The 143,127-nt window shown below is 48.0% G+C and overlaps 2 protein-coding genes across 12 annotated transcripts; both read right to left on the reverse strand.

Annotated features, from left to right (window-relative positions):
• Positions 1-4,367: 4,367 nt before the first annotated feature.
• On the reverse strand, positions 4,368-13,019 carry MAGOH (mago homolog, exon junction complex subunit). Of its 2 annotated transcripts, XM_036892867.2 has the most exons (6): positions 12,826-12,964; positions 10,779-10,964; positions 10,582-10,640; positions 9,232-9,342; positions 5,719-5,801; positions 4,368-4,619 (listed from the first exon to the last, which is right to left on the reverse strand). In XM_036892867.2, the coding sequence occupies exons 3-6, from the start codon at positions 10,594-10,596 to the stop codon at positions 4,520-4,522; spliced, it is 309 nt and encodes a 102-aa protein (XP_036748762.1). In that variant the 5' UTR covers positions 10,597-10,640; positions 10,779-10,964; positions 12,826-12,964; the 3' UTR covers positions 4,368-4,519. The 2 variants fall into 2 exon arrangements, with proteins under 2 accessions (XP_036748762.1, XP_036748761.1); XM_036892866.2 differs by lacking the exon at positions 10,779-10,964 and having other exon boundaries at positions 12,826-13,019.
• Positions 13,020-20,331: 7,312 nt separating this feature from the next.
• On the reverse strand, positions 20,332-95,946 carry LRP8 (LDL receptor related protein 8). Of its 10 annotated transcripts, XM_036892855.2 has the most exons (21): positions 95,619-95,946; positions 94,737-94,856; positions 60,182-60,304; positions 52,656-52,784; positions 49,209-49,592; positions 48,123-48,245; positions 47,215-47,337; positions 45,239-45,277; positions 43,870-43,989; positions 43,672-43,797; positions 40,423-40,597; positions 38,163-38,390; positions 35,193-35,311; positions 34,793-34,932; positions 33,175-33,316; positions 32,093-32,245; positions 31,002-31,226; positions 28,879-28,947; positions 25,236-25,408; positions 24,122-24,298; positions 20,332-21,836 (listed from the first exon to the last, which is right to left on the reverse strand). In XM_036892855.2, exons 1-21 carry the CDS (start codon positions 95,719-95,721, stop codon positions 21,798-21,800), a joined length of 3,030 nt encoding a protein of 1,009 aa, XP_036748750.2. In that variant the 5' UTR covers positions 95,722-95,946; the 3' UTR covers positions 20,332-21,797. The 10 variants fall into 10 exon arrangements, with proteins under 10 accessions (XP_036748750.2, XP_057356201.1, XP_036748752.2 ...); XM_057500218.1 differs by lacking the exon at positions 60,182-60,304; XM_036892857.2 differs by lacking the exon at positions 47,215-47,337 and having other exon boundaries at positions 95,619-95,945.
• Positions 95,947-143,127: the final 47,181 nt, after the last annotated feature.

Here is a 143,127-nt window from a genome sequence, read left to right on the forward strand (position 1 = left end):
GGCCTTTATTATATTGAGGTACTTGCCCTCTATACCCATTTTGTTGAGAGTTTTTATCATGAATGGATGTTGAATTTTGTCAAATGCTTTTTCAGCATCTATGGAGATGATCATGTGGTTTTTGTCCTTCTTTTTGTTGATGTGGTGGATGATGTTGATGGATTTTCGGATGTTGTACCATCCTTGCATCCCTGAGATGAATTCCACTTGATCAAGGTGTATGATCCTCTTGATGTAGTTTTGAATTCGGTTTGCTAGTATTTTGTTGAGTATTTTTGCATCTATGTTCATCAGGTATATTGGTCTGTAGTTTTCTTTTTTTGTGGTGTCTTTCCCTTGTTTTGGACTAGAGTGATGCTGGCCTCATAGAATGAGTTTGGGAGTATTCCCTCCTCTCCTATTTTTTGGAAAACTTTAAGGAGAATGGGTATTATGTCTTATCTAAATGTCTGATAAAATTCAGCATTGAATCCATCTGGTCTGGGACTTTTATTCTTGGGTAGTTTTTTGATTACCACTTCAATTTCATTGCTGGTAATTGGTCTGTTTAGATGTTCTGTTTCTTCCTGGGTCAGTCTTGGAAGGTTGTATTTTTCTAGAAAGTTGTCCACTTCTTCTAGGTTATCCAGTTTTTTAGCATATATTTTTTCATAGTATTCTCTAAAAATTCCTTGTATTTCTGTGGTGTCCTTTAGTGACTTTCCTTTCTCTTTTCTGATTCTGTTTATGTGTGTAGACTCTCTTTTTTTCTTGATAAGTCTGGCTAAGGGTTTATCTATTTGATTTTCTCAAAGAACTAGCTCCTGCTTTCACTGCTTCTTTCTATTGTTTTAGTCTTCTCGATTTTATTTATTTCTGCTCTAATCTATATTATATCCCTCCTTCTACTGACTTTGGGCCTCATTTGTTCTTCTTTTTCTAGTTTTGTTAATTGTCAGTTTAGACTGTTCATATGGGATTGTTCTTCTGAGGTAGGCCCATATTGCGGTATACTTTCCTCTTGGTACCACCTTTGCTGCATCCCACAGATTTTGTGGTGTTAAATTATTGTTGTCATTTGTCTCCATATATTACTTGTTCTCTGTTTTTATTTGGTCATTGATTCATTGGTTATTTAGGAGCATGTTGTTAAGCCTCCATGTGTTTGTAGGCTATTTCGTTGTGTTTTTTTGTGTGTAATTTATTTCTAGTTTCACACCTTTGTGGTCTGAGAAGCTGGTTGGTACAGTTTCAATCTTTTTGAATTTGTCAAAGCTCTTTATGTGGCCTAGAATATAATCTACTCTTGAAAATACTCCATGTGCACTTGAGAAGAATGTGTATCCTGCTGCTTTTGGGTGGAGAGTTCTGTAGATGTTGGTTAGGTCCATCTGCTCTAATGTGTTGTTCAGTGCCTCTGTCTCCTTATTTTCTGTCTGGTGGATCTGTCCTTTGGAGTGAGTGGAGTGTTGAAGTCTCCTAGAATGAATGCATTGCATTCTGTTTCCCCTTTTAATTGTTAGCATTTGTCTGTCATATGTAGGTGCTCCTGTGTTGCATGCATAGATATTTATATCTATTTATATCTCTTGCTGATTTATATCTCTTGCTGGATTGACCCCTTTATCATTACGTAATGTCCATCTTTGTTTCTTGTGACTTTGTTTTAAAGTCTATTTTGTCTGATACCAGTACTGCAACACCTGCTTTTTTCTCCCTAGTAGTTGCATGAAATATTTTTTTCCATCCCTTTAGTCTGTGTATGCCTTTGCCTTTGGGTTTGAAGTGAGTCTCTTGTAGGCAGCATATAGTTGGGTCTTGTTTTTTTATCCATTCAGTGACTCTATGTCTTTCGATTGGTGCATTCAGACCATTTATATTTAGGGTGATTATCAGTAAGTGTGTACTTATTGCCATTGCAGACTTTAAATTCGTGGTTACCAAAGGTCCAAGGGTAACTTCCTTACTATCTAAGAGTCTAACTTAACTCAGTATGCTATTATAAATACAATCTAAAGGTTCTTCTTTTCCCCTCCTTTTTTTCCTCCTGTATTTTTTATACATTAGGTATCATATTCTGTAGACTTTGTTTACCCCTTTTTATTACTCTGCTGACAGCTATTTAACCTTAGGAGCACTTCCATCTATAGCAGTCCCTCCAAAATACACTATAGAGATGGTTTGTGGGAGCTAAATTCTCTCAGCTTTTGCTTATCTGGAAATTGTTTAATCCCCCTTCAAATTTAAATGATAATCTTGCTGGATAAAGTCTTCTTGGATCGAGGCCCTTCTGCTTCATGGCATTAAATACATCATGCCACTCCCTTCTGGCCTGTAAGGTTTCTGTTGAGAAGTCAGATGATAGCCTGATGGGTTTTCCTTTGTATGTGATCTTATTTCTCTCTCTGGCTGCTTTTAATAGTCTGTCCTATCCTTGATCTTTGCCATTTTAATTATTATGTCTTGGTGTTGTTCTCCTCGGGTCCCTTGTGTTGGGAGATCTGTGTACCTTCATGGCCTGAGAGACTATCTCCTTCCCCAGATTGGGGAAGTTTTCAGCAACTACCTTCTCAAAGACACTTTCTATCCCTTTTTCTCTTTTTCTTCTGGTACCCCCATAATGCGAATATTGTTCTGTTTGGACTGGCCACATAGTTCTCTCAATATTCTTTCATTCCTAGAGATCCTTTTTTCTCTGTGCTTCAGCTTTTTTGTATTCCTCTTCTCTAGTTCCTATTTCATTTATTGTCTCCACCATATCTAATCTGCTTTTAATACCCTCCATTGTGCTCTTCAACTATTGGATCTCCGTCCTAAATTCATTCTGAGTTCTTGAATATTTTTCTGTACCTCCATGAGCATGTTTATGATTTCTATTTTGAAATCTCTTTCAGGAAGATTTATTAACTCAGTCTCACTCGGTCCTTTCCCTGGTGTTGAGATTTTACTTTGAACCAGGTTCCTCTGACATTTCATGTTTGTTATGCGGTGCCCTCTAGTGCCTAGAACTCTACTCTCTGCAGCTGCTCAGCCCCTGGAGCAATGTTGGGGGTCGCAGGGGAGTGGTGCTGTTTCGTTTCATGGCTGCTGTGCCTGTCTCCACTGCCAGAACCAGTGGGCTGAGCACAGAGACGTAAGCCTCTATGCTTTGTGTTTGTAGCTACCATAGGCGGGGCTTCCCTCTGGCTCACCTGACGCCAGGGCAGGAGCTTCTGTTTTGAGAGCCAGGTGCAGCCTAGCCGGGAGGAAGACAGAGCACGCTATGTATCATGGTGGGAGGCCTTGGAGCTGTGTAGCTAGCCAGAGGTATGGAGTGCCTGAAGATCATTTAAGGTCCCAACCTGCTGGGCAGAGTGCACCTGGACTATTTTGTCTACCCATCCTTTCTCCTGAGCAGTAAGCTCTGTGCAATCCTTGCCCCTTTAGCAGCCCTTGTGCTGTTAGTCTCTCAGACTGCCCGCCCAGATCAGCCAGATATGAATTGTTTTCCACAAGCAGCTGGAATCTCCCCCTCCAGGTATTTGCCTTATCTTTCCAACCCCACTAATCACCAGAGCACCACGCAATGTAGGTTCATGCTCCCAGAGCATATCTCCAGGGCTAGGTGTTCAGCAGTCCCAGGCCTGCACCCCCTCCCTGCTCTGTTTCTCTTCCTCCCGCCAGTGAGCTGGGGTGGGAGAAGGGCTTGGGTCCTACAGGGCCACAGCTTTGGTACATTACCCTGTTCCGTGAGGTCTGCTCTTCTCTCCAGGTGTATGCAGACTGGTGCAGCCCTCTTTCCTGTTGCTCTTTCAGGATTAGTTGTATTAATTATATTTTCGTATTATATTGGTTTTAGGAGGAGATCTGTCTCACCTCTCATGCTGCCATCTTTAATCCAATCCCTCTCATACACTGTATTCTTAAATTTTTCTTCAAATTGTCACAAACGTCTAAACTTTTTTCCAATATATTTAGAAAAAAATCCACGTTTAAGTGGACCTGCCCAGTTTAAACCTTTTCTTCAAGGGTCAACTGTACTTCAGTAACATCAAGTATCCAGTGTTCAAATTTCCTTAATGATGTCAATTTTACATTCTTGAATCATGATCCAAATAGGGTCCAAACATTGTATTATGTATCTCTTAAATCACCTTTAATCTGTAGGTTCCCACTCCATCTCTATTTTAGATTACAATTTATTAATTGAAGAAACCAGATCCCTCTGGAGTTCCCTCTGGATATTGCTGATTGGATTTCCACTGTACTTTTTAACATGTTTCTCTATTATTTCCTGTAAATTGGTAGTTATGTCTAGAGTTGATTAGATTTTTTGGGCAATACTTTAATAGGATGTTAGTATTTGAAAAAGTAATTGAGAAAAATCCACATATTCAGATCTTTATAAAATAATAAAAATTGCATTTTGTTTCATATTTATTAAAGACAATCATTTTTAGTTTATAAAAAAAATACTGCCCTGATATACACAAAAATTTCCTGATAATGGTAATTAAAAACAACTACTTCCACCCCCCTTGTGTCCACACCAATATTCAATCTAGATTGGCTTAATCTTGAAGTGTAATCCAATAAGACTGAACACCAAACACTTCAGGTCCTGGACAAGATAATAAAATACTCGTAAGCCTTCTGGATCCCTATGATACAAGAGGAAAAATATGTTTAAAAAGCTGAGGAAAACTGAAAGAAAATAATATTTAATTACCCAGATTACTTACATACCAAGATATTCCTCATAAAGGTACTTACAGAATTAAAACTCTGAAAACAATCAAGCTTCCAAAAAGGAAAAAGCTACATGCTATATATTAAAATAAAATATTATGAGGTCACTTAAAATGTTAAGGTTTTTTTAAAATAGGGAAATGCTTATATTAAATGAAAAAAATAATAAAATAACAGATTGTTGACCTCAGTTATATTTTTTTGTGCCTTTAAGAAACTAAATATTTTTTAATACAAGGAAAAAAGATAAATACTTCAGGATATTAAAGATCATCTAATAAGTTTATTTCTACTTTCCTACATTTCCTGTATTTTCTACAATGAGCATGTATTATGTTTGGATTTAGGAAAACTTTTTTTAAAGTAGTAGTACTAGGCTGGACCAAGAGGCTGAAGATTACTGTGGCATAACTGGCCAACAGCAAGACTGTCCAAAGGAGGAGTTATGCCCAACGGGTACTAAAAGTGAGCCATATCGAATCCCAAATCCTCAAAACACCAGAGCCAAAGAGGTCGCCAAATTCTAAGGACTCTTTGTAGCATACAGATTCATGTCAACTTTATAATTTACCCTCTTGACATGAATTTTTAAATTTATATTCTAAATAATTTAAAGTGTCACAGAAGTCAGACATGTATTAGTCTAACTGGCCAACACTGTGGAAGGTGTTAGACTCAGTGACGCTATAGTTTATCTCAAGCACTTCTTTTGTTGTATTTCCTTTTTCTAGCCAGATTCTTACCCACTTTGGCTTCTCCTATGGCATTACTCTGTGTGTATGTTTGTCATTGATAAACTCTTATTAGTAGTCACTGAATAAAGCATTAAAAGCAATATGAGCAAGCCCTAAAAAATATTTTGGAGTATCTCTCTAAAGAAGGGGCAAAGCTGATCCCTTCTGTCTTTCATTTGTACCAGATCTTATTGTCATGGTCCCAATTTGATTAACTGTTTCATATTAACCTGCTCCAAAACAGACACATCTGGATATGAGCATCATGAATACTTACTTGGATTGATTAACATCAATAAGAGAACCAATTTTTGATGTTGTGAAAGAAATGTGTTCATCTCCAATGACAATTTCAAGCTCCTAGAAACATTAAAAGAAAGTTAAGCTAAACTGGATTTTTCATCAACCACACAGAAGGATTCATCATAGGCCAACTCACATAAACTCTACTACAGATGGCTTCATAAGCCAGACGAGTTCACTCTCAGCACTAATCTGTACTGGGTACCAGAAACAAAGAGAAAGGATTAAATACTGGTTTAGCTTTTGAGTAACTCATACTCCTAGAGGCAATTGTGTTTGCAGGGCTCCACTATTTCTGGAATTTGGAAGAATTTACATAGTGCTTTGTATGAGTTTTCATTATTAATAATGAGGTGTTAACATGTATAAGTTTGTTTTACAAATACAAGAATCTAACCTTTCTGGGTAACAGGAGACAACAAAGAATTCCATACCTTGTCACTTACTAGCTGTATGCCCTTGGGTCTCAATTTCTAAATAGGGACACAAGTACCATAACATAAATCTTAAAAATATCTTTGGGGAATGGTGGTTTGATATTGTGTACCACCTATTGTTTTTGGGGCTCAGGAAAGATCAGCAGAATCAAAGATCTCTGGCATTGTGGATTTACAATCTAGTGAGCTCGACTTCTTTCTTCTTTTTTCTATTTCTTTTTGATTTATAGTCTTTCAATTATGAAAAGAACTAGAACAGAAAATAAATGATGAGACCAATATTCTCAACCCCAGATTTGAAAATGTTAATTTTGTCATACTTGTTTCAGATTTTTTTTAAAGAAATAAAACACTACAAAGTCTAGGTCCACCTCCCATTCCATTTTCCTTCCTGCATCCCCAGAAGTTGAGGTATATTCTTTCCGCTCGTGTTTTTAAATTTTTACATAAATGATCAGACTGTATCTATTCTTTTTTTATTCAACATTGTATGTCAAATCGTTCATTAGTTTTAATGCTTTAGAATATTCCATTCATTCCCCTACTGAAGCAGACTTATGTTCCTAGTTTTTACTATAAATGATGTGGCAAGAATATTCTTCCATTTATCTTCCTGTATATATATGAAAATGTCTCTAGGAAAATTCCTAGAAGCTGGCTATTATTAGTATTTTCAACTCTGCCGGATACTACCAAACTTCTCCCTGAAATGGGTGTCCCAGTATTATTCCCACCAGTATGTATGGTCCCCCTTTTCACAGCCTTTTTAAAACTTAGTGCCCTTTATTTTGGCCATTCTAATGGGTCTGAAATGGTATCTTATTACTATCCTAATTTTTGTTTTTCAATCAAACTGTAAATACTTTCACATATATTGGCCACTTGACTTTCCAGTTTCGTAAACTGTCTATTCATAACCTTTACACATTCTGCCACTGGGTTATCTTTTTATTATTAATTTATAGTTCTTTATATATTCTTAACATAAATCCATTTCTATGTTTTTGCCAGTATCTTCCTGTAGTGTGTGGCTTATCTTTCAGCTTTATTTTGATGTGTTTACCTAATTTAGGTTTTAAATTTAGGGAAGTCTAATTTACCAATCTTTTCCCTTGAGTTTAAAAAACTTCTCTACTTAGGAATTATAAAAGATAGTTTATATTTTCTTCTATTTTCTACAATCTTGCTTTATTTCTATAAATGCTCTAACTTTAAAATATTCCATGAATATATTGCCAATAGTCCTGGTACAATTTGTTAAACAATTCATCCTTCTATCCTTTTAATTTGAAAGTCTACTTCCACCATACATTGTTCCAAGTCCCATATATGCATGGGTTTGTTTCTGAGCTCTCTGTTCCACTGTTTCAGTCAGGCAGAACCATAGTACAAAGGACATTACAAGAAATCCCTGAAATTGTCTTGGCTATTCTTGCTCCTATGATCTTCCATGAATTCAATGCTATCAGGTTCTAGGAAAAATCCTGTTGTGATTTTGATTTGAATTGGAATCAATTTATAAATTATTTTGATGAAAATCAATATAATGAGTCTTCCCATCCACAAAGATGATACGTATTTTTATGGCCTTTCTCTAAAGTCCTTTCTCCTAAGTTTTTAAATTTACTCCCAAGTTCATCATAGCTTTTGCTGCTATTATGAGTAGGATTTTGTTTCTATCCACCACCTAATAGGTTATTGCTAGTACATAGGTGTATATCCTGCCCACTTCAAAGGAATGTTGTGATGGCTCAATGAGTTAACGGAGCTGAAAAATCTTATCAATGGTAAAGCAAAATACATATATATCGTATTACTGAGATCCTGTGGACATAAATTAAGAAGTTAGCTTTAGTAAGTACTGAGGATGGGATTTTATTTTCACTTTTCCTTAACAGTTGGCCCAACAGGTTAACTAGAAATTAGCTTATATGGGTTTTCATATTAACTTAATAAATATAATCATTCTTGAGCTTTTACTATACACTGGTACTACTTTAGTCATTAGAAATATAGCAATGAAAAAAATAGGTAAAATCTTTGTACTGTAGGAGCCTGCATATACACTGTGGTCTATTGTACTGGAGGGGGGAAGGGATACATAAAGGAGTACAAACAAGACAATTTCAGACAATGATAAAAGCTATGAAAAAAAATATTTATGTTTTTAGAAAAATGATGGGGACGGGCATTTTAGATTGGATGGACAAGCAAGACATCACTGAGGAAGTGACATTTGAAGACTGCAATAAAAAAGATGTCTTGGATAGAATATTCCAGGCAGTATGCAGCATATGCAAAGATCCTAAACTGAGAATAACTTAGATGTGTCTAAGGAACAGAAATAAGGCCAGTGTTGAGTCTTGAATATGGTGGAGACATTGTCAGAATGGCAGAAGATAAGGTAGGAGTTTGGATCTTATTTTAAACGCATTGGGGAGACATTACAGAGTTTAAAATCAGTGGAATAGTTTGCATTTGAAAAGATTAGTCAGGCTTCAGGGTAGAAAAACAGGCTGTATAGAGCAAGAGGAGAAGCAAGGAAATAAAAAGTCTGGATTAGGAAGGAGCAGTTGACGTGAAATCTTTCCTGTTTAGTCAAATATGACAGTGGCTTTAAAAATTTTTACAACAGTCTTCAGAATAAATATATAAACCATGGATTTAAAACACATACTTAGTTATTTGCATGATCTTCATTCCATTTGATTATTGAAATAACTATGTTCTGTTTATCTTTGTATCCTCACAATGCTTGGTCCATATTAGTTACTCAGTGAGGTGGGCAGCAAAACTCTTGAGGGGAGGAAGGGGGCTGTTCCATGAAGAAATTCAGGGCTGGGCTCTAGGTTCAGCCCCATCACCTGTTCTCTGTTCTTCCCTGTGGGATTACTGCTTCCTCAGACCAAGGTGCTGGCAGTCTACTTTGTGTATGGCTCCATAACACACACACACAAACATACAGGTGGATTTGGTGTCATATGCACAGTAGTAAACCTCATCTCATTTGTAAGATGCCTACAGTAAAGGAGAGTTGCCAAACCACTCACCTGCCGGCCCACTCGGTCAGGAGGAGGCCACAAAGCATCATCTTCTTTGGTAATTTCACTGTCATCAATTATTCTCTTCAGTTCCTCCATCACACTTTTATGTACATATGCCTGAAAGCAAGTTAAAAAACAGAATTTAAGTTGTATCCCTAAGCATTGTTCTGAGTCAGATATTGATAAAAGACTGCTCCTGAAAATTTTTTCCTGGCACCTCTGTAGGTGGGGAGACATTTAGGCTTGGCCTCAGCATGCTGAGGAAGAGGGCAGGGTCAGAAGTATCCAGTGATTACATCTCAACCCACCATCTACTTGTTTTTACTTCCTGGCACCTCCTGTTCACTCAGACCTTCTCTTTGCGTACATACCCAACTCATATCTAAACTCAAAACAAAAGATCTTTGAGTAATCCTGGTTTTTCTTAACTAGAGGACACGACTCTGAAGAGCACAGACATGTCTTTTAAAATACATTTTGCATATTAGTCCATGTTAAAAAAGTGTGAGGATGCTGATGAGTGGGTAAGCATAAAACTGACTGCTAGTTAAATATAATAGTATAAAAACAATTTGACTGTTAAGACATTTTCAAATGAGACAAAGTGGTTAGAAGGCTAGAGTAACCTTGGTGAAGCCTTAATGGGGTGGTAGAAATCACACCAAAACGAAGCACATGGACTTGACAGAGGGAGGCATAAGTTTGAATTCCTGCCTATCTCTTACCAGCTGGGGTGAATTTGAACAAGCCCCATAATTAATATCTGGGCCTTCATGATCTTATCTGTAAAGGGCATATAATAACACCCATAACAAAGGGTTACAATCAGGGTTAAATAAGATTATGTATGTAAAATACCTAGTAACATGCCTGCCACCTAACATGCACTCAGTGATGTTGTTAACTGCTTTCCCATGCTCCCTTTCCCTATTCAAATGCAAATTAGAGTTCTATTGAGGACAACCTACCAGGGAATATACCAAACACTGAAGTATAACATTTAATTTTATACACACACATAGGAGATTTGGGGTAGGTTTCACTATTTCTGTTTACACAGATGGAGAAATTGAGATTTAGCAGTTCAACCAGGGAATTTGCCCAAGGTCACATGGCTAGTAAGTAGCAGATTCAGGGTTCAAACCAAGATTTTCAAGACTTCAAATGATTACCAGTAATCAACTCAGCACTGTGAATGAAAATATAAACTAAAGGATTTGAGAAACACTTTAGAAGCTGTTTAGATACATGTCTATACCTTCCTATTCTTTATCTTTCAATGCTATTCCCAGAAAGAACAAAAACAAGACAGACAGCTAAACTGTAGTGGATGAAAGCTCTCAGAAGGCTCATTACCTCTTTTCTGATCATGACATCGTTTTTGTAATTGCTGTTGTTGGCATATCTCAATTTCCCTGTGGGAGGCAAAAAGCAAATTCAGTGTATAATAAAAGCATGAATAAAGCATCATTAGTTTATCAAGACTAATCACTGTTGCTTAAAGTGTATCCTAACTTTCCCTTCAAAGTGTCTAACATTTATTTTTTTTATACCTTTGGTGCTTCAATGGGAGTAGTCGTTTCAATTCTTCACTTTAGGCTATCAAATAGCCTCACAGCCAAAAATACAGCTGACACTGAATTACGGTTCTTGCAAAAGGCAGCTCAGGTGCGATAAAGGAACACAGGCAGACTCTTTTGTGACTGGCAAACCATATCTCTGCAGGTTAATGTCTTCAGCTGAAAACAGGGATAGTAATGGGTAACTTACCTGTGCACAAGCCTCCTGAAGCTCATATGAGTTGCAAAAGTATTTTGAAACTGTAAAATGCTGTTTACATATATTATCATGTGACCCTGCAACACTCTGATCTATTCCTAAAATGGAAAAGTTGTGGTTTTATTATTGAACATATTCGGTATAGAAAGCTCTTTGTGTATATGTGCATCTGACAGGCTAATCTGGGTAAATGGTGGATATGAAGGAAAAGATAAAGGGAAATAAAGAAGATGATTTTTCTCATGTAGAATAGAAGGTCCAGATGTAAAAAGAGCCAAATTAATTGAGGCCTCACTGCACCATCTATGCCACAGGTCTCCATTCAGTTCATTCTCCACACAGCAGACAATGTGATGTAGTAGCAGATTTGTCTTATTAGGCTACTCTAATATGTGGGTACTGACAATGGCTTCCCACTGCCTCCATGATATAACCAAATTCCTCAACATGCGGCACTGCCAAGCTGAGTCCCTGTCTGCCTTTCCACCCCTCTCTCACACAGCTGCATTAAACTGTCTGGTTTCTGCCGGAAACATCTCATGCACATTTTTGGTTTTCAGCCTCTTTGCCTTTAATGCTGTCCAAAATGCCTTCTTGACTCTCATCTGCCTTATCAACTCAAATCCTCCAACCCTCCTCCCCAACTCATTTATGTAGGAAGCCTTCTCTGACCTTGAGGCTGGATTAGGTGCCTTTTTTTCTGCTCCCAGAATCCCTCTGTTTCTTTCTGTCACAGCACCCAATACACTGTCTCGTCACTGTTTACAGATCTATCTCCTCACAGTTGAAGCTTGTCAAATTCATCTATGTGCCCACATTTAGTGGGAGTTTTCATCTTTGGTTCCTTTTTCTTCACTACAGTGCTCCCTCCCCAAATCCTATCAATCAGCAAAGTCCTATTGGTTCTGCCTCCAACACTATCTTCACCCTTCTCTCCACTTTTATTATTACCCTATTCCCAATCAGCATCACTTCTGTCTTGACAATTGTAATCATCTCCTAATAAGTAGCCCAATTTTCCACTCTTGCCCATTCTGCACTCAATAATTAGAATACTTTTTCAAGAACAGATCACATCTCCTCTCTGCTTAAAACTTTCCAATGGCTTTCTGCTGCACTTAAAACCCAAACTCTTTACTCTGGCCTAGAAAGACCTACATAGTGTGACCCCTGCCTACTTACTTATCCGACATCATCTACTATTCTCCCCAGAGCTTACTTTTCAGCCACACTGGCCACGGGAAACACGCCTAGCTCATTCCTGGCTCTATGGCTTTGACACTTGTTAGTCCCTGTCTACAACGCTTTTTCCTGAGCTTCACAAGGCTGGCTCCTTTTGTCCATCAGGGCTCAATTCAAGTAACTCCTCCTCAGAGAGCAATTCAATGGCCACCCTATCTAAAAGCAGCCCACCGGCAATTAGTTCGTCATTTTGTTTTATTTTCTGACTACTCATCACTATCTGGAATCTTTTTTGTTTATGATATCTCTCTTTCAACACTAGAACACAAATTTCATGAAAGTGGAAACTTGCCTATCGTTCACTCCGGTATCCCAGACTGTGGAACAGAGCCTGGCGCAAAGTAGGCGCTCAGTCAGTGTTTGCTGAATGAAGCATTCTGGTCAAAAATGTCACTAAACCACAGAACGTGCACATGGACAGAAAGGATCAGTGGGGCAGACACAAAAACGTTCCCTTCCAATCCGCGCCGCACGGTGTCAGTCCTTTTCTAGTTCCTCGCACATCCAGGCCTCCCGGCCTCCCCACCGCCCGATCCCAGGCCCAGCCCTTGCTTCCGGGGGACGGGAGGCAGTTCTTACCGTCGGGTCGGAACTCAAACTCCAGAAACTCGTGGCCGAATTTGCCCTTGTGACCAACGTAGTAACGCAGATAAAAATCACTCTCCATGGCTCCTAACCAGGCAACCGAGAACAAATTCCAATAGTAAACCGTACCAAGGATGCATGCGCGCGACACTGACGTTTACTGCGGCGCGCGGAAACGACGTCAAGGCAACGCCGTAGCCCGGAGCGAAGTGGCCCCTGCCCTCCCCCGCCCGGAAGTGGGGACCAGAGTGCCCGCCCCCGGCGGAAACAAAGCTCCTTTTACCTGGGCAGCACCGCCGTCTCAGCCCCAGGCTAGAAACCGGCGGATGCTCGCTGCGCGGAGATCGCCTGGACTCGACCCCAAAAACCGCCCGGGGCCCTCATTTGGGTTCCCGCAGGGGTTCTGGCAACCGCTTTTCAAGACCTCAGGCACAACACCCGAGTCTCGCCGTCCGTCCAGGCTCAACCTCCTGTTAAAATCACCTGACTTGTGAGAGTCGGACAAAGCTCACCTAGGTCTCAACAGTAAAACGGGGTTTTATGTTAAATGACCCGACTCCACAGAACACAGCGCACGATAGTGCTAGGTTGGCTCCGACTGAGCTTTGCTGTTTAAAGACCAATTCAAGAAAACCGTCTCAGCGACCCTTTCCCTGAAACCATCGTGGAGATGGCCATTTCCCTGGAACTAACTCGCCTGCACTGCTCCCTCATTTTATCTCTTTCTACCTTTTATTTTTTACCTTTTCCTTTCTACCTCACTGGTCTCTATTGTAGATGCTGTGAGTAGAGGTTGAATATAGATGACTCGCCAGTCATCTATGCATTGCGTACCCAGCCGTGATTCTCAGCCCTGGTTGCCCAACACAATCACCTTGGAGGATCTAAAAAAAGCTGGTGCCTTGACTGCACTCCAAACCAGTTAATCAAACTCTTGTGGTGAACCTTGCACCTGGGCATTGGTATTTTTTATAAAGTTCCACAGGTGAGTCAGGGCTGAGGATTACTGCCCAAGAAGCTCTTATCTTTTCACACCGAAGTGGTTGACCTCTGTGAAGGGATGTTGGCTGTGGAAAACTTTTCCTCCTCGAGTGGGCAAAGGGCAATCAAAGTCCTAATTATTGGGAGACTGCTTTAGCTCACCTAAGTTCCAGCCAGAAGAGGGACTGAAATTGGGGTCTAGAGATGGGTGCTAGAATGGCATCATTCTTGGGGCCTGGCAACTATAACTATTATTCTCTATTCAGGCCATTGTTCTCTGATTCTCACTCCCAGTCCTGCCATTACTTCTTTTCTCCCGGAACAAGCATTGGTAGTAGAGTATAGAATACATGTGATGGGAGGAAAAAAAATCACTGTAGACTTGTTAAAATAATCCCTTGTGTGACAGGGATTGACTGTGATGGAGGATGAACTGATTGAATTTTTGGACCTCAGGTTTATCTTTAAAATGAGCATGTTAATGTTATATGCCTGGCAGAACTGTTGTAAAGATAAGAAACAATGTCTTGAGAAACCGAAAATATTTTGTAAACTCTAAATTGCTGTAAGACCTGTTTTGCCAATGGGTTTCAGCCTGGGTAAGTTTGCTATGGATTCAGTGTGACTAAAGAAATTGACCGCAAAACGCTCTTTGGGGTGAAAGGGTTTATTACCCGGCTTGTTCTCCAGAGGTAGGCCCAGCACTAGCGTCTCTGCCTCCACCCAGAGCAATGGGCCGAGCCCTTTATATAGCGCAATAATAGCTCATTGCCTAAAGGTGTGGAAGCGGTAGCATAACAACCGGTCAGTTACATCATCAGGTGGTTTAAGTTCAGTGAGGATCCTGGCCATAGGAACCCCAACTTCCCCACAAGACCATAAGGCATTTTTATTAAAAAAAAAATGGATACGGATGGTAACGGAATTGTAAATAAAAAAAGAAGGGAACCACCAAATAACACCTAATAAATATCAGCCCCTAGGCTGAGCCCATTTACAAGTGCTTGTTCTTTGAATCCTCACAACAATTTTGAGGTGATTGTATGTATATAGAGACATTGGGTAATTCAGATGAGGTTATTTTCTAAGAGAGAAAATAAAAAAATAATGTTAAGTGAATCTGGACATCTGCAGTGTGACGACAACACAAGCACTGAAAAAACTTAAAAAACACCCAACTCAATCAGGCGGTAAAGTGATACAGGTTTGGGGCAACATGGTACAGCTGAGAGCAGTCTGTGTAATCAGATACACCTGAATTCAGCATAATTTACCAAGCATGTTATTTATGTCATGTGCTAGAAATATACTGGCAAGCAAGACAGACCTTTATAGAGCTTGGAGAGGAGGCAAGGAGTGTACAAGCAATTATAATGTAGGGATAATGAAGGTCACAAGTAGGGAGAGCACAGAGTACTATGGAAGCACATGAGCTGGCTCCTAATCCAGTCTAGGGGTTTAGGAAAGTCTTTGCAAAGGAAACATTCCAGAGAGGGCCCAGAACTGTAGTAAGGATGAAATTGGGAATATAGTAATGAGGTTAGAGAAGGGGCAGAAGCCAAATCATGAAGGCCCTCACAAGCCATATTAAGAAGTTTGGACTAAAACTCAAGTGTATTCGATTTTAATTCAAGGGAAACAGATGAAAGACTTAAAGCAGTCAAGTGGATGGGGGTGGTGACGATATGACAAGTTAGCATTCTTGAAAGATCCCCTGGCTGCAGTGTTGTAGACTGGATTGGAGATGTAAAGATGAGAAGTATGAAATCCAGATAAGTAGTTGCTAATAACAGTTAACATCACTAAGTAGTTATGATAGCAATAATCTAAGATGGTGGTGACCTGTATTGGGGTAATGGCAAAGGAGATATAAAAGTGGATGGATTTGAGGTGGAATACCATAATTTAAGGGGTGAGCAAACAGATTAAGATGTGGTCAGAGAAGTAGGGGAAAACCGGGAATACGGTGTTGATGCCGGGGTTCTTTTCTGCGGAGTCAATGAATGAATTTAGCAAACAGTCAAGGTAGGAGAGTATTTAGAGATACAGTGAGAGAATAGAGCTCCTGGCTCATGCCAGGAGACGACAAGAGAGTCAATAGCGGTGTGCTGTCTAGGAGATTTACAGGCTGTTGAGAGACAAAGAGCTAGGGATGCAGATTCACCAAATAGTCTCTAAATGTTTATCTTTGAAGAGACACTAAATTTCTTATCAGTTTTCCAGACTATTTTGCAGTTAACATAAGAAATTTACTGCTTTGATTCTTTCTCAGAATGGCAGTTTCTTGGTTTGGGAGTGTATCAATCAAGGCTGCTTGTCTTGCTCTCAAGGTGGACTGAGTTATTGTCTGTTTGTTAAAAAGAAAGTTAAGAATCTTAACTTCTTGGGTGTAAAAAATGCAATCATCTTTAAGATGGAATCCTTCCTGCCCTTCACTATGTTGTTTATGGCTGGGCCTGCCTGCTATATTAATTGCCCAGGTTATATATTACTTGATTAGGGGCTGGAGGAGGAAAAGCAGCATTTGGGTGAAGTTAAAGATAAACTGGGCCTTTTAGCAGGCTAAAGTAAATTTTAGAATAGCCTCATTTAATTGAGACAAACAAGACATGGGATATGCTGAGATATTTTCTTATCTGGGGGATGTTCAAACATTCCAGGCTAAGTTACTCCTGGCTTTTAGTTTTAACTAATCTTCACTGAAGAATGCTTATATTCCTAGTTTGATGTTTTACTTTAGAGAATTAATGTGACTCTGTCTTTGCTAAATTGTTTAATACGGAGTTTTGGTAGGGGTCTTTTTTCAGAGGCCCTCACTGTACTCTGACTACATCCATGGTCCCTGTCTGTGTCTTGTAAACCAAAATAAGAACATTTCAAGAGAGGAGAGCCAACTGTATTAAATATTGCTTCTAGGTCAAGGAAGATAAAAACTGAAAGTATATACAAGATTTATAATCAAGAAGGGTCTGGGTGACCTTGGTAAAAACCACCTCAGTAGCAGGAGAGTGAGGAGCAGGGCAGAAGTACTGGGATACAAGTAGGCAAAATTTGTTGTGGAAGCATAGAAATATCTAACCTATGAGCTAGGTCTGAGTCTGAGAGAACAGAGAAGGCTTTCCGGAGGAGCAGGCCCTAAGTGGACAGAGAATGCTACATGTACTTCGGGGACACTAAACATAATTGCATGACTTTGAGCGCTTCTTCACCCGTTTCCTCATCTATAAAGTGAAAATAATATTGATAGTATTTATCTCACAGGATTGTTGGTGAAGACTAAGATAATTTATGGAGGGTACTGGGTACACATTAGGGACTTAATCAATGATTGTTCACTCCCCCCCTCATTAAAGCATCACAATAAAATAATACTTCCAGATTTTAAAAATGAATTTATTCTCTCTCTAGAAACAGTGCACTGATTTTACAAATGTCCACATTTGGTTTTTAATTCACCAAGATGATGTCAGTACAGCTAATGAGATGCAGCACACCACCCTTTGACTCTGGAAGAGAAAACAGCAAAGGGCATGGAGTACAGAAGCTAAAGGAACTCAGAATGACAAGACAAAAAGAGCAAAAATGGTCAGTGAGACCCAACATTCTAACATGCCTGTTACATCAAATACAGTAATTTGAGGGTGTGGGGGGAGGACAAACAAGGAAAATTCACTTGGGCACAATGTGATGGAGTTTGAAAACCAGTATTTCGCCCCCAGATTAACAACAGTTTGTATAGAACAAAATGCTATTTTAAAACACATAGTTTGTACAGATATGTTTTCTCTTGTAGCTTTGTAAAAAAGTATCAAAACCTTCATGTCTTTAAATATATATATTTATATACATATACAGGTGGCTTTTTAAAATTACTTTTTATAGCACAAAGTGTTTGCAAATGCAGAGGGTTTCTGCTGATTCTTGACTATGCACATGGTGCATAGTTTGAATGAATAGAGCTTCCTGATTTCTTCTATTAACTGAAAATTTGAAGCTGTAATTCCTCTACCTCTAAGTTCTCCATATTCTGAAAATCCCCAATACCCTAAAAATCCAGTGTCAGGACTCTGATACTCTTATCTTCATGCACTGATCAGAAGGGAAGTTATTTACTCTGAAACATCGTATCTATATTCTGTGAAATGATGCGTGTATGGCTGGCATTAGGGGGTGGGGGTGGGGGCTCTGGTTCCTGTGCCCTCTCTCCATTCTCACCAGTGCCTGACTGGGCAGTGCTTGGAAGTCCCCTCTGCAGACTTCACGTCCCAGTTTTCTTTCTCATTGTTGAGAAAATCTCAGAGGCTTTTGACAACAGGGAAGGGTTCTGTGAAAATCCCACTGCTCTTACATTAGTTTTCATTGACCATATCATAAGACTTTGACTCAAATACAGGAAAAGCAGTCATATTTCCCTTTGGTCACTGAAAGCTTGAGGCTGAAGACTGTTGTGTCTGCAAAGTGCTGGCAACACATCTGGAGGAATTTTCCATGATACACTTGGTGCCATGTACACATAAATGACCAATAAATGTTTGCTTAATTGAATCAGAAATGAAATAGTATTCTATAAAGTGCTTACATTGAACCTGTCTTTCCATCCAGTCTCATTCTTTTGCTAAGTCCCCCTTAAGCCTTTTGCTCATTAGAATGAATTAGATGCCGCATGTCTTAGCTCAGTGTCTCTTCTACCTGAAGCAGCCTGGACACTCCTACTTAGTATTTAGGACTTAGCTTAAGGTCACTTTTCCTATAATGCCTTTCTTGACTCCATTCCTCACTTCCTTTGGTAGAAATGAACTCTCTCTCCTTTGTGCCCTAACAGTACTCTGAAAAGAATTTATTCCTCTTTTTTTCCCATGTCTTCCTCTACTGCTCCTGTGAGCTCCTCAAGGACAGAAAACCTTTGCTTGACTTGTACATCTGTAGTGCCTGGCACTTAGCAAATGGTTTCAGTGAATGAATATATTGCAATCACAGAAAGAGAATTGGAGAGTGATTGTACTTACTGCTGCAAATTTAATTCCAATCCCATTCTGAGGTTATAGGTTACCTCAATCTGGTTTATAAATATGCATGCTATCATGAGTAAATAAATAAAATTTTAGTTTTCCCTGTTTCTGGAAGGCCATTTCTGCCAGTGCCTTCGTAATTCCACTGGAAAGAGACCATAAAATAGGTAGCAGGTCCAGTACAGTGTTCAGGCAGCCCACAGTAGTCTCCTGGAGAAGGAAAGGGAGGAAAAGGACCGGGACCAGTTTCACTTAAATTAGGAAAGAAATGTCTGTTAAATCTTCTGTCCTTCTGGCATCTCCAAGCTCCCTTCCAGCTTTGCAGTCCAATAACTCTACGGCTCATTAGTGGCTGTAGACATATGATGGCACAGGGGCAAAAAAGCAAGAGAAATGCAACTACACCTCAAAATGCCTCCAAGAATAGGGGAAGGATGGACCAGGCTCCTCAGATTTCATCTTTTTTATTGCCACCCAACATGTGAGTATCACCCAATTTGGTTTTTGTAGGTTGCTACATAGCTGCCTCTTTCAAACTGCAGTTGTAGCGTGTTAAGGAAACATGGATGTCTCCAAGAATGGATGTCATTATCATTTTGAGATCTCAGGTTGAATCATCCTGATCCCCATTCATTATTTTTTTCTGCAAGGGCCAGGATCTGACTGAAAGCTTAGAAGCTATGAGTTAGTCACTTACTTCCCCAGGAAATTGTTTCTTTGGAGGCAGTTACAGAAAAACATTCTTTTATGATAAAGTTGTTTTATGTAAATTACAATGTTTTTCACTTTCATCATTTTCCTCCAGTCAAAAATAATTTTATTTTCCACTCTTGAAAGAACAGTAGTAAGTGATTAAACTCCACAGGAGTAGGCCACCTGTACTTAAAATTCTGTTCGGTATTGGTCATTCTAAGTCAATGCATTTACCCTCTCAATGTTTCAGGACTATCAACACATGCCTATCATGAGGAAACTGCTTGTTTATGCAAAGCATAGTGCCCAGGCTCCAGAACACAGTTCTTTTCTTAGAAGTTAGAAGACCACGAGTGATGTAGAAAAAGGTCCTAGGAACAGAGTGATAGAAATGCAGAGAAATGCAGAATGTCTGCCTGGAAATTCAAAGGGTATCAAGCTGGTGAGACACCCAAGCTTCACTGAGTGTGGGGCAGCCAGAGAGTAGCAAGGAGGAATTTGCTTAAATGTATCAAATTCCAGGTATGTTAAAGGTTAGATATAAGTCCTCTGCTTCTACTTAAGCCAAACACTTCATTGTCACATCTTGTCCCTGGTTGTCCAGTGGGAGTGAAGTGGCAGAACAGCAGTTAAATTAAGAAAAGACGACACCTTGGATGAGAGCGCTGTCAGGGACTTAATTCCTTCTGGGACTGTAGGACGATGTTTTCGATGGTAGACCCCCACAAAGAGAAAAGAACACTTCTCTCTGCCTCCCCCAAAGCTCAGGAAAGGCAAAGAATGTGTCCATAATGAAAAAAAAATCTATATATAAACCCACAGTTTTTCCTTTTATTTACAAAGCAGTAAACCAAATCCCTGTGTGAACATATATATCCAACATACTTTAATATTGTGTATGCCATTTCCCCCTCAAATGGGACCTTACATTTGGCCAGTTTTTCTGACTTAAGCCACAATTTAGTTTCATCTATATGGACACATGATGGTAACAAACCTATGTATTACTTTAAATGCTTTCCCCACCTAAAGGAAGTGGTAGAGAGTAAGGGGAAGGGAGAAATAGAGCTGTAACAAAACTTATTCTACCATCCTTTTCCTCATCTATAGCATATCTCAGAGGTTCACTGCCTGAGCCAGTCCCTGGAGTAAACTTGGGCTGTTCTAGAACCATCTCCACTTATCTCTCTGTAAGGAAGAATGGCACCGTCAGGGTGCTTCAGAGGAAACTTAATGAATTCAACCCAAGTGTTCTGAAGGAAAATGAAGTTACTCGAAATGATAAACTTTCAAACAAGGAGTAGCCGAGCTTCAGGCATGTTCTCACCTGAACTCACAAGAACTTCCGGCACTGTTTACAGCCTGTACACAGGCCTCAGCCACAGAAGAAAAAGCCCAGGTGGGAGTCACAGAAGCCGTGTGTCAACCGAAAGCCTTTTCCTGACCGATTGGGATCCTAGGAGTAGCCGGAGGTGGAAAAGATCTGCCTTTTCCACTACATGCTTGTAAAAACCATGGCATCTGTTTTTGGAGCCAAATTTCCAAAGGCTTTCTGAAAATTAGATACCCCTCTTGCGGACTGTTTTAAAATAAACTTATCTTTATGCATTTGAACAACTGCCATAGGTATACCTCTTCTCTACAGATTTTTCTCTCTTTCACATATACACACACACATAAACATAAATGTACGGAGTCCATGTGGTGGGCCAATCATACCAAAAATAAATACTCTCATGTTTCTAAATTATTTATAGAACTAATCTTATTTTTGAAATATGTTAATAAATAACCTAAATGAGGGAGGGAGTTGAAGTGTTTTTCTTTTTTTTACTTATGTTGATGGATAGCCACAAAGCATAATCATTTTATTTACAAAAAAAACCCCCAAACTCCAAAACCTAAAAAGTCCCCCTAAAATCAAATATCCTCTGTAAATATAGTTTTAAAATGATGAGTAAGCTACTGTACTATCGGCCCAGTTTGGTTACGTACATCATGTTAGTCACTCAGCAGTAGCCATTCCATGAATTCCTCATGGATAGTGCAACCAGGTAAAAAGTGTATAAAACATTATACATATAAAAACTCTCACATCCTTTGGATGTTTGCAGTTCATCATAACTTTGTGGTTACCTCTCTGCAACATAAATTAAAAAAAAAATTACACACACACACACACACACACACACTCACACAGACCCATATCCAGAAACCCTTCCATCCAGAGAGTGTAGTGCATGGGACTCAACTCCGTGAGGCACGAAGGGAGTGGTCCCATCCTCAAGGCAGTCCATCGTCTTCAAGGCTTAATGCCACTCGCTGGGGAGACAGAGCAAATAAATGATCATTAGACCCGCAGGAGTTATTTATTGAATACCCACAAGATACCAGACATTCTATTAATTTGCAGGCATTAGCTCACATAATCTTCCAACTATCCCCAAGAGACAGATTTGTCCTATTTATTTTACAGAAGAGAAAAGTGAGACTCAATAAGCTTAAGCAACATTTATCCAGGATCACAGAGCAAGTGGGTGAACTAAAATTTGACCCCAGATCTGTGTGAAAACAGAGCTGTAGCTTTTTCCATCATTCTGTTCTGCCTCTCTGTAAAGGAGGGCTACAGAGAGCTCATGACTAGAAAGTCACTATAAAATCCCTTACAGGAGTTTTACGTTTGCCCAACTTCAGTGGGTTAGCTTTGGCAAATGTTTAATCCCAGGCCATTAGCTACTTGTCTCTAGCATGCCAGTCACAGTAGGAAGGTAATGTGCACCCCTCCCAACTGATAAAACAGAGTCAGAAGGCAACGCAGGCCAATTAAGTTCACTCCATCTTTCCTTCACCCCTATTTTTAAGTCATTAGATGCTTGACTTCCCTCTGCCACAAATGGCTGACCACTAGATGGCAAGCCCACTGACCCCTCACTTGGTCTATTCCTTCGGGGGCAGTGGACTTAAGTTTTTTTCTGTATTGTCCTGAAATCTACTTCTTTACCATCTGATGGCCCCTGATTCAGTATCTCAAGAGAGTTCATACAGACAATCCTTGAAATTTCCAGACAGTGAGTTCCCTTCCCTTCCTTCTGAGTGGTTTATTCTCTAAGCTACACATCTAGCTTTCCCCGGCTGGTTCTCATGCAGTCCTGTTTCCCACTCTTCCATTCCCTGGATAGCCCTCTTCTGGACAGACCCCAGGGTCACAGTATCTTTCTCATAGCTATATGAATTTGGGCTAACCGTTCACCTCTCTGAGCCTTGGTTTTATCATCTGTCAAATGCAAATAATAATACGACCTACCTCATAGGGTTTTTGGGAAGTCAAATGAATATGTGGGGAGCTTGATACAGTATCTAACACACACAGGGTCCAGAGGATTCTAGATCAACCTAACCAGCACGAAATAGAACCAGATTAACACTTTCTATCTCTGGACATTCCACATACAATAAAAAGTAAGTCCTCTGCCTTTCAGATCATCTTTGGGTTATTTGTGATTTTGCATGAAGGCCATGGCCTTGCTCCACTGGCACAGATATTCGAGACTGTCTTCTAGACCAGTTGCCCTCCCACTCTCTCCAAGCCAGACTAGGTCAAAGGCAGATCCCAGCAGTGGGTGGGGAGCTACCTGAGAAAGAGATGGGGAGAGAACAGGCTGTTAAGAAGACGGACTTCCGGAGTTTCAAGGCTATTTACCCTGTGATACAACTGGAAAGAGCATGCACTTTTGTGTACATACAGGTTGGAATTTGAATCCTGGTTCTGCCACTTCCTAGCTGTGACCCTAGGCAGGTTATTCAGTTTCTCTGAGTCTCAGTTTCCTCATTTGCAAAATGGGGCTAATGGTATCAACTTCATAAGATTATTGTGAAGACTAAATGAGAAAATGTATGTAAAACACCAAGTAGTGTGCAACACGTAGTAGGGCCTCACTAAGTGTCAATTTCCTCACTTTCCTACTTGATTTCTCTGCAGGAGCTTATTCCTCAGGCCTTAGATTCATCAGGAATAGCTCCTCCTCAGTGGCTATTTCCCTCTCTGGAAACAATGCCACTTTACATGTATAGAGTGCTTTATAACTCATGAAGCACTCTCAAATGTGCTATTTTGCTTGAACTTTATACATTTAGGAGGCAGATAGAAGGGGGGTTATTATTCCCATATCATAAATAAAAGTGAGCAGAGAAAGTGACTAAGAGCACAGGGCTGTGGAACAGTGAATCTGGGAGTCATCTTCTTACTGTGAGCTCCATGCTGCTTCCACTGCACCCTGTCTCATTTTTAAAACCTGGTTCAGTAACTGTGTGGATTGGCCGAGGTTAAGGATCCTCAAAGCCATGTGCTAACCCTGCTCACTTGCTCAACTCCATCTCCCATGCCTCCCCTTCATGAATAATTTGCTTACGCAGCAAGTCAGCCTGCCCTGCCCCATACTCATTCATTTCCCTCAGTCTGCAACGAACCCACCTTTCCTCTTTGCCCTGAAACCCATCTTAAAATTTGTAGCCATCCAGAACCAGAAAGCCTTCTAGGATTGGCTACACCTGCCTGGGTTCATGCCCTCACTCACCAGCCTCTCAGACTCAGAGGGGCACTGCCCTACCTTGCACTTGACGACAGGCAGCTCGGAAAGAGGGTTCTTCGGGAGCTGGTGCAGCTGTGACCTTGGTTCTCCCGGCAAGACAAAAAGCTCCTTGAGGGTAGGGGCTGGGTCTTCCAGTTCTCTGGTCTCCCCAAGACAGGGCTCTGCCCACAGTGGGTGATCAAAGCTGATGATTGCCTGACAGGGGGATGGACCGGATGACCTATGAGGTCACACTCAGCCCCAACTCTGCTGCTATATAGCCGTGACATCTGCTTCAGCCACTTTGTGGTCCTTGCTCTCCCAACAAGCCATGCCCTATTGTGCCTGTCAGCCTTTGCACATGTTTCTTTCTGGGATGCCATTTTCCTCCTTCTCTACCTGGAAAACTGCTATTGATCTTTTAAGGACATGGTTCATCTGTCACCTCTGTGAGGCATTCTCTGCCTGATTTCCCAAATGGACCTAACAGCTCCCTTGTTGATGTTTCCCTAGCATTTGTTCAACAAATATTTACTGGGAGGCAGCTAGGCACCAGGGAAACAGATTAATCAGACAATCCTGCCCTCAAGGAGTTTACGGTCTAAGAGGGAGACCAATGAGTAAAGAGACAAGTTGACTAGAGTGTGACAGGCACTGTGATGGAGAGGCTGTGGGAGAACAAAAAAGCCAGGGAGAACGTCCTAGAACAGGAGGCCCCTGAGCTCCACACTGGCACTCAGCACACAGGGAGAGGCTCTGACTCCCCAGACAGCTCCTCGGGAGCAAATACAGACCTTCCTTCTTTTTGAACCCTTGGTATTGGTACTCAGCTGGTAACAAGTGCACAGTGTTTGCCGAAATGAACTCATTTGAACTGAATGACCACAATGACCCTTCCAGGCCAAAGTCCTGAAAACTTCTTCAGCAGAAAGGCATTTGGCCTTCTTTACTCTGGAAGAGCCACTAGGTACAAGGTGGTCCTGATACCTTCTACCCCAACCACGTGTCCCAGCATTTCTGTGTTCCCAGGGCCTAGAAGAGTGCCTGGCGCATAGTGGGTCCTTGAGAAGTGTTTGAAGAAGGAAGGAAGGGAGGGAGGGAGAGAGGGAGGCAGGGAAGTACGGAAGGAATTCTTACAGCAAGAAATACTTACTGCAGGATAGACATGGCCAATCTGAGCAGTCCTCCCTATGTGGAGTTCATCTTCCTCCTCCTCTTCTGTTGTTTTCCTGTACACTGGGTTGTCGAAATTCATGCTTTTGGTATTCTTCCGTTTCCAGTTCCTCCAGATCAGGTAGCCACTCATGCACAGCAGGGCTATTACCGCTGGAGGAAGAGACACAGTACATTGGACCTCCAGCAGGCTCCAACCCACTGCTCAGATGTCATTGCATTTTTTGCCACCTCTCCAGCTTTACTGCCCCTTGTTTCTCAGTCTGTTTCTGAGCCCTTCTCCCATATCTTCCTTCATTAGCTACTCATCCTTCAAGACCCAGCTCAAATGTGAAGTCTTCCTCAACTTCTGAAGGTAGAGTCAGTTGCTCTCCCGTGTTCTTTCCCAGGCCATGGTATTACGCTTTATATATGTGTACCTCCAACTAGACTGAGCTCTTGAGCGAGGGACTGTGTCTTCTTTACCTCACTGTGCCCAATGCCTGGCACTGAGTAGCTTCTTAGTAACATGCGCTGAATGAGTGAGCGGGTAAATTTTTCACCACACCTTTGCCCTAATGCTCTGCTTCCTTGGATCTTCTAAGAAAACCATTCTCTCCCAAAATTGGAGGGCATAGGGTGAGGTAGGTGTTTCTTTCCAAAGCTGGGGCCCTGTAAGAAGAGGAGTATCTCCAGAAGGGGACACAGCAGGGACATATGAGCTCTGAGTTAGAATAAATGACTGGACAAAGGAGGAAATCCTCAAACAGAGCTGGGCAAAAATGGGGCAAGCAGCGTCGTGAGATACCAGGCGATCACCGTGAGCGCTCCAGTGGGAGCTGGACAACAGCTATCCAGGCTGCTCTAAAGGGGGTTTTGACTTGGTAAGATTATAATAGATACCCGTTAAAGACAGGAACAAGGCAAGGATGCCTGTTATTACAGTTACTATTTGCTGTTCCAGTGATGTAGCTATGCAGTAAGACCAGACGAACTAAATGGTGCACATGTGGGAAAGGGAGAAACCAATAGTTATTAAGAACAGATGCTGTATGTTTAGAAAATCTTGGAAAAGCAGACGAAAAACTATGAGAAATAACTTTTGTTCATCAAGAATCAACATAAAAAACCAATAGTTTTCTTATTAATTGGCAATAACCAATTGGAAAATGGAATGGAATAAGAACATATTCATAGTAAGTCCTCTACAATCTATAAAATTTTACTGAAGGACATAAAAGAAGGCTGAAATAAATAGGAAGATATGTCATGTTCCTTGGTGGGCAGCTTCAATATTGTTAAAAAAAAATTCTCCCCACCTCAATTTACATATCCATAGCATAAGATTTCATCATCATTCTTAGAGAATTAACAAGATAATTCTAAAGTTAATCTAGAAGAGAAATTGAATAAAAATAGCTATGAAAATGTTGCAAGAATTCTACTGCCTTATTAGATGTTAAAACATATCACAAAGTTGTGCTTCTAGTGCATGGGAATAGACAGACAATTGGTGGAGGAGAATGAACAGCCTAGAAGCAGACCAAAGTATGTATAGGCAGGTAGTTCATAAAAAGATGAAAATTCAAGTCAGCAGGAAAGGATGGACTATTCAGTAATGGTCTTGGGAAAACTAGATAGGCATGTAGGAAAAAAAACAGATGAATCTCTATCTCAAACCATACTGTGAAATAAATTCCAAATGGATTAATATCTAAATACTAAAAAAATGTTTAAAGTAGTGGAAAAAAATATATAGGGAGACACTTTAATAATTCAGAATGAGGCAAACTTCCTGAAGCAAGACACAAAGCCCAGAAATCATAACACAAAAGGTTAACACATCTGGTACTTAAATTTTTTAAATTTTTGTATGGCAAAATATACCAAAAACAAATTTAAAAATCAAAATGGCAGTGTGGGGGAAAATATGTGTAACCTGTATTACAAAAGTTTTAACATGCGGTATATACATATTTCTACAAATAAGTAAGGATAAGACAAAGAACCAACAGCAAAATAAGAAAGGCCTGTGCAATAGGCAATTCATTAAGGATGAAATGGAAATGGCCAATAAGCTTATAAAAAAAGCCTCTATCTCTCAGGGAAATATCAGGGAAAGAATATCAATTTTTTCCCCTGAGATGAGCAGAAATTAAAAATATTGATTAAATCAGGGTGGGTTACATCAAGAAAACAGCACACACATCGCCTTCAACAGAGCAGTGGATGGCAGGGAAGGGTTGATTTCTCTTTCATTCAACGATGCTCAGAGTGTCTTCTGCTCACTCCACTCAAAATAAGTTTGGAATAATCTGACTATGACCTTTTACTGTTGAAGCCTTTCAAGGCCAAGGCAGATGCCATCCTCTCCAGAAGAACCACTTTCCTCTCCTCTATGGAGCATCACACCCTTGTTAACATATGATAATACATGTTAATGCCTCTTATATTAATTTTTTAAAAATGACTATGTCTGATTAAAGACTGAAAGCTCTTGAGTCTTTTATCTTTATCTTCCCTGGATCCTTGGCACTTGGCACAGTCCCTTACATGGAGTAGAAGTTTTTTAAAACATTCACTCACTAACTCACCACCATCTTGGTGGTTCCCAGGATAAATGGGCAAAGTCCTTGTCCTTGAGATACTCATGGACAAGTAAGTGAGATAAACCTATGAATGGCCAATCACAACTCACAGATCCTGTCACAAAATGAGACTGGTATGACAGACAGGATTACAGGTTGCTATGTGAAAATCAAGGTTGGACAGAGTGAATCAGCCACTGTGGTTCTCTGCAAAGTTCAACCAAATGCTGTATTTGGCCAAACGAAACTCCTAGTTCCAAACTTACTCCACCCCCGCCCTCCCATACCATTCCTCAGTCCTGGCTTTGCTTATGTTTTTACTGCTTAGGCTGCTTTTGATCCTTCTTCAGTTGGCTGACTCGGCACAAATACCATTTCCACTAGGAAACCTTCCCTGCCTGCTTCTCTTCTCTCCCAATTCCAAGTTAAGTGCTTCCACTGAACCACACACAGCTTAATTTTAGGACTTACCAAGTTGTAACAAATGATCTGTGTTATGTCGTGTCTCTCCAACAAGACTTTAAACTTTTGGAGGACAGGAACCACGTCTTACTCATTTTCAACCACCTCTATCCCCCCTCGCAGAGTCTGGCACATCATAGCTGTTTGATAAATGTTTGTTGGAAACCACACAGGAAGAACACAAGACAGCATGATCCAGCAAAGGAATGGTGAAGCAGATCTACTGATTAATTCAACGAATATTTTAATTCCTACCATGTGCCAGACACTGCTAGAGCTGGGTGGATGGCAACAGAGACACCAGCACTGTCCGCATGGAGCCTGCAGTTCAGCTTCACATGGCTGGCGTGCAGAGAGTGAATGAAGGGGAGATAGGGCCGCATCTGGACGGTTGCCTGGGATCAGGTCCTGAAGGGCTTTGTGTGCCAAGCTAAGAAACCAAACTATAGGACTGGGAGGTGGGCAGGAAGGCTGCCAGGGCAGAAAAAGTCCACGGGACAGGTCGGTGTGCTATGTACTCTATCCCCCTTGTGCTTTTCCCCGGTCCCAGGGCAGGGTCTCTCTTTTCTCCCCAGTAACGTGGGGTCAACTCACCCATGGGCACAACGATCCCAATGACAGCAGCAGTGACTGTTGAGCCCATCTTGCCAATTTCATCCCCATCTACAAAACACAAACACTTGCAGAATGACGTTCCATTACCGTGAGTCCAAGTCCTTGCTGGCCTCCAGCAGTAAGAACTGCCCAACTGCTTCTTGCCCTGATTCCAAAATGATAATCCTATCAAAACTCCTGTGAGGTGAGCAGGACAGAGGTTATATCCATTTCAAAGATGGAGAAATGGAGTCTTACTGGGGTTCTGGGGACTCACAGATAAGTAGGAGAGCTGGGACTCAAATCCTACTCCTTCCACAGTACGTGGCAGGAAGCCGGGGGCTGTGCATGTAGGTGAGCATGTAGGACCTTATGCTGCTGACTGACTGGGGCAATTGTCATTATCAGCCAGCGTCTGTTGCTTTGTCTCTGTTGGTTTTGGTGGTCTGTCTGTCCATTTGCATTATCAGTTTATTTTTAATAAGTAATTAAAATGGGATGCGGAATAATGTAACAGAATCAAGAGCACAGAGTCCTGGGTCAGATTTCTTGGGCTTAAATACTGTTTCTACAACTCACCACTTGTGTGGGCAAGTTATTATACATTATACTTTTTTATCTTTAAAATAGGCATAATGATATTAACTAACTCCTTGGGACAATGTGAAGCTTAGAATGAGATAATTCATTTAGAATGCTTACTTAGCACAATGCCTGGCTTGGCCTTGTCTAGTTCAAAGAGGGTGGGCAGTATTGTGAGGCCAAAATTAAATAGGGTATATAAAAGTAAATTCTTAACTGAAAAGTGCTTGGAAAATGTACTGCATTTAAAAGAATACATGTTGTGTCATCCTTTTCACTCGTAACTACCTTCATTAAAACATTTGCATGGCACTTTTTTTTTTTTTTTTTTTAGGAGAGCAAAGTACAGGCTTTTATTTAGAGATACAGTGAAAGGACAGAGCTCCCGGCTCACGCCAGGAGGGGACAAGAGAGTCCCTGCATGGCACTTTTTAGTTTAAAAAGCATTTTTCCTTCAGATCCTCATGACAGCCCTCTGAGGCTGAAGAGGAGCTACCATCTACACTTGCTCCAAGAGAGGAGATGAGTACCCTGGGCAATGGCCCAAGGGCCGTCCTTTCAGTGTGTCTGCCTCTCCTGGTTATTCAATGGGAGCCTAGTTATTAAGCAGAGAAAAAAGCTGCACCACTTACAGAGCTTCCCATGGAAATTCTGCTGCCCTGTCACTGCACGGCCAGAGCAAGCACTGGGCGGGGTTATGAAGGCCAAGAGCCTGATGAAGCTGCCTGGGAGGCTACCTGGTCAGGGACTCTGCCCCCAGGGAGAAGAACTGGAGCTCAGACCTGTTCCCCCTGCCTCTCCAAACCTTAGAGTGAGTGCTCAACTCTGAAAACCCAGCTTCTGCTGGGAGATGGGCCCAGTGAGAAAGGTGCTGCCAAGTTACTTAGTTTCTGAGCCACGCATGTATGGGAAAAAATGCAAGATAGTTTATCCTCTTGAATGAACTCCCCCTGGTAGGTAGCTCAGTTAAAAAGGTATTTGCTGACTAATGAGAGAGAACATTTCTAGCAGTAACAATTACTGCTCCCAGGGATTTAATAAGTGGTGAACTCAATTACTTTCACCCAGGGTTTGGAAAGAGAGCAGACCATAGTTACGGATATTACTGTCTGGGGAACCGACTGAGGGTGCTAAGAATGGAGCTTCTGAAGTTTCCAAATCTTTAGGATACTCCCTCATACACACGTCAGTCATGTGTGACAGCACACACACATGGAGTTGGTAGAGGCTGTGTGTGCCAACACTGCTGTTTACACCGCCTCCTCTGTCTCTCGCGGCAGTCTTGTGGACCTAGGGAGGGGTTATTACTATTCCCACTTTGTAGGTGAGGCTCAGAGACAGGAAGTGGATTCCCTCAAGATGCTCCTTAAGTTAGGGGCACCTAAGACTGCTAGCTTGCAGGTGGGCACTCTACCTCCCTCCGCTTCCTCCTCGGAGATACCCAGAACTTAGTTCTGGTTGATCTCTTCTTCCCACATACCCCCATCCTGGCTTCCCTAGGACCCCGCCCCCATGTCATGGAGGAATACTCATTTCCTTACAGTGCTGGGAGTGGTTGCTGGTTGCAGGGCTTGGGGTAGACGGGCTGATGCTGGGAGCCCAGGGAACACTAACTGAGCTCGGGACTGCAGCTGCCAGGCTCAGGGTCTCTGTGCTGCGGTTCTCGTCAGTGGGGCTGTGGGCCGTGGTCCCAGGGGCTCTCGTGGTGTTGGCCACTGTCCTCGTCGTGGTGGAGGCTAACGTTGTAGTTGAGGTAGACTGAGGTGCTGGAGGAGAAAGACCATGGAGGTCACTTGGAAAGACAATTTTGTTACTTTGGTGCCTAAATTATGTCCCCATGAACCACACTTATGAACTCATCTTCATGGTTCAGCTCAAATGCCACTTCTGTGAAGCCTTCCCTAATCGTCCTGAACGGGCTATGATCTTATCTTTAGCTGAATCCCAAGCACTTTGTCTGTGTTTATACTGCATGCTGATTTAATAAAGATAAGCCATTAAGACACACTGCAGAATCAGGTATGCACAAGACCACTGTAGACTCGGTGGTGGGGAAATCGTATAAATCTGGAAGATTTTGTATGCATACTATTACTCCATTATGTTTAAATTCTCAAGCCACTTTAAACAGCTGAACCTAGAAATCATAAATGATGCAGCAGACTATGCTCAAACAAAAGGTCTTGGCACTGCATCAAGACTAGAGAATGAATGTAAATTTGTATGGTTGCAGTCGTAACTGATTATTAGTCCCGATCATATCACAAGCCTCTAAGTTCTTGGTGAAAAACAGGCAAGCTGATAGTCACCTGCATGTGAACAGTGACCGAGGCCATGGGATCAAGGTTTCTTAATTTGAGGTCTTCAAGGGGTTCCAGAAACCCCCTGAAACGGACTTTAAGATATTGTATGTATATGTGCACTTTTCTTGGTAGTGAGAAGACAAAGCCTTGGGAGGACCCTGGGAAACACCAGCATTCAAGGAAGGAAAAGAGGAGGAGCCCGCAAAGGCACCAAGCAGCCACAGAACACAGGAAGACCGAGAGCTTATGGTGGCCCAGAAGCCAGGGAGGATTTCAGCAGGATGGAGCCTGGCATTTCCAGGGCCACCCCTCCTGGGAGGTCTGCTCACCTCGGTAGCACCTCTTCATGTCTGGGCCCAGCCACATTGTGTCAGGACAGGCACATGTGTATTTGGGAGAGTGGCTGGAGATCTGAGGAACAGGAAGGCACAGGTACTCACAGCCTCCATTGGGCTGGGCACTCAGCTCGCAGGCATCTGCAGCTAATGGCACACGGAGGGGGAGAGAGTTAGGGCAAAGACTGGACGTGCCAGGTCTTCCCTCCTCCCGAGGATGAAGCCCTTCCTGCTCAGCTTGCTCAAAAAGCTTTCTCTACTACTTTTATTAGGCACCTTCCAGCACTGTGCCTGGTGTTCTGTCCCTACACTTTCATTTAATCCTGACAACTCTGAGACTTGACTGACAAAAGACACAGAGGCTCAGAGAGAACAAACTTGTCAAAGCTATACCTCTAGTAATTTGGAGACAGAATTTAAATTGAGGTCTGTTGGAATCCAAAGTCTATGTTTTTTTTCCCCTATGCCACACACCACATCTCGAATCAGGGCCAACCTTATCTCCTTACTCCTCTACACTTTCCCACCTTCACCCTGGCAGCCAACACCTCAGTACAGTTAGACTTAGTATATCCTAGTGATAGGGGAGGGGAAAACCTAGTAGTAGGATTCCTGGCTTCTACTCCCAACCAACAAGCCAAATTACTGTATGACCCTAGGCTACATTAGCTTATGCTCCTGCAAAATGGGCACAGCAATAAATGAGAAGCAGTGTGCTCCCTTATAGCAGGAGCTCTGGACTCAGACTTGAGTTTAGGTTTTAGTTCTGCCTCCTGCTAACATTATTTTATCTCTCTGAGCTACAGTGTCCTCAGTTGTTAAGTGAGAACAGTAATACCTACACTTTGTAGGATTGGCAAAAAAGGACTTATGTATTTATTTACACCCAGCCTTATTTCATCAAGAGCTTGAGGTAAAATGAGATAAAATATGTGACTGCAAAGCACACTAGCAATGAGAGAATTGCTGCTATTATTCTGGGGCTGTTGAGACACTACATGTCACGCAAGTGAACACAGGCTGCCTAAGGGAGAGAGAGGACATGAGCATGGGACCTGGGACCAGGGAAAGCTCACCTCTTGGCTGTTTCAGCTCATGGAAGATGACAATGTCATGTGGGTTATTGAGGTTCTCAGCTAGGACGGAGATTTCCAGGCCATTGAGCCGGTTTGCACTGAAAATGGCCTCATTCTCTAGGTCTGTCCAGAACACCTTGTCCTGTGGGGTACAGATGCAGATGGGAGGCCTAGAACCTAAACCCATGACATCAGTCTGAAGGCTTGGCACCAAACCATAGGCACAGAACTGCCCTGACATCTCCCCTGGGCAATCCTGTCTAAACATCCACAGTGGACACAACCTCTGATCTGTGGCCTATGCTCTGGTGCCCTTCTTTCTCAGAGAGTTATTCTGTGATTTGGGGCTTTGGCTTGAAGGCTGCTCATTAATGCTCAGTTAGGCCTCCTTCCTGGAGCCCAGCAGAAACCCAAGGTTGGGTCTCTTTAGCTGTTACCATTACTGGGGCCTGGGATCAAGGTTGGAGGGGATGTATGAGTTCCTGAGGACTATTCCCTGCTGGCCCTTCCATGGCCTCAGAGCGTACATGTGTATACACCCAGTGGTTAGTCCACACAAATCTAGAATGGCACACGGAGAATGGCATGCATCTGTAGGCAAATCCATGTTTATAGATACAACTATGTAGCTTCATGCACAGACCTGGACATATAGCCACACGTTCATCTACACATACAAAGGCACAGTTATACCTAAATAAGCACTTGGCTAAGTACTGGTATACAAATTTACACTTACAAGCACTTGCCACTAGCACTTACAGGAATGCAAGCTTTTAAATGGACGCACTTACATATACACATGCACATACATATATTTGGTGTGTATATGTTACACATACGCACAAGCACATACACACGTGCCTGAACACACCTGTCTTTTGAAGCAGGGACTGGACTTGGAGGTGGGGCTTTGCCCACAATTTCAGAACAGTGCTGGGTGATGTCGCTCCAAGGGAACATTGCCAGTGCCCACCACAGACCACTATCCCCTTGCTTTCCCTCCCCTTGGTGGCAAGTCAGTTTGGGGGGAGAGGTAGGTGTGTGAGACCTTGGTTGGTTCTGGCTTCCTTGTTCTCCAAGGGGAATGGTTGTTTGGGTCAGAACACAGGAGGGCCTTGCCTCTTCACCCTCCCGGGAGCTTCCTGAGAACTCGGATGATGTCTGACTCACTTCTATGACCCCAGGGTCCAGCAAAGGCTGGCAAAAATGTACTGAGTTGAGTAACATCTCTCAGTCCATAGTAAATGGTTCTAAGGAAATGATATTCCTTCTTCCTCCCTCTCTTTCTTGGGTACCTTCTATTTATGTGGGCACAGTGCTGGGTGCTGAGGTGCAGAGAGGAAACATACGTGGTCTAGTATGGAGGAAACTTACCCTTGAGAAGTGCTCTGAGAGGAAAGTCTTGGAAAGGGAGCAGAGGAAAGGCTGCCAGGTGCATAACAGGCTGCAAAGCCTTTGTTTGTAGGCAGTTCATAAATTGTGCACAAACAAGTCAGTTGGCTTCCCTGTCCCTTTGTTTCCATTTGGACAAGTCTCAGGGAGTTGTCCTATTTGAATAAGACTTTTCTAGGCTTTAGCTTCCTCATGGGGCCATTCTTCCCCTCAAGAGGCTTACCTCAAACACAGCTATCCCAAAAGGGTGGCTCAGGAAGTCAGGGGAAGAAATCAGCATCTTTCTGTTGCCCCCACTAAAGTCAATGCCAGACAGCTGGTGCAGCTTGGAGTCTACCCAGTACAAGCGCTGGTTCAGCAAATCTTGGGAAGAAAAAAAAAGAGATGGGGGATCAGGTCATGAGCCTGGGACTCCAACTGGATCTCTGCAACTCTGTGCCCCCTCCTGGAAATGGCTTACATTACCAAGCCAGGCCTCAGAATGAGGCCAGCAGGAGGTACCCATCAGGAAACACAGGCGCGGGCACTCTGAGGGGACACGGAAACAAGACCCATGGAGCTCTAGACAGTGGTCAGGACCAGGTGCTAGGGCAGGCCCCCAACCCAGGGAAGGCAGGGCTCACCCAGGGTGATTCCGTTGGGCCATTCAATGTTGTCTGACACCAGTGTTTGCCGGTCCACGCCATTGAGCCCAGCCTTCTCGATCCTGGCCTCGTACCCCCAGTCAGACCAATACATGAACCTGAAAGAGAAGAACCCAATTTGGCTTCTTGTCATCAAGAGACATGACTGGGGTGGTCTGGGTCACATGGGCTCAACAACCCAGGGAATGTTGGAGATTATGCTTAGTGGGGACTGGGAAGACCTTTGATGTCTACTGGAACCATCCCATCTTCATCTGAGGGGGAGGCTGCATTCCCCAAGAGTACCTCCAGCCTTGGTGGAACAGCCAGTGAGCCCCTCTCTTACTTCCGGCAGCTCCAACTAGAGCCCTAAAGGGCCAGAGCTGGAAAAGCCAGTCAACCTCCTTTTACTGTCCTGGTCTACAGAGGAGAAAGGGGACAGCCTACCCAGGGCCACGCAGCTGGAACTCTATCCAGGGCCTCTCTCTAGGCTTTAACATTACTGAGCACTTAGTGTGTTCCGGGCACGAGGTGGGGTGGTTTCACCTCATGAATCTATAAATACAGTATTCACGTCCATTTAAAAGCATGCATTCCTGTAAGTGTCAGTGGCGAGTGCTTGTAAGTGTAAATTCACTAATCTTATCCTCTAATCACTGCCCCCTCTAATCCCCCTCAAATATAGCCCAAACAAGCTTTCACAAATGGAAATAAGTTGTCATTGTCCTATTGTTAAACTTCATAGCCCATGTGACTCAGACCACCCCCATCATCTCTTATTGCCCTTCAAGTAAAACCCCAAGTCCTTTCCACAGCTGACAGGGCTCTGCATGCGTGGGTCCCTGCCTATCCTTTGGCTGTTTCTCCTCCCATCGTACTGCACCCCTACAAACCCCATAACTGCTCCACTGGGTTCTCTTAGTTCCTCCAGGGCACCAAGCTTTCTTCACTGTAGGCCTTCATAGAGCCTCTGGCCCCCACTCTTTCCCTGGTTAGTTCCCAGTTTAAATGTCTTTTCAGTAGAGAATCTTTCTCTGACCCCTCAATGCAAATAAGTTCTTTCTGTTATTATGTCTTAAAGTACCCTGTTTTCCCTCCACAGTACTTACACCATTGGCATCTATGTATACATTTGGGAAGTCTGGTGTATTTATTGTCTGTTCCCCACTGGTCTGTAATCTCCCCTGAACGCAGGCTCTTATTTGTCTTGTTTCTCATTTTCTACCTGGCTCATGTGGTAGCTCATGGGTGATACATAACAGGTCCTTATTTAATATTTGTTGAACACAGTAATGTTTTCATTCTAGCCTCACCACAGCCCCAGAGGGGTATAATTATTAGTCCCAGTTTACAGATGAGTCAGTTGTAGCCAAGTGGGGTTGACTTCCCTAAAATCACATTGTTAATAAGTGGTGGAGCCAGCCTTCAAATTTAAATACAAATTCAAGCTGGACTCTAAAGCCTGTGTGCCTGATCCTCCCCCAGATTGCCTCTGCTGAAATCTGGTGTTGATCTAAGGCTGACTCCAGGCTGGGGGCTGAACAGTTGTCCTAGATACCTTGCATTTGGAGTCACTCTCTACCCATCCGCATTCTGCTCTGTATGCTGAAAAGCTGACCCGTGCGAGAACCACATCAGTGGGCTTGCCTCCCAGACTTCCAGATCCCAGTTCGTTCAGCAAAACGTTGGAGGGGGAGGAGGGAGACACTGAGGTCAGGATATTTATTCCCCTGACTCCTCTCTCCAGAGTTGCCTGCAACTGGCTAATGCTCTGAAGGTGACCCTCTCTTCCCCACTCTCTCCTTCCCATTTCAGGTAACCCTCCCTGATGCTGCCACTCAAGCCTAGGGTCGGTAACCGCCTACTGTTTCTAGTCCAGGGGAGTGTATCGGCCTTTACCCACCCCTTTGCACATAGTCCCTTTGTTAGCGCCCCTCAAATTATCTAGGTCCCTGACAAGTCCACAGTGGACTGGGGATGGGCTAGGTGTAACTGTATCCTTGGGGATAGGGCAGGGCAAGTGCAGCCCCAGGTCTGCGTTAGAGGGTTGAAGCAAAGGTTAAATGAGAGGACTTAGTATCTGTGAAGAGCCTAGCACCTGATGCACACAAATTAAAGGGTGGCTGTCAGTCACTCCCCAAGGCCTTGCACGCCCTCTCAGGGGGTCCCTTGCCCTCTGCTGCCACCACTGGAAGAAGAGGGTTTTCTGATCCCTGTTTAACGATTAGGGAAACAGCAATATGAAGAAGCTAGTGATCCTGGTAAATGTAATATGATGCAGCTGCTGGAAATCATGCCCTCTCAGGACATCCCCATGGAGGGAGGGAGGGGGCCTGCTCCGTTCAGGATCCCTACCCCCAATATGGAGGTGTGGCCAGAGCAAGGCAGCCTGGGTGGTGAGGGGCCCAGAGACTGTGGGGACAGGCATGGGAATGGAGGTGGGCGGCCTGGAGCAGAGCAGACCCAGTGACCTTGGTCCTCAAATCTTGCCGGCTATCCTGCAGGGCAGGGAGTAGACATGTTTATTAAAATTCCAGAGGCTATCAGAGGAAGTCAAAGCTAGGCAGATTTGGGAATATGAAGGAAAAAGCCTAACATTTTCTAATGGGCAGAGCTGCCCCCAAATGAAACAGGCCCTCTGTCTTGGCATGTGTGTGAGCAGCTACCAGATGCCCACTGGCAGCATGCAGCAGCCTGGGGAAAGCCTTCCTGCCCCAGGAGTCCCCACCAGGCAAACCTAGAGCCCTACCCTGCTCCGAGAAGCTCTGGTTCTATGGTGTGATAAGAGAGCCCTGGTGACCAATGCCCAAAGGCCCCTTGGTCAGGGGTTAATAGGCTGAGGGGCCCACATGGAGTTTCTTCCCCTGTCTGTGCGTGAGTGGCCAGGAGCTCGAGATAGTTCCTGTGGCAGACACCTGAGGACTGAGCACCGATGGGAGGAGAATGGGAATTTGGGGTGGGGTCACTCACCCTCGCAGGGGGTCGACGGCGATGGCCCGGGGTTCACTTAGGTCACGGCTGAAGAGAGTGCATCGGCGGCTGCCATCCACTGTGGCCACTGAGATGGTCTTGTTGCCCGAGTCGGTCCAGTAAATGTGCCTGTGGACCCAGTCTACTGCCAGGCCCTCTGGCGAGTGTAGCTGCTTGTCAATGAGGACCTCCTGATCTGCCGGGTTGCTGGCCTTGTCCATGTAGGCACTGAGGACAACCAGAGCTGGCCATGGGGTGGGTGCTCCATCCTCCACAGGCCCACCTGGAGCTTTCTGTGTACCTGTCCCCCTCACCCCTTCCCTCTGGGCCACTGCTGTAGATTTTAGAGGAACTTGGCTAATTTCTATTCAACATATTCCCTGGGCCACCAAGTCAGCATACAGACTTGAATCAGCCACAGCATCTGGCCTGGAGGAGCTCAGTTTAGTGGAGGACAGAAATTTACAGTCAGGTAATTACAGTACAATGTGATATGGCAGCATGAGAGGCCTCAGCAGCACAGAAATGGAGACTGCACCATCCCTGGAGGGTTGCAGAAGGCTTTGTAGTTGAGTCCTGAAGGACTTGTTCATTAGGAACACCAAGAACAGAAGCAGAGGGAACGGCATGTGCAAATGCCCAGAGGTATGTGTTCTGGAACAGTGAGCTATCCAGTGGGGGTAGAGCTAAGCAGGTGGGGTATAAGACCAATACTTCCAAGACTAGAAGTGTAGGCAGGAGTGACATCCTGAGGGGCTGTGGATGCCATGCTAAGGAGGAGGGTCTTATCCTGGAATGGTACCTGAACACAGGTCGGAGGGCACATCAGAAAGGCATGTTAGCACTGCGGCATCGGGGAACACGAGGTGGATTGGAAGGGGAAGGAATGAAGGCAGGGAGACTGGTTAGGAGGCTCTCAGAGCATCCAGGTGAGTGATGAAGAGGCTCTGTAGAGGGTCATGCCAGTGAGAATGGAGAGAAGAGGCCGAAAATATAGACACTCAGGAGGCAACATCAATAGGACTTTGTCTTCCAAATACTATTTTCCCAAAGGTTTCTTCTCCCCCACATCCTCTCCCTGGGCTATTAGTCCCACAATGCCCACTGTTGTTCAAAACTCCCATTCCAACTACTCTTCTAAGCTCTAGACTATACAGCCACCTGGCCCCCCTTGGATATCCCATGTGCACCTTGAACTCATCCCATCCAAAACTGCTCATCCCCATTCCCCTCCCCTCAGCCAGCCAGCCCAGCTGCCCAAGCGCCCACCGATTCTCCCCCGCTGCTCCCATCTCAGAGAATGGCACCACAGAAACTCCCCACCAGAAACCGGAGACCCTGCAGGAACCTGGAAGTTCATTTGACTGTTCCTCCTGCCGTCCCCCCCCACCCAGTCTGTCATCAAATCCTGCCTCTCCCAGTCCCAACTGTTGGACAGGTACTGCTCTAGCTTTTCTGTGTGCATGTGAACTGAATGTGTGTCTGTGTGCTAGGGGGGTGTGGAGGCATTGAGCGGTCAGTGGGCAGCACCTGGTCCATCCGTCCATCCATTATTCTTAAAGAGCGTCAGCAGCAGTTCTGCCAAGCAGATCTCAGCACAAAGACAGGACATGACTGCCAAAAGGGGGCCTGGCCATGCAGGGAGGATGTCTAACAAGGCCCAGGAGAGCACCTCCTCACATGGGTGAGCCTTCCCGAGAGCCCAGGTCCACTGACTGGTGTTGCATGCTGCAGGGCTGGACTGGGGCATCCGGGGAGAGTTCTGACCCCCCCAGATCAGGTCACAGGCCTCCTCTGTCCTTTCCCCTCACCATCATCACAGTGGAAGTCACTGTGTTATGAGTGGGATCCTCCAGGCAGGACTGGGTCTGAGTCATCTCTGAGTTCCCAGAATAGAGCACACAGATACGTGAGCTGCTTTGACAGCCCTCACCAAAGCCAGGGATTTTTTCCTTTCTGCCTTAGATGAATATTTCCTGTGTCTTGCACTGCCCACCCCCCCAGGCCACCAGAAGTCAGTAAAAGCCAGGTGTGTGGGGCTCAAAGCAGCTCTCCCAGCACAGCCTTCCTCCTGGGCCAGCCCTGGGGGTGGCGAAGCCCTGGCAGTTCCACATCCACTGTGATCCTGCGCCCCTTCCCAAGCCCCAGTTCTAACCTGGGGAATTCTAGAGGCAGAGGGGCCCAGAGGCCACCCTTCCTCTCCTCTGCCAGAGAGCTGCCTCCACGCAGACCTGGCTGCAGGACACCTGCCACTGCTCACCTGTAGATCTTGCGGTAGGAGAGGTCACACCAGTAGATGCGATTGGTGGCCACTTCGACGTCTAGCGCCACAACGTTCTTGAGCATAGGAATCAGGCGCGAGTAGTCCCGCTTCACCAGGTCTATCCTTCGCACTTCGTGCCGATTGGTGAAGATTAGGGTTGGGCTTCTGCCAGCTGCCATGCAGGAGGGTGAGAAAGGGTGAGTGCAAGAGCTGGGGGATCTGGGACCAAGGCTCTGCCGCTGGTTTGCTGAGCGAAGCCTCATTTTCCTACAATATAGGGGTGGTAATTCCTACCTCAGAGGCTAGAGGAGCAGATGAAATAATGGGTACTTTAAAAAAGATGAAAAATGGGTACAAATAAATAATGGGTACATAAGATGCAAAGTACCACACCTAACAAGAGGATTTTTATTCTTTATATTAGATACAAACTCCCCCAAAATGTTCATGATTACTCATTTCCTCCTTAGGCTTGCGTTGAAGGCCTGCAGTGGGACCCCAAGCTCCCTGTCCAGCCTCATCACCCACCGCTCTAACTCCTCCAGATTCCAGCCACCAGACCACCCGCCATTACCCGGCCACAGCAGGACTTTGCTACGGGGGCCTTCACTCATTTGTCCCCTCTACCTAGAATGCATCGTTCCCAGTAGCTACCATCTCCCCACTGCAAGAGTTCAGAAAGGGGCAACATGAGCATTAAGTGTTCTAGGAGGGTGACTGAGACTATGGCATGGAGGACAGACAGGAGAACTGGGGGTGAGATTCAAGGAGGTCATTGTGAGTGTTTATTTTATGCAGAGTGTATCTGGGTACATGGCAAGAGATGAAACTGTATTAGTTGGCAGGGGCCAGATCACCAAGGGTCCTGTGAGCTGGGTGAGGAGTTTGCACTTCATTCTGAGCCAAAAGCAGAGGTGGGATGTATAATATATGACACAGGTTATATACATGCAACAGTCAACCCACAGTTGCCCAGGTATATACAAAACCCATTTTTATTAGACTTAGGATTGGATAAGACTATCAGTGACCCAGATATTCCTGGCTACTCCTTATGGAGGGTCACTGCCCCACAGGCCTTTGAAGGCTCAGCTCTTAGCACGAGGCTGTCCCCAGCTGGGTTTAGACATATTGGGCTGCTCCCAGGCACCAACACTGTCTGAGTGGCAGCACGTGTGCCTGGACCTGCCTTGGCCCTCTCGCCCTCTTGTTTTCCAGTTGACACTTCTGCAGGCCACCTGGTCCCCGTCGCTGTGCACCTGTGTCAGGCTAATGTGCTCCCCGGGGGCATAGGGGGACCAGCACAGAGCCATGTGGGGCCTGGGGCTGGGTAGGTGACCTGCATGTGGTAATGGAGACTATTTCAAAGTAGAGTGGGGATGAGAGGGAGGATGTGGCGCGAACAGAGACCACAGGAAAACGGGGCTCAAGCGCAGGACGGCAGGAGGAGGAAGGCTGACTGCAAGGCCCAGTTCTGCCTCCGACAAACTGACTTTCCTCATCCCAGAATGATGAAATGAAGCAGTGGCACTTCCTAAAGGCAGGAGCTGGGTTGCAGGATGGCTTGAGGTGATTTTGATGGAGAGCTATGACTGTGACAGGAATCCAGTGTGTTTACCGTTTGAGTTTTTGTGTGACTGCATCTTAGATATTCAAGGGTATACATGGGCAGTGGTGTGTTGGAAATACATAATCCATGTTGTATATATGTCCCATGTGGGGGTAAGAACAGTTTGCAAGTTACATGCTAATGTATGTGTTGTATATCGTACAGTTTGGGTGGTATGCTTTTTGGGTTTATGGACTATGTGCCAGTCATTGTGGCTTCTCTCTTGTTATAATCTATTTATTGCGTATTGTATTTGTGCATCTGAACTCCAGACTCATATGTCCACCTGTCAGTCAATACCTCTACTTAGATGTCTAAACAGTTTTCTTAAACTTAACATGTCCAAATCAATTTAATATTCCTCAAAGCCTGCTTTTCTTACCATCTTTCCCAACTCCATAAACAGCAATCCTATTTTTCTAGCTGTTTGGCCAACAACTTTGGAGTCATCTTTGACTCTTTTTTTTCTCTCACATCCTACAGGTAATTCATAAGTAAACCTTGTTGCTTCAAAATAAATCCTGACCTTCAAAGTATATACAGTCTGTCCACTTCTCACTACTCGTCCTATGACACCCTGGTCCAAGCCACCATCACCTCTCTTCTGTTTTATTGTAAAAATTTCTTAAAAGAGTTTCCTTGCTTCCTCCCTTGTCCTCTACAGTCTACTGTCAACATAGCAGCCAGAGGCAACCTGTTGACATGTAAGGTATACCACCTTCCGCTGCTGCTCGAAGCCCTCAAAGGCATCTCCTTGATTCAGAGTGGAATCGAGAGTCAGCCCTTACAATGGTCTGGAAGGCCTTTGTGATCTGCCCCACGTCCCCTCTGACTTCGTCTTCTCCAGTCTCCTTGCTTCAGCTGTGCCGGCTCCCTTGTTATGTGAACACACAGGCATCTCCTGCCTTAAGGCCTTTGCACTCTCTGTTCCTTTGTCCTGAAGTGCAGTTCCTGCAGATAAATGTATGGTTCCTTCCTTCACCTCCTTCAAGTCTTTACTCAAATGTCACCTTTTCATGAAGGCGAGGGCTCCTGACCACTCTAAGTATCTAAAACTGTAACCCACTGCCCTCCTGGACTTTTTTCTCCCCTTCCCTACTTCATATTTCTCCATAGCCATTATCACCATCTGCCATGCACTGTATTTTATTTATTTATATGATTTCTTCTCTGTCTTCCCCACTAGGATGTAAGTCCCATGAGGGCAGATAGGGATTTGTGTCTATTTTGCTTACTGTTGAATCCCCAGTGCTTACAATTGTAGGTGATCAGAATAAAGAATTGAATAAAATGAATCAATTCAGTTGGCAGAACGGATCGGTGTGCAGGCCTGCACGTATCATGCTGTGTGGGCCGCCCATGCTGTATGTATAGTCTGCACGGTCCAGTTGGTGTCCACACGCTGTGTGTTGTGAGCCAGCGGGCTGTACTGGGTGGCTCTCTGCAGTGTCCATTGGGGGTGTTAGGTGTGCAGTGCATTGTGTGTGTGACGGAAATGTACACTCTGAGCACTGTGTGTGCAACCTGCTTTCCGTATGTGGCTGTATGTGCACATCTGCTCCTCACATATGTGAAAGCAGGCTGCTTTCTATACTCCTCAGAGCTGCCCCTTGCCCCCCATCTCAGGCCGTCCATACCAACGGCCTTGCAGTTCTTGCTCGGTGTGTCCATCTCATAGCCAGGGTAGCACTCGCACTTAAAGTAGCCCTTGTAATTGACACAGATCTGGCTGCAGGCGTCTGGGTCCTCGCACTCATCAATGTCTGTGGGGAGGAGCAGAGGTCACAACTGGCAGAAGGACCTGCCTCGGTTTGCGGGGGAAGGGAGGGCCTCACCGCCACAAGTCTGCTGGTCCAGGAGCCTGTAGCCCGCTGGGCACGTGCACTCAAAGCCGATCTTGAGGTCGGTGCAGATGTGGGAGCAGCCACCGTTGTTGTGCAGACACTCGTTCAGTCCTGGGGAGGGAAGCGGGCTTCTGAGGGTCCAGGAGCCCAGGCAGGGGTGGGGCCAGAAAGGGGTGGCACCTAGAGCGAAGCAGACTCAGGGCAGCGGGCCTCCCAGAGTCAGGATGCTCTGCGACCTCACTGAGCCTCGGCCTCATTAGCCAGGTGGCTGGGTAAGAGGAGGTTCAGAGAGGGCCACGTCCTTGCTTCAAGGTCTGACTCACAGACAGGGACAGAGTGGAACCAGAACTTGGGTCCTTTGCCTCCCAGACCAGGGCTCTGTCCACCACCACGCTGGAAGCAGCTGGGCTGCCTAAGGTCTTTCCTTTCACAAACTCGTTTCTTACTCCTATGACCTCGGAGCTGAAGGGGCTGTGTGTACCGCGTCCAACCAGTCTCTTCTGAAATGCCCTTGCTTTAACCCCTCCAGCCTTGGGGAGCCCACTTCCCTCCTGGGGCAGCTCTCTTCACCTGCAACAGCACTGCCTGCTGAAAGGCTCCTCTCACAGGACCGGCCCTCCTCTAGCTTCTGCTCCCACTCCCAGCTCCGCTGTGCGGCGGGGGCCTGAGCCCAGTGGCATCTGAGTCTGAACCCTCAGAATCTCCCTAAAGTGCTGATTTCTGGTCCCCGTCCATACCAGTGCCTTTGCCTGGATACACTCCATCTGTCCATGAGGGCTCTGGACAGGGCCCTGAGTTGGTCTGCAACCCAGAAGTCTGAACAATCAGAGATGCTCCCTATTGAGCTTGCGGTTATCTAAGACTCCCAGGCCTTTTTGTACATGGAGCTGTTGCTTTTCCTACCATGAAGTATGATGGATTTTTTTCACTTCCTCTTCTCTCAGCACCTGCCCCTATCTCTACACTTAGTCATGGGCCTATTCCAGGAAGACCAACTGCTGCACGGGATGCAGGGATGCCAGGAGGTCATGTGGTTCCTGCGTCCTTCCACTCCCTTACCACCTTCTGGCAGGGTCCTGGGGAGGTCAAGGAGGCCAAGACCAAGGCTCACTAAGTTCTCACAGCATCTTCTGAGCTTTAGAATCACAGAAGGTTAATTCTGCAAGCCAAGGGAAGGTGCATGCCACCCCTCTGCCCACCGGGCTCATGCACTGCCACTCCAGCCAAGCCAAGCAGAGTTGAACTGAGCCAGCCATGGCCATGCACACAGCTGGTCTGAACTGCCCACCCCAGGACATGCACAGCTTTGGGTGCCCCACCTCCAGCTTGAGCCATGCTTAGAGACAATGTTCCCTTTTACCCCTAGGCCGCCTCCTGTTTGCCCGGGATGTTGGCGGAACTGAAAGAACAAGACCACAGCAACCCCATGACTCAGCCAGACCTTGCCCTCTGGAGCACTCAGCTCTGTGCGGTGGGCTGAGCCACAGCAGCTTTGGGGTGTCTCTGTGGGGCACCTCCTCCAGGAATCCTCCTGTTTTTTAGGCCTTCCCTGACCTCTCCCATACGACAGTGTTCCCTCAGCATTGCCCATTCCCTCGTTTCCCCATCCGCTCAGTGCCTCACCACGCATCACTCGTTTCCTCCCTCTCCTTTGGCACGTATCAGCAACTCAACAATTTATTTGTTGAGCACCTGATGGGGGCACGTGTCCTAAACGGGAACGGGAAGAGCTCAAAGTGACTCAGACCTTCTCTGAAAGAGGAAGGCACAGAGTCCTCCGCGCCTGAGGTAGGCCAGGGCAGGAGAATGGGTAGCACGTCTGGACCCTTCTCTCCTTGCCAGCGCCGAGGCTGAAGGGGATTCCCAGGGTCTGCCCAATTCTATCTAGCCTGGAGGTGATTCTGCTGGGGGCCTGCAGGGTAGGAGAGGGGCGGGTGGTCCAGAGAAGCCTGAGTAGTATTTGCGATGCACCATGGAAGGAAGGGATAGTGTCACTTGCCCCAGCACGTGCACACACTGCATGCTCACACACACCCCTTGCATGCAGAGGCACAGACAGGCCCGTGGACTCCACAGACACAATCACACAGACATGGGGGACACGCACAGACATGTGATGCAGTTCCCTTGCCTTACTCAGAGAAGGAGCCATGGATACAGATACTGGCCTCTCACCAGCACAGAGACACAAACACATGCGTACATACTTCCCTTTGGTGTGTCATGCAAAAGATGAGAGAGAAGAGAGTTTAGTAGGTTAGCATTCCCTGGCTAAGCCCAAATCTGGGTCAGGTGGAGAGGCTAGGCTCAGTTGCTCCCACTTCCTGTCATCTTCGCCATAGATTCTTTCTTCCAGAACTTTTCGTGGTAGGCCTCTAGGGGAGGCAGTGTAAGAGGGGAGTCTGTCTCCTGCGAGCCCAGTTGGAGGCTGAATGACCTCCACCCAGCTTCTCTTCCTTTCAAAATCAACTTTTAAATCTCCAAAGGGGTGGAAACTCGCTGGTCCTGGGGCGCTCTGGAGAACGAAACTCCTGAGGGCCCAAGTGGGGCGGTGCTAGGTGAGAACAGGTTTGCCAGGAAGGCAGGGAGAGACCGTCTGCCCCATGCTCTGTCCCCCCAGGAATTCTCTGTCCAAACTCCTGACCTCGGAAATGAGCTTTCCTGGAGCCTACACTGGGTTTCCAGCATGTTCTCTGGGATGCCCACCCCATCTACAGCCCAGACTTCCCTGTTCTTTTCCAGCTGGAACCCACCCCAACAGCTCTACCATCATGGCAGTTGCCTCATTCTGCTCCTGAGTCATGTCCAGTCTCTTAAGTCTGGTCTCCCAGGAAGTCCAAGCTCCCCAGGACTCAGGCTGTGCCACCTTCTGCTGGGTGTGCCCTACCCTCACCCAGGCCTGGCCGGAGCCACGTGGTCTTGGGGTGCTCCTCAATCGGCCGCCTGCCTGCCTGCTGTTCCTCACTCCTCCCTCTGCTGGGACTCCTGCAAGAGGCTGGAAGGCCTCAGAGGCCAGGGCAGAAACAGTGAAGAAGAGAGAAAGTTCCAGAGTGAGCACACACTTGGAGGTCTGAACGTGGAAGGAGTGAGGAGAGGCCGGGTTTGTGAGAGGAAGCATATATTTTGAGCATCTGGGCTGGAAAGGAAAGGCCCTTAGATTTGTAGAAATGCAGAATGACAAGCCTCAAAGGCAAAGAGCCCTGTCTGAGGGCACAGGACAGAGTGTGAGTCCAGAGAGAGGGTCAGAGGGGCAGGTGAGGGCCTGAGCCCAGACGCCAGGAGTGGCGGTGGCAGGGAGGGTTAGGTCAGCAGTGGAAACATAGATAGGTACTGTACCACACTCTTTCAGAGGCTCATCCGACCAGTCCCGGCAGTCCCTCTGAGCATCACACACTTTCCCGCCGTCCACGCACTCGCCACTCTTACACTGAAATCTGCGGGGACCCTCACATGTTGACTCTGTCGGGCCGGACAAGAGAGTGGACAGCACCTGTGAGATCTTGGGCTGGGAGGGCTGGACTGGCCAGGTCCATGGGAGGCAATCTGAGCTCCAGCTCCCTGCCCCACTGGCCTCCACAGGGGGCAGCTGAATACAGGACTGGTAGGAGTTCTGCTCATAGAAGGACAGGACCCCAGAAATGATCAGGGTGCCTGAGCATCATCTGGTAGGCAGGGCCAGGGGGGTCTGTGTCTGATCTGGCAGTACTGGGGCCCTGGGAGGGAAGAGCAGCAGCAAGAGCAGATTCTAGGGGCTGGACTGCCCGTCTGAGGAGAATCTTTGCCCTGTAAGCCTCGGATAGAGGAGGCTACCTCAGTGCCCAACCTTTTACCCACTTCCCCAGATGACCACCGGGTCAGGATCCCTGCTCCTGCAGGCAGGGATGATGACCAGACAGGCATCTGAGAATAAAGAGGTTCCCTTGAGAATAGGACGCAGCCTGTGCCCAGTCTGGGACCTAGTGAGGGGAGCGCCTGGATGCTTGGATGTGGACCGAAGGTGGGGTGGACTTCCTGCAGTGCCCTTTCATGTCTCCCTAGGCCTATTCAGCTTTTGAAGAGTGCTTAAAACTTCAGTTCTGGGGCCACTGGAACCCCAAGGAAGGGGTCTGGGTGACTAAAGGACAAGTGATGTTCTGGGGGACCCAGGGGAGACCTCTCCCAACTCTGCTCTCTCCAGGGAGCCAGGGCAGAGCTCAGGGCTTCTCTTCACAGAGGAATCTGCCCCTCGGCCTCCTACCACGCACCCTGCAGGCAGCCAGCTTCATCACTCCCATCTGGACAGTCCTGTTCCTGGTTGCAGCGCTTGATTGCAGGGACACAAGTCCCATCCCCACACTGGAACTCGTCCCCACGGCAGGTGCCCAGCGCTGCCAGGAGAGTGCAAGGGGAGAGGGTCAGGGCCAATGTGATATTGGGCCAATTCTTCTCCCCTTACCCCCACCCTACCCCATATCCACCCCAGCAAGAACAGAACCAGTGGCTGAGCTTGGGAGTCCTCAGAGGACACCGGGCCAAAGCACTTCCAGTGTACAGACGGGGAGACTGAAGCTCAGAGAGGAGGAAGGCCTTACCTAGGGTCATACATGGCACTCTGGCTGGCAGAACCAGGACTAAAACTCAGGTCTCCTGTGTCCCCAACCACCGCCTTCTCTCCAGGGCCACCCCTCCAGAGTAGACATGCCTTCCTTTGAGTCTTGGTGCTCATTAACTTAATGACTTCACCCCTTTGGCAAATCCTTACTGGGCACCCATGTGCAGGGTTATATGCCAGGCAAGGGGGACCCAGAGACTAGTAAGAGCCTCCCCATCCTCCAGGAGCTCACGGGCAGAGGAGGGTGGAGGAACAGACATAGGAGGACATCACAGTGTGGGGTGTGCGGACAAGAAGGGTGCTCAGGGAACTGTGGTAACTTAGCCCAGCTGGGACTGGGAAGCATCCCGCAAGGCCTGTAGGGATGCGCAGGCCCAGCAGGGAGGGGGGCTGGGGCGAGTGCCTGAGTGTACCAACGTCTGGGGCCCTGGGGTCAGTGGGTGAATGTCTGGGACGGAAGGGCAGGGGTGGGGGTATGACAGGGAGGGCATCACCAAGGGCACAGGAAGCAGTGAAGACCCTTGGCCTCTGGAATTAGACCTGAGTGCCACAGCTTAGTAGCTACGTGACCTCAAACAAGCCACTTGGCCTTTCCTCCCCAGCTCGGGCTCCTCCCCAGTAAAACAGGCGAAGGCCAGCAGAGGAAGCAAGGAGAGGAAGCCCGCGCTGGGGACGGCGCGCACCCGCGGTGCCTGAGCTCGGTGCGCGGGGCTGCGCGACGTGGAGGGCGGGGGCTTACGGCAGTCGGCCTCGTCCGACTTGTCCTTGCAGTCGCGGTCGCCGTCGCAGCGCCAGCCCAGGTGCACGCACTCGCCGCTGCGGCAGGCGAACTGGGCGGCAGTGGCGCAGGCGGCGGGCGCGGACGTGGCCCCCAGGCCTGCGCGGCCGCAGAGCTCGACTGCCTCGTCCGAGCGGTCCTCGCAGTCGAACTGGCGGTCGCAGACCCAGCGCTCGGGGATGCAGACACCGCCGTCGCCGCCGCAGCGGAACTCGCGGGGCCCGCAGGCCGGGTCAGCACAGCCACGCTCGTCGCTGCCGTCGCCGCAGTCGTCGTCGCCGTCGCACACGAACACGGCGGCCAGGCAAGAGCGGTTGCTGCACTGGAACTCGTGCGGGGCGCACACTGCGCGGGACAGAGAGCCGTCGGCCCGCCGGACCCCGTCCCTGGAGCCCGGGGCCGCAGACCCTCACCTACTGGCCAGAATGAGCCCTGCGGGGGAGCCAAACGGCGAAGGGGGCTTCCAGTCCGGGTCCTGCCCGGGTCATGCGGGGCCTCCCCAAACCTCCCCGGCCCCAACGCGAGTGAGAATTGCTATCCTGCGGCATTAGGGTGGGACTAGGAGGGTCTAAAGCGGCAGAGCGCGGCCTGTCTTGAAGTCAACTTCGGGACGTTGCTAGGAAATGTTATGTACCATGACACTGATCCTACCAGGAAACTAGGTCCGGGGGCTGTTTCCTTACAGCACAACTCAGGCCCCTCCCCGGCCCCGTCTGCCTGCCCGGTCCCATCTACGTGCCCTGGCCTGGTGTCCAAGGCCACTGGCATGGAGCCTCACTGCTATGCCCCATGACCTCATGGCAGCACATACCCTGGCCTCAACCACACTGGACTGTTTACAACTGCTCTCACCTCCAGGCCTCTGCCCAATTCCATCTGCTGGGTGCCCACCTCTTGCCCACCACTGTTTCTGTATTTCACAACGACGAGTTCCCATCCTTCAACGGTCCAAATTCCACCTCTTGCATAACACTTCGTGCTCCCCTGCTGCTCCTGCCCTCTTCTCTCCTTTTGGGTGCCCTTCACAGCACCCTCAAGTGTCTGGGTCTCATGTCCTCCTCCATCTGCCTGGAGACCATAAACTGCATGGGGAGAGGCTCCCAGGCAGACCCAGCTTTGTCCTGAGGCCCTGGCACAGAGCTCCCTGGAGCGGGTGGCTGTGCAGGAGATGGCGGCTAGACCAGCCCAGCTGTGAGGAGTAACTGAAGGAAGTGCAGTCGTTTTTAAGGGCAGAGGTCACTGCTTCTGCCTGGGGCCCTGGGCTTCCTCTCTCTGGTGGCCTTCTTGACCACCAGCTTACACATGGGGAAACTGAGGGCCAGAGAGAGGGACAGCTTGCCCGGGTCACACAGTCAGTCCATGGTGATGAGGAAACAGAACTCAGGTTTGGGTTTCTTCCTTCCTACTCTGATGCCTCTCAGCTTTCTGGTTTCTCCTCCCCTCCTGGAGTATAAGCTGTTTTCACAGCAGGGACCTTCTCATCTCCTTTCCTTCTTCATTCCTTACACAGAGGCCGAGAACAGGCCTGGGGGCGCCCAGGCAGGGTGTGTGCAGTGGCTGTGGCCACGGATAACATGATGGTGGCCGCAGCACCATATCTGTCCACGTGGGGGCGCCAAGTGTCTGTTTTATTTTCTGATGGAAAATTACCAGTTTTCATTGTTAGTGAATGTAAAATAGAATGTTGTCTTCAGTCTCACAATGTAGGCATCTCATCATGTGTTGCTGACATCTCTATCAAGTTCCTGACAGTTGCATTTTTTTCTCCTTCAGGCCTTTCGGGATGTTGGGGCACTGGAGGGAAAAGCACACACTAACTACCCTGTAATGTCTGCTCCTCGACATCTCATAGATGCCTGGATTAGCTCCCATCTCCCTGCCCAGACTCCGCTTGTACATGTTCAGGGCGGGAGGACACTAGGTTTGGAGTTCTGGGAGGAAGTGTTTCTTGTTCCTGATTTCTCCCTGAGGTTTTGAAGCTGACAGCAACTTGAAGAATCTCAGGCGGACACCCAGAGACCCCACTCCTACTGCTCACACATGGAAGAGGCTCTGAGGGGTAAGAGAAGGGAGAATTCTTTTTCTACCACCCAGGTGGTTGGAAGCTACAGCACAGAAGCCCAACCAAGACCCTCTAACACCCTGTCTCCTACAGTTAAGGAGGAATGCTCCTGCCACAGCACACCCTAGTTAGATACCCCCACCCCTGCAATGGGGGCTGATGGCCCCTTGGGCTGGGGAAACTGATTACAGGGGTGGGTGGGGAGTGTGTGGGGGGGAGGTAAGGAAGGAAGAGGATGCTCATTGGCCACTGAGGCCCTGCAAAATTATCATGACTGAAGAAACAAGCCAGTGACATCAGCGAGGCTTTGAAATCGCTGGCCCCAGCCAGGATCTCCCCCCATACCCAGATGCTTCCTGCTTCAGATACATCAGAACTCCAGACTTAGAATCCAGGGTGCTGTGACTCAGAAGCCTCCCAAAGAGATGATATTTCCCCTGGGCCAGGGAAGATGGATAAGATGCAAGTACACAGCCTGGTGGAAGGAATGGACGGGGGAGGTAGTGGTGGGCAAGTGCCTGGTAAGAGCCCCCGAGTGACTACTCATATTTCTCCCAGTCTCACAGCCTAGTTATTGATAGCCAGTCTGTCTCCCTATTAATCGTGAGCTCCCAGAGGGAAGAGTGTGTAGGATTCACCTCGTCCCTTCCTGAGCCTGGCTCCAGGCCTGGCACACAGTAGGTGCCCAGTGAATTGAAACGAGCACAGCCCCTCTGGCCCAGGCCCTGCTGGCCCTCCCTGGGAAGGAGATAATCCTGTGTTTGAAGCTCAGTGATGTGGAACTGTCCCAGTGACCACTTCCATCTGTTCCTGCCGAGGCTGCTGGGAATGACTTCCCCACCCTGTGGTATCTGTGCTCAAATCTGAGATTTCAGCAATAGTTGTCCTTCACACCTCAGGAATCTGTCCCCTCCCCACTGACACTGCCAGTGCCCTGGCCCAGGCCCCCTGCGCTGGTTCTCCTACCTTTGTTTAGAGATCAGTACAGACTTATGGAATGGATGAGCAGATGTCAGGCATGGTATAAACTAACGGGCTTGGCCATCCAGACGTGAATTTGAATCTCAGTTCCATTACTCAGGCTTGGGCACTTTTCCTCGCTTGTCTGAGCCTCAGTTTCCTCCCCCATAAAATGGGGGTGACAATGGCTACTCATGAGGTGGTCATGAGGATGAAAGAACGAAATGTCCCCAGAGTGCCTGGCCATCACTAGTGTCCGACAATCACCCTTTCCTCTCCACCCACCAAGTCTTTGAGACCAGGCCTCCGCCAGCAGCGGCCACTGCTCCCTGAGGCTGCCTGGCCATGCCTGGCAGACCATGGGGCCTGACCCGAACCCGACTCACAGGTGACACAGCCAGCTTCGTCTGCTCCGCTCTCACAGTCCTTCTCCCCATCACAGCGCCACGAGGCGGGCACACACTTGTGGCTGGTGGGTCCACAGCTCAGCTTCTCTGCAGGACATACCTGCTTGGCTGTGGAGACAGACACCCATGCAGGGGTTAGCCAAGGGGCCAGAGCATGGTGCCAACCAGTCCTGCCATCCAGCTCCAGCCACCTGACCCAACACCCTGGGAACCCATCAGAGTCTTCCTGCCCTGCGTCTCAGTTTCTTCACCTGAAAGAAAGCCCTGTCTGTCACTAAGGCTTTCTGAATCCTACATTTGACTGCCACTGCCCTGCCTGACACCCTTTCATAGCGCCCTGGTCCCTGGGACTCAGGCCCCTCCTTGATCCAGCCAACCCCTGCCTGCCTCACTGGGCCCACCTCCCACCCCTTCAAGCCTCACCTTTAAGCTCCAGCAACGCAGAGCTGCATGCCCTGCACACTGCCTCTGCCATTTCCCAGCTGTAGGCCCTTGGGTGAGATATGCCCCAGTTGGACCTCGGTGTTCCTTCCAGATCAGCAGCTCCATGACCTGAACCTGTAGGTCTGGAGGGCTCATCAAGGCCCCAGGAGCTCCCTCTATGACCCACTACCCCATGCCCCTCCCTAGCCCAGTGATGGTGCTGAGCCCACTGTTGAGAGCAGCCGCCGTGTGGTAGGGCCCAGCGGGAGCACACAGCTCTAATTACTGCAGCAGCAATCAGAGGCTGACTCAATCAGGGCCTGAACCCCTAGGGCTGATTCTCAATTTGGAAGAAAGAACGAGAACCCAGATCAGGGCTGAAGATGGCTCTCTTCCTGAGCTTCCCAGGACGACTCACGTGACAGACACAGCCGTGGCAGATGCACCTCAGACCTCCGTGGCTGGGCCCCCACTGCCTTCCAGAGTGTACAGGAGGCCCAGACTCATGGTCTTTAGGATGTGCTGGACATAATGCTAGATATTTGCATTTAATTTTCACAATGAGCCAGCAGGTAAGGATTAGGTCATGGCCTCCAGTGTGCAGGTCAAGGGCATAGGCTCTGGAGCCTGGCTGCCTCGATTCAAATTCTAGATTGGTCACTCACTGGCTCTGTGACCTCAGTCAACAATCCTTATCTCTGCAACAAAGAAGTGAGGATCTCATAGGACTGTTCTAATGACTGAGTTAATGTCTGTAAGGTACTGAGACTGCCCAGCCCACTGCTCATTAATGCTACCTACTATTATTTTCCATGTATAAGAGATGACTTGTTTATTTACTCAGCATCTAGTGAAAACTTGTGTACCAGACACGGTGGTAAGCACTGGATTTTAGTCACACAGCTGGTAAGGAATAGAGAGGATTTCAAGTCAGCTGCGCCAGGGAATGGGCACGCACTGCTGCATCCACAGGCAACAGGTTCATTTGCTCTATGATCTCAGAGCAGGTTCCCTTTCCCTACTTCCAGAGCCAGGGTGGGAGGCCATGAGGGATGGAAAAAGGGCAGACAAGATGGGGTGGGGGCCAGGTGTTGAATCAAGGACCCCATGTTGGAAGAGGAGAACCTTAGACCCTCAAGTGCAGACTCTAGAGTTATCTGTACAAATACATTTCATGAACTATAAGGTGATTCATTGGGGATACAGGACTCAGGATTCATTTTACAGAAAATCCCCTTTACAAATAACAGTTGGGTAGAACGCTGCAAGAAACACTGACATTCAAAGATTTTTTACAAAGGCCACCTCGGGGCTGTAGTGCATGTTGGTGAAGGGGGCCTGGGAAGCAGGAGGGGGGCCCCTCCAGAGCGCCTCTACCATGAACACCCAGTGGGCCTCAATGGGCACTGCCCCTATGGGCTGACAGAAGCTGGCTGGCGCTTCCTAGACCCTGACTATAGGAAGGGGTATGAGCACTGTGAGAAGTTCAGGTTCCTGGGCCCCAGTTCATACTAGACTGAATCCAGTCTGCAATGGCAAAGCCCAGGAGTCTGCATTTGAGTGACTCCCTTGATCCTTGGTGATTCCCTTTGAGAACCACTGGGTCATCATTCTGCAAGACTACAGGATATAGGATATTTCATTTCTTTGATTCATTCCCATAAAAGTGATAGAAGTGTTCTGTGTATTTCCAAGCCCCTGAGAGGGCAATGGGATGGAGGGACAAGGTGATCACATATGACCATTCTGCATATGGCCAGGCCTCAGGCAACACAACCTCCCAGGGGACTCGGAAGGAAGCCACATTTACTGAGCACCTGCAGTGTGTCAGGCAGCTCCATGCTGAGGATTTAGTATTTTCTCGTTTCACCCACGTCATCACCCTATCAGGTAAACAGGCCCAGCAGGGTATGAAGTAAACTCCAGGGGTTCCAGTCACAATGATCATCATGTCGGCAGTGACCCTGGAGTGGAGGATGGCGGTCCTGCAGGTAAACTCCATTTTACAGATGATGAAACTGAGGCTCACAGAGACCAAGTAACTGGATCCAGATTCCTCTGAGTAAACCATGCCCTTTCTGTTAAAACCTGCATGCTCCTATGGGTAGGTAAGTGGCCCAGCAGCAGCCCCAAATGCTCTGCCTAAAAGCCCAGGTGACTGAAATGACCCTTGACTGTCCACACCACCTCCAGCAGCCTGGTTCTGCATATCCCAGTGCAGCAGGCAGCTGCTTGAACTTTTAATGAAAATTTATACAGGTAATTGCATAACCTTTCAGCAAGGACAATGATTAAACAATTCGTCTGCTTCCTTTCTTTATAATTAATAAGACATTTGCAATCCCTAAATAGACAGCTCTAATTACAAGCTCTTGAGGATTTAGCAGGGCTTGACACCAGTCCTCCAACCCTCAAAGAGCCAAGGCACCGTCTTGGAGTGCCAGGGCACAAGAGGTCATCCTGTGGAGCATCAGTGGGGTGACAGGAGACCGAAGCAGAGAGAGGAAGGGGCCTGCTGAGGCTACTGGATCCTGGGTGTTCCAGCCGCCTATCTGCCCTGGACCCTCACCGGCTCTGTTGTGATGCAGCTCTTCCCCAGAGCCAGGGTGGGAACCTTGCTCTCTGGGCTCCTGGCTCAGGCCTCCACTGCCTAGCCCTGGGAAGTCAGTCTGGGTATTGTTGGTATGCAGTATCTCCTTATGAGTTGGGTACTAGTATTACCTCTATTTTATAGATGAGAGCAAAGCCCAGAGAGGGTAAGTTGTTTGCTCAAAGTCTTGTGCTAAGGGGAAGAGCTGGACTTCCATTCCACATCTCTCTTAACTCCAAGCACTGTTTAACTTATTGCATTTAACCATTATACATGAGAAAAATAGGCCTGCCGGTCTACCTGGCATCTCTGGGCTGGAGAGGGATCACTGGAGGAAAGGGGCTCACTGGGCCTTTGCTCAGCAGGGTCTACAAGATGGCCATCTGATGTCCACTCTCAGGGTAACTCAAAGCAAAGGCCTGCCAGCAGCATAATGCAGAAGAAGGAGCAGGAGCTTTGGAACAGACAGACCTGGGTCCAAATCCCATTTGCTAACACAAAGATCCTTCAGGAAGTCACTTAACCTCCCTGCACCCCTGAAATGGGGTTACATAATCAATCTCCTAGAGTTGGTGGATGGTTTAAATGAAGAAACATGAAAATCTCTACACTTAGAGCCTGGAAGAAACTTGAAGTTCAGAAAATAGTTGCCTTTGTTTTATTTCAGGAAATGCAAATACAAACAGGTGGGAGGGCCTGGCCTCAGCCCTGCTGAATACACAGTATCAGAGCCCTTGTGCCCGCTGCGATGCGGCCGCCACCCCGGAATGCCTCTCTCTCTGAGACAGATGCCCTGATGCATGCCTGTGGCCTGCTATCAAGGGTCCCCAAGTTCTGAGAGGGAGGAGGGAAGAAACCCACTGTCTCCCAGACATCAGGAACCTTCCAAAGTCAAAAAGGGCCTGAAACTGCATCTGGAGTGGCCGCAGGCACTTACAAATTCCCAGAGAACCCTGCCCCAGAAACCCAAATCCACCGGTACTGTCTGCAATTCACAAGTTCAAGGTAATAGAAAGGGAAACGTCTGCTGAATAAGAGACTCGAAGTGGTTGATGCTTCCTGAGCAAACACACCAGCAGTACTGGGTCATGTGAGGCTCCGGGACAGACAACCTCCAAATGGGCACTGCCAGCTCCAAGCGACCAGAGACTCAGGTGGTGGGAACTCTGTCCAGCTGCTACCCCGGGAAGCATGACATGGGACTGTCCCACAGGGAAGAAGGGGGCAGTTACAACAAGCTTCTTCACATCAGGTCAGGCAAAGCACTTCTAGTTGGGCCAGGCTCTAACTTGCTGGGTGATCTCGGAAAATCTCCGGGCCTCCACATCCTGATCTGTAAGAGGAAGGTGCCCTTGGATAACCAGTGAGGTCACTCTTCCAGGTGGACAGGTTCTGAGATGCATGAATAAAACCCTGCTTTCAAAGGTATAACTCATTCACCTTGAACCAACCTTCCCACCCCCATGCAAGCGCCCCTCTCAACAGATGCCTGAAGGTGGGTCAGAATCATCCCCAATCAAGGGAGCTATAATTAGAGCTGAAATGTTACTTTCATTAGGCAAATGTCCCAGGCTTTCCTACTGTGACTCCTGGCTGTGTTTGATAGGCGCAGAACTCAGAACCAGAAGGAAACAGACCTGGGAGAAACCCTGGCCAGCTGGGGGCAGGCAGCACAGCAGGGAACACAAGAACAGGAGCCTGCTCCTTAGGTCTTTTCCTCTTAGTCCAAACCTCCCTCACACTCTTCTGTTCTAAGATTTTAAATTGGTGTATATAGGGGAGAAGACCTGGAATCAAAATGTAGTGATAACAACAACACTGCCATTTACTCCAGCACTGACACTTTGCATGCATTTTTTCCATTTGATCCTCACAACCTCTGTAAGGCAGATACCATTACCCCATTTTACAGATGAATAAACTGAGGCTCAGAGAGATTGGGCACCTTGTCTGACACCTCCCAGGGTACAGGACCTAAATCCAAGTATGTCAGACACCAAACTCTCTACACTTGCTATTGCCTATAATCTTTCTTGAGGGTGGGAAGGGGGCTCTATCCTGGAAGCTGGTACAGTCCCCAGGAACCTGGAAGGCTGTGGAAGTTGCTATGGCAACACCAAAGAAATGGGCAGCAGTTTGGCTGCAGGGTGCCCACTCGGTCAGGAAGCTGTGAGCAAGCCTGCCACTGGGTCCTGCTGCCCCAAATTCTGCCTGACCCTTGGGGCCTCACTCTGGCCGACCTCCTCCAGGCAGTCCTCCCACCTGCCTCCTACGGCTGCTGTGGGGATGAGATGAATTAATGCATGCAGAGAGCAGAGCACCTCACCAGGCACACGGGAAACACCAGACAGGCACCAGCTTTGCCTATGGTGAATGTTAACTCTGCATAGGAAGTGGGGTCCTGGGCCTCATGCCTCAGCTGGGCACAGGCAAGGGAGAAAGAGGGTCTCAGAATGCTAAGAGTCCAGGAATCTTAGAATCATGGTCTTTGGAATTCAGGAATATTAGAAAGTGGGGCCCAGACAGGGGCAGGAAAGTATGCCACGCCTCACAGTGAATTGCTGGAAGAGCACAGAGAGCTGGGCCTCTCTACTCCCAGGGAGTGGCCTTGGCTGCTGCCCCCATGGGGCACTCCGTCGAGCCTCAGAGAGCCTGAGGAGCCCGTCTTTTGCCACGAAGGCAAACCAGCCATGAACAACCTGTGTGTCTTAGAAGCAAGGCCCTCAACGTCTCTGGGCCTCCAGTTATTCAATGGTCAAGTAACTGACGTACAGCTGGGTACAAAGCAGTCCTGGGAGGCAGGAGGGGTAAGGTTGGAGGGTCCCTGCACAGTCCAGAGGGAGGGAGGAAGAGAAGGAGCAGGCAGGCAAGGGGAGGCAGCCCAAGATAGCAGGGGGTGGGGCAGGGCCTGGTGGGGGGCAGAAGGCAGGGGTAAAGGGGCACGGATACAAAGACAGAGAGGTGGGGAGCAAGGGGAGCACAGCTCAGGCAGTAGGACAGACCCCAACACTAACAGTGATGAGGCTCCCCACCCCTCCCCTTGCCCCCAAATCCAGGACACTGCCAGAGAGGGGCCAGCCAGCTGACAGCAGTGGGGGCAAAGCCCGGGGCTGCAGCTGCCCTCCCCAAACCCGCTCCTGGCTGCACACAGCTCTGCTCCTTGTTGGTTGGGCAGCCACGGGCTGGGGGGCTGATTCTGTCTGAGCCTTGATTTCCTTCTCTCCAAACAGGGATGCGCACTCTCCAAGGGCGTCCTGAGGATGAGTCACAGGTGGGTGTGGCCAGGCTTTGTTCCTTCTGAAGCTCAGGACAAAGCACTGGGCTGCCCTCCTGCCCAGGCACCCCTGGGACAGGTTAGCTACCTGGTGGAGTGAGGGAAGGACAGGGCCTGTGGCTGGCCGGGGAGCTGGTGCAGCTGTGCCAGGAAATGGGGAGCCCCCCTGACTCGGGTGGGGCTGCCCTTGCTCACTCACTCGTGCTCTCTCTCTCTTTCACAAGAGACTGGTAGCTGTTGCTAGGAGACAAGGAAACCAGTTATCAGCAGCCACAGCCCGAGATGGGACACTGGCCTCCACTGTCCCCGCCGCTGTGACTCGGGCCACCATGGCCCCTAACGAGGACTGGGGACTGTAACGCCCAGCCCCACGGTCCTCCACAAACTCCCTGCCAACCTTTTGTCTCCATCTTACTTGGAGAAGCTCCGCCTTGGAGCACCGGGTCCTTCCCCGCCCCCTTCTCATCTCCTTTTTAATTTAACAAATGTCACGGAATGACCTGTGGGTGTAAATTTGCTTTGAGGATTAGGGCCTGGACAAGAAATCAGGGAGAGACAAAGCCCTGAGCGTGGGAGGCGGGCCCGGGGCTTGGCTCTGGCCCTTGCCTCACTGCGGGCTGCCTCTGCTGCCCCCAGCCTGCCAGGGAGGCCGGGGCTCCTGCGCTTACTCCACAGAGCAGAGGAAAGAGCTGGGGCCTCAAAGTACTGGCTGGGTGGACTTGGGCAAGTCACTCAACCTCTCTGAGCCTCAGTGGCCTCCTTTGCACAAATCAGAAAGTGTCAGTACCTGCCTCCTAAGGCTGCTGTGGGGATGAGATGAATTAATGCATACAGAGAGCAGGGCACCTCACCAGGCACACGGGAAACACCGGACAGGCACCAGCTGTCATCAGAACAGTTAGAACTATGATCAGAGTCCTCAGGAAAATAGAGGGGGAGGCCTGGAGGATGTACTGTGGCTGCCCCTGGGCAGAAGGGCTGCTTCTAGCCCTTGGTCCTGCAGGAGCAGGCTCAAACCTGCAAGAGGCCTGTGAAGAAAGCCCCAGAATGGGTCTCCAGAAACCAGTGACAGGAAAGCCCTGGCTGGTTCAGGAGCCCCCGAGGGCGCAGCACAATGTGGGTCTAGGGCTGTGTTCCGCAGACTGCCTCACTGGTGCCTCCCACCCTCCCAACAAGGAGGACCTGATGGAGAAGCTAAGGCCCTGGGGCAGGACTCACTGCAGGCAGCCTGGGACTCATCCGAGCCGTCGGGGCACTCCTCCTCGCCATCACACTGCCATCGCTCGGGGATGCAGTGGCCGTTGTCACAGGTGAAGTCGCTGTCCGAACAGGTCCTCTTGGCTGCAGGGCAAGGAGAGCAGCGTGAGGAGCCCTGTGGGCACCGAGGTTTCCCCACCGGGGCTACGGGGGGGCTGGGACACGGTCTGGAAGCAGGACCGCAGGACCTCCCACAGCCCCACTAGGCCAGAGGGGGCCCCGCCGACCAAGAGGACAGGAGAGAAACACTCACTCATTCAACACATGTGCACTGAGCACCAGGTGGACACCGGCGACACCTGGCCTTGCCCTCCAAGTTCAGGAACTCAAGTCCAACAAGACAGACAGGATCCACCCACCAACGGAATGCCTGTTCCCCTGCCACCACCTCTATGAAGCCTTCCCTGATCACTGACAGCAGGTGCCTCAGCCCCTTCCTCCGGTGCTCAGTCCTTTTACCGGGCTGTCCTGCTCCCTGCACCCAGAGAGAAGCCCAGACCCTTTCTGCCAGCACCAGGGAGCTGGAGATACAGATCCTTAACAGCAAACAATTACTTTGTGGCAAGACATGTTCTGTTCAGAATGGTGGGAAAGGCATCTACTGGGGGAGATGCCCAAATCAGTCTCTGCCACCCAAGGTACTTACAGCCTGGAACACAGGCCTCTGAGGGGTGAGTTTGAATCCCGGTGCTGCCTCTCTCTGTCTGGGTGCCCTTGGGCATAGTACTTAGCCTCTGAGCTTGTTTTCTTATCTATATAATGGGGAGAAGAAAACAAAAGGCTCTGAGGAGTATCAAGTTACACTGTCTGAAGCACGGGCAACAGAGATCCTGGCACACAGCAGATGGGGTCGGCAGCAGTCGTTTTTACGGTCTGAGTCTTAGAAGCAAAGGAAATGTGTATTCTGTGCCCTCAGGGGTCGTATGTAGCTGGCTGAGATCTCACAGCTGGTAGCAAAACTGGGGCAAGATCGCAGGGACCAACACAGTTTGCGTTCCTCCCCAGCCCCGCATTGGCCTGACGTGCCTCCAGTGTCAGATTCGGCACAGGACCCAACTCAGGGCAGGTCACAGTCAGGGCACTGAACCAAAGGGGGATGTAGGTGCCCAGCCCCTGTGCCCACACCTCCAGGGCTGAGGCTCACCTGCTCTCTGGGAAGCTCCTTCCCAGTGGCCAGCCTTGGAGGACACATCCTCCCACAGACACTCTGGCTGCCTCTGGGGCCATCATGTAACTGCTCTCCCTGCCCTAAGCCACTTAGCAAGGATCTGGGGACAGGCACCTGAATCCATTCCATTCTGCCTTTCAATGGAAACCTTGCAAGTACATCCATGTTCAAAGATGAGTTTTCTTCTCACTTTCCTTAGAAGAATACCTCTGTCTGTGCAGGGTTAAAGAAACCAGAGGAATCGGAGTCCACCTACAGATGGGGGACCTAAAACCCAGAGTAGGAAAGGGGTTGGCCCAGGAAACACAGCAAAGCAGGGATCACTACCAGCTCTCCTGCCTCCCAGCACAGGCCCCGGAGCAGCCTTCCCCAAGCCCTGCACCAAGGGATAACTGTGGGCAATAGATACCAGTACCTTTTGGTAGATCACTGCCCATAATCATCTGACAGTAAGTACAGTTATGAACCACAGCACCTGGGGCAGTTCCTAACATGAGCACCAGAGTATCCCACAAGAAGCTCAGCATCCAAAAAAGAAACGTATATATCTTAGCATTTTCTTTTTCCTTTTCTAACATTCTCAGAGTGTGTTCTGTGTGCCCAGCTCAGTGCAAGGTATATCACCAGGAAATCCCATGACAAATGGCCCATTATGTCCCCACTTGACACATAGGAAATCCAGACCCCGGGTGTTAAGTTCCATGCCCGAGGTCGCATCTGGGTGGGAGCAGGGCCGCAATTTGATCTAACAGTCAGACACCCCTCTTCCCCACCATGGCTCTCCAAATGAAATGTTCAGCAATATCAGATGTGTAAGAAAAGCCCCAAAGGAGGTTCTTTGGAAGAATCCAAGGAAGTTTCAGTTCTACAGTCAGTGAGCTTGCATCTGTGCCAGGCTCTGCACCAAGCACACAGAAGAGAAATCAGTGTGGCCGGTCCCCAGGAGCTCAGCTGAGTGCATGACCAGGCAGACCTCTGAAGACCAAGGGAGGCTAGACGAAGAAGGTGTTAGAGGGGCTCTGTCACCGGGCACAGGCCAGCTACACACTCTCCAAAGACCCTTTTCTCCCTGACATTCTGGGAGCCCGGGAAGGAGCTGGGCTCCTCACGGTGTGCCAAGCCCTGGGAGGTGCTGGGCAAAGAGGCCAGAGCAGCCGCAGGCACCACAGGGCCCTGCTGGGCAGCCTCAGGGCTGGATGTCCCACAGTGGGGGTTAAGGAACTGAGTTCACTGTCAGGGCCAGTTTGGGCATTTTCCACCCTGGGTCTGGTCTGGACCTTTTTCTCAGGATCCCAGTGAGAACTCGTTATTAATCCCATGTTACAGAAGAGAAAACAAAGGCTCAGAGAGTCAGGGTGGGAGACGGCAAGAAGAGGAATTTTAATTTCATGTGTCAGCTGCCAAAACTTGGACTCTTTCCACTAAGGCCCACAGCTACCTCAGTATTAACAGGATATGATCGAGGATCCCAGAGAGGCAAATGCAGTAAGACCAGGGAAATGTCTCTCTGGCCCCAGGGCCACAGGACAAGGCAATGGGGCAATCAGCCATTTAGCCTGGAGGCACCTGCATGAAGGGTCCCCTGAAATGTGCCCAGAAACATGCAGCAAAATGAACCTGGGCCGGTGACAACTTATGCTCTTCCAACGGACTGCCTTGGGGAAACTGAGGCAGCTTGGTCACTATTGGGTTGGGGACTCGTCTAAACCACCTTAGTGGGCCCCTGTCTGAAGTGTAACCACAGGGAAGGATTTGGAGTCAGTGCTGAGACTGAATGTTGGCATGGCCACCTCCTCTCTAGGAGGCCTTAGGCAAAGTCCTGTCTCCTTGGGGCAAGTGGGGCTGGTGGCTTTCCTAGGCAGCACTGCCACCAGGACTAAAGGCTAAAGGCTCTCCCAGTGGACCCCAGTGAGCATCCCAGTGTCCGCTCATTCAGTGTCATGAGCCCCAAAGCCCCTCACCAAGAGTCTACGTTAGCCCTGCCAAGAGATGAGGGCTGAGTGGTCTTTCAAGGCTGTCGGGGCAAGCCATGCCAGACCCCTGCTCTGCTGGCACTGGCAGCCTTGGCTCCAGCTCCCAGGGTGATACCCCAGCTGGGCTTGAGGCTGTGGCTCCCTGCTTACAGGGATTTATTTCCTTCATGCCAGTCTGCCCCCTGGACAATGCCCACCTCTGTGAGTCCCTGTATTCCACAGCCCAGGAGCAGTACATAGTCATCCAGGGTCTGCGACATCATAATCTGGTGCCATGGCAACAGAAGGGCTGCCACAAAAGACTTGGGATTCCAGAGGTGGGGTGGGGGGAGCCAAGCCCCGGGCAGAGTAGGAGAGAATGGGAAGCGCAGGACAAAGGAAGCAGGCACTGCTATTTACAACAAGAATGCAGGCTGAGGACAGCATCGGACAGTCCACAGTCAGTCAAACTCTGCTCTGCCATTTGTGGGCTGTGTGACATCTTGCAGGTGACACAACTTCTCTGAGCTTCACTTTGTTCATCTGTATTCAAGGATACTATCCCTGCTTCTCCAAACACACTCAGTTGTTGTGAGGAGAAAATGAGCTAAGGAAGGCACCAGGCTTTATAAACAGAGAGGCATAGAGGTGCAAGTTTGAGGCATGTAAAGTCAGCAGCTCTAGCCGCTATGTGTGTGACATTGGGCCTGCCTCCCTGTCTGGAAAGGGAAGTGTGGTGCTGACTGAATCTTAAGCCCTGCTCAAGGCCCAGAGTCTATGATCTTGTGAAATTATTGTGATCACTCAGCACCTCCCAGCTTCCCCACCTCTGGAGGCGTCCTTCCCTGAGACAATAATGCATCCTTCACACTGCTGTTCCCCTCCCACGCTCATCCAGCAGCCCTAGTGCAGACAGGGGGCTTCAAAACAAAGATTAGTCAGAACTGCCAGGTGGCGAGCTCGGTGTGGCTTCCTCTTGGCAATCACAATGCTCTCTCATGTCAGAGCCCAGGGGCTTGAAGGCCCCTGTACAGCTCTCCCATTCTATAAGCCAGAAAACCAGGCCCCAGAGAGAAGTGGCTTCTCAAAGTCATAGCACGTGTCTGTGAAGGGCTGCATCTGAATCTCGGTATTCTGACTTTTGGTCCCACTGTGTGGCCAGGAAGCCAGGGGAGCGCCATCTAACCTGGTCCAGGAATCAAGGAAGACTTCGTGGAGGAGGAGACTATGATCAAGGAAGAGGAGTGAGCCAAGGGGCAGGAGTGAGGAGAGCTATAAAGGGCACTCCGGGGAGAGGGATAGCGGGGCCTGGGGCGTGGAGGACCCAGCAGAATGGCAATTTGGGCCTGGGGAGGAGATAAGTGGCCGGGGACCTGGCAGTCCCACTAGACCAGGGGCCAGCTCGCCCTGCCTGGCATCAAGCTGCCCCTCAGAGGCTCAGTGCAGGGGCCTGGCTCTCCCCGAGCTCACCCATGGACTGACCCAGCTTTGCTAAGCAGCTGACAAAACCCGTGGCTCAAAGCTGCCAGGGTTTCCTTCAGGATTTGGTGAGACTGTGCAAGACAGACAAGAAAGAGGTAGAGGGTGTGACAGACAGCAGGGGTGGCCATCTCCCCAGACGTTTGGGATAAGACATTATTTCCTGCCTTGGAGATGCATGAGGCCCACTGGCTTACTAAGGGCCCTGAGAAGGCCTACAGTAAAGATACCAAATTGACTCTGTTTCCTCCAGCACTTTCCAAATTTGCTTAACCAAGGAACTTTTCTGGATGCCATGCCTATTAATTCCCCAAGAAAAAGTGGCCCAAGGAAACACAGCTGTAGTGCAAGCCCCAAATCCTACGTATAGAACATGAGGCCCAGAGATGGCGAGGCCTGTGGCCCCCAGCAGAGGCTGGTACCTAATCTCTCTCTCTGTGCCAGCTCCATCAAGCCTTGAAAAACGGGAAATGGTGTTCACAGAGCCCCTGGCCCCAAGCGGAGCTGAGGGGACTCCACTGGGAGACCCTAGTCCTCAGAGCAGGGACTTGTCCAGAGAAAAGCCAGGGAGGGGGATTGAAACCAGGCCACATGAGACAGGGAGATGAGAGAGAGATCTGAGAGGTAGCCTCAGGTTTCTACAGATTGGTGAGAGGTCCCAAGGAATATTCTCTGAAGGCAGAGCAGAGACTCACTGGCAAGATGGATTCTAGCTCAATATTGTTGCTGAGGCACCTGGGCAGGTCCTTTCCCCTCTCAGGGCAGCTGAGAGATGGAACGAGCAATGATTACAGCCCCCACCTTGAAGCCCGCAGAAGGGCCTCGTCTGTTCCCATTTCCTCTCCCAGGCCTGGAGCAGCACTGGCTGGCCTGGCTCCTGCAGCCCAGCCCTAAGGCAGCTGGGCCACTTGTACTGGGGTTGGAGAGATGAAAGGGCTGTTCCCCCCACAGCTACCCTTCTGCAGAGCCCGCCAGGTCCTGGCATTGCCAAGACAACCCTGCCAGCAGAATGAGGATCCGGGGTGGGGGCAGGGGGCATGCCAGCCCGCCCCTGGCCTACTAACCTGGCAGGCAGATTTAAATGACAGCCCAGGAAGCTACTATTAAACTGTCACCGCAGTCAACAGGACGACAGACCCCGAGTGTTCTCTGGCTGCAGCAACAACGCAGCAGGAGTAGGGTGGGGGGAGAGGGCCCAGAGCAACTGCCCCCACCGCCCGGGGGCCCCGTCCGCCTGTCCATTCACCCACCGGCCCGAGTCACCCTTGCAGGCTGTGGCAGGTCCTGGCTGAAACTGTGGCACAGTGCAGGGCCTGAAAAACTTTATTCTTTATTTTTAAGCAGAGGAAGACTTTTTCCAAGTGAAACTCTGACATATAAAACATAAAACTAGAACTGTGCTACTGAAAGTGGGGTGAGGGGGACCCCATCAGCTGGTTCCCCACTACCTCCGACAACCCTGGAAGGGCCACGGAGCCCGGGGCTCACGGCCCAACAGCAGCAACTTGGGGCTCAGCGGCAGGGGGCTCAAGCCCAGACCTCCCCCACATGGTTGCTCTTCCTAAGAGTGCTTGGTTTGAAGATCCTGGGGGTCTGACACAACATTCAGAACAGCCTCCAGGGGTTTAAGGTTCTAATTCTCCACGGACCCAAGGTTCTTAGACTGTACCACTCCGATCTGCTCTCCCTCGGGCCCACGGCGGGACTCCGGGACAGTCACTGTGTGGATCACACATGCCGATGAGCCACGGGCTGCCCCGAGCCCACCTCTGAGAGGGGCTGTGTCTCTGAGTCCAAGCGTCCACACGCTGACAGTCAGACTCAAGGTTCTTGGTGGTGCCAAAAGGAAAATGGTTCCCACAGTGTCCGGACACCCACAGAGCATGGTAGGCAGGGCCCAGCTCGCAGCTTTGTGTGGCTCAGCGGGTTCTGTGGCCCAGGCCACCACCACCATTCATCAGCAGGTGACATCTGAGTCTGCTTTCTCCCCCACCCTCCCATCCCACCTGGGGAGAAAGAGGAAATGAAGCAGGAGAGGGTGGTAGGGGGAGGGGTGGGCATGTGAAGGGTTTGAGGGATATGGAAGAATGAGGGGTGAGGTGGGGGGGCACCACTGGGGTGAGGGTATCTTTGCTTTTAAAGTGGGTAGAGTTTCCCTCACAATGTTCCAGGTTCCCTCCTCTTCCCCCTACCCATTGCACTCAAGAATTACACATTTTAACCAGTCCAGATCATAAGACAAAACAAAAACAAAAAAGACAAGGTGTGGAAATGAAGTTTGGAGGGCTGGGACGGGTAGGGGAGAGCAGATGGGAGGCAGTAGCAGCCTTCCCGGAGGTGGCAGCCTTCCCGGAGGTGGCAGCACTTGGCTAGGCGAGACTCCCAGGCTGGATGAGGGGCACGGGGTGTCAGGGTCAGGCAGTGTCCTGTGGCTGTGGCAGAGGTCACAGATGTCAGTCCATGAGCTGCCCGTCCTACTTTGCCCCATATCTCCACAGTGCCCTCAGCTGGGAGTTCTTAGAGGGGTGTGCTATCCACTAGATGAGGGCAGAGATGAGCCCCAGAAGGACTTTAATGAGGCTTTCCGGCCAGGCTTTGAACCACGGCCCTCTCTCCCTGGTCCAGGGCTTTTTCCTCAATGTCCTCAGTCTGAGTGTCCACCTGGACCCACACCAGTGCTTCCCCATCGTTGCCTTCATATCCATGCTGCCCTCACACTGCCTCACGCAGGGCCTGACACCAAGCAGGTACTCGAGAGCACCCATAGCCCCACACCTCCAGCAGGCCCTGTCACCTCTTCCCATTCTGGATCTCAGTTTCCTCATGTGAACAAATCCTTAGGACCCCTCCCTCCAGCTGGCATTCGGGGTCTCTGACTCTCCAACACAGGTGTGTTGTGGTTCATGGTGCTACCCTCCAACAGGGTCACCTGGGGCTTCCCGCAGCCAAGTCCCTCCTCCAGGCCCCAGCACATCCCAGCTGCTCTTGGATGCTGCCTGACCCCGACCCCACTGCCACCAAGGGAGGCCCAAGCCCTTGCCGGGGTATGTGGGACTCCCCGTCGCCACAGCCAAGACGAGCGTCTCCAAGGCACAGACGACAAAGAGGCCTTCCTGTCGCAGTGATTTGTGGATGCAGGAGGTATTGAGCCAGAGACAGCTGGTGGGCGGGGGGAAGACGGGAGTGGGGGAGAGGTGGGTGGGATCAGCAGGGGTCTCTGGCTGGCGCCTGCAAAAGGATCAAACATCATGCACATGGGGGGCTGCTTAGATGAACAAGCAGCAAACAGAGGAGACGGCCACTCCCCTGCCCACCCCCCAGGCTCAGACCAGTCCCACTCTGGACTGGGTCCTCTCACTTGGCACTGGGGTTTTGGGTTCCAAGGAAAGAGGGAAACTGAGGGCATCCTCAGAGTAGAAGCCTCCAGAAGGCAGGAGCCCTGTCTGGCTTCCAGTCACACACTGCGCCTCCATCAGGCAGGGAGCTCCAGGCTGGCTCCAATGGGGACTCAGCCTCCTCGCGCCAGGGGACCTTCCTGTGTAATCCCAGCCAGGCCACCTGGGTCGGGGGTCCACAGCTCTGCCTCTCTCGGGCAGGCCTTGGAGCTTCCCAAGGACCTCCACCTCCCGGCCCTATTCTGCTGCCAGCCACTGGACAGAAGGGAGAGCAGCTCTTCTGCCTTCTCTTCTGAGGAAAAGGCCCCAGAGCCCATTCCAGCCAGGCGCTGATGCAAATACTTTCATCAGTTAGCCTGGTAGGTGAAGTGCTTCCCAAGGGGAAACCCACTGGGCCATCCTGGTGACAAATGGGCAGCAGCATCCTGTTACTGGGAGATCCATCTCTTGGGGCTGGGCCTGTGGCCTCTCTGGGGCACCCCCATGTGCTGGCCCAGGGCTTCTTGCCCAGGAGTGGGTGCAAACTCTGCAATCTCGAGCCCGCCCACCGGCCATCCAGGGAGTCTCTGCCCACCTGAGTGCCCAGTAGGAGGCTCGAAGGTCAGGGAATCACTCAAAGCTGCTGAGGCCTGTGCCAGGGAGGCTGCTGGGTTTCACTTGGAGAGAGAGGTTAAGGTTATTTTACTAGAAATGGGGTTAGCATTGGGTTATCTGCCACCTCTGGCCTGGCTTGTGTGTCTCTACTGTGTGACCTTGTGTATGTCCTTTGCCTTCTCTGTGCCTTCTCTCTTACTTCATGATGACTTAAGTTCCTTTCCATTTGATGTATGGTGTACAAGATCAAGAATGAGACTGACAAGAGGGAGCAAACTGCGGCCCAGCCAACAGGCCCTCCCACTTCACCCCTGTGGTTCTAGCTGGTGGGGGGTGTCCAGAGCCAATAGCCATTTATATGCTGAAGGACTGTGGAAAGCCATCTTTCCTTGTCCTGCTGAGTTCCCATCTCCCCTAGAATATGACCAAGTCTCTTAGTAGAAACATTACGCTGCCCTACTAACTCCCCCGGCTACCAGCGCTTCCCATGTCCGCTCAGCGCTCATGAGAACCACAGCTTTCCCCCGGCTGCTTTTCCTTACGCAGCTCTCCCAGGCAGGAGCTGCTGCCTCCACCTCCGCCTGGCAAAGCTCTCCCCACCCGCAATGCCAGCTTAACATCAGCTGCTGGTAGTGTCTGGAGCCACCCCCCACCTCCAGTTAGGCAGAAGTGGAGCACCAGCCCAGGGCCTGCCAGGCCCAGTGCACCAATGGGGAGCATTAACAAGCTCGATTCCCACGGGGTGCTTATTTTGCCTCCATATTTGTGGCAGGCCAGACCTGGGCAGTGCCCACAGTGAGCCTCTTCGGGCTGCGCCCACCCTGGCTAGTGCCGAGGTGAAGGTCTGCAGCCCTGCTGGACAGCACCCGACTCCCTGCTGATGGCCTGGGGGGCCAGGAGCTCTCTGCCAGACAGGAGCCAGCTCTGTAAGTCATCCTAACAGCTTAGCGAGCCGGAGACACACAGCTCAGCTGCCACCGTGCAACAGGCTGCAGGGAGGTGCAAACTCTTTCCCGCCACATATGAAGCCAGGGCTTTGGCTGTGAGAAAGGCCTTCACAGGGCTTCTCTGGGGCAGTTCCACAAACCTACGCCTGGTTGGGGAGGCCAGGGGGAGCCTCTGGGTAGTGTGGGCCTTGGAGCCCCTGGACACTACTCCAGGCTGCCCCTGACTTCTGGGGTGACCTTGGACAAGTCCCTTGTCCTCCCCATGCCTCAGTCTCCTTGTCTAGAAGTGGGTGGAGAAAGGAGTCAGGTTTTCCCTGTGCACCGTTCATGGCCTGCCTTGGGTGCTTCATCGGGTCAGGAGTGGCAGGGACAGACGGAGGTCCTCTAGGTGTGTGGCCAGGGCTGAGTTTCATCTGCCTTCTCTATCTGCTTTTCAGACCTACCTTTTCCTTCTGGATCAAACAAGATTTCTCAGGGTGGGCTTCCCTGGCCCCACTGCTGCTGGCCAAACTCAACCCTTATTTGAGGCCCAACTTAAAGGCTCCCCGCGTTGGGGATGGGGGCAGCAGGTGCACTCCTGAGGACAGCAGAGCACACACATGGCTTAGGGTAGGTACCCCGAGGACAGAGGGGAAGGGCTCTGAAGGCAGGGGCCACAGGAGAGCAGCAGCTCAGAGACGAGGAACTGAAGGACTATCGGACGGACAAGGAGACCATGTGGACGGAAACTCAGCAGGGCCCAGAGGAAACCAGCAGACCTGGGATCCTGAATGGATGCAGCGCTAAGTGACAGGTTTGCGACCCCAACCCCAGTCCCTCTGCTTGACTCTTCACAGCAGCCCTACGAGGTGGGGGCTGTCACCCACTTTATGAGATAAGAATGCATTGCCCTTGAAAGGCAATGGACTGTCCCAAGGTCACATAGCTCAAGGCAGGAGCAGAACCCAGGTTGTCTAGTCCATGATGCTCTTCAAAGAAAAAGACGAGTGTGGTCCTTCCCTCACAGTTTACAGCCAAGCCAAGGAGCCAAGAACTTAGACATAAAAGCCACAACACAGACACGATAAGATGGGCCTGATGAGAACTGAAGGTGGTGGGGTCACTGTGGGCCTTCAGAGAGTCCTCTCTCCCCTGTGCCTCTGTGCCCCCAGCTGAAAGCAAGGCCACTGAGCTCAGGGGCCTCCGAGCCCTCCCCAGCACCCCTCTCTGTGGCTGACTGCCGGCAGGGAGAGGGGCAGAGCTGAGAGACTTTGAGTTGGTCCTCAAAGAAAGGGTGAGTTTGGTCAGCAGCAGTGGAGCCAGGGAAGCCCACCCTGAGAAATTTAGTTTGATGCAGAAGGAAAATGTAGATCCTAAAAACAGATGGAGAAGGCAGTTTCTTTTTTGGCTTCTTGGTGCATTTGGAAAGAAATGGGATCTATTCTCTGCATCAGCCAGGGGTTGGTTCCAATGGGGAAGCATGAGCCACAACCTCGCCAGGCAGCAGATTCCTGGGAGGAATGGTCATGGGCCCCTCATCGCATTGACTACCTCTGGCTGCTTAGGTCCTACTCAACTCCAGGAGGCGGACAGCCTGTGGCTGCACCAGCAGCAAGCAACTCAGGATCCTGGAAGCCCCAGTATGACTACAGGTGAGTTACTTAATCTCCCAGAACCTCAGTTTCCCCACCTATAAAACAGGGCTAGCAATAACTACACTCCTCAGGGGACAAGTGTGAAAGAAAGATAACTGTAGATGTTGAAATTACATGGTGAATTGTACAGCCTACAAAGGCGAGGGAATGCTTGTCAATGATCGGTTTATTTCTTACCTTCACCCCCACCACTTTCCTGGACTTTGGAGGAGAGCTGGGTTGCCTTTCTGCTGGAATGGGAGATGGCTGGGGCCAATTGGACAAGGGGCTTGGCTCTGAAGAGAAAAGCCACTGGGTGTCCTGAGGTGTGGGGGGTGGCCAGTGCAGAGGGGGCAATGTTGGGGGTACACCAAAGGAGCCAGTTGGGGCTGTAGGCAGAACACACCTGGACATCTGTCCTGGAAGCCATCTTGTCCAGCCCTTGCATTTCATACCTGGGGAAACTGAGGCCAGAGAAGATCAGGGCTGGCCTGAGGTCATCCTCCCAAGGCAGCCTCACAAAGTAATTATATTGTCTCCCAAAACCCAGTCATAGAGGAGAACTGCAGCTTAAGAGGTCACAGAATTGTAAAATGGCCTTAGAATCACAGAACAGAATCTTCAATTCCAGGAGAGGGTCTCAGAATCTTCAAGCACACCGTTTGGACATACTTTGACCCAAATGGCCCAGTGTTAGGACCATGGGTTCACAGAATCTTTCCAATTTTGAAATCACAGATTATTAAACTCATAGGCAGAGGACAGAACTCTAAAGGCTTCAGATCACAGACTCTAATCCAGGCACCAGGGGTAGCAAAGGCCTGCTACTCCCTCCCACCAGTGTAGGAATCCTCTGTTCCCACCACTGACATATGGCCACTCCACCCCCTTGAATGCTCTCAGCGACAGGGGACTCAGCAGCTGTGCCGGCTGGAGACTGGACGCGTTCCTTCCTCTTGAACAGGGAGGGAAATAAGTTCTCAACAGGAGATCCCGACTTCATACAAATGGATTTTTCACCCCTCCTTGTTCTTTGGCTCTGGTCAGAGAGATTCCTAGGGGAGTGGAAAGGAGCCAAGAGCTGCCGCAGAATGACTTTGACCAGCAGACAGGCTGGTAATAGGTTTCGACGGGGAAAAAGGAAGGAGAGGGGAGATTAATTCCATCTTGGTATGCGATAAAGTAAATTAAGGCATAATCCTGAGGAGGCAGCAGTTCTATTAACCTGTGTAGAATACCAATTACTTCAGGCTTCTCAAAATTGCTAGAAATAAAGAGAAAATCCCAAATGCAAATGTGACTGTGGCCAGGACTCATCTGGATGAGGCTGTTTGCTCTGGCACCCTAATGATGGGGATGAGGGAAAATTTCCCATTCCCTGGGAGACGGCCCTGCCAGAGTTGAGGAAGAGAGAAGGGCCCATGGGTTGCCACTGGACCGCCTGCCCAGTGCTTAGGTCAGAGGGGGTCTCCAGGCCCCCCGCCGGGCCTTCGGGGCTTCCCCTTGCCCAGCGCCCACTCTAAGTCCTGTGTTCTGAGGGGGAACCTGGGAGGGCAGAGCTTCTGATGACCTCTGTTCTAACTGGAAAGTCTGAGGTCTGCTGATAGAAGCCCAAAGAATCAAGTAAGGGGCCTGTTGTGAGCAAGGTGCCCCGCCAGGTAGCCCTGCAGTTAGGTGAGGCCTTCAGAGGTGGCCAGGTCTCAGGTGCTGGTTCTGCTGGGGGCACAGGGCTCTGGCAGATACCACCCACATATCTGAGGCCAGCCATGGGGCAGGCAGCATGGGCAGAGTTAATGGCCTTGGGCCACAGCTGTGTGATCTCAGGCAGGTTACTTGACCTGTCAGAGCCTGTGTTTTTCTTCTCTAAAACTGTGATGATGAATCCTGACTTGCAGGGTAGCTGGCTGTGAGATCACGCCTGTCAGTGCCTGACACAGGGCTTGGCACTTAGAAAATATTCAGTGATGGAAGTTCCTCCTAACTTTTTTCAGTAATTCTCCTACTCCCAAGCTTTGTACATAGCAGGCCCTGGGAAGTTTTTGTTCTAATTGTTAAAAGGCATCGGGAGGCCTGGCCTCTGTCTTCCTGGTTCTTCCTAATTTGGTTTTTCCACATGTAAAGTAGAAGGGCTGTTCCCTGGAGAAAACAGCCCAGGAGGTGTGGCCAGGCAGCCAGCTGGACTCACAGGACAGACTCTTTCAGAAGTGGAGCCCCCATCGAACCCTGATGATAACCCTGAGAGGGGCAGAGCCAAGACTGGCCCCTTAGGTGCACAGGTGGTGAGCGGAGGTCACAAGGAGGCCCAGCCACCAACAGTCCCCACCACCTTCACCCCTGCCCCCACACTAGTCTCTCCTGAGCCCCGCAGAGAGCCAGGGTCCTCTAGGCGGGGCCTCTCCTCCACCCTTGTGCATGGGCCAAGCAGAGGAGAGCTGTGTGGGGGACGGGACAAGTCCCCAGCTGTCAAGCCCCTGGGAGGCTGGGAGGCCAGGTGTCCCATGGGCACATCTTCCTCCTCCTTTGGGAGTTGCCCCGCTCTACTGGAAAGCCTTGCATGGCCCCACGTGGGATCTCACGACCTCTGCAGAGGCTTCTTCTGGCCACAGCCTCACCACCCTGTGTTGCTGTCACTCAACTATCTTTCCCACTGGACTAGCAGCTCATTGGAGGCTAAGGTCTGCATGGTGGACCCCACAGGGATGCTTAGGGAATGTGTGCTGCATGAAGGAATGAATGAACAATGTGCAATCTTGAGACTTGGGTATTTTCTATCTACACAGAATTTACAGCCTAAGATACAAATCATGTTTACCAGCCAGCATTCTGCATATATAGTAAAAAACAATCATCATTAAAACATCGCTTCAAAAATCCTTTATTCTTGCATAATGACCTGGAGCTTCAGGGGGTCCCATATTCCCCAGTTGGTTGGCACCCCCACATCCTTCCCCTCAGGTACAGGAACCACCTCTGTGTCCCCTGTCTCTCTTTCCAAAGACATAGCAGTGCAGTACCCAGAACAGAGCTAGGGGCCAGGAGACCCGCGTTCCAGCCCCAGCTATACCCCTGAGCTAGTGTGGCCTTGAGCAAGCCACTCTCCCTTTCCCTTTCTGGGCCTCAGCGTCACCACCTACTGGATGAAGGTGGGCCTCCTTGTTCTCTGAGTGCTCTTCTTGCTCTAGTTCACTGCCATGAGCCGCATGGGAAGACTTCAGATAGAACGCAATGCCAGGACCCAGGCAGACAATTCTGGAGAAAGGCCTACTGCCTGAAAGGCTGGACCTGCTCCTCAGGGAACTCTGGGAGCATGTGGCCCTGATCATAATGTGAAGGCCACCAATGCACCTTGAGGCTTACAAATCCCTTTGCATATGCTTTTTCACTGACTTCTTACAACCATCCCAGGAGGCTCAGAAAAGGACAGGATAGGCCCAGGTCCCACAGCAAGTCAGTGGACCATCCGTTTGCATTCTGACACCATCACCCTGGGCCAGGCCAGTGACCCAGCTGCATCCTCCACAAAATGGGAAGGACAAAGGTCTACAGTGCAAGGCCTGACCTTGCGCCCTGAACAACCCTGAGAAATGGGGGTGCTACTCTCTCAGGAACCTCTCTGAGCCATCATGAAAATCCAGCAACATAAAAGATGCCAAAAGCATGAGGTGCTGGCCAGGGCAAAGCCCACTGGAGCAGAAAGAGCACTGCACAAGGAGCCCCAGAGCCTCACCTCCAGTACTGGCCCCTCTGCACACTGGCTTTGTGCTTGGGCAGGCCTGGTTTCTCCATCCGTCAACGGGACAAGAATCCCACCCTGCCCACACCCTGCAGGCCAGCTGGGCACTTGCCAAACCTCTCCTCATCCCACCTGTGCACAGCCTACGTGTCTGTGGCTACCACCTCAGCCAGAAGGGGTCAAGAGGCTGCTTCCCCTCTGCACACAGCCCAGCTTGACTCACAGCCTCAGAATGCCAGGCCTGGGCTCAGAAGTGTGCTCAGGCAGACCATCGGGTGTGCGCACGCAGCATGCGTGCAGATGGGCACACATGCACAGAGAGGCACACACCTCCCACTTGCACACTCAGATGTGCACCACGTGCTGAACACACTCAGACACACAGGCCAAACTATGCACACACTGTAGCACATGAACCACACAGCCACACATGCACAGGTGGCTTCATATGACACTCACACACTACACACAAGGAGGCATTGATTTTCCTGCCTCTCTTGTAACAGCCAGATGGTGGGATTCTCCCAGAGGGCTACCATTTAATGCTCCAATTAATTAAAAAAAAATTCTCAGTACCCAGAGCCTGGGTTTGTTCCAAATGTCCCAGGCATGGCCCAGTCTGAAGTCAAGGAGGGAAGCAGATCCTTGGGGAGGGGGTGTGGGGCCAGGCGTCCAGGGAGAGGGAGGGACTCCCCTGTACCTTCACCTGAAAGGTTGATACCTAGCCTAGCAAGGGGGGTTGGGCTTCCGGGCCATCTGCGCAGATTGGGGCCTGTTCCTGGTTCCTAGAGCACTTCCTGACCTAGGGCAGGTAGAGACCCCACCGGGGCGTCTCTGGCAGGGCTGTCTGGGCCAGCCTGCACACCGCAGCGGACCGGGAGCCCGGTCCCTCGGAGCTGCCGAGGCTCCTGGAATACTGCACTGCAGTTCTGGGGGCTCACATCCAGATCCAAATCTATCCTACTGCATGACGTCAGGGCGCTGTGGGTGTGAACACAGCAGAGCCACCACAGTGTGCTGTGTGCAGTGGCGGAGGAGAAAAGACAAAGGGCCAGTCTGGAGGGACTCAAGATGCTCCCTACCCTCTGCTCATGGGCCTCCAGTGAGGGAGCGCTCACTAGGGCTCTCCGCAGGCAGCCTGCTCAGACTGGACCCGAGTCTATTCTCACCCAGATCTCCTGGCAAGCCTGCCCACTCTCTGGGTCATGGGGCCCCAGAGGTTCAGGCTGGCAGGAATCGTGCAGCACTCGTCCTCCAGACCTTTCCCTCTGCCTTTCTTGGGGGTTGCGATCTTTGCTGCTGAGTGTTTGGGAAAACGCAGCAATAAATTTACCGCCTCACTTATGAGTAATTTGCTGTCAGGAGCTCTGTGTAAGCTAAGGACTGAATTAACAAGGCTTAATTAACATTAATGTTGTGACACATCTCAAACCAGAGACGGAAATTCCCCATCCTCATAGCCCAGGCCCTTGCCTGCCGCCTCCCTGCTCATGTGGGAGGTGAGGCCCAGGGAGGGCTCCCGGAGCTGCTGACGGACGTGACCGGGGGCTGCTCTTTCCCAGGATTAGGAGGGATTTGGGATCTGGGGGCTGGAGGCTTGTAGGAGATCACAGGAAGCCAGGAGCCTCCACAACCTCAATTCCAAAGGAGCTTTCAGGCTAAGGCCTTCACCCTGCCTGGCACAGCCGCAAACGCATGGGCCTCAGAGTCCCAGGGACCAGGGTTCAAATCTGCCTCTCACATGCTGAGGGAACTTGGGGGAGTTGCCCCACCCCTCTGAGCCCCACCATCTCCATCAGCAAAGGGACGGGACAAATGCCCCTCACAGGGCCATCAGAGGACTTAAAAGGTCATGTATGGAGAGCAGAGGAGCTCGGAGATCATTTCCCTGCCTCACTCTGAGCGTAAGAGTGAACCTATGGAGTGGTTACCGTGCTCATCAGACTCAGTCCTCCCAATATCCCTTGAGGAAGGGACTGTGCAATCCCACTCTACAGAGTGGCCCACCAAGGCACTCAGAGGGGAGGTGATTTGCTCAAGGTCACACAGACAGCAGGATAAGCAGACCACAGCCACCTACCACACTCACTGGAGAGCCCCTGGAAGGAGCCAGAGGGCCACGGTGGGAGGAAAGGCCGGGCAGTGGGGGCCATGCTGGGGTGGGCACAGGGCCTGACAGTGGTGATTATGGAATTAATCTGTGAATGGTGGAGGAAGTGGAGAAGTGTGTCCCACCAGAGAGGCCCAGGTACCTGTTTTTAACCACTGGGACTTACTAAGCTGTCCCCGAGTGCCCAGCCTGTGTCAGGCTCTGGGGATGAAATAAATGCACCCCTGGTTCTCAAGATCGGTATAGCCTTCTACTGTCAGCTTTCCCCCAGGGCACCCAACCCAGCCCTGGCACAGGGCGGGCATACTGTAATTTATCATTAATGATCTCCATTCTTAATATTAATGTGGAGGACATCTCAGACCAGAACCAACTTCAAGGAACAGCAGGATGGAGGCCCAGCTCCCACCCACCTACCCCAACACCTCAGGCCCCCAGCCATCACCCAGGTCACTGAACAGGACAGGCCATGTTCAAATCCTTGGGCTCTACCCAGGAGCACACCCACACCCTGGGCTCCAGAAGGGGCTCTGGGCCCAAGTCCCCAGGTCTCACCCAAGTTGGAATCTCGGTGTCAATGATCTGTCTGGGAATTGCGTGCACAGAGGAAGGGGGACAGGGCAGGGGCAGATCTACCCTCCAGAGTATGACGCTGTGAAGCCCCATGTACCCCCAAGCCCTGCCACAATGCCCTGCTTCAGCCTCCCCACCCCCAGCCCACCCCAACTCACACACTAGCCATATGACCTTGAGGAAGCCACTCATTACTGTTGCCTCATGTCTCTCCTCTGTAAGATGGGCAATAAAAACAGTCCCTATCTCATGGGACCAATGTGAGGAGCAAATGAGATACTGCCTGGCATGGAGTGAGGGCTCAGTAATGACAGCTCTGCTTGCTGCCAACCTGACATCAGCGCAGGGCAGACACAGCCCTGTGAAGGGCGGGCAAGGGGAGCTAGGTGGGCTTGAGGGTGCCTCCAGTCCCTCCAGGGCTGCTCTAAGGCAGCAGGCTCAGCCAGGGGGCTCTGCATGGCACCTGTGATGGCCCTGGGATCCACAAGGCCTCTCAGTTCAGAATCAGAAAGAACTTTGGTTTTGGAAATAGAAAAAACTGTCTTATAAAGAAGTGAGGCCTCTGTCCCAAGAGGTATGCAAGCAGAGGATCCATCCATTCATTTAATAAGGGCTCAATGCGCACCTCGTGCGCTGGACCCTGGGGGGGTTGGGAAAGAGCATGAGACCCAGTCCTGCCTGAGGGAAGCCATACTCTAAAAAGGTAAGGGAAGTTGGTGGTGCCGCCCCCACCCCAGTCAGGCCTGCCCACCCCTGTAAATGTGCTGGAGCCTGGAGAAAAAGCAAGGGGCCCTTCCTTTGCCACGAAGGGGGCTTAGGAAATACCCAGGGCAACCTACAGAGGGGCTGAGCTCTGGCCAAGAAGACATGAAGCTGGGCCCCACCTAGTTTGAGCACCCCAGGACCTCCTGGTGTCCATGCTCTCCTTGCCCTGGTCCACCTTGCCCACAGCTCAGTGCCAGCCCCTAGGGCCCCTGCCCGCCCTGACACCCAGGGAGGGGTACAGAGGAGGTGTCCGTGGAGGGGGACCCTACTGGCAGCAGGTGTAGAGGAGGAGGAGGTGGCTGTCTCAGCTTAAACAGGGACAGGGGCAAGGGCAGGGCCAGTCCCAGGCAGGTGGTGGGCTCACTCCTGCCCATTTTCCTGCCCACCAGCATCTACAGCCCCCCACCCCCAACCACGGTTCCTGAGAAGAAGGCTCCAAGGAGGCCCAGCAGCCAGACCACCAGCTGCTGCCCCTTCCCCATACAAACCCTGGCCACAAAGCACCCTCCTCCCAGCTCTGCCCGCCTGCGGTGACAGCCTCTTGGCACCAGCTCTCCCCTTCCCTCCATCTGTCAGGATTCGGTGCAGACAGACTGTGAGAACCACAAGGGGAAGCAGGGCTTTACTTGGAACCACCCCCCCACCCTCCCCACCTCCCCAGCCCTCCCCCCCTGCCCCATGTCCTCTCTCCTCCTCCTCCTCCCACTGATGGAGACATTGACAGTGTGGGGGAAGGGAGGGGAGAGGACCAGCCAGCCAGGGACCCCCACCTACTGGTAACCACCGCACAGCATGGCTACCCATTTGTCTTCATCCTTTACTTTCTCCCTGTCCCTTAGGGAGTTGGAACCCTGTGGGACTGTGGGCTCAGTGTCCCCTCTGTACAACTGGTGCAGTAAATCCGAACAGGCCCACCCGCAAGGGATACTAGGAGCCCAGGGGCAATACGTGGGAAGGGCTTTGTAAACGTAGAGCCTTGTGCAAGGCAAATGTTTGGTGTCCCCAGCTTCTTCCTATTTAATGTGGGAATGGATCTGACATAAAGATCCCAGTGCTGCCATTGGCTTGAGAGTAGTGAGGCCAGAACGGGACATGAACAGACAGGAAAAAGCCTGAAAGAATATAGATGGCAGCAGGAATGCAAAGCAGGGCTATCGGGGTAAATGATCCTCAGAGGGTAGTGTGAGGAGAGCAGGGCAAAGCTGGGGAAACTGAGGCCCAGAGATAGCAGTCACATGGCTGTGTTAGAGGCAGGACAGAACAACGGCCTGGCCTCCCGGCCCGTCCTCACCGGCACCCCAACTGGGATGCTCAGCCCCGGCTTCTCCAGGCCTTTAGTTGGATCTGTTTCTCTTTGAATTCTCCCAAAACGTGGGGGGGGAAAATTGGCTTTGTTCTTTGTTTTAAAGTGAGCCCTGCCTAACTGGCAGTGACCCCACAAGTAATATAAGGGAAGCCCTTTGCAGACCTGGGGGTGCAGCAGGGGTTGCAAGCTGCAGGCAGATGGGCCAAGTGTCCTGCTTGATACGGGACTTCTAGATTTCAAACCAGGACAGTTCCAAGCAGAGCCAACACGATGGTCAACCATGTGGAAGTAGGCACTTGGCAGCACCAAAGTGCTGGGCAAATGAGGGGCAGGCATTTTTACTGAAGAGCAAGCAGAACCCCTGCTCACTCCTTACCCCTGTGAGGCTGGGCCCAAGGCCCCCAATGCCTAGGGAATAGGAAGTTCTGCTCTAGCTGAGGTCTTGGGGTCCCTTGGAGCCATGCCTGAGCCCAACCACAGTACAGGTGTGCTCAAGGGAAAGGGGAGGGGCTTGGGTCCTCCCCGCCTTTCACAGCCAAGTAAACTTAAGGTTCAGAAAAGGGAAGCCAACTGCCGAAGGTTGCACAGAGTTAGGTGGCCAACGCTCAGAAGACAGGGCCTGCTTTTCCATCTACAGATCCTCTCCAGCTCCTGGCAGGATGCTGGCACAGAACAGGGCTCCCGTGAACACTGGAGCTTGGACTCAAAGTCCCCAGTCCACACCAGTGCTTCCCTGAGAATCACAGAACCACCGCACCCAGCAGGTTCAGCATGGGGAGTGGAAACGCAGCGCAGGGTGGTGGGGGCACAGGGCATATGCAAAGCTGGAGAGAGCCCGGCCTCTCACTCCTCCAAAGGCTCAGGCCAGGTCCCCCTGCCTCATCCTAGGCCTTGTGATCGGGGTGAACTGAAGACTTTTAACCAGACCATAACAGACTAGAGTGGCCAGGAAGGAGATGGAGAGAAGCACAGGGATGGGGAGCCCAGAGGAGTCCCCGACCCACCGGGGAAAGGCTTCCTGGGAATTGTGACTCCTGAGGTAAAGGGGGTTGGCCAAGCAGAGGCAGGGCCCTCCGGGCAGCAGGAACTGCATGTGAGAGTATGATGCCCCTGTGCCACTAATTTTGAGTATAGCTGGAGCTCAGAGTTGTAGGGCTTGTGGAAAAGTGGGTGGTGAGGTCTGGGGCTGGAGTAAGGCCAGGTGTGTGCAAGGTCTTGAAGGGCCCTGAATGTCAGTCAAGCAGGCGTGATCCCATGGGTGGTGAATGTCACAGCAGGATGCTGGGTAAGCACAGGACAGAGCTCAGCATGCACAGGAGCTCTCAGCTGCAGGCAGAGAGGGGAGATCAGGTTGGCACTGTTGCAGTGTCCAGGGAGGCCACGGCAGCAGGGGGAAGGGCCTGGGCAGGCAGGTGGCAGGGGAGGACTTATTGGTGAGGAGACAGGGGCTGCCATGACTCCCAGGTTCCTAACAGAGGCCTCGGTGATGCCCATGCAGTGGACTGGTCTTAAGGGCAGGAGAGCTTCATCCACAGCCCCGCAGTGTCTGCGTGTGGGCCACAGGCAATCGCAGGGTCTGGACACTGCCACTCTGCTGACCAGGAGATAAAGCTGTCTATAGAGATGTCACCTTTACCTCTAGGCAGAGTGTATCTGTCTTTGCCCTCTGCTTCCCTAGGAGGCAGGCCGCAGTTACAGGAGGCAGCCAGTGGTCACAGAGACTGAGAGCGTGCGGTCCAGTGAGTCCTGAGAAACAGTGGTCCAGGAGGGGAGTGGGCCTTATCCAAGGCCACACAGCACACCAGCTGTCACAGACCAGGAAAGGACACTGAGAAGGCTTGGGTACAGACAGGGCTTGGTGGGGGGGTGGGGAATCTCTTTCTAGAAATAGACCTAGAAATAGAGCTGAGACCAGAGGTAGTCAGGAGAGTTCCAGGAGGCAGATCTGGGATTTTCTAATGGGGACAGAAGAAACTATTTGGTGAGTTAGTGAGCTCCCTGTCCCTGGATGTATTCAAGTTGAAGCTGGACATGCCCCACTGCACACCCACTACTGAGGGGTTTCCTGCATTGGGGCGGGGGTAGGGAGGCCGCTGCTCCGGCTCCAAGACCACAAGACTCACTCAGTCATTCAACACATGTTCACCAAGGCCTGCTCTGTGCCAGGCCAGGGACAGCAGGCAGTGCGGGTGTGTGGAGCAGACCCAGAGAAACCCTGCTATCAACCTTCCCCACCCCACTGTGGGGGGGTGAGGCCAGAGCTGGGCAGGGGACAGAGGACAGAGGCCCTGGCTGCCCACACTCAATGTTACCAGTCTGTACCCTTCCCTCTAACAGATGGAGCTCCCTTATCTTCCTAGGCACATTTGGGGCACAGGGACAAGGGCTGGGCTGGGCAAGACACAATGCAACCTCTTCCTGCACCCCATCCTTCCTGGAGGTCCCTGAGGTGCTGGACTCATTTCCTAAATGAGGTCCCTGGAAGGACTCTTCCTAATTAAATTAGTACAGTAAGTATGGCCTGGGGCCACAGGGGAGAAGGGGATACAAAAGAGACATCTTGGGGGTACCCCAAGATGGGAGGGGACATTCCACCCAACAGTACAGCAACAGAACATGGGGAGGGATTTCTGAAGGGCAGATGGGAGATGGAGGTTCAGAGGGGGTCAGAATAAGCCTAGCAAATCATGACTTGAGTACTCCCCGCACTACTTTTAGTGTTTTTTGTAAATAAATTCACATAATCCTCCAGGATCTTGAAAGTTAGGCATTGATGGCTCCATCTTACAGGTACAGCAAGTGGGCAAAGAGGTGAAGTAACAGGCCCAGGGTCCCCCAGCTAGGAAGCAGTGGTAGGGACTTGACCTCAGGAAGCCTGGTTAGAGGCCCTGCGGTTATCTGTGTCACAGCGGAGCCTTTCATGGATGAGGAAGTGCACACAGGAGCAGTCAGAGGTAGAAGGGCCTTGGAGGGGCTCTTCACATCGATGGCTCCCACCAGGCAAAGGTTTATAGTCAAGCCTGGACAGGAGCCAGAGAATCTGAATTTCAAAAGCTACCCAAAATAACTCAAACTCCTGATCCAGTCCTAACTCCTTCCCAGTAAAGGCAGAGAGACTAAGTCACAGAGAGGGGCACAGACTAGTCCAGGTCACTCAGCCAAGTCAGTGACAAGGTGAGGCTACGTGGTTCCTGGTGTGGTGGGCTGAGAGCTTGGGTGGATTGGCTCTTAATGGAGTTAAGTTAACCAAAAGAAACAAGGGCTCAGGCCTCTGTTCCCAGGGAGAGGGCTCAGCACAGATTTGCATGTGTGGGAGAGACCGAAGGCCAGGGAGAGGGAGGGCGAGGAGGGGACAGAGAGCAGGGCTGCAACCGCACAGGCTGGCAGACCCTCATGCCCTGCTGTGGCCCAACAACTGGTATAGGAAGAACGGACTGGCTCCATGGGCCCCGGTGCAGTTTCTGGTACTTCACATGGGCCAGGAATTACTTACTACCCATGCGTACAGAGCAGGAGCCTGAGACTGAGGTTTGGGGGACTTGCCGCAGGCCCCCCAGCTAGGATGTAGAAGGACTGAGGAGGAAACCTAAGTCTGGCTCACACTGGGAAGGCACACTTGCTCCTTCACGTGGAGAAGCAGGTAGCTGCGGCAGGTGGGGAAGGCACAAGGGGAGGGGGACAGGAGAGCATCACCTGCGCAGGTGATATAAAGTCCGCCCTGGCAGGCTCACTGGTACTGAAGAATCAGCCCAGTCAGGCTCAGCAAAAAAATAAATAGACAGAAACCCCTGAATGGATGTAGGTTCTCCAAATAAACGGCTGGTTCTGGTTTTGCATGTATGGTTTAGAAGGAGGAAGAAACCTGCTGACAGTTCCCTTCTTCCACTTGGCCACTCCCTGTGCAGGGATCCCAGGCTGGGGAAGGGGCAGGGCAGGGGGTGCTCCTTTTCAGGGCCAGGGTCTGAGCAAAATATCTTACATCAGCCTGCACACCTCCAAGAAGTGGGCTCATTACCCCCATTTCACAGATCAAAGATCTAAAGCTCAGGATCTAAAGCTCACATCCCTTGTGTGGGGGTTAGATTTCACAGCCCCTGCCCAGGGCCTCCAGGGCCTCTCGGAACAGCGGCAGCTCCTTGGACCCCGCACATCTTGGGCCTGGCTGTGGTGGACTCCAGCTCCTATGAACACCCTGGCTCTCAGGGGACAACAAAAGAATCTCAGAGAATTGGGGCTGAGAGGGGCCTGGAGCTGCCTCACTCTCAAAGAGCAGAGACCCCCAGGGGAGCAGGGACCTGCCGATGGCCACTTGGCAAGATGGGAGCAGGTGGAGTGCAGGAGGGCCTATCATCTGGGCCATGGAGTCTGTATCAACCTCAGCCCTCTGGGTTGGGGGGTAGTGAGCCGGCCCAGGCAGCAGGCTGCAGGTTGAGGCCTGGCAGGGAGGGGCTGCTGTGGCGTGGCAGGGGGCAGGCTGGGAACAGAGATTGCTGGCACCTCTCCAGCTACAAATAATGCCCCACCACAAACAGCCCAGCAGGGGGCTTTGGCTTTGGCGTGGCTGGGTTGCCTTGGCTAGCAGGGGAGGAAGAGCGTCCCCTTGGCTCCACAGCCTTCCTGAGTCTGCCTCCCTCCCGGTGCACAGCCCCTCCTCAAGCACGCACACCCCCTGTACACGCACACGTGCGCTCGTGCACACGGCTGAGAGAGGGCTCTGAGGGTGTCAGGGCAGCAGACCAGCTCAGGATCCAGGAAGTGAAGGACGGAGGAGCACTGCCCTACAAGTCCTGAATTCAGTCCACCAGGAAAATCCCCGGTTGGACTCTACAGTTACTCACTCGAGCAGCTTAACCTGGGCCCGATGGGGCCTTCCTGCCTCTCATTAGCTGCCAACTCTTCTGATGCTAACCTGGACCCATTGGTGAACCAAGGTCCCTCCTGGGTAACTAACTTAACTTTCCCTGGCTCCCTCTGGTTAACCAGCTCCCAAGGACCATCTGGGGAGCAGCCACCCTGGGACCCCCAGTGCAAATGGGAGCAGGATGACAGCCCCTCCCAACCTGAGAAGCTGCGTTTTCCTAGGTGGCCAAGTTCTCCTGACCAGCCAGCTGACCCACATCTCTCCTGCTGCGATTTTGGTAGCTGCCCTCTTGTTGTGTCCTCGGTGGAGAAGGAAGCCGCTGACAGTCCCTGTGCAGGGATCCCAGGCTGGGGAAGGGAAGGGGGTGCTCCTTTTCAGGGCCAGGGTCTGAGCAGAATACCTTACATCAGCCTGCACACCTCCAAGAAGTGGGCTCATTACCCCCATTTCACAGACCAAAGATCTAAAGCTCAGGGTCCAAGACCCACACCCAGCTAATGGGTCAGGGGCTGGTGGGCCTGCCTCTGGTTTTCCCCACCACTCCACTGCATTCAGTCCAGTCTCAGGCACAGGAAGAGGGCAGAAGGTCGCCCAACGAGCCTGGGCCTCAGGGCTGAATTCTGGAAGTGAACTGGAGGAGGGAGATCCTGGAGGCGGCCCCCCTGGCTGGGAAAAGCCATGAGGAGTCAGGGGTGTCGTGAGGTGGGAAAACAGCTCCTCGGGAGAGAGAGCAATTGAGGAGGATGAGAAGCCCAGCTACCCTCCATCTACCTGCCCAGAATCCACCCACCAACCAACCAAGCCAGCTACGTCCCCACCGACTCTCACCAGGCAGTAGGGAGCTTGAGGCCACAGGTCCCCTACCTCCAGGCCAGGACTGGCCCTGAGCCCTGCTCCAGGGAAAAGGAACGTTCTGAGTGTTGGCTGCAGTGCAGGTAGAGCAAGAACAAATGGGTCAAGGGACACTGAAGTTCAGAGAGGGAGAACCACTTACCCAGGGTCACACAGCAAATTAAGTGCAGAGACAGAACAACTACCATAATCTGTGGAGGAGATGGATTCTACAGATATCTTTAGAAACATAAAAACCCGTTTTGTTTGTTTTTGTTCTCTTCAGTGGGAGTGGGGAGTCCTTGGGTCCAGAACACAATTGTCCTTTTGTTGTTTTGTGTAGCCTGGATCTGGCTACTTTGTCGGGCCCGTGGGGCCAGGATGAGGTGGCCTTGGGCTCAAGGAACAGGGAGATCCTGGAGGCGGCCCGCCTGGCTGGGAAAAGCCATGAGGAGTTAGGGGGTGTCGTGGGGTGGGAAAACAGCTCCTTGGGAGAGAGAGCAATTGATGAGCATGAAAACCCATGTGCTCAGTAAGCCTTTCCTAGGAATTTATTTTAAGGAAAGAACCAGACAAATGCACAAAGGATACAAGGATGCTCATCCTAGCACTGCACAGAGTAGGAAAAAAACAGAACCAGCTGAACACATGTCTGTCAACAAGAGAGTGTTATTAAATTAGGGAACATTCACGCAGTGGAGCACCATCTAGCCCTTTAACAGTAGATATGAATCCATTGTTATTGACATGGAAAGACATGAATGATGTGGGGGGGAAACAACTGGCATAACACATCCTCATTTTTGTTAAAAACAAATAAACAAAAAACAGCTCACATGCAGAGAAAAACCTCTGGGAAGATACGCTGCTTACATGGTTTTTATTAGGGTGATTGTTACTTTCCTTCTTTGCTTTTCTGGATTGTCTGTGTTTTTTTATTGCAAGTAGGAAATTACTTTTATACAATCAGAAAATGTTACTTCCACTGGGACAATAAATAAATAAAATCAACTGAAGTGAGTTTCAGCTTCAGCATTACCAATAACTAGCAGTGTGGCCCTGGGGAGCCCCGTACCCTCCCTGAGCCTCAATTTCCTCATCAGGAAAATGGGGGTGATAATTATCTTCACTCCAGCTTCCTCCCAGGATGGCTGTGAGGCATGAACTGAAACAGTCTGCAGAGTGGCTGGGATAAAAGCCCTTGTGGTACTCCAAGGCCAGTGACCAGGGGAGGATGGTGGCCATGTGACCATTCCATGGACTCCCAGACTGGCAGTCCCCAGAGAGGCTGTGGGCTACCTGCCCTGCCATGTTCCAAGGTGCAGGTGCATAGAGGCTGAGGGCCATGGGAACTGTGCCGGCCTGGGAGTCCCAGAGCCCTGCCTCTTTGGGTGACTCTCTTGGTCACCAGAGGGCCTTCTAAGGGGCCTGATAGATGCTGGGTTCTGCAGCCCCAAAGTGGCCAGCTTGGGCTGGGCCCTGCCCTAGACACAGAGGTCAGACCAGTACAGCAAGTGGGAGTTCACAGTTGGGTCCTCTCCTGAGCCACTGTGGCTAAGGGGCTATTCGTGGGACCTGTGACATACAGCAGCTTGTGAGAGGAGCCAGGGTGAGCACAGGTGGTGATTCACACTGCTGCCCGGGGGCCCAATTCATACTTGAGGGCACGCAGGGGACACAGCTGCTCAGTACACCTGGTGCGCCCACTGGCAGGGGCTGGCAAAGAGGGACAGATGCCTGGGATGCCTGGAAAGGGAGTATGAGGCATGCCCTCCCGACATTCATGGAGCTGTTGGGGCTGGGATGTGAGAATGCTTCTCTTCTGCAGCCAGACAGGCATGGCCTAGTCCTGCCCTGACCAGCCAGACCGCCTGGAGCAGGCACTTCACCTCTGGAGCCTGGCTCTTTCCTCTGAGAAGTGCACTGATGACTCTTCAAGGCTGGCTGAAGGAGGTCTTGCATGAGAAAACCCCCAGCAGGCCAACGCTCACTAACTCTGACTACAACTGACATTATTATTTTAGATGAGCTCCCAGCAATCCAGGGACAGGCAGGCAGGGCCCAGACAGGGGTGGTGATGCACCTGAGGTACCCCAGTGTGGGAGCCCAAAGCCCAGGAGCCTGTGCTGGGCCCTCAGCTTGACAACACCTGTTCCCTGATCCGGCAGGAAGAGAGCAGGTTGTGGGGAGGTGGGAGCATCCTATTCTGACTGAGTCCCTCCCAGGAACTGAGGATGCTCTATTCTGAGAATGGGTCCTGGTTGATACGTGGAACTGATTTAAAAGATACCAGGGCCTTGGTTTCATCTTTGGAAGCAAGGGCTGGAAAAGCTCCCAAGTGTGTGGGGTGAGTGCTGAGAGGCCAGCATGGGAGGTAGCCCAGGCCCAGTGTGACTGCTGATTAGTTGCTCACTGGTGCTGTCTCTGCTTCAGGTAACCCAGCTCCCATGAGAGGGCCTGACTTCAGTCCCTACAGGATGCCCAACTTCCCTGTCCAGACTCAAGGGCCCTTGAGGGTCCTCTCAGAAGGCCCTGGCCCCCCACATTTGACTGACATCAGCTTTTGTCCCTCAAAAGTGGGTGACATTTCCTCAGCCACCCATTCATCGCTCACAGCCGTCCCCCAGATGCGCCCTCTGTACCAGGCCCCGAGGTCCCACGGTTCCCAACCTCCTCGGGTTGCTCACAGGTGCTCCCAAGTAACCAGATCTCCTGCAGCAGGCAATGGCAAGGCCGCACAAAGCCATAGGTAGCCAGCCATGAGAGAGGTTAGATTCTACTGGGAAGATTGGGGAGGCTTCATGGAGGTGGCAATGAGCTGGGTTTTGAAGGCTGAGTAGGAATCAGGGAAGATAATCCAAGCAGAGGGCAAAGTATGTATGTACAAAGACCTAGAGTCAGAGAATTGCATGGGGGGCTCAAAGAAACTAAGATCACATTTTAGATAGTCCTGATGATGGGCTCTTAGACTTTTCTGGAGGAAGGTTGATAAACGGGATGCCACTCCTAGAACTGGGACTGGCATTCCTTGAGGTCACTTGTACTCGTGACATATCACCAGGTCCTCAGTTTCCCTATCTGTACAGGTGGAACAGTAATCACTTCACAGGCAATGGCCATGAGAAGCCTCAGAAACTGTGGAGGGCCATACCCATGGGCAGCTGGACAAGGGGCACCTTAAGTTGGGGCTCTGAAGGGTCACCAGGGAAGAGGGTCCCTCCTGGGCCCACCTGCCAGGCCAGAAACCTGCAGCCCAGGGAGGCACTGCTGGACACTGTGGCCACTCACCCATTTCCTCCATGCCCTCTGGGCTCTAGGCCCAGACCCCAACAGGGTAGACAGAAACAGCTTGGAGAGGAAGAGCCTGAGGAAAAGTCTAGGCTCTGGAACAGAAAGACCCAGCTCCACCACTTAGGTGCCATGACATTGGCCAAGTCACTTCTCTTTGAACCTCAGTTTCATCATCTTTAAAATGGGAATGATACAAAAACGACCTCACTGAGTTGTGAGTAGCAAAGCTAATGACTGCAAATTGTCCAACATGGCACCAGGCATGGAATAAGCAGCCAATGCCTGTTATGAGTAATTCCCTCAAGGGAACTATTTATTTTGGAATCCCTAGTGCCCAGCACAAGGTTGGCCCAGCAGACAATGTGGAAAAGAAGGGTTGGAGACTGAGGGAAGAACAAGGCCATGTTGTGGGAGCTCAGGGATGAGGTGGGGGGCAGGGGTGGGGCTGGAGGGCAAATGGTCAAGGAAGGTGACCCCAGGGAGGTGGCATCTCCACCAGGCCTTCAAAGACTGGGTGACCTGGATATGCAAGTAGCTGTGGGGCAGATGTTACAAGTGCTGTTTGGAACTGGGCCCAGGGCCTGGCTCCACAGCCCCTAGGACACAGCCCCACAAGCCCCCATAGGGCCCAGGTCTGGCTTCCTGGGGAAGTGCTCTGGGGCCAGGAGAGCTTCTATTTGGTTATATTCCTTGAAATAAATCCACACATTCTCCTGCTCCATCAGCCCTCTAGGTTCTTCCTCTCCTTCACCTCTCCCCTGGGGCATCTCTCTGGCTTCACCTGCTCCTGGTATTTCCCCAAGGAGGGAAAACTGTCAAGCCAGCCACCTACAGACAATTGGGGAGGAAAACAGCCCTGAGGCCTATTGCACTAAGGACCCCCAGGAGGCCTGAGAAAGCCAGGGCTCTTGGAGGGGAACTCTGCCCCAGGAGAGCATGTGGGAAGGCCCATAGGAGAGTCTACAGCAAACACTCCCAAGGCCTGCTAGGCCCAGCCCTGGGCCTAGACGAGAGGGAAGCTTGGGGCCTGCTGGGCAAAGCCATGGGGCTATAGGCCTTCCTCCCCTTCCCAGGCACAGCCAGGAGGAAAGCAGCATAGACCAGACCCAGAAACCAGCGTTGGGACAAGCAAGGGGCCTGAGGGAAGCCATCCTCAGCTTCTCCCCGGCCATTCATTCACTGAGACCAGCAAAGCCTGTTTGACTCATTTCTTCCCTCAGCCCCTCCCTGGGCAACGTTCTGCCACTTCCAGGTCCATTTGAAAGGCCTTGGAACCACTGCCACAGAGGCTAGGCAACCCACTGTCTGGGGCAACCCCCGTTGCAGGAGCCTTCAGACATCTGGCTAAGCAAATGGGGGCAGGGGAAGAAGGGGGGTTCTTGGGTGACCTGCAGAGATTCTCAAACTCCTCCCTTCAAGATCAAACTCATTTGCCATTTACTGAACACCTGCTGTTTACCAGGCACAATATCTCTGGAAAGGAAAAACTATTATTGGCTCCAAGGCCAATCAGCCAGAGGTCATACTTAGGATAGAAAACCAAGTGTGTGTCTGATTCAGGGACCCAGTGAGCTGTGATTTCAACACAAGTCCCTAAGTCACCCTCTCGACTTTGATTTCTCAGCCTTGGGGAGAGAGGGTACCAGGGAGGGCTTCCTGGAGGAGGTGACACCTGCACAGAAGCTTCACAGTGACAATAAGAGAGTAGTCAGGTGGGGAAGCACAGACTGTTCCAGGCAGAAGCAATGACATGCAAAGGCCTGGAAGTGAAAAGTAGTAGGAAGGCCAGAATGAGTTCAGTGTCATAAGGTCACAGGAAAAGGCTGGAGGGGAGTGGGCAATGGGCTGGTCACAGAGGGCCAAATGCTGACAAGTCTAAGCTGATTTTATCTCATGGGTAGGTGGGAGCCTCAGGAAGACTCTGAAAGGTGGAGTTGCCTGGTCACATGAGGAAACTGAGACTTAGGGAGGAGCAGCACTGTCTGTCAGATGACTCCTTTCAAAAAGGAGATGAAGCTGGGCCTGGTGTCAGTGGCATGAGAAGGGGGCCAAGACCAGGCGGCACACTGCAGGCCAGATGTGGGCTGCAGCCCCAGCTGGGAGCTATGGCCAAGCTTCAATTATTTACAAGCCTGCTTCCCAGCAAGCCTCGGTGCTTCTGCAGCCTGGCCTTGCCCAGCTAATGAACTCTCAGCCATGGAAGACTTCCCTGCGGCCACTCTTGATTAAACCTGGGATGGAGGGGTGATGGGGGCTGGGAGAACAAGGATAGCCTAATGGAGCCTGAGCAAGGTACAGACATCTGAGCACAAAACTGGTCCACCTGTATACCGAACTCACCCACAAAGAGAAGCATGGAGTTCTTCTCGGAACTGGGGGCGACAGGGAATGGGGCAGGTGGTTTGAAGGGGATTGGGGGAAAACCTTGTCATCTCAAGATAAGCAAACAGAGGTCTGGGAGAACTTGCCTAAGGTAATCATCTAGTGCCTGAGCTAGCAGTTTCCACAGTTGGGTGCCTGCATTCACATTCCAGCAATTTCTCTTAAAAATCATAAAGTCCTCTGTGCCTTTGTAAAATGGGGATAAGCAGGTACTCCAAACTGAGGGGCATGAGGGGGGCACATAAAATCTCAGCACAATGCCTGGTCCACCGCAAATGCTCAGCAAGTGTTCAGTTATTGTTACTCTGGGAGCAAAGGGTCAGCCAGACACCAGACCTCCCCCTCCCCCATCTCTGCCCCCAGACACTAAGGAGCAACAGGAAACTAAGGCCAGGGGACCAGCTGGCCTACGTGACCCAGGTCCACAGGCAGGGATCCCACCCTGCTTTGCCTGGCCGGGCTGCCCTGGGCTTCCTTTGGCCTGGCCCTTTGGCTTCCAGCCCTTTCCTCCACTTTGAAGGCCCTTTGAGCTAGGAACTGAAGCCCCATGAGCCTTTCCCTTCCCCTCCCACCAGCTCTAGCCATGTCTCCAAAGGGCCAAGTCCCATCCTCTGTGGAGCTGGACCAGGACTAAAAGGCCTTAAGAGTTCTGGTTCCAACCCTGCAGAGCTTGTGACTTTTGTCACTTCATCTCTCTGAACCTCAGTTTCCTTCTCTATAATATAAGGACTGTGCTGCCCATTTTTAAATGGTGGTATGCCTTGAGGGAATAGTATTAGTTAACATCTTTCAAGACCTAGCTTATCTGTTTCCTCCTCCAGGAAGCCCACCTTGGCTTTGTCAACATATAAGCTCCCTCCCTCCAGCTCCAACAGTTCTCAGTATTCATGGCCTTTTGGAGGCTTCACATAGACTCCACTTAAAACTGCAATGCCCATCTTGCAGGCTTAGAGAGGTACAGAAGTAGGGTAGCTCAGGGCCCCCTCATGGGTTGGAAGGGTTGGAGCACCAAAGGAGGGGGTCAGATAGAAGGCAGGGAGGCTGCTCCAGGAAACGCCAGTAGACTTGAGGGGAGGACAGTTCAAGAAATGCAGTTTGGGCAGATGGCCCAGAATGGGGGGAACTCCCCAGGTGGGGAAGGAAGGGGAGGGAAGACCATTTTACAAACACCTGGCCTAACACAGTTACCCAAAGCCCCTCCTCCTCCAAGATTTCTCTTTGTGGCTCCTAGGAGTCTCTTCCCAAATACCTTGGAGGGTGTGCACACTCATCCACTCCCTTGTCTTCCACAGCCCTGTGTGAAGACTTTCTGCAAGTATAACCTATGTTGGAGGAACAGCTATGCCAGTTTGTCTGTCATGAGGAAACAAACTCAAAATCAAGCCCCGTGGGATTGATGTTTGGTACTGACAGCATGGTCCCCACCCTTTCCACTCCAAGCCATCAACATCACTTGCATCTTGTTTACTGTCTTCCTGTGGCTCCATCCCACCCATCCAAGAACAAGGCAGGAGACAAGACTGGCCATCGGAGCACCCTGTCCCTTTGGAGCCACCCCACCGCCTCATCCTCCATCTTGCCTGAAGGAGAGGCAAGGCAGCAGGCCCAACACTCAGAGCGCAGCTGTCCAGCCCCCGGACCACCCGCCCGGTCCTTCTGCACCACACTCCCCACCACAGCAGACAGCACCCCTAAGCTAGGGGGCAGGCGTACATCCTGACCAAGGTCTGTCACTCTCAGCTCTATGACCTTGGGCAAATCACTCAACTTCCCCGGGCCAGCATCCTTATCCACAAATGGGGATGACAAGAAAAACTTCTGCTCTTCACAGCCACCCTCACAAGACTGTTATTATGAAAGAGCCAGAGACTAAGGCAAAACCAGCCCAGAAATGCACAGTTGCTATTCCCCTGCCTCACTGTCGGCACTCCCACTGGAAGTGGACCACAGAATGACTCCCAGGGATGAGATCTGTCATCATATGTCACCCTGGCACAGCCATTTTCCTAATTTCAACAGCACTGGAAAATGGTCAGGGTCATAATTAGGCTAAGAACTGAGGAGTCAGATGCGTAAATTCAAGCTCCTACTTAGCAGCTCACCAGTTGTTAGGCAAATACTTCATCTCTTAGTGTCTCAGTTTTTCAAATCTGTAAAATAGGACCACTCCGAAAATTAGAGTTTATGTAAGTTAAGCACTGATCAGTGCTTGGCACAAAGCTACCACTCAGCACCTGTTGGTCTCATTACCTCCAGTTACAGTTCTAGGACTGGTCCTCAAAAGCAGCATAGGAATCATTAGCCCAAGTGGGCAAGAGAAGGAAACTGAGGCAGGAGGGAAAGATGAGCCCAAGTCACAGAGCCAGGTCTAGGTTGGGTCTGGAAATGAACCCAGAGGCTGACTGGCAAACCTAGAAAAAAGCCACAGACAATGCCTGTCCAGGTGTTCTAGCCCTCCCGCCACTGTGTGGAGCTGTGGGCTCTGTCCACCTGTCGCCCTCCTCCCGCAGACCCTGAGAGCTCCCTGGCCTGCGGGGTGTTCTCCAACACAGCAGGCCCTCAGCAACAATGAATGAATGCATCTATGTCTAAAAAGCGTTCTGTTTTTCTGTTCCTGAAACTTCACTCGTTCCACCGTGGCAACTGCCCACGCTTCCTTTCTCACAGACATCTTAAACTAAGCGCATCCCGAGAAAGAACTTCCAAAGCGGTCGCACCCAGGTGTACAAACACCACACTCCGCCAAAGTGTCTGCGGGGTTTGCGCGCGGCCTCGGATCTCTTCCAGGAAACAAACTCTTCCTTCTGGCCTCCTCCTTCCTGGTCTGCCCCATGACTCATGCCCGAGCCGGGCTGGCAGGAGAACGCGGTGGGATAACCGAAGGGTCATAACCGAAGTGGCACAAAAAAGGTCTCACCATGACTAGGCAGAAAGGCCGCAGAAGCCCCGGCCCTGCCTGCGCTTACTACCAGGGGGATGCGAGCGTGGGTGAGGCCAGGGCGGGGCCAAGGAAGGGCCACCTGCCCTGGCCCCAGAAAACTGCCCGCTCCAGGATTGGCCGCTCCGGCCACGGGGACCTATGGGGTGGTCCTGGCCCAGCCAATCAGGGGCCCCAAGGAGCCCATTCATTCACCAAAAAACCAGCAGGAAAAGGAAGGCAGCGAGGCCTAGAATTGCGTGGAGCCCTGAAACCCGCGCGCGTTCTGTGGGGTCGGGGGAGGAATCCGGAGGGTCAGACCGCAGGACGCTTGACGCGTGCCCGCGCCCAGGCGTGGCGCCCCCTTCCTCAGGCCACGCCGCTCCGGGCTCCGCCCCCAGCGCCGTTAAGACACGCGGCAGCCCAGCTTCCGCCGGTTCCTTAAGAACCACCCAAGCCCCAGGGAGGCGGTGTCCTGGAGGCCTCCAGGCTGCAGGCTCCCGCGGAGAGGTCCACGCAGATGGCCCGGCAGCGGATGCAGCCACGAGCTAAGCAAGGCGACCCCCCACCGTTCCCCCCCTCGCGGGCCGGCCACTCACGGCAGTCGTCCTCGTCGCTGTTGTCCGAACAGTCATCGTCCTCGTCGCATCTCCATACGGAGGGGATGCAGCGTTCGTTCCGGCACTGGAACTGGTCCTCTTCGCACTCCTTGACCCGCCCTACGTTGGGAAGAGAAGGCGTGAGCCGGACCCGCGGACCATGCAATCCTGGCCGCGGGGAGGGGTCTACTGGGATGAGGAAAAGACAGCGACGCTAGAGGCGACGGCCCCAGAAGCCTCGGGCACCCTCGATCCACGAGGGCAGGATGGTAAGGGTTCTGGGATGGCGGGCTGTTCCGTGGCACGACCAGGCCAGGCACACACGGTCGGTGGCACCCGACTTAGGTATACCCCCCCATTCAGGGCACTCGCCCGTATACACGGCCCACAGAGACCCACGCAGACACAGCCCCCAAGCAGGCGGCGGCACACGCAGTGGGCGCCGCGGACGCATCCCTCCGGTACGCAGCCCCCTTTCTCCGCGGCGCACAGGGCTCGACGCAAACGCATTGTCAGGGGGTGAAGTCTCTGGGCTCCTCTCACCGCCGCCGTGGAGCGCGCGTATCAAATAAACCCCAGCAGTGAGAATCACATAGGCCACCCGAAACCACCAATAACCACCACCCCCCTCACAAAGTTCCCGGCCGGCCAGGCCCCCGCTGCGCCCATCCCCCGGGAGCAGGTGCGGGCGCAGAGCCCACAGCACAGCTGCGGGGTGGGGGTCGAGGGCAAATTCAGGGATCCGGGTCCCGAGTAGCCTACCCTACCCGGGCGCCACGGCCAGGCCCCGGGCAAGGAGCCCCGGTTCCACCCGCCCCGTGCCGCTGGCCGCGCTTTGTTGGCAGAGCAACCCCAGAGCTGCGCTGGGACCGGCCTCCGCACCTTGGCCACCGCGCAGGGGTTCCGCCGCCGTGAGATGCTGGAGCCGCAGCAGGAGGAACAGCAGCGCCAGCGGCCGGAGCGCGTCCTGCTCTGGGCGGCCCATGGCGGCTCGGGCTCCGGCCGCCGCGCCCGCGCCCCCTGCAGCTGCCACCGCCGCGTCTCAGCCCGCTGAGCTCTCGCCGCGGCGCCGGGGCTGCCGCTGCCGCCGCCGCCGCCGCCGCCGCCGCTGCCGCCCGCCCCGGCTCCTCGGCTGCATTTCAAGCAGGTTTCGTGACGCTCGGCGGCGGGGCGGGCTCAGGCTGGGCGCGCGGCCCCGGCACTGGGCGGCCGCCGCCGGCGCGCGCCCCCTCGCTGCCGCCTCCGCCCACGCTCCTCCGCGTGCCGCCGCCTCTCCTGCCTACTGCCGGGTCGCTCCTCCCTCACGCATCCCGGGCTCGCAGACCGCTCTCAGGGCGCCCGCGGGCTGGGCGCTGCAGGCTCTGGGATGAGCCAGGCGGGGCCCCTCCCCCCCGAGGCAGCAGATGGTCCACGGGAAGAGGCGACAGGCCGATGGGTGGCCGAGGGATGCCTAGGAGCGAAACTGGGCAAGAGAGGAGACGATGCTCCCGAGTGCAGAGGCCTTGCAGTGTGTACATGTACCGGGGTGGGGGCGGGTGGGAGTACCAGGGTGTGCATCATCAGGGAGAAGCTGAGTGAGCGGGACTGGACTTCACCCTTCATCAGTTCCGGCGCAGATATTAAATGTCCATGTAGCTGGTTAATGTGCGTCTGTGCATGGTACATGCTCATGTGGCCATGACCAAGGATGTGAGGCAGGTGGCTGGGCTTGGAGCACAGACTTCATGCATTCATCCTCACTCTGAACTCTCCATGGGCCCAGGCAGAGCGGCAGGCAATCGGGGGCCTGTAGGGACAATATCGGTAGTCCTTGCTGTGATGGAGAAGGGTGGGGTCCCTGCATCATCCCTGCAGATAGGTGACACATAATGCAGGCCTCTGCTAAAATGAGAAGGCCCCTCCTCTGGAAGGTTGCAGACAGCTGACAGGAACTAGATTTTAGCCACCTTCTAGTAAGAGGCCTAATGGGCACAGCCTTTGGGCAGTGAGGTTTGAGGGCATTGCCCACTAAGAAACAGATTGGCAGGTGCTAGGCACAGTGTAGGTCCACCCTTCCCTTCCCTCTTGCCGCCTCACTTCCATGGCAGAGGAGCAGAAGAATGGGCTTCAGAAGCTGTTAATCCCAGGCCTGGAAGCCACTCTGTCTCATCAGCCAGCAGCCTTTTTACTTACCGCAAGGGGCAGCCCCTCAACAATGGTGTGGCCACCCCACAGGAGAGAGGCCCAGACCCCAGAGACCCCAGCAGGCGCTCCTGCTTACCTCCTCTGTCTTTTGTCCATTCAGTTATCCAGCAAACGCACTGCAGCCCTGCCCTGTGCCTGAGAGTGTCAAGGTGAATCAGACGTGGTACCAGCCTCCGTGAAGTCCCTGTCTAGAGGGGAGACAGACTCTCAGTAGACAGACAATGAGATGCGGACATGCTTACAACAAAAATTTATAGCGCACCTACTATGTGCCCAGCATATTCTGAGACCTAGAGATACAGTGTAGAAATAGATGAGGTCCCTCTTTACTCTCCAGTAGTTTATGTCTTAGTTGGGAGAAACAGACACAAAAGCAAAGACACACAAACAATTAATTTCAGGAAAAAATTAAACAGGGTGATGTGGAGTGATGGGCGGTAACTTCAGAGAGGCGATCAAGGAAGGCCTCTCTGAGGAGGTGACATTTCACTGAGTGGCAAGAAGGAGCCTGCTATGGATTGAGTGTTTGTGTCCTCCCAAAATTCATATGCCGAAACCTAATCCCCAGTGTGAGGATATTTGGAGGGCCTTTGTGAGGCAAGAAAGACATGAATGGGATTAGTACTCTTATATGAGTGGCCCAGAGAGATCTCTGGCCCATTCTGCCATGTGAAGACACAGTAAAAAGACAGACATCTGTGAACCAGGAAGTGGGCTGTCACCAGACACCAAATCTGATATCTTGATCTTTCAGTTCCTTCATCTTGGACTTCCCAGCCTCCAGGACTTTGAGAATTAAATTTCTGTTATTTTTAAGGCACCCAGTCTATGCTATTTTGTTATGGCAGCCCAAGTGGACAAAGACAGAGTGCACAGGGAGATCAGGTTGGAAAAGCATTCCTGGCAGAGGGAACAGTGGGACAGAGACCTCGAGGTAGACTGGAGCCTGGTGGTGAGAAGGTGGGTGCACCAGATGAGGTCAGAGGGAATGAATGGGCAGGCCCTGCTGGCTTGAGGGCTTGGATTTTGGATTTGGTTCCAAGCATGATGCCTGCTGTAACGGCAGTATTCCCACTGTGATGGCAGGTTGCCTGAGCTGATGGAGCCCAGAGTGGAGCCCAGACTGACCTCTCCAACTCAACCCTACCTCCTTCACTCTGTGGTCTTAGGAAAGTCAGTTACCATCTCTGAGCCTCGTTTCTCATCTGTGAAATGGGGGAGATGGGAATTTCCATGTTCATTCTAATTTTAAGATTAATGTAATTATTGTGTGGAATGACGGTCAGAGGCAGCAAGGTAGAGAGATTAAGAGTGTGGATCCTGGGTTAGACTGTCTGGGTTTAAGCCTATTCCTTCCCTTCCTAGCTATGTGACCTTGGGCAACTCAACCTCTGTGGCTCAGTTTTATCATCTGTAAAATGGGAATGATGACAGAACCTTACAGGGTTGTGAGGATTATATTAGATGAGATTATATACGCACAGCATGCAGTATACAGTTGGTGCATAATACCTATTAGTTATGTTGCTATTACTCAAACATAATTCCCTTTCAAAAACCCCTGATGACTTCCCAGCACTCAAAAGAATAAAGACTGAGCCCAGGCATTCCTTGACCTCCCCTCCAAAGGGGGTCTTTTCGCATATGATCACATGTATATGCTGTTGCCACAGCGGGCAGCTCCTTGACTCTCAAGTCCCTTCTTCAGAGATTCTAAAGGCTTCTCTCAGCCACCACCCGATTGGGACCATTTCCCTCTCTCCCTAGCTAGCCTGTGACCTCCCTGCCACTTCCCTCTCTCCCTAGCTAGCCTGTGACCTCCCTGAGGACAGAAACCAGCTCTCCTGTATTTCTGGGTCCCTGGCATGGGGCACACTTGACCAATGTTCATTTCTGCCTCTTCTGAAAGTTTCTGTACCCCTAGGAGGACTATGTCTTACTCATCCTTATTTTCAAAGGATAAATACAAAGCTTGTCATGTAACAACCATTATGTGATGTGTAAATACTTGAAAAAGTTAAAAGGAAAATCATATCAAGTAATAATAGCAGCTAATACTGTGTACTTGCTGGGGTCAGATACCATCAAACTGCTTTCAATGCTGTAATTCCTTTCGTCCTTATGACATCCCCATGAGACAGGTTTTATGTTTGTCCCAGTCTACAGGTGAGCAAACAAAGGAATGAGAAGGTCACACAGCTAGTAAGTGGCAGAGCCAGCATTCGAGCTTAGATGGTAGAACTGGGAATTTCTCAGGACACGTAAATTGGTTAATTACAGTGAGGGACAAATGGAGAAAGCCCAGCCCTTGGAACACATCAGACACCAAATGGACATTGAAGTCCTGGTACAGCTTCCGCTGCTCAGGTGACTTACTGTCTTCACCTGCCCTCTCCTTCCATCCTGGGCTGACTCAAGCATTTGGGCCTTACCCACTCTTGGGTTTCCAAAAAAAACCTTCAAACTCAACCCAAATACAATGAATTCCCCATAAGACAGAAAACAGGTGACATTCCACCTGCTGTCAGCATGTATACCCTTCCCCTCCCAAGCCTCAGTGTCCTGCCTTTAGAGCCACTAGTGGCCCAGCAGCCCACCCCATGCATACTCTGTTCCCTTGCCCTGCTCCCCAAGAACTAGAGCTTTCGACCTCTGTCAGGCTGTACTCTCTGCCTAGAACACTTTTGCACTGATTGATTTCTAGTCATCTTTTGGGCCTCAACTCAAATGCCTCCTCCTCTAGGAAGCCTTCCAGGCTCATTCAAAGAGTTCCTTCCCACTCCTCTGGGCTCTCACAGCACTGTGTGTCCTGATCTAATCACACTGGGCTGTCATTGTTGGGTTCTCCATCCAATGGGAAACAAGCTGCTCAAGCCAGAAACTGGGTCATCCTGGTCCCTGCTGTGTCCCCAGTGATGACTTGTTAAAGGGAAGTGTGACAACACGAATTCTCTCCAAGGCCAGGGCCAGAGGGATTGCTGCATACCCCTCCCCCAGCCTGCTCTGGCTTGGCTTTGTGCTAGGCAAGGGGCACAGCTGAACAAGATTACATCCGTGCCCTTGAGGTTCTCTGGTCTGGGCAGACAGTGACACTGTAGGGTGTTAGGAGCCCCGGAGAGGGGGCTGTTCAGGGCCAGCAGATCCCCATGCCCAGGTTCCCAAGGCTGTGTCACCCATCCAGCCAACGTCAGAGACTAGAGGCCCCGAGCTAATCACAGTGTTGCTGCAAGGGCAGCAGAGCTCTCCCACTGTTTACTACGTTTACTTTACCGAAGTCTAGCCCAAGTCCTTCATGCTGTACTGTGAGCTAACTGCCAATTTCCCTGTTACTGTCTCTCAGTGTCTCTCGGTATCTCTCTCTCTCTCTGACTAGACAGAACCTCTTCATTCCTGTAAAAGAGAGATTCTAATTCATTAATGAACTTTATACAGATCCAAACTGTGGGGTTTAAATTACTGCTAACTATATGATCTGGGGGCAAGTTACTTGACCTCTCTGTGCCATAATTTCCTCATCTATAAAATGGTATAACAGTGTTACCTAACAGTACTAATTACCTATTGCTGCATAACAAAATTCCCTAAAAGGTAGCAACTTGAAACAACAATAAATGTTTACTATCTCTCACAGTGCCTGTGGGTCAGGCATATGGGAGCAGCTTAGTTGAGTCACAATGTTGGCTGGTCAGTAGACTTCTGAAGGCTTTACTGGGGCTGGAGGGGCAGGGTGACTTAGTCACATGACATTCAAGTACACGCTGGCTGCTGCTGGACAACTCAGTTTTGCACCACACGGATTTCTCCATAGGACTGCTTGACATGGCAGCCAACTTCCCCTGTACTGATTCAAGAGAGAGGCAGAGAAAGTACGGAGGAAGCCACGTCTTCTGTAATCTAACAATGGAAGTCACATGCCAGTGTTTGTGCAATACCCTGTCTGTTGCATGGGTCAGCTCTGCTTCATGTGGGAGTGGGCTACGCAGGAGTGTGACAGCCAGGAGGCAAAAGTCACTGTGGGCCCTCTTGGAGACTGGCTCACACACTATCTCATACCACTGGGGAGGATGAACTAAGTTAATATGTATAAACTGTTCAGAAGAGTTTTCAGTACATGGTGCATCCTGTATAAGCGTTTGTTATTATTGTTCTTGTCTCTAGGATAGCGGAAGCACTCCATAGAAGTTATCTGCAATTATTATGAACATTGTTGCTTTTAGCTACAGGACCCAGAAACTCAGAGGATGAAGGCATTTCAGGGTTTCCTAGCAGACCAGAGGCAGAGCAGGAGCAAGCCGGCCTTGGGTACTTGCCTCCTGGCCCAGTTCTCCACAGAACTGGAGTCATAGCTGCCTCCTTCATGGCCCTGCTGTTGGACACCAGGTACCCTTTCCCTCTCTGGGCTTAGGTCCCCATCCCTAACATGAGGGGTTGGACTAGGTCAGAATTTTCCATGAACAGTCATTCTCATCCTCCCGAATGACTTTCTCCCTTTCCACTTACGTCCTCTACTGTCATCCTAGTATTTTCCTTCAAGTCCTTTCACTTCATGAACTTAGCTTCATCCTAAGCAATACTCTCTGTGAAATCTCCAGGTTTGATATGCCAGTAATATTTTTCCAATGCACGTTAAAATAAATGTGTGGCTCTTCCAATAAATAATGCTCTTCTGTCATCACATGTGTCTTGCTTCTCTAATGCCCCCCAACTCTGTGTCCCCCATTAGTGTGGGGGAAGGATGGGGGTCAGGAGCCCTGACTGTTTTGCCCATGATGATGGTTCCTCAAGGGGACTTGGAAGCGGCCCAGGCCCTGGGTCGCCACTGCCTGTGTCACGGACCTTCTAGGGTAGGCTCAGTAATTTTCTGTTTGCTTTCGTTTTGGTTCAGTTTTTATTTTATTTTTTCTTTTCAAAGTTTTACCTCACATAGTTTAACAAATCAATTCTGCAAAGCTTGTTATGAAATACTTAAGTCGCTTACTCTTTATGTATTTCCTTATCCCCAGAGGCAAACACTTTCAACTCTTTGAGCTGATTTTTTCGGTATTTACCTCCCTATCATTAAATAACATATTTATTTCTCTTTCTTGATCTTTCTGTTGTAGGTACCGTCTTTTGACTTCCCACCATAAAGATGAGGATTTAGCTCACATACACCCCAGAACCTCCAAACACATATGCATACAGACACCTACTCTCTGTGAATCAACACCCTCATCCTTCTCATATGGTTGTGTTACGTGATGTTAAAAGTTTTTTTTAATTTTAAAATTATTTAAATTTTATGGTAAAATGCACATAACGTAAAATTTTGCCGTCTTAACCATTTTTAAGTGTACAGGTGAGCAGTGTCAACTACAATCACATTGTTGTGAACCCACCTCCAGAGCTCTTTTCATCTTGCAAAGCTGAAACCCCATACCCATCACACAGTAACTCCCCAATCTTTGCACCCAGTCCCTGACAACCATATTCTGTTTTCTGTCTCTATGAATTTGATTACTCTAGGCACCTCGTATAAGTGGATTTATACAGTATTTGCCCTTTTATAGTTGGTGTATTACACTTAGCATGTCCTCAGTGTTCATCCATGTTGTGGCACACTGTAGAATTTTTAAGGCTGAATAATATTCCATTGTATGTCTGTTCCATATTTGGTTTATCCATTCATCCATCAATAAGCACTTGGGCTGCTTCCGTCTCTTGGCTGTTGTGAGTAACATTGCTATGAATATGGGTGCACGGATATCTTTTCAAGTCCCTGTTCTCAGTTCTTTTGGGTACATACCTACAAGTAGAATTGCTGGATCATATGGTAATTCTGTTCTTAAGTTTTTGAGGAACTGCATGCTGTTGTTCATAGTGGCTGCACCATTTTTCCCTCCAACCAATAGTGATAGGGGTTCCAACTTCTCCACATTTGCCAACAATTGTTATTTTCTGTTTTTTTTTAAATAATTGCTATCCTAATGGGTATGAGGTGGGATCTCATTGTCATTTTGATTGCCCTTCATTAATGATTAGTGATGTTGAGCACTGTCTCATGTGCTTATTGGCTATTTGTATACTTTCTTAGGAGAAATGTCTTTTTGAGTCCTTTGCCCATTTTTAAAATATTTTTTTATTTATTTTTATTTTGGTATCATTACTCTACAATTACATGAGGAACATTATGTTTACTAGACTCCACCCATCACCAAGTTCCCCCCACATTCCCCATTGCAGTCATTGTCCATCAGTGTAGTAAGATGTTATAGAATCACTACTTGTCTTCTCTGTGTTGTACAGTCCTCCCCATGCCCCCCCCACCTTATATATGCTAATCATAATGCCCCCTTTCTTTTTCACCCCCCCTTAACCCTCCCTCCCCACTTGTCCTCCCCAGTCCTTTTCCCTTTGGTAACTGTTAGTCCATTCTTGGGTACTGTGAGTCTTCTGGTGTTTTGCTCCTTCAGTTTTTCCTTTGTTCTTATACTCCACAGATAAGTGAAATCATTTGATACTTGTCTTTCTCCACCTGGCTTATTTCACTGAGCATAATACCCTCTAGCTCCATCCATGTTGTTGCAAATGGTAGGATTTGTTTTCTTCTTATGGCTCAATAATATTCTACTGTGTATATGTACCACATCTTGTTTATCCACTCATCTACTGATGGACACTTAGGTTGCTTCCATTTCTTGGCTATTGTGAATAGTGCTGCGATAAACATAGGGGTGCATCTGTCTTTTTCAAACTGGGCTGCTGCGTTCTTAGGGTAAATTCCTAGGAGTGGAGTTCATGGGTCAAATGGTATTTCTATTTTGAGTTTTTTGAGGAACCTCCATACTGCTTTCCACAATGGTTGAACTAGTTTACATTCCCACCAGCAGTGTAGGAGGGTTCCCCTTTATCCACATCCTTGCCAACATTTGTTGTTTGTCTTTTGGATGGTGGCGATCCTAACTGGTGTGAGGTGATATCTCATTGTGGTTTTAGTTTGCATTTCTTTGATGACTAGTGATGTGGAGCATCTTTTCATGTGTCTGTTGGCCATCTGAATTTCTTCTTTGGAGAACTGTCTGTTCAGCTCCTCTGACCATTTTTTTATTGGACTATTTGCTTTTTGTTTGTTGAGGTGCATGAGCTCTTTATATATTTTGGATGTCAACCCTTTATCAGATCTGTCATTTATGAATATACTCTCCCATCCTGTAGGATGCCTTTTTGTTCTATTGGTGGTGTCCTTTGCTGTTCAGAAGCTTTTCATTTTGATGTAGTCCCACTTGTTCATTTTTGCTTTTGTTTCCCTCGCCCAGGGAGATATGTTCATGAAGAAGTCCCTCATGTTTATGTCCAAGAGACTTTTTGCCTATTTTTTTTTCTAAGAGTTTTATGGTTTCATGACTTACATTCAGGTCTTTGATCCATTTCGAATTTACTTTTGTGTATGGGGTTAGACAGTGATCCAGTTTCATTCTCTTACATGTAGCTGTCCAGTTTTGCCAATACCAGCTGTTGAAGAGACTGTCATTTCCCAATTGTATGTCTGTAGCTCCTTTATCATATGTTAATTGACCGTGTATGTTTGGGTTAATATCTGGACTCTCTATTCTGTTCCACTGGTCTGTGGCTCTGTTCTTGTGCCAGTACCAAATTGTCTTGATTACTGTGGCTTTGTAGTAGGGCTTAAATTTGGGAAGCGAGATCCTCCCTGCTTTATTCTTCCTTCTCAGGATTGCTTTGGCTCTTCGGAGTCTTTTGTGGTTCCATATGAATTTTAAAACTATTTGTTCCAGTTCGTTGAAGAATGCTGTTGGTATTTTGATAGGGATGGCATTGAATCTGTAGATTGCTTTAGGCAGGATGGCCATTTTGATGATATTAATTCTTCCTAGCCAAGAGCATGGGAAGAGTTTCCATTTGTTAGTGTTCTCTTTAATTTTTCTTAAGAGTGTCTTGTAGTTTTCAGGGTATAGGTCTTTCACTTCCTTGGTTAGGTTTATTCCTAGGTATTTTATTCTTTTTGATGCAATTGTGAATGGAATTGTTTTCCTGATTTCTCTTTCTGCTAGTTCATCATTAGTGCATAGGAAAGCAACAGATTTCTGTGTATTAATTTTGTATCCTGCAACTTTGCTGAATTCAGATATTAGTTCTAGTAGTTTTGGAGTGGAGTCTTTAGGGTTTTTTATGTACAATATCATGTCATCTGCAAATAGTGACAGTTTGTCTTCTTCTTTACCAATGTGGATTCCTTGTATTTCTTTGTTTTGTCTGATTGCCGTGGCTAGGACCTCCAGTACTATGTTGAATAGCAGTGGGGGGAGTGGTTTTCCTTGTCTTGTTCCCGATCTTAGAGGAAAAGCTTTCAGCTTCTCGCTGTTAAGTATGATGTTGGCTGTGGGTTTGTCATATATGGCTTTTATTATGTTGAGGTACTTGTCCTTTATACCCATTTTGTTGAGAGTTTTTATCATGAGTGGATGTTGAATTTTGTTGAATGCTTTTTCAGCATCTATGGAGATGATGATCATGTGGTTTTTGTCCTTCTCTTTGTTGATGTGGTGGATGATGTTGATGGATTTTCGAATGTTGTACCATCCTTGCATCCCTGGGATGAATCCCACTTGATCATGGTGTATGATCCTCTTGAGGTATTTTTGAATTCGGTTTGCTAATATTTTGTTGAGTATTTTTGCATCTATGTTCATGAAGGATATTGGTCTGTAATTTTCTCTTTTGGTGGGGTCTTTGCCTGGTTTTGGTATTAGAGTGATGCTGGCTTCATAGAATGAGTTTGGGAGTATTCCCTCCTCTTCTATTTTTTGGAAAACTTTAAGGAGAATGGGTATGATGTCTTCTCTATATGACTTATAAAATACAGCGGTGAATCCATCTGGCTCGGGGGTTTTGTTCTTGGGTAGGTTTTTGATTACCAATTCAATTTCTTTGCTGGTAATTGGTCTGTTTAGATTTTCTGTTTCTTCCTTGGTCAGTCTTGGAAGGTTGCAGTTTTCTAGGAAGTTGTCCATTTCTTCTAGGTTTTCCAGCTTGTAAGCATATAGATTTTCATAGTATTCTCTAATAATTTTTTGTATTTCTGTGGGGTCTGTCATGATTTTTCCTTTCTCATTTCTGATTAAGCTATTATAAACACAGTCTGATGATTCTTTATTTCTCTTCCTTCTTATTCCTCCTCCTGCATTCTTTATATGTTAGGTGTTTTATTCTGTACTCTTTTGCATTTCCTTTGACTGCTTTGTGAGTAGTTGATTTTATTTTTTGCCTTTAGTTAGTATTTAGTTGGTCTGCTTTCTTTGTTGTGATTTTATTTTCTCTGTTGACATCTATTTAGCCTTGAGAGTGCTTCCATCTAGAGCAGTGCCTTTAAAATATCCTGTAGAGGTGGTTTGTGGGAGGCAAATTCCCTCAACTTTTGCTTGTCTGGGAATTGTTTAATCCCTCTTTCATATTTAAATGATAGTCGTGCTGGATACAGTATTCTTGGTTCAAGGTCCTTCTGTTTCATTGCATTAAATATGTCATGCCACTCTCTTCTGGCCTGTAAGGTTTCTGTTGAGAAGTCTCATGATAGCCTGATGGGTTTTCCTTTGTAGGTGACCTTTTTTCTCTCTCTGGCTGCCTTTAATACTCTGTCCTTGTCCTTGATCTTTGCCATTTTAATTATTATGTGTCTTGGTGTTGTCCTCCTTGGGTCCCTTGTGTTGGGAGTTCTGTGGGCTTCCATGGTCTGAGAGACTATTTCTTCCCCCAGTTTGGGGAGGTTTTCAGCAATTATTTCTTCAAAGACACTTTCTATCCCTTTCTCTCTCTTCTTCTTCTTCTGGTACTCCTATAATGCAAATATTGTTCCATTTGGATTGGTCACACAGTTCTCTTAATATTCTTTCATTCCTGGAGATCTTTTTATCTCTCTCTGCCTTGCTTCTCTGTGTTCCTGTTCTCTGATTTCTATTCCATTAATGGCCTCTTGCACCTCAGCCAGTCTGCTCTTAAGTCCTTCCAGAGATTGTTTTATTTCTGTATTCTCCATCCTAACTTCATCCTTTAGCTCTTGCATATTTCTCTGCAGGTCCATCAGCATGGTTATGACCTTTATTTTGAATTCTTTTTCAGGAAGATTGGTTAAATCTATCTCCCCAGGCTCTCTCTTGGGGGTTGTCTGGGTAATTCTGGACTGGACCAAATTCTTTTGCCTTTTCATGGCAATAGAGGTAGTTGTAGGCAGGTAGTGCGTGTGTCAGCTGGAAGAACAAAGTCCTTTCCTGCTTGCTGGTTGCTTGCCCTTCTCTGCTGCCTGTGTCAGTTACCCGCACACCTGGTGCAGCCTCCAGATTAATCCCCTAAGCTGCCGTGGGTGGGGTCGCCATCAGGGTAGCCCAGAGCCCTGTGGGGAGTGGCAGGCGTGCTGGGTGTGCTCTCCTGTGAGAATGGCGCCCCTTTGTGCCTTGCCCCGGTTTCCTCTGCCTGTGTTGGGCAGCTACGCGGCGGCGGTGGCCTCTGGGTCTGGCCCAGGTGGCTCCACGCTGGGAGGAGATTCTGGGCAATTGCTGTCAGCACGGCCACTCCCCGGCTGCTCCGCTCCTGCGGCAGGGCCGCGCCAGACAGGAAATGACTGGCAGGCTGTTTATCGCCATGAGGGGCCTCAGGGCTGCATTGCCTCCCAGAGGGCTGGCGCCTGAAATTCCCTGGTATTCCCAGCTGCTGGGCTGAGTGTGCTGGGACACTTCCGTCCAGCTGTGAGGCCCCTGTCCCTTTAAGACTTTCAAAAAGCACTCACTTTCCTTTTGTCTTAGGGGAGCTGGCTGCAGGGACCCGCTCACAGATTTTACTTTTCCATTTCTCTAATATCCAGCACACCATACAATGTGTGTCTGCACTCCTGGTGCGGATTACTAGGGCTGATTATTTAGCAGTCTTGGGCTTCCATTCCCTTCCTGCTCCGACTCCTTTCTTTCCGCCGGGAGCTGGGGTAGGGGGAGTGCTCGGGTCCCGCCGGGCCATGGCTTGTATCTTACCCCCTTCGTGAGATGCTGAGTTCTAGTAGATGTAGATGTAGCCTGGCTGTTGACTGTATCCTCTGGTCTCTCTTTTAGGAATAGTTGTATTTGTTGATCTCCAGGAATGAAAGAATATTAAGAGAACTGTGTGACCAATCCAAATGGAACAATATTTGCATTATAGGAGTACCAGAAGAAGAAGAGAGAGAGAAAGGGATAGAAAGTGTCTTTGAAGAAATAATTGCTGAAAACCTCCCCAAACTGGGGGAAGAAATAGTCTCTCAGACCAGAGGAGATTTCCACTGCCCTTCTCACGCCGCCATCTTGGCTCCTCCTTCAGGAACTCTTTATATAGTCTGGATATTAACTCCAGATTTGCAAATATATCCTCTCATTTGGTGAGTAGCCTATTCACTTTGTTGATTGTGTCCTTGGTACACAGTTTTTATTTTGCTACAGCTCGATTTGTCTGTTTTTTCCTTTGTTACGTGTGCTTTTGGTATCATACCTTGAAAAGATTTTAATGTGATCATAACAAAAGAATGCCACTCATAGTGTGCCATGTTTAATTTTTTCCTGTACAACTGTGTTTTCCCTAGAATTAGTAATTGATATTTTTTTTGTTTTATTTTTTTTGCTTAGCTTCCTATGTATTTGTCCCTTCCTCCTCCCCAAACTCACTTGTGAAAATCTCCTTTTAACACAATCACCCGCATTAAGTATTCTACCCACTTACTCATCAGGACAAGTCCCTGCAGATTTTTTACTGCTCCAGCCTGGACTGGTTGATGGCAAGGCCAACTGCTTGGCTGTTGTTATGGACTTCCTTCACCATCACAAGGAGGCTTCTCTACACTTTTCTTTTGTGTTGAAAAGATCCCTTGCTTCCTAGATCCCATGTTGTCCTCTTTCTATATTCACTACCATATTTGGGAGAACATATACTAGCAGCTTTCTAAAAGGAGGAATTTGAGGTAAACTTTAGTAAAAGTGCCACACATTTAATTGATAGTTTGACTAAGTATAGAATTCTAAATTGGAAATAATTTTCCTTTTGAATTTTGAAGGCTTGCTCCATTGCTTTCTAATTTCTGTTGAAAGTCCAATGTCATTCTGTTTCTAATCTTTTATAGGAATTCTGTTCTTTCTCTCTGAAGCTTTTAGGCTCCTGTATCTTCATTGTGTCTTGCACTAAGTCTATTTCCATTCATTGTGCTGGGCACACTGCGGGGTCCTCTCATTCTGGAAATTCATCTTCAGTTTGGAGAAAATATTCTATAACTATCTCTATAATGATTTCCTCACCTCCATTTTCTCTGTTTATTTATTTATTTTTCTGTTTGAATTCCTGAATTATTCTAATATTGGTCTTCCTGGCCTGGTCTTCTACATTTCTTATAATTTTTTTCACCTCTTTTTGGTCTACATTATGGAAAATTTCTTTAACTCTCTACTGAGTTGTTTTTATTTCTGTTATCATATTTCCAAGGGCTGCTTGTTTGTTCTCTGACTATTCCTTTTTTTATAGTATCTTTTTATTTTCCCATGGATGCAGTATTGTCTCTTACTTCTTTGAGGATGTTACCATTAACATTTTGTTGTTTCGGTAAAGTGTTTATCACCATGCATAGTCTCTATTTCCTTCAAGTTAATTTTTTTCTGATTGTTGAAAAGACTAGCATAAATTGGGAGAATATATTACAGCACAAATATATCATAGCAGAGGAAATATGATTGGAAAAGTAAACGTAAAGAAAAGATGCTCAACCTTATAGTAATCAGGAGACTGCAAATTGATACCCATAGTAAGATGTCCCACAGAAAAGGAGTCTGACAGTGACAAGTATTGGTGAGGATATGAAGCAACAGGAATTTGTCTGTGTTGCTAATGCAGTGAAAATTGCTGCAACCACTTTGGAACTTGTAATTTCATTACTAAATGCAAACCATAGAGAAACTCTTACATACAAGCACCAGGAGACCTATACAAGAATGTTCATTGTAGCACCATTTATAATGGCAAAAATCTGGAAACCGAGCTAATGTTCTTAGCAAGAAAATGAATGAATAAATCGTGCCATCTCCATATAATGAAATCCTTTACAGCAGTGGAAATGAATCAAATATATCTGTGCTCAACTATGTGAAGGAATCTTAGAAACATAATGCTGAGTGGGAAAAGTTGTTGCGGGAGACTTCACACAACATGACCCAACATTTATAAGGCTCAAAAACAAGCAAAAATAAACTATTAGGTCTTCATACATACTGATGCAAGTGGGGTTTTTTCTTTGTTTGTTTTTAACTGAGGAAACGATTCACAAAACTTGAGATAGTGGGTACTTCTGTAGGGACGGCAGGGGAATGGGATAAGGAAGAAGCCCATAGTATTATTCATGCTTTCATGCTTACGCTGAGTTCAAAAGTATTCATTACTATACTTCATATCCAGGGTGCCCTTACATCCTGTGTTCCCAGGACAGTCCTGATTTACACCTGTCATCCCAACATAATTATTCATCACAACCCCTTTCTTTCTCAGAAAGATCCTGATTGGATAATAAATTATATGACTAGCCAATTTATTTCTTATAAAAATGCAACATACATCTTTTTTTGTAGTATCTATTATTACACAATATGTATAATATTTAATGCTGGGGCTATGGCCTGACCACAGTCTAATAGGATGTTTGTGGGTTATGCCTGGCATTCTGAACCAGTCTGGGTATCTGTCTTGGGGCCTCAGATACTCTGAGGCTCCCTGTGCCCTAGTCCTCGTACCCCAGCCTACCCTGGGTACCCCGGCCCTCTTCTCCATGTGTCACTCACTCTCTATTTGGCCATCCTCCAGGGGTCCCTGAAGCCTTGCTGGCAGTCCAGGTCCACCCAGGGTCACTGATGTGCCCTCTGTGCCAGGCCCTGGGCTGGGCAATGCTGGTTACCCAGCCCAGGCCCTGCCCTTGAGGAGCTGTCAGGGTTGGGGAGCTGTTCAGTGCTTCCTCTAGATCTGAGTTCTGTCTGCTCCTGATTGTATTGCCTAATTCTTAAAAGCAATCAACCTGGTGTGCAGATTTCCTAGTTTTAAGCTTTTCCCATCATAATCTCTTAAACCCTTGGCGCCAGCCCCAGCTGTTCTCTTGCAGTGCCGGTAGCTTGCAGATAGTTGAGACACTCAACTCCTTCAGCTCAAGGGTTTCAGGAGCCTGGGGTCCTGCAGGAAGCTGCTGAGGATACTGTATCTACCTGGAATTAGGCCACAGCTGGACAAGACCCAGAAGGGGGCTGGGAGGGAAGGTAACCACAGCCACTGCTGTTCCACCGATGCTGTGGCTTTCAGACCTGGAGCCTCTCTTTGGGCGAGTTAGAGAAGTGGCTTCCCAGAGCCAGAAAGGCGAGGCTGCCTCCCAACAAAGTCCATCCTGCTTCTTCCCCTGCATGGTGCCGAGGGCTGCGGGGACCCAGAGGGACCAGGAACCTCCTCAGGAAGGCTGGCCCTTTTCTGCCCCGCCACCTACTGGAGTGTTGCTTTGGACAAGTCCCTTCACCCCTCTGAGTCTCATCTCCACACCTTTAAAATGGGCAGAATGACCCGACCTGTGTCTGTAGGAAACCATGAGATGATATCAGTGTTGTCAGTGCTGGGGCCATGAGGCCCCATGGGGAACTCTCCCTGTGCTCAGCACATGCCGGTCAGTATTTAAAAATAAAGCTGCCTGCCGGGTGCCTGGAGCAACAGCTTACGCCTGGCCTGGGTGGAGGAGCTGCTGGGCCCGAGGTGGTCTGAAAGCACAAGGGGCAAGAGGGAAACTAGAGCCAGGAAGCAGCCCAAGAGCACCCTCCACCCGGGAGCCCAATAGACACATCGTTTATCTTCCTCTCCAGCAGGAGCTCCTGGGAGGTGGTGACCTGGTTTCCCAGGCCCTGCAACTGCAGCCCCCAGCCAGTCTCCAGGACACGTTCTCCCAGCCTCAGGCCACAGCCAGCCAGCTCACCAGGGAATGACTCTAGTATGTGTGTGCTTTGGCACCTCTGTGTGTGACCCCACTGTTGGGTGGTATTGCATGTTTCTACAGGATTGTACATTTGTGTGTATGCTCGGAGTATTAGAAAGCTGACTATTTCTGCAAGTATGTGATTCTGTGTGGGTACCTGTGTCTTTGCTTGGCTGTAAAATTCACAGCTGTTACCTGCTTATGTGTAAGCATGTACATGGACACCTTGGATGGGGGTCATACATGTGCGCATGTGCTTTTGTTAGCTGCGCCTTGGATGTCTGGGTATACTGATGAGGAGAGAGTTGTGTATATTTCTGTGTGGCTGCATGTTTCTGAATGTGTTGCTGTGTGTTTGGAGGGGATTGTGTGCTGTGTAAAACTATGAGGGGCACAGGGCAGAGGTTGAGACAGACATACACAATCACAATGGTGTGTGATGGGCATGCAGAGGCTGTAAGGGCCATGGGGTTTCAGAGGAAAGCGGGACAAACTCTGCTTACAGGGAAAAGGAAGTCTTTCCAGAGGGTGTGGGAGAGCCTTCAAGCAGAAGGAGTATTTCAAGCAAAGGCCCAGAAGTTGGAAAAGGCATGTTGGAACAACATTGTAAGAGTATCTTTAGAGGCTCTGGAGGGGCTGGATATAGGACAGGAGACAGAGTGTGGCCGTGGCTCTCATGGGGACTGCCTAGGGTCCCGGGTCTAGGCTTAGGGAAGTGAGAGAGGGGAGGACCCTGGTGAGGATGAGGAACAGGAGGCAAATGCCTCCTCTTTCCCCACATCAGCCAGGCCAGGCCTGCCTTGGGTTCCTAGGGAGATGGACCGGGTGGCTCCTATGTTGTTCTCAGCCTGTTAATTCTCTGTCCTGGTGATTATGGCCTTTGCACCAACCAGGCCATGGGTGAGGCTACGGAGTGATGGGGACGGGGAGCAAGCTTGGACGGGAATCCCTGGGAACTTCATCCTTACTGCTGGTTCTGCTGCCAACGTGCTAGTGATGGAGATGATGAGAAGAGTCCGTGTGAGTTTAGGGCCCAGCATGTGCCATCCTGCATGTGCTCCATGTTCATAGGGTAGTGGGTAAAAGCAAGGACTCTGAAGCCAGATGGGCTAGATTCAAATCCTGACTCTACCACTCACTCGTTTGTGACCGAGGGATGCCCTTTAGCCTCTGTTCCTCAGTTTCCTGATCTACAACAGGGAAATGGTAATAGTAACATTGGCCCCTGCTGGTAGTGTTGATGCATGCTGATAGTGACTTAATATGTATAAAACAGAACAGAATGTGGCATGGTAGTTAAAGGCTTTGGAAGCATTAACTACCATTTTATTTTTATTATTATCTCTTATTTCTCACAATGACCAGATGAGATCCACATTATTTTCTTCGTTTCAATAACACAGGCTTTGGACTCACCCAGACCTGACTGTGAATCCTGACTCTGAATCTACCCTAAGCCGTGTGATCTGGGGAAAGACTTGAGCTTTGGTCTCCCCATCCAGAAAATGGGACTGTTGTCAGGAATACATGGAATATCCATGCAAGACCCTTAGTCCACTACCTAGGACAGCGTAAACACTTCTCATGGGTCATAAAAGATGGGGAAATGGAGAATCAGAGTGGTTAAGAGGTTTGACCAGGATCACAGGGCCAGTGAGGTGGCAGGCCTGGGACAAGAACATGGTGGGTCTGACCTGAAACCAGGTAGCTCCACCCTGCCAGGCTGCCTCTTCCCCAGGCCTTGTTTTCCCCATCAGGAAGGCGAGGAGTTGGGCTGAGAGGGCCTATTGGGTGGGTCAGGGGAGACAGAGGGTGCTGGATTCTGGCTCAGGGCTGCAGCCTCCAGACACCAGCTGTGAACCTGGTGGGGGTGGAGAAAGCCCAAAGCGCAAAGCCCAAACCAGGAGCAGAATTAGGTTGCTGCCACCCCAGCTCTCCGCTCTCCTGGTCTCTCATTGCCCTGGCCAGAGACCTTTTCCCGAGCCCCACCCCGACCACAGCAAGTCTCGTGTCTCCCCATCTCAGGAACTCTCTTCAAGCCACGTGCCCTGTGACCTTGGGCAAGTCTCAGCCTCTGCCCGCTTTGGACCCCATAAGGCTCATCTGTTCACCACAGGAGCTCACTGCTCGTGAAAGTGCCTGACCTGCATAACAATGGCTGGCGTTTACTGAGTGCCTGCAGTGTGCCTGGCTCTTTTCCAGCACTTTACCTGCATTAATTAAGTTAATCCTCCCACCGGCCCTGTAAGCCGCATACTACTTCATTACCCCCACTCCAGAGGGCCATGGTGAGGGACAAACACGATAATGGAAGCAAATGGCTTTGAACAGGCTGCACCTGGTAAGTGCTAGATGCATATATGTCATTGTTATTCCTGGAACTTTGCAAAATGCCATGTTCCTCATGCTTCTCTGGGCAAGTGGGAAGCAGGGAGCAGGCATTATTATTATCATTTTTACTGCATTCATTTGTTCATTCATTCGTTCATTCATTCATTCATTCATCTATCAACCCAGCACCCACCCAATGACCAGGCTTGGGCCAGAAGCTCTGGGGTTTCCAGCTCGAGTCAGGGGTAGAAAATCCACTGACTTGCAGGGTCTGTGCAGCCTGTAGGGATTGGAGAATCACTCCAGTAGTTTGTTATCTGGCAGGGGTGGGGACCCAGTGAGGCTCTATCTTCTGACTTTTAATGAAAAGTTGAAAATCTAGATTTTTGTGTGAAATTTTCTGATCTTTTATCTTTTAAATATTGGCAACTAATTCAATTAAAACAAACAAATAATCAAACATTACTGTACAGGCTGTGTCCTGCCCATGGAATGTTTGAACCCTCTGGGAAACAGAGACCCAGAGATACGAGGGAAACTGCTGGGCCAGAGCTGGTATTCAGACCCAGGGCTCTTGAGTCTGCGTTCCTTTCATCAGGTGTGGAGCGTGCAGAACTGGGCTTAATGTCCTTAGCCCTGCACTGGGGATCTGCCGACTGAGGACCCCACTGAGACTCGCAGTGGTGCTGCTTTAATGGTGCAACCGTAGGCAGTGGGGAAGGACAGGCAGCCCAGCCTTCGAGCTGCACTGAGACCTAAGATGCTGTGGCACTGCCCCCCCCCCCCCCCCCCCGCCCAACTACCGGCTTGCACACGTGTGCTGCTGTGGGCAGTTCACAAGGGCGGTGCTGGGAGTCAGAGGATTGCCAGCGTCCTGGTTCCCCCACTGGCCAGCAGGTGTGTGTCCAGCAGCTAGGGCGATCACGGCAGCCAGGGCAGGCTGTGCCCAGCTGATTAGACAGGGCTGGAGCCCTTGGACACCACTGAACAGAATGGTCTAATCCTTCAGTGACATAAAAGGTGACTTGGGCCAGTCCCACTTACTCTCTGGGCCTGCGCTGCAGGGTTGACGGTTCCAGGGCTGTGTGGTAGAGAGAGAGAGCAAATGTGGCAGCCCCACATGGTGCCCCCCTCCCTCCCCTGACTGATTCCATGGCCTCCTCACTGCTCTCTCCTTGTCTATCCACTCTTTTCCCTTCAAGTCTTTCCTCCCACCCAGCCAGAGGGTCTTTCTAACCCAGATGTGACCTTTTTGCCCCCCAGTCTAATATCTGCCCCCCTATCCCATCTAACCCTTGGTCTGGCATTTAACACCCTTCTCAATCTAGGCCTGCTTTTTCCCACCTTACCTCTTGAGGGTCTCACTCTAGGAATCCTACATTCTATGGCTCCTACTTCCCACACCCTTTCACACCTCTGAGCCTTTGCATATGTTGTACACCCTTCCTTTTATTCATTCTTTATTTAACTAATATTAAAGGCTGCTGCTCACAGTCACTGCTTAGGCACAGAGATATAAAAGCAAGCAAAAAGGACAAAGACTTTCCCCTCGTGAAGCTTACTTGAGGGGGAGAGCCAGAAAATTAAAAAATAAGCAAATTTAGAGTACATCAATAGCAACAAGGTCTGTGCTCAAACCCTGCAGTAGGGAGTGGAGTCTGGAGGTGCTCAGGCAGGGCAGATGCACACAAGGCGGCCAAGATGCACACAAGCTCAGGGCCTCCCCACCTTGGGAGAAGCCCATGTGCCTGGGAGTCAGGGGGCTGAATCTGGGTCACTCCGTCAGTGCTTCCTGGAGGAGGTGTCCTGAGACTGACCTCGAAGGGTGGGTGGTTACTATTCAGGGTGTGAGAGTCCCTGTAGGAAGATTATTGAGGGCTCCTGGGAGTTAATTCACTCCTGACCCACTGGATAACAGGCAGGGGGGCAGCCCTCACCCCAGGACTGGGCCTTGAACCCAGACATCTGGCCCAGGCATCTCGCTCCATGACTGCCTCGACTCCTGCCAGACACCATTCTCCTGGATCAGGAACTGCGGGGCTGAACCAGGCAGGCAGAACACATCAAGCAGGAGCATGGCCTAAGCAAAGGCCTGGTGCCCAGACTCTGTGTGGCCTGTGGGGAGGCTGGCGGACATGGCAGATACTGGGCAGGGCCTCCCAAGGGGCAACCCTGGCAGCCCCCAGCCAAGGTGGCCAAGGGGAGTGGGGTTTGCGGCCAAGTTGCTACAGCCCACTTTTACTTCATTTGTGAACTTAATTTGTCCCATCTATCATGCTGACAGTTCAGAATTAGGCCCCTGCAGGGCCCCTCGCCTGGTTCCTCTGCTGTAATTTTGCCTGAGCTTAGGCAAACCAGGCCCACAGTGTTTCTCTGATGCTGATTTGTGCCCAAGGCCTCTGGGAATGGGGTGGTTCAACTGCTATTCTCAGAAGACCCCTGGGGCATGGAAATCTGACCTAGAATAGTTTTATACCTTGGCTCAGAATAAGCTCACTGTCCCCATTTTACAGGTACAGAAGGCAAGGTCTTAGGTTACACAGTGAGTCTGTAGCAGGGAACCCAGGACTGCTATGAGTCAGCTGGAGCCCTTTCCACTGCCTCATCCAACTCAGCATTTTGTCAACAAGGCCTCCTAGCCAAGAGGAGGATGTCACATCTCCCTACCAGTAGGGGCAGGTGAGGGAGGGGCAAACTTTGGGTGGAGTGAGGCCCAGAGCCTGAGAAACTGGCCTCTTTGCTCAGAAATATGAATAATGGGGGTTGGGAGAAAGTAGAGGATCTTTGTCCTCTCTGAGTCCCTGGCAGGCACCCCATGCTGGGCACAAACTCCTTTGCGTTTTATCAGGGAGTTATCTTGCTGTTGAAATAAACATAAGTCTTAGTTTTTGGAGAGGCATAAAAAAATTGTCTGGAAAAAGTCTAGAAAGAACCCCCCCAAATGTAGTTACCTTTCAGGAATGTAGTGCCTGAGCTGCCTGTCACACAGAACGTGCAAACAAGGGTTGGATTCCCCCAATGTTGAAACCAGGCCTAGAGTCTGAATCTGAACCCCAGGCCACTGATGCATTCACTTGTCTGATCTTCCAACAATCATTTATTTAGCACATGCTAGTGTCAGGTTTTGTGCCAGGCCCAGGGGTGTAGTGCTGAGTAAAGAGGCATATGTCCCTGCCCTTATGGAGATGTCAGCCTAGTGTAGGAAACAGTGGTGTGGTTTGAAGTGCTCTGAAGAAAACTGAAGCAAGTTGTGCAGGGTGGGGGCACCGTATCTGGTGGTCACAGGCCTCTTTGAGAAGGACATCTGAGCAGACACCCAACTAAAGGGAGGGAGGGTACTTCCAAATACATAAGAAGAGTGTCCAGGCACAGGGAACAGCCAGTGCAAAGCCATGTGTGCCCTGCCCCACATCCCTCCCATGGCAACCATCCCAGTCTAGGTGGTGGACCTCCAGGAGCCCCCTGCCTTCCCCACCCACTACACAGTACCGTCTGCCCACAGCCCCAAGCCCTGCCACGAGAGGGGGCTGGTGGGTTTGGGTGGCATGCTTGTTGAAAATAAGCAGGGAGATCTGTGGAGATCCCTCCCACTTTAGGGCCTGATTTCCCCAGTATGTGGTGGTCATACCAGTAGTGGTATACAGAGTGATTTTAGAAGGCGCATGGACAAACATATTTTCACAGTAGTATATTTATTTTAAAATATATTTAGGAAAAAAACCAAACACATCAAACCTGGTATTATTACCAAGGAAACATGGTGAAAAGGCTTTGTTTATTTTAATTCAGATTAGAATACATATACACACACAGAACATTAACCCTGTTGAATCTGGAAGGATTTAGGGTGTTCATTTTCTAGTCTTTCACCTTTTCTGTGTAATTGAGGTATTTCAGAGTACAAAGTTGGTTGAGGGAATAAAACAGGAAATCCCCTTGACTCTCGTCCTAAAAACAATTCCTGTTTTCTCTGCTCTTGGTAACAGAGCACCCAGGCTACATGAATAGGTTTGGGGGCCTGACTGTCTCAGTGTGGCCTGGGGCTGTAGCCTTGGACCAGTTCTTTTTTTTTATTTTGGTATCATTAGTATACAATTACATGAGCAGCACGTGGATACTAGATTCCCCCCATTATCAAGTCCCCCCCACATACCCCATCACAGTCACTGTCCATCAGTGTAGTAAGATGCTATAAAATCACTACTTGTCTTCTCTGTGCTATACTGCCTTCCCCATGCCCCCCAGCCCAACATTATGTGAGCTAATGGTTTTCCCCTTATCCCTCCCTTCCCAACCAGTCCCTTTCCCTTTAGCAACTGTTAGTCCATTCTTGGGTTCTGTCAGTCTGCTGCTGTTTTATTCCTCCAGTTTTTTCTTTGTTCTTATGCTCCACAGATGAGTGAAATCATTTGGTACTTGTCTTTCTCCACCTGGCTTATTTCACTGAGCATAATACCCTCTAGCTCCATCCATGTTGTTGCAAATGGTAGGATTTGTTTTCTTCTTATGGCTGAACAATATTCCATTGTGTATATGTACCACATTTTCTTTATCCATTCATCTACTGATGGACACTTAGGTTGCTTCCATTTCTTGGCTATTGTAAATAGTGCTGCGATAAACATAGGGGTGCACATGTCTTTTTGGAACTGGGCTCATACATTCTTTTTTTTTTTTCTTTAGTCTGATAAAGGACATTGTTTTTTTTTTTTTGTTTTTTTGTTTTGTTTTGTTTTGTTTTGTTTTTTAATAATTATTTTTTATTGAAGGGTAGTTGACACACAGTATTACATTACATGAGTTTCAAGTGTACAACACAGTGGTAAAACATTTATATACATAATTCTAGGTTCCAGCTATCACCCTACCAGGCTGTTACAATATCTTGACTATATTCCTTATGCTATACATTACATCCCGGTTACTAATTTATTTTACCATTGGAAGTCTGTCCTTCTTTTTTTTTTTTTTTTTGTGAGGGCATCTCTCATATTTATTGATCAAATGGTTGTTAACGACAATAAAATTCTGTATAGGGGAGTCAATGCTCAATGCACAATCATTATTCCACCCCAAGCCTAATTTTCGTCAGTCTCCAATCTTCTGAGGCATAACAAACAAGTTTTTACATGTAGAACAAATTCTTACATAATGAATAAGTTACATAGTGAACAGTACAAGGGCAGTCATCACAGAAACTTTCGGTTTTGCTCATGCATTATGAACTATAAACAGTCAGTTCAAATATGAATACTCATTTGGTTTTTATACTTGATTTATATGTGGATACCACATTTCTCTCTTTATTATTATTATTTTTAATAAAATGCTGAAGTGGTAGGTAGATACAAGATAAAGGTAGAAAACATAGTTTAGTGTTGTAAGAGAGCACATGTAGATGATCAGGTGTGTGCCTGTAGACTATGTGTTAATCCAAGCTAGACCAGGGCAATAAAACATCCACGTATGCAGAAGATTTCTCTCAGAACGGGGGGGTGAGGTTCTAAGCCTCACCTCTGTTGATCCCCAATTTCTCACCTGATGGCCCCCCTGCGACTGTGTCTGTCTTAGGTTGTTCCTCCCTTGAGGAATCTTACCCGTCTCTGGCTAACCAGTCATCTTCCGGGGCCATACAGGGAAATGTGAAGTTGGTAAGTGAGAGAGAAGCCTTATTGTTTGAAAAAGTTAGCTTTTTACTTCTTTGCATATTTATGCCCTGTGGCTTCTATGCCCAGCATTTGTCTTGAGGTATCTTTACCACTTGGAAGAATTATGATACTCGGTAAATTTGATATGAGGCACGAATTCTATTTAAGGGTTGTAATTAGGAAGGAAGAAGAAAAGCTATAGAAGTAGCAGGCGGAAGAAAACATGGGAAGATTGATTATTTCTTTGACATATCTTCTTGTAGAGTAACTTCAGCATGTATAGGTTTTAAGCTACTACTTAAATTGCACACACACATTAACATAATAGGAGTATAGTTACATAACCAAAGCATATCTGTAATTACCAGCCATCTGCAGTGAAACCAAGAAAACCAGTTAGGCACCTTAGGCATTTGTGAAAACTTATCTATGATATGGTGGATATTGTCCAACTGAACTTGAACAGTCTGAGAGAAATCAGACAAATTAAAACAACCCATTCCTGGGGACTGTTCACATGCCATATGTTCTTTTAACAGTAAATAGTTTGTAGTTGTAAGACTTTGGAGCGCTACAATTTGCACTTCTCCAAATTCTTGGTTGAGTTCCAACAGTATAGATCCAGTCCAATTTTGTTGTTTTACTGTATGCACAGGCCAGCTTAGATATCGCCTTCCTCATTCCCATGGCAAGTCCAGGAACTGGTGGGATGAGTGCATCTACAGCTGTAGCAGTGCGTGGATCTTTGTTGGGGTTTTTTGATGATCATCTTCTGGCATGAGTCTTCCAGAGAGTGCAGATGTTGGAAGTTCTTTTTCATATCGTATCTTAGTTCATTTTCGGGGTAGCCCAATTAGGCTTTGATCCTCTGTATAAACACAAACAGACCCTTTGCCTACACTTTTATATGCCCTTTATACCCTTGTGTAGAACTCGTTGGAGGTTACCACACAGGAACTGCCCTTTTTTTTTTTTTTTTTTTTTTTTGCTATCACTAATCTACACTTACATGACGAATATTATGTTTACTAGGCTCTCCCCTATACCAGGTCTCCCCTATAAACCCCTTTACAGTCACTGTCCATCAGCATAGCAAAATGTTGTAGAATCACTACTTGCCTTCTCTGTGTTGTACAGCCCTCCCTTTTCTCCTACCCCCCCATGCATGTTAATCTTAATATCCCCTTACTTCTCCCCCCCTTATCCCTCCCTACCCACCCATCCTCCCCAGTCTCTTTCCCTTTGGTACCTGTTAGTCCATTCTTGAGTTCTGTGATTCTGCTGCTGTTTTGTTCCTTCAGTTTTTCCTTTGTTCTTATATTCCACAGATAAGTGAAATCATTTGGTATTTCTCTTTCTCCGCTTGGCTTGTTTCACTGAGCATAATACCCTCCAGCTCCATCCATGTTGCTGCAAATGATTGGATTTGCCCTTTTCTTATGGCTGAGTAGTATTCCATTGTGTATATGTACCACATCTTCTTTATCCATTCATCTATTGATGGACATTTAGGTTGCTTCCAATTCTTGGCTATTGTAAATAGTGCTGCAATAAACATAGGGGTGCATCTGTCTTTCTCAAACTTGATTGCTGCGTTCTTAGGGTAAATTCCTAGGAGTGCAATTCCTGGGTCAAATGGTAAGTCTGTTTTGAGCATTTTGATGTACCTCCATACTGCTTTCCACAATGGTTGAACTAACTTACATTCCCACCAGCAGTGTAGGAGGGTTCCCCTTTCTCCACAGCCTCGCCAACATTTGTTGTTGTTTGTCTTTTGGATGGCAGCCATCCTTACTGGTGTGAGGTGATACCTCATTGTAGTTTTAATTTGCATTTCTCTGATAATTAGCGATGTGGAGCATCTTTTCATGTGTCTGTTGGCCATCTGTATTTCTTTTTTGGAGAACTGTCTGTTCAGTTCCTCTGCCCATTTTTTAATTGGGTTATTTGTTTTTTGTTTGTTGAGGCGTGAGAGCTCCTTATATATTCTGGACGTCAAGCCTTTATCGGATGTGTCATTTTCAAATATATTCTCCCATACTGTAGGGATCCTTCTTGTTCTATTGATGGTGTCTTTTGCTGTACAGAAGCTTTTCAGCTTAATATAGTCCCACTTACTCATTTTTGCTGTTGTTTTCCTTGCCCGGGGAGATATGTTCAAGAAGAGGTCACTCATGTTTATGTCTAAGAGGTTTTTGCCTATGTTTTCTTCCAAGAGTTTAATGGTTTCATGGCTTACATTCAGGTCTTTGATCCATTTTGAGTTTACTTTTGTATATGGGGTTAGACAATGGTCCAGTTTCATTCTCCTACATGTAGCTGTCCAGTTTTGCCAGCACCACCTGTTGAAGAGACTGTCATTTCGCCATTGTATGTCCATGGCTCCTTTATCAAATATTAATTGACCATATATGTCTGGGTTAATGTGTGGATTCTCTAGTCTGTTCCATTGGTCTGTGGCTCTGCTCTTGTGCCAGTACCAAATTGTCTTGATTACTATGGCTTTATAGTAGAGCTTGAAGTTGGGGAGTGAGATCCCCCCTACTTTATTCTTCTTTCTCAGGATTGCTTTGGCTATTCGGGGTCTTTTGTGTTTCCATATGAATTTTTGAATTATTTGTTCCAGTTCATTGAAGAATGTTGCTGGTAGTTTCATAGGGATTGCATCAAATCTGTATATTGCTTTGGGCAGGATGGCCATTTTGACGATATTAATTCTTCCTAGCCACGAGCATGGGATGAGTTTCCATCTGTTAGTGTCCCCTTTAATTTCTCTTAAGAGTGACTTGTAGTTTTCAGAGTATAAGTCTTTCACTTCTTTGGTTAGGTTTATTCCTAGGTATTTTATTTTTTTTGATGCAATTGTGAATGGAGTTGTTTTCCTGATTTCTCTTTCTGTTGGTTCATTGTTAGTATATAGGAAAGCCACAGATTTCTGTGTGTTGATTTTGTATCCTGCAACTTTGCTGTATTCCGATATCAGTTCTAGTAGTTTTGGGGTGGAGTCTTTAGGGTTTTTTATGTACAGTATCATGTCATCTGCAAATAGTGACAGTTTAACTTCTTCTTTACCAATCTGGATTCCTTGTATTTCTTTATTTTGTCTGATTGCCGTGGCTAGGACCTCCAGTACTATGTTAAATAACAGTGGAGAGAGTGGGCATCCCTGTCTAGTTCCCGATCTCAGAGGAAATGCTTTCAGCTTCTCGCTGTTCAATATAATGTTGGCTGTGGGTTTATCATAGATGGCCTTTATTATGTTGAGGTACTTGCCCTCTATTCCCATTTTGCTGAGAGTTTTTAACATGAATGGATGTTGAACTTTGTCAAATGCTTTTTCAGCATCTATGGAGATGATCATGTGGTTTTTGTCTTTCTTTTTGTTGATGTGGTGGATGATGTTGATGGACTTTCGAATGTTGTACCATCCTTGCATCCCTGGAATGAATCCCACTTGGTCATGGTGTATGATCCTTTTGATGTATTTTTGAATTCGGTTTGCTAATATTTTGTTGAGTATTTTTGCATCTACGTTCATCAGGGATATTGGTCTGTAGTTTTCTTTTTTGGTGGTGTCTTTGCCTGGTTTTGGTATTAGGGTGATGTTAGCTTCATAGAATGAGTTTGGGAGTATCCCCTCCTCCTCTATTTTTTGGAAAACTTTAAAGAGAATGGGTATTATGTCTTCCCTGTATGTCTGATAAAATTCCGAGGTAAATCCATCTGGCCCGGGGGTTTTGTTCTTTGGTAGTTTTTTGATTACCTCTTCAATTTCGTTGCTGGTAATTGGTCTGTTTAGATTTTCTGTTTCTTCCTGGGTCAATCTTGGAAGGTTATATTTTTCTAGGAAGTTGTCCATTTCTCCTAGGTTTCCCAGCTTGTTAGCATATAGGTTTTCATAGTATTCTCCAATAATTCTTTGCATTTCCGTGGGGTCCGTCGTGATTTTTCCTTTCTCGTTTCTGATACTGTTGATTTGTGTTGACTCTCTTTTCTTCTTAATAAGTCTGGCTAGAGGCTTATCTATTTTGTTTATTTTCTCGAAGAACCAGCTCTTGGTTTCATTGATTTTTGCTATTGTTTTATTCTTCTCAATTTTATTTATTTCTTCTCTGATCTTTATTATGTCCCTCCTTCTGCTGACCTTAGGCCTCATCTGTTCTTCTTTTTCCAATTTCGATAATTGTGACATTAGACCATTCATTTGGGATTGCTCTTCCTTTTTTAAATATGCTTGGATTGCTATATACTTTCCTCTTAAGACTGCTTTTGCTGTGTCCCACAGAAGTTGGGGCTTAGTGTTGTTGTTGTCATTTGTTTCCATATATTGCTGGATCTCCATTTAGATTTGGTCATTGATCCATTGATTATTTAGGAGTGTGTTGTTAAGCCTCCATGTGTTTGTGAGCCTCTTTGCTTTCTTTGTACAGTTTATTTCTAGTTTTATGCCTTTGTGGTCTGAAAAGTTGGTTGGTAGGATTTCAATCTTTTGGAATTTTCTGAGGCTCTTTTTGTGGCCTAGTATGTGGTCTATTCTGGAGAATGTTCCATGTGCACTTGAGAAGAATGTATATCCCGCTGCTTTTGGATGTAGAGTTCTATAGATGTCTATTAGGTCCATCTGCTCTACTGTGTTGTTCAGTGCTTCCGTGTCCTTACTTATTTTCTGCCCAGTGGATCTATCCTTTGGGGTGAGTGGTGTGTTGAAGTCTCCTAGAATGAATGCATTGCAGTCTATATCCCCCTTTAGTTCTGTTAGTATTTGTTTCACATATGCTGGTGCTCCTGTGTTGGGTGCATATATATTTAGAATGGTTATATCCTCTTGTTTGACTGAGCCCTTTATCATTATGTAGTGTCCTTCTTTATCTCTTGTTACTTTCTTTGTTTTGAAGTCTATTTTGTCTGATATTAGTACTGCAACCCCTGCTTTCTTCTCACTGTTGTTTGCTTGAAATATGTTTTTCCATCCCTTGACTTTTAGTCTGTACATGTCTTTGGGTTTGAGGTGAGTTTCTTGTAAGCAGCATATAGATGGGTCTTGCTTTTTTATCCATTCTGTTACTCTGTGTCTTTTGATTGGTGCATTCAACCCATTAACATTTAGGGTGACTATTGAAAGATATGTACTTATTGCCATTGCAGGCTTTAAATTCGTGGTTACCAAAGGTTCAAGGTTAGCCTCTTTAGTATCTTACTGTCTAACTTAGCTCGCTTATTGAGCTGTTATATACACTGTCTGGAGATTCTTTTCTTCTCTCCCTTCTTGTTCCTCCTCCTCGATTCTTCATATGTTGGGTGTTTTGTGCTGTGCTCCTTCTAGGAGTGCTCCCATCTAGAGCAGGCCATGTAAGATGTTCTGTAGAGGTGGTTTGTGGAAAGCAAATTCCCTCAGCTTTTGTTTGTCTGGGAATTGTTTAATCCCACCGTCATATTTGAATGATAGTCGTGCTGGATACAGTATCCTTGGTTCAAGGCCCTTCTGTTTCATTGTATTAAATATATCATGCCATTCTCTCCTGGCCTGTAGGGTTTCTGTTGAGAAATCTGATGTTAGCCTGATGGGTTTCCCTTTATAGGTGACCTTTTTCTCTCTAGCTGCCTTTAACACTCTTTCCTTGTCCTCGATCTTTGCCATTTTAATTATTATGTGTCTTGGTGTTGCCCTTCTTGGATCCTTTCTGTTGGGGGTTCTGTGTATTTCCGTGGTCTGTTTGATTACTTCCTCCCCCAGTGTGGGGAAGTTTTCAGCAATTATTTCTTCTAAGATACTTTCCATCTCTTTTCCTCTCTCTTCTTCTTCTGGGACCCCTATACTACGGATATTGTTCCTTTTGGATTGGTCACACAGTTCTCTTAATATTGTTTCATTCCTGGAGATCCTTTTGTCCCTCTCTATGTCAGCTTCTATGCGTTCCTGTTCTCTGATTTCAATTCCATCAATGGCCTCTTGCATTCTATCCATTCTGCTTATAAACCCTTCCAGAGTTTGTTTCATTTCTGCGATCTCCTTTCTGGCATCTGTGATCTCTTTCCGGACTTCATCCCATTTTTCTTGCGTATTTCTCTGCATCTCTGTCAGCATGTTTATGATTCTTATTTTGAATTCTTTGTCAGGAAGACTGGTTAGGTCTGTCTCCTTCTCTGGTGTTGTCTCTGTAATCTTTGTCTGCCTGTAGCTTTGCCTTTTCATGGTGATAGGAATAGTCTGCAGAACTGGGACGAGTGACGGCTGGAAGGACTTCCTTTCTTGTTGGTTTGTGGCCCTCCTCTCCTGGGAGAACAGCGGCCTCTAGTGGCTTGTGCTGCGCAGCTGCGCGCAGACAGGTTTTCTGCTTCCTGCCCGGCAGCTATGGAGTTAATCTCCGCTTTTGCTGTGGGCGTGGCCTGGCTCGGGCAGCTACTCCAAAATGGTGGAGTCGCGTTGGAGCAGGAGCTGCTGGGAGGCTATTTATCTCCATAAGGGGCCTCCCTGCTCCCTGCAGCCCAGGGGTTAGGGTGCCCAGAGATCCCGGATTCCCTACCTCTGGATTAAGTGACCCGCCCTGCCCCTTTAAGACTTCCAAAAAGCACCCGCCAAAACAAAGCAACGACCACAAAAAAAAACAAGAAAAAAAAAAATTTTTTTTTAATTAAAAAAAATTTTTTTTAATTAAAAAAAAAAGGTGGTCGTTCGTTTTTCTTTATTCTCCAGTGCCAGCCTCAGGCCTCTGCTCACCGGTCTTTCTGCCCTGTTTCCCTAGTATTGGGGTCCCTGTCCCTTTAAGATTTCCAAAAAGCGCTCGCCAAAACAAAGCAGCAAAAAAGCAAAAAAAAAAAAAAAAAATGGTCGCGCGCTTTTCTTATGTCCTCTGTCTCCCAGCCTCCAGTGCCTGCTCACTGTTCTTGCTGCCCTGTTTTCCCAGTATCGAGGGCCCTGCACTCTGGCCCGGATGGCTGGGGCTGGGTGTTCGGCAGCCCTGGGCTCCGTCTCCCTCCCGCTCTGCCTGCTCTTCTCCCGCCGGGAGCTGGGGGGAGGGGCGCTCGGCTCCCGCGGGGCCGGGGCTTGTATCTTACCCCCTTCGCGAGGCGCTGGGTTCTCTCAGGTGTGGATGTGGTCTGGATATTGTCCTGTGTCCTCTGGTCTTTATTCTAGGAAGGGTTGTCTTTGTTATATTTTCATAGATATATGTTGTTTTGGGAGGAGATTTCCGCTGCTCTACTCACGCCGCCATCTTCCGCCCCTCCCCTGGGCTCATACATTCTTAGGGTAAATTCCTAGGAGTGGAATTGCTGGGTCAAATCGTATTTCTATTTTTAGTTTTTTGAGGAACCTCCACACTGCTTTCCATAATGGTTGAACTAATTTACATACCCACCAGCAGTGTAGGAAGGTTCCCCTTTCTCCACAACCTCGCCAACATTTCTCTGATGATTAGCGATGTGGAGCATCTTTTCATGTGCCTGTTGGCCATCTGAATTTCTTCTTTGGAGAAATGTCTGTTCAGATCCTCGGCCCATTTTTTAATTGGATTATTTGTTTTTTGTTTGTTGAGGTGCATGAGCTCTTTATATATTTTGGATGTCAGCCTTTTATCAGATCTGTCATTTATGAATATATTCTCCCATACTGTAGGATACCTTTTTGTTCTACTGATGGTGTTCTTTGCTTTACAGAAGCTTTTCAGTTTGATACAGTCCCACTTGTTCATTTTTGCTTTTGTTTCCCTTGCCCATGGAGATATGTTCATGAAGAAGTTGCTCGTGTTTATGTCCAAGAGATTTTTGTCTATATTTTTTTCTAAGTTTTATGGTTTCATGACTTACATTCAGGTCTTTGATTCATTTTGAGTTTACTTTTGTGTATGGGGTTAGACAATAATTCAGTTTCATTCTCTCACATGTAGCTGTCCAGTTTTGCTAACACCAGCTGTTCAAGAGGCTGTCATTTCCCCATTGTATATCCATGGCTCCTTTACCATGTATTAGTTGACCATACATGCTTGGCTTTATATCTGGGCTCTCTATTCTGTTCCACTGGTCTATGGGTCTGTTCTTGTGCCAGTGCCAAATTGTCTTGATTACTGTGGCTTTGTAGTAGAGCTTGAAGTTGGGAAGTGAGGTCCCCCCTGCTTTATTGTTCCTTCTCAGGATTGCTTTGACTATTCAGGATCTTTTTTGGTTCCATATGAATTTTAGAATGATTTGTTCCTGAACCAGTTCTTTAACCTGCCTCAATTTCTCCATCTAAACAGTGAGATAATAAATTAGTATCTACTCCCTGTCAGGTTGTCCCGAGGCCCTGGTGAGTTCATGGATGTGAGCCATCAGAATCGTGCCCGCCTGAGGCGGGTGCTCCCCAGATGCCGGCTGCTCCATGGCTGCCCCATTCCTCGGGGAACTCGTGGCAAGATTGTTGACGTGGCTCGTGGTGGAAAACCACTGGGTGCCTGGCCGTAGCCCTGCACTGTGAAGGGCTTCCCGCCCTGCCTCCTGTCTTGCCTGTGAACACAGACACCCACGGAGATCTCAGCCAATTCTGCACAGAATATATTTTTATAAATCAGTTAGATTTTTTAGTGCTTCATTAGCCTCTTAATTTTTTATTTTAATTCTTAAAATTTAATAACATTGTTTTGCTTTCACTGCTCATGTTTACAATGTAAGTCTATTTGAGGCAAATCATGCTGGTTTTCCATTTGCAGAAATAACAAGAAGTTTTCTTTTAAAATAAAGTTTAAGAAGTGAGTCAATCTCTGAACCACCTTCATAATATTCCTGTAAATCTAAAATGTTTAAAATTAAAATTTTATTTGAAAATACCTAGATTCATTTTTTTAAACTTTTTACAGAAAAGAGAGTTGATGAAAGGAAGATATTAAACACTCGCTCTGGTGACTTATAGGGACTGATAGGTGGGAAACACTGCTTTGCTGGGCACCAGTTTGATCCGCCTGCTTTCCTCCCAGCCCTGCCCACTGTACACGGGAGAAGACCTTGGGGTCAGGGGGAGGGGAGAGGAGGAATTAGGGGTGGCAAAGCACAGCGCGCTTTGCGGGGACCCACCTTGTTGGGGGTGTCTCTGCCAGGGCCCCTTTCAGAGCTGTGACCCAAGTGAATCTAATGACAGGTGGAGGGAGAGCTGACACACATTGGACTAGCAACAGTGAGGAGCAGTTAGAGCCTGAAGGGCGAGGCAGGCAGCCCTTGCTGGAGCCCCCTGAGAGCTGAGGCTTGGGGGGAGGAACCCCTGACAGGAGCTATGGCCTTTGATGGAGGAAGGAACTCCACCTGGCCCAGAAGGAAGGGAGCCAGGGACAGATCTCCAGCCTTTCTCCTCCCACCCTCCAAGTACCTGCTGCTGCTTGGCTGAACCAACCAAGGGAGCTCGGGGGATGCAATCAGTGTAAAGGAGAGAAGGGCCTAAGAGAATATCCACTCCTGGGCAGCTGGGAGTGGGAGGGCTGCTGCAGACATTCAGCAGATTTGTGGGAAGAGCCTGGAAGCTAGTCAGACTGCCAAGCTTCACACCTGCTGTTTAGTACAGGACAGTCACTCCCCATCTGTCCATTGGGAATGCTTCCGCCAAGAGTGAGTGCAGACCATGTGCAATCATATACAGAGTAGGCTTACGGTCAAACAATATCATCTGCCCTTTCCAAGAGAGGACAGAGCCCCTCTGTCTCCTCCTGCCCCACAGGCCCAGCCTGCTCTCATACTCACCTGGGGGCCATGACGTCCTTGGGTCATGGCTGCTCCTGCCACAGCCAGTTTGCTCACATCAGGCTTCCCTGCTGTCTCAGATCCCACCACATCCCTGTATGCCTTGCTTCCTGATACAGACCAGGAACCTTAGGCCCAAAGAGGGAGCAGCTAGGCCAAAGCCACACAAGCTGGTGGCAGGTCAGAGGAGTTACAAGGGCCCAATTGGCCAGGATATCAGCAGGAAGGCCATTTCCCAGTAACTGGCCTAATTTCCTGGCCTGGAGGGCCTCCCCAGGAGGCAAGGGAATCCTGGTCAAGGCTTCTGGCTGTCTATAATTTTCCAGCCTAATTAAACACCTGCAAATCCATTTTGCTATTAATGATATAGAGGGAGCCTCAGGGAATTTTTGGAGGAAAAACAATCATTCAAATTGAAAGAATAAATAAACAGTCCTGCAGGAGTAGAGGTGCCAAGGGGAGTTTCGGTGATTTCAACACCCACCCATCTCCATTAAGTCACCCCTCCCCATTCCTTATACATATATGATGGCCACTTTCTCTTTAGTAAAGAGATTGCAAAAGTACCTTCAAACCCCTCTTCCTCCCATGGCTTCTGTGGGCACAGTAGGGAAAGCCTGGTTCTGATCCCTGCCTGTGCTGACTGGCGGTGTGGCCTTGGACACATGCCTGCCCTCCCTGTGCCTCAGTGTTTCTCACGTGTGTAAAGAATAATGACCCCTGTCTGGTTGGCCTCATCCCCACTTTTCGACAGCCCACCATGTTCCAGCCACACTGAACTTGCCACTCCCAATACATCCTACGAGATGGAGAAGGTATATCAGTTAGACTTTGCTTTGTAACAAATCCCAACCACCGCCCCCAGGTCAGTAGTTGGTTTGATGCAATAAGCATTTGCAGGTCCACTAGGTTTACTGCTGCCCATGAGCCAGGACTTCCCTTCTGTGATGGACCGATTACAAAATGGGCCCCAGTTCTTCCCCCTGGCATGCTACTTGCAATGTGACTTTATAAGCCCTCCCATCAAGAAGGGGAGGTTATTTTCCTACCCCATTGATCTGGCCTGGCCTTATGATCTGCTTTGCTTAATAAAATGTGGCAGAAGTGATGGTGAGCCAGTTCCGAGTGTTGGCCTTAAGAAGTCTTGCATGCTTCCATTGCTCTCCTGTACCCCTGTCACTGCTGTCTTGAGAACAGCTTGGGCTAGCCTGCTGGAGGATGAAAGACACTACAGAGAGAGGCCCCAGCCATCCTAGCCCAGGCCAGCCTGCTCCCAACAGCCCCAGTCAACTGGGGTGACCAACTGCTTCAGTTTGCCTGAAGTTGAGGGGCTTCCTGGGATGCGGGTCTTTAGTGCTATAAATGGGACAGTCTCAGGCAAACAGATGGTTAATGACGCTGCAGCTGACCGAGCAGCTGGTTCAGGTGCAGGAATAAACCCACCTGAGATCAGAAGAACTGGCCAGCTGACCCATAAATGCTCGTTGCTCTAAACTAACTGCTGAATTTGGGAGCTGATGTGTTATAGAGCAAATTCTAACAGGAGCACCTCCATTTCTGTGTCAAGAACTGAGTTACTGTCCATGGCATGCAGGTTGCGCACTGCACAACTGCAGGGGCAGCTGGTCACAGAACTGTGTTGGAATGGTGATGAGGAGAGAGTGCGTGCACAGTGCCCAGCAAACAATGCGTGCTGGGTCAGGGAGTGTTTCATGAAAGGGTGTCTGTAGATCTGAATTCTCTCCTCTGTCCCCACTGCTGTTGTTCCTTCCCTGGGCTCTAAGAATTTCTCTTCCTCACAAATGCAGTCACCTCCTCACTGTCCTTATGTTCTCCAGGCTTCTCTGTATTATGTAATGGAGCCAAATTAAATTTTTTATTTTTTAAATTATTGTACAGTAAAATTTACTTTTTTCATGTACAGCTCTATGAATATTAACACACAGATACACTTGTGTAACCATTACCATAATCAGGACACAGAACAGTTCCACCACCCCAAAGGACTTTCTTTTTAAAATATGTATTTTTTTTAATTAAAAAGTTCTGGAATAGATAACATCAACTTTGTAAAAAAATTTTAAGTAGAAAAGTTATTCAGGGAGAACTCTGTCCCACCACTGATGCTCCTCAGATGTAATCTCCAGCTGGTAATGTCTCCTTCCAGAGAGATTTTATGCATATACAAGCATAAATGTGTAGAACCATCCTGTACACCCTAGTTTTATTTAACTGGAACTGCATCATGCTTTTTTGTACTTAATATATTCTGTAGATGTTTCAGATTGGTAATAATTTGTAGCCTATGCATTCATGGTACTAACCATGTGCCAGGCACAGTCTAAATGCCTTAAGACTCATTTGCTTCTCAGTACATCTTGAGAGAGGTGGCATTACTGCTACTAATCCCATTTTAGAGGTAAGAAAGGTGAGGCACAGAGAGGTTAGATTAGGAAGCTGGCCGTAGGTCACACAGCCAGTAAGTGACAGAGCTGGGGTTAGGACACAGACATTCCAGCTTCAGAGTCCATGTTCTGAGGATCACATTAATCCACTTCGGTACACTTCATGCAGCTTCATGGAATTCCATTATATCCAGACACGGTCACCAGCCTCCTCTTGATGGCCATTATCAGCCACTGCAAACAAGGCTGCACTGGCTATCTCTGTCATTTGTCTTTCTGGACATGTGGAAGTGTATCTGTTGAATTAATTTCTAAAAGTTGAATGCCTGGTTCACAGGGTGCATGCACTTTTATATTTGATGGTTATCTCCAGATTGTCTTCCCAAGAATTGTAATAATTTACACTCCCATAAACAATGCAGAGACAGCCTGCTGTCCTACACTCTCACCAACACGGGTTATTATCAAAAAAGTTTGGTCCATGCCATCTAAGGCGGAAATGGTAACTTAATGTAGTTTTTATTGGTATTTCTCTTCCTGTAATCGAGCATGGACATCTTTTCTTATGCTCAGTAGTCATTTGTATGTATTTTTTGTGAACCATCTGTCCATGTCCTATGCCCATTTTCCATTTGGATTATCAATCTTCAAAAAAATTGACAGGTAGTCAAATATACATATATGTTTGTTCATTTACTTTTAATTTTATTTGTGGTATTTTTTTCTAGTCAGACATGTTAGATTTTAGTGGTCATATTCATATTTTCTTCTGTGGCTTCAGGATTTGAATCATTTTGAGAAAGTCTTTCACCTTCCTAAACTCAGAAACACAAAAGAATCATCCATGTTTATGGCTCCATTTATTTACCTTTAAATCTTTGATCCACTCAAAGTCAATGTTCATGTAATCAGTGACATTTGAGTCCAACCTACTTTCTTCCAGTTATCTAAATGTCATTTATTAAATAATCCATTTTTACCCACATATTTGCAATGACATCTTTATCAATTCATTTGTTCTTCTAATTCCGGATTCTTTTTTATCATCTTCCCAGCTATTCATTTTGTGTGTTTTTTTGTGATAAATTTACATATAATAAAATACACAGATTTTAAGTGTTCAGTAAATTTTGGCAAGTTGTATATATGTATAACTACCATTCAAAACAAGACAGAACATTTCCATCATTCCAGAAGATTCCCTCATCATATTCCTGGTCAATCTTCACCCTCACCATCCCACAGGCAGAAACTTTGAGTTTTTTCATCAAAGATTTGTTTTGCTTGTTCTAAAATTTCATACATAGAGAATTATATAGTATGCACATGTTTGTGTAAAGCTGCTTTCACTCAGCATATTTTTGAAATTCATCCAAGTTGTATGTACCAATAGTTTGATCCTTTTTATTAATGCACAATATTCCATTATATGACTACTCCACAGTTATATAAGCCAGTATCCTATTCTGTCTATTTCCAGCTTGGGACTGCTATGATTAGGGCTATTATGAACATTCTTATACAAATCTTTTTATGAATATATTTTTTTCATCTCTCTTGGGTTGAATTTCTAGGTCAGAGGGTAGGTGTATGTTTAGTTTTATAAGAGACTATCAGACTTAAAAAAAAAACTGTGTGCTATTCTACATTTCCACTAGCAATATTTAAGAATTCCACTTGCTCTACAACCTTGCTAGTACACGTTGTTATCATATCTTAAAATTTAAAAATAAAAAATTTTTATTCTGGGGTGCGTGTGGTTGTATCTTATTGTGGTTTAATTTGTATTTTCCATGACAACTAACAGTATTGAGCACTTTTTCATTTGCTTATTGGCCATTTGCATATTTTCTTTTGAAGTATCAGTTCAAATCTTTTGCTTATTTTTAAATTGGGTTATTTGGGTCTCTTATTATTGAGTTGTAGGAGTTCTTTATATATCCTGGACACAATTCTATGTCAGATATATATATTTTGCAAATATTCTCTACCAATCTGTGGTTTGCTTATTCATTTTCAAATGATATCTTTTGGTGGCAGAAGCTTTTAATTTCCAAGTCTAAGTTATCAATTTTTTATTTTACGGTTATTTTATATCTTGCCCAAGAAATCTCTGCTTACCTCTAAAGTCCCAAAAATATTCTCCTATGGTTTCTTTAGAGTTTATGATTTGGGAATTTTCATGTAGGTCCACATCAAATTAATGTTTGTGTGTGGCATGAGATAAAGGCTGAATTTAATATTTTCTCATACAGGTATCCAGTTGTTCCAACACTATTTGTTAAAAAAGAAGTGGCTTTACAATGAACTTTTCATGCCATGGATAAAACTCAAATGAACATGTATGTGGGTCTATTTCTGGCTTGTCTATTGTGTTCTTTTGATCTTTTTATCTATGCCTACATTGATACCACATTGTTTTAATTATTGTAACTTTATAACAAGTCTTGAAGCCAGCCAGTGTTAGTTCTCAAACTTGTTCTTCATATTTAAGATTTCTTTAGCTATTCTAGACTCTTAAATTCTCATATGAATTTTAGAATCAGTTTGTCAACTTCTTCAAAAAAGCCTACTGTGATTATGATAGGGATTGTGCTGAATCTATAGGTCAGTTTGCTGAGAATGGATAGTTTAATGTCAAATATCAGCTTAATATCAAATCTACTTCATAGCACATCTTTCTATTTATTTAGCTCTGATTTAATTTATCTCTACCATATTTTATAGTTTTTAGGTACAGGTTTACATAATTTTATGTAATTTTATTTGATGTATTCCTTGTATTTGATGTTTTCTATAACAATGTGAGTGGTATTTTTAAAATGTCATTTTCCAATTTTTTTGGCTAGTATATAGATATAAAATTGATTTTTATAAACTCACTTTATATCCTGCAGCCTTGCTAAATTTACTTATTAGTTACAGTAATTCTTTATTAGATTTGATAGATTTTCTATGTAAACAATGTATCATCTATAAATTCCAACAGTATAACTTATTCCTTTCCAATCTTTGTCTTTTATTTCTTTTTCTTGTTTTATTGCACTGTCTAAAACTTCCAGTTCAATATTAAATGGAAGTGGTGAAAGTAGACATCCTTGCTTTATTCCTGAACTTAGGAAAGACTTGCTTCACCATTAAGTAGGATGTTAGCTGTAGGCTTTTTTGTAGATGCCTTTTATCAGATTGAGAGTGTTCCCTTCTATTCCTAGTTTGATGACAGTTTTTATCATGAATATATTTTGAATTTTGTCCAGTGATTTTTCTGCCTCTATTGGAATGGTCATATAGGTTTCCTCCTTTATTAATATGCTGAAATCAAAAATTTAATTGATTTCTAAATGTTAAACTAACCTTGCATTTCTGTAACAAATCTCACATGGTTATGATGTATTTTTCTTTTAATATATTGTTGGATTCTATTCACTAATATTTTGTTAAGGATTTTTATACCCATATTCATTTATCTGCCTTTTCCTTTTTAAATAATACCTTTTTTAAAGGCTTTCATTTCAGGATTATGCTGGTCTCATAAAATGAGTTGGGAAATGCTCATATTATTTTCTCTATAGATGATAAAACTCAGTATTCATTGCTGATTTTTAAAATTTCCATTTCCTTAAAGAGTTTGTATAGAATTGGTGTTGTTTCTTCCTTCTGGGCCTAGAGTTTTCTTTGTGGGAAGGGCTTTTATTACAAATTCCATTTCCTTAATAGTGGTCTACTTAGGTTTTCTATTTTTTCTTCTGTCAGTTTTGCTAGAGTTGCATTTTTAGAGACTTTGTCCATTTCATCAAAGTTGTCCTATTTTTTCATGAAATTGTTTATAATATTCCCCAGCTATTCTTGCATGTTTTGCATGTGAACTTGAGCATCTGTCACTTTTCTCATTACAAAGAGTGCTCCAAACTCAATTCCTCTATTTACTGAGCACTCAGAGAAACAATGTATCTAAGCCTTTCTTGTAATTAAATGTGGTCATATGATGGAGTTCTAGCCAAAGGATGTGAGTGGAAGTGATGTATGTCACTTCTAGGACTGGCCCATTAAAAACTTCCCATGCTTAATCATTCATGTTTCTCTGCTAACTTCAGGTACTTGAGCCACTGTCACCTTGGAAACCATGTGTTGAGAATAGCACAGCCAAAGATTAAAGAAGTCTGATTGAGAAAGAAATGCACACAGAGAGAAGCCTACCAATCAGAAACATCTATTTTGGGCTTTCATGTAAGCTAAAAATAAGTATCTATCATGTTCTAGCCATTATGTACTTGGGGTTTATTTATTAAAGCAATTAACCTACACTAATTAATATGCATTCCCAAGAACCCTATTTTTATTTTTACTGGAATCATTCTAAATGTATATAGTAATATAGGGAAAACTGATTTCTTCCTACTGTCTTCCTACTCAAGAACAGAGTATCTCTTTCCATTTATTCCTGTTTTGTCTTAGGTATCTAGTAGCACTTAAGTTTTTTCATATAGATCTTGCATTTTTCTTCTTAAATATGTTGCTAGATATTTTATCTTTTATTTTTTACTTTTTGCTATTTTTGTAGATAGGACTTTTCCTTTAATTACCTTGTATAACTCATTATTCATGTATAGGAAAGTTACTAATTTTTATATTTTAATTTTGTACCCAGTTATCTTACCAACTTCTCCTATCTGTAATACTTATTCTATTTTCTTGGGTTTTTCAATGATATGATAATCATGTATTATGCAAGTAACAGTAGTTTTCTGTTTCTTTCTAATATTTATGACTTATTTATCCCTTATTTCTCATGAAGTTACAGTGCTAATATCTTGAGTAATGTTAAGCAAGACTGATGAGAAGGGACTCCCTTGTCATGCTCATGAATTTGTTGGGAATGCTTCAAATTGTTCACCATTATACATAATGGATGGCTTTTTCCCTGACATATATTATCCTGGTAAAGAAGTATCTACCATTTCTATTTTATCAAGAAATTTTAAAAAATCTGGAATTTTAAATGTTGAATTTTATCAAATGTCTTTTCAACATATAGAAAATAACCTGATTTTCTCCCTCTTTTGATCTACTAATGATGACATTTTATAATTACATTATTGATATTGATTTATAATATTGCATTACTGATATTACATTATTGATATTAGTAAAATTGAACCATGCAAAAATTAGTTACAGACATGTGCGACTTTCTTAATGGGTTTCTGTATTCTTAACTATATTCTTATATTAGTTAAGGTTCTCCAAAGAAACAGAACCAATAGGGTAGACGTGTGTGTGTGTGTGTGTGTGTGTATGAAGGAGAGAGAGAGAGAGTGATTGAGAGATTTATTATGAGGAATTAGTTCGTGCAATTATGGAGACAAAAGTCCAGAACCAGGAGAGCAGGTAGTATAGTTCCAGTCTGAGTCTGACGGCCTGCGAAGGGGAGAGCTGGTGGTGTCATTTCCAGTTCTAGTCGAAGTGTGAAGGCAGGAGAAGATCAGTGTACAGCTGGAAGACAGGCAAACAGAAAGTATTTCTCCCTTCATCAGGCTTTTTGTCCTATTCAGGCCCTCCACAGATTGGATGAGGCCTACCCACACTGGGGAGGGCTATTGCTTTACTCAGTCTACAAATTCAAATGTTAAACTAATCCAGAAACACCCTCACAGACACACCCAGAATAGTGTTTTACTAAATATTTGGATACCCCATTGCTGAGTCAAGTTGACACATAAAATTGATCATCACAATTCCTAAAACTATTACTTTACTTAGGATAGTCATACCCCTGACATGTAAAAAAAATTGACTTATTGTTTTCTATTTTGTGTTTTGTTGTGTTTTGTTACCAATGTTAAATTGTCTTCATGAAAATAATTGGAAGGTTTCCCTCCTGTATGCTCTGGCATAGTTTACTTAGCACTTGAGTTATCTATTCCTTAAAGGCTTAGAAGAATCTATCTGTAAAACCTTTAGAGTATGATGGTTTAGGAGAACAGCTCTTTAATAATGCCCATGGCCTATTGTGTGCTATTAGATCTTTTTAAATTTTCTTTCAGAAAAGACAAATATGATCCCATCACACATTGGCCTAGAATGTAACACCTGTGTAGTGACTGTTCTCAAGGTAACGTAATAGTTAATAAAGGGAAGTTTCTCTTTGTAAAATATTCTAGCTAAAAAAATGATAAAGAAATATACCTTCGAGAATCACGGGAAGATGGCAGCATGAGTAGTTCAGAGGAAATCTCCTCCCCAAAACATATATATTTATGAAAATACAATAAATACAACTAAATATTCCTAAAAGAGACACCAGTGGATGCAGTACAACAGCCAGGGTACATCTACATATGTGAGAACTCAACATCACACGAAGGGGGTAAGATACAAGCCACGGCCAGGCGGGACCTGAATGCTCCCCCACCCCAGAACCTGGCAGGAAGAAAGGAGTCAGAACAAGGAGGGAATGAAAGCCCAGGACTGATAAACAACCAGCTCTAGAAATCCACACCCGGAGCACAGACACAAGGTGCACAGGGTGCTGGATATTAGAGAAACAGAAAAGGAAAACCTGTGGGCAGGTCCCCGCAACCGGCGCCCCTGAGACAAAAGAAAAGTGAGTGCTTTCTGCAAGTCTTAAAGAGACAGGGACCCCATAGCTGGACAAAGTCGTCCCGGCACACTTAGCTAACAGCTGGGAATCCCAGGGAAACTTAGGCGCCCTAAACCCTGGTAGGCAGTGCAGCTCTGAAGCCCCTCACAGCACTAAGCAGCCTGCCAGTCGTTCGTCCAACTGGCGCAGACCCCAACACAGCGACCCAGTAGCAGGAGAGTGGCAACGTGTGCCAGGGACGGTGGCGCTGGAAGGGACTGGGAGCAGATCACGTCCACCAAAGGCACAGGAGGGGACCAGGAGAGGCTTGTGTGAGCCCGCAGCGACGCAACCGAACAGCCTGGATGCGGCTTGTGTGCACCAGCGGCAGTGGAGCCAGAGGAGCCTGGTAGAGGCTCCTGGTAGCAGAGCCAGAGGGAGCAGGCACGCTCCCAGCAGCCAACCGGAATCCCAGTCCAACACACAGCCACCTTGGTCAGACCCAAAGGCCGCTGCTGGTACACAGCTGACCGGCAGGGGCACCGCTATCATGGAGGAGCACACCTGGTGTGCCAGCCACTCCCCGCAGGGCTCCATGCTGCTCTGACGGAGACCCCGCCTACAGCAGCTTAGGGGACTAACCTGGTGGATGCTCCAGAAGTGCGGGTAACCGACACAGGCAGCGGAGAAGGGCAAGGCATCCAGCAAGCAGGAAAGGACTTTCTTCTCCCAGCTGACACACCCGCAACCTGCCTACAGCCACTGCTATCACCATGAAAAGGCAAAAAAATTCAGTCCAGTCCAAGATAGTTCAGACAACACCTGAGAGAGGATCTGCAGAGACAGACCTAAGCAGTCTCCCTGAAAAAGAATTCAAAATAAAAATCATAAACATGCTGACAGAGCTGCAGAGAAATATGCAAGAGCAAAGGGATGAAGTCTGGAGGGAGATTACAGACATACGGAGGGAGATTACAGAACTGAAACAAACTCTGGAAGGATTTTGTTCCAGAATGGATAAGATGCAAGAGGCCATTGATGGAACAGAAACCAGAGAACAGGAACGCATAGAAGCTGATGCAGAGAGAGATAAAAGGATCTCCAGGAATGAAACAATATTAAGAGAACTGTGTGACCAATCAAAAAGGAACAATATCTGCATTATAGGGGTACCAGAGGAAGAAGAGAGACAAAAAGGAATAGAAAGTGTCTTTGAAGAAATAATTGCTGAGAACTTCCCCAAACTGGGGGAGGAAATAGTTGCTCAGACTATGGAGGCACAGAACTCCCGAGAGACAGGATCCAAAGAGGACAACACCAAGACACATAATAATTAAACTGGCAAAGATCAAGGACAAGGACAGAGTATTAAAGGCAGCCAGAGAGAGAAAAAAGGTCACCTACAAAGGAAAACCCATCAGACTTCTCAACAGAAACCTTACAGGCCAGAAGAGAATGGCATGACATATTTAATGCAATGAAACAGAAGGGCCTTGAACCAAGGATACTGTATCCAGCACGATTATCATTTAATTATGAAGGAGGGATTAAACAATTCCCAGACAAGCAAAAGTTGATGGAATTTGCCTCCCACAAACCACCTCTACAGGGTATTTTAGAGGGACTGCTCTAGATGGGAGCACTCCTAAAAAGAGCACAGAACAAAACACCCAACATATGACAAATGGAGGAGGAGGAATAAGAAGAGAGAAATAATCATCAGACTGTGTTTATAATAGCTCAATAAGAGAGTTAAGTTAGACAGTAAGGTAGTAAAGAAGCTAACCTTGAACCTTTGGTAACCACGAATCTTAAAGCCTGCAATGGCAATAAGTACATATCTTTCAATAATCACCCTAAATGTAAATGGACTGAATGACCAATCAAAAGACACAGAGTAATAGAATGGATAAAAAAGCAAGACCCATCTATATGCTGCTTACAAGAGACTCACCTCAAACCCAAAGACATGCACAGATTAAAAGCCAAGGGATGGAAAAAGATATTTCATGCAAACAATAGAGAGAAAAAAGCAGGTGTTGCAATACTAGTATCAGACAAAATAGACTTCAAAATAAAGAAAGTAACAAGAGATAAAGAAGGACATTACATAATGATAAAGGGCTCAGTCCAACAAGAGGATATAACCATTATAAACATATATGCACCCAATACAGGAGCACCAATATATGTGAAACAAATACTAATAGAATTAAAGGAGGAAATAGAATGCAATGCATTCATTTTGGGAGACTTTAACACACCACTCACTCCAAAGGACAGATCCACCAGACAGAAAATAAGTAAGGACACAGAGGCACTGAACAACACACTAGAACAGATGGACCTAATAGACATCTATAGAACTCTACATCCAAAAGCAACAGGATACACATTCTTCTCAAGTGCACATGGAACATTCTCCAGAATAGACCACATACTAGGCCACAAAAAGAGCCTCAGTAAATTCCAAAAGATTGAAATCCTACCAAGCAACTTTTCAGACCACAAAGGTATAAAACTAGAAATAAACTGTACAAAGAAAGCAAAAAGGCTCACAAACACGTGGAGGCCTAACAACATGCTCCAAAATAATAAATGGATCAACGACCAAATTAAAATGGAGATCCAGCAATATATGGAAACAAATGACAACAACAACACAAAGCCCCAACTTCTGTGGGATGCAGCAAAAGCAGTCTTAAGAGGAAAGCATATAGCAATCCAGGCATATTTAAAGAAGGAAGAACAATCCCAAATAAATAGTCAAATGTCACAATTATCGAAATTGGGAAAAGAAGAACAGATGAGGCCTGAGGTCAGCAGACGGAGGGACATAATAAAGATCAGAGTAGAAATAAATAAAATTGAGAAGAATATAACAATAGAAAAAAATCAATGAAACCAAGAGCTGGTTCCTCGAGAAATTAAACAAAATAGATAAGCCTCTAGCCAGACTTATTAAGAGAAAAAGAGAGTTAACACACATCAACAGAATCAGAATCAAGAAAGGAAAAATCAAGACAGACCCCACAGAAATACAAAGAATTATTAGAGAATACTATGAAAACCTATATGCTAACAAGCTGGAAAACCTAGGAGAAATGGACAACTTCCTAGAAAAATACAACCTTCCAAGACTGACCCAGAAAGAAACAGAAAATGTAAACAGACCAATTATCAGCAACGAAATGGAATCGGTAATCAAAAAAACTACACAAGAACAAAACCCTGGGCCAGATGGATTTACCTCGGAATTTTATCAGACATACAGAGAAGACATAATACACATTCTCCTTAAAGTTTTCCAAAAAATAGAAGAGGAGGGAATACTCCCAAACTCATTCTATGAAACCAACATCACCCTAATACCAAAACCAGGCAAAGACCCCACCAAAAAAGAAAACTACAGACCAATATCCCTGATAAACGTAGATGCAAAAATACTCAACAAAATATTAGCAAACCGAATTCAAAAATACATCAAGACGATCATACACCATGACCAAGTGGGATTCATCCAAGGGATGCAAGGATGGTACAACATTTGAAAATCCATCAACATCATCCACCACCACAACCAAAAGAAGGACAAAAACCACATGATCATCTCAATAGATGCTGAAAAAGCATTCGACAAAGTTCAGTATCCATTCATGAGAAAAACTCTCAACAAAATGGGCATAGAGGGCAAGTACCTCAACATAATAAAGGCCATATATGATAAACCGACAGCTAACATCATATTGAACAGCTAGAAGCTGAAAGCTTTTCCTCTGAGATTGGGAATAAGACAGGGATGCCCACTCTCTCCACTGTTATTCAACATAGTACTGGAGGTCCTAGCCATGGCAATCAGACAAAACAAAGAAATACAAGGAATCCAGATTGGTAAAGTAGAAGTCAAACTGTCACTATTTGCAGATGACATGATATTGTACATAAAAAACCCTAAAGACTCCACTGCAAAACTACTAGAACTAATATCTGAATTCAGCAAAGTTGCAGGATACAAAATTAACACACAGAAATCTGTAGCTTTCCTATACACTAACAATGAACTAATAGAAAGAGAAATCAGGAAAACAATTCCATTCACAATTGCATCAAAAAGAATAAAATACCTAGGAATAAACTTAACCAAGGAAGTGAAAGACCTATACCCTGAAAACTACAAGACACTCTTAAGAGAAATTAAAGAGGTCACTAACAAATGGAAACTCATCCCATGCTCCTGGCTAGAAAGAATCAATGTCGTCAAAATGGCCATCCTGCCCAAAGCAATATACAGATTCGAGGCAATCCCTATCAAATTATCAACAGCATTCTTCAATGAACTGGAACAAATAGTTCAAAAATTCATATGGAACCGCCAAGGACCCCGAATAGCCAAAGCAATCCTGAGAAGGAAGAATAAAGTGGGGGGGATCTCGCTCCCCAACTTCAAGCTCTACTACAAAACCACAGTAATCAAGACAATTTGGTACTGGCACAAGAACAGAGCCACAGACCAGTGGAACAGATTAAAGACTCCAGACAGTAACCC

Source organism: Manis pentadactyla, chromosome 4 (assembly GCF_030020395.1).
Source record: "Manis pentadactyla isolate mManPen7 chromosome 4, mManPen7.hap1, whole genome shotgun sequence".
Lineage (NCBI taxonomy): Eukaryota > Metazoa > Chordata > Mammalia > Pholidota > Manidae > Manis > Manis pentadactyla.

Coding starts and splice junctions, on each gene's coding strand:
- LRP8 (XM_036892855.2), bottom strand. CDS start 95,721: ATGGGCCGCCCAGAGCAGGACGCGCTCCGGCCGCTGGCGCTGCTGTTC. Junction 35,312..38,162: donor GCCGTCGACCCCCTGCGAGG/GTGAGTGACCCC, acceptor CTTCTCTTTCAG/GTTCATGTATTGGTCTGACT. Junction 32,246..33,174: donor TGAGCTGAAACAGCCAAGAG/GTGAGCTTTCCC, acceptor GTGTGCCATTAG/CTGCAGATGCCTGCGAGCTG.
- MAGOH (XM_036892866.2), bottom strand. CDS start 12,913: ATGGAGAGTGATTTTTATCTGCGTTACTACGTTGGTCACAAGGGCAAA. Junction 10,641..12,825: donor GTTTGAGTTCCGACCCGACG/GTAAGAACTGCC, acceptor TGCCTCCCACAG/GGAAATTGAGATATGCCAAC. Junction 4,620..5,718: donor ATTGATGTTAATCAATCCAA/GTAAGTATTCAT, acceptor CTTGTATCATAG/GGATCCAGAAGGCTTACGAG.